Genomic DNA, 128,488 nt, shown 5'->3' on the forward strand with positions numbered 1-128,488 from the left:
CAAACATACTACTATAACATAACCATCTATAAATGCATGGGCAGCATGCAGAGGCTGTTCAGTCATAGAACCACAAAGTATTGTCTATATTTTGAATATATTCAGAAATTGTCATTTTTGATGCTCCAGTTTCTAGTTATCTATCATTGTTTGTATGGCTGCATATTGTGGTTTTCCATCTGTTTGATCAAATAAAATAATTGTGAACAAGGAAAGCGTGTGACCTTCATTGCCTTCATGAACCTGAGCCAGTGGCTAAGAGACATTTTGTCTTTCTGCTGTGGTCTCACTCAAGACAAAATGCCACCCGATTTGACTGTTGTCATGCCACTGGAAGGGCATAATCCTGATACAGTTATTCCTTATATTCTTGATCATCAAAGATAATCCTTTAAGACAAGGGAAGGGGATAAAGAGTTTTTGAATGGCCATATTATGTAAATGGTAAATACGACCTGTGAAACATTAATTGGTTTATGGGGCAAATTAGCTGTGAAATGGTCCTAATTTATAGGTATGACTATGTATAAGACGAAAATTAATATCTTGAATAAATTTGATCACTAAATATCCCCTAAAATATGTTTGACTGATTTCCAGCTTGGCCCAGAAAGAGGTCTTTGGATGTTCACCTGAGACAGCCATGGCTGAGAGCCAGTGAAAATTAAACTTTGTCGTAGGACAACAGTGATGACATCGTTTGAAAGGTCTTGACCTGGGGAGTAACATATGTCAGTATGAGAGTTGTGGGCGGGTCCTGCTCCTCAGGTGTGCCCTTTGAACCTTGTACCTGAGACACATTTGAAGGCTTACTGTTCAACAACAAAACATGCTACCGACACAGGGTCAACGGTTTTGGAAAATTATTGACCTCTACTATGATACCTGAGGGCAAACTAATAGGTGGCGCTATTGACTAGTGTTGAAACCTTGAAAAAACCTGATTTCACCCTCTTACCAATGACTGTCTGATTGTGTAATTGTACATTCATTGATCTATGTGATAATCGGAAACATTATATAAGGAGGATGTGTCGTGGTGGAAAGGGGGAGAAGAGGGAGATGAGAATAGGAAGTGTGGACCTATACCTTATACCTTAGTTTTTCTTTAGATGGTGATTTTTTCCTGAATATACTTAATATAAAACGAGACCTTATTTCTGTTAATAAATGAGGGATCCCATATATCCATGACGGATTTTGTTTTGTTTTTTTCTTTACGGACAAAATGTGGGTTAGACTTTCTGTGTAGTATTCATTTCACTTAAAGGGAAATAATTATCCCGAAAAGATCCCCCTTGAGTGTAAGTAACGTCAACCCGAAAAGGTGAATTTTTACAATCAGTGTAGTGTGAACAGAAATACACTTTGACAGGAAGCAGGAAGCTAGAGCGTTCTGAGAGAGGTAACAACGGTTAACAGTTGTGATACACCCTGAAACACTGATGAAGAGATGATGTAGAACAGACTAATGGAGCTGGATCACAAGTGTCTCAGAGACAGACATGACGTCAACAGCATGAGGACATGACCATGACTAGATGTAATCATTAAAATACAGACATGATGATAAAGAAGAGAAGAGGCCCCTCCAGCCACAGACATTAGCTGAGTTATGAAAAGTAGTAAAAACATAATCTGTCACTTACTTCATATGTCTTCTGCAGATGGACACATTACTGTGGGAGTGAAGGGTCCAGTGTGATGTCCACTGATGTCTTCTGTGTTAACAACAAACACCAGGAATCATGTTGACAGTAGAATTTACTCGGTGTCACAGTTCAGTCAGCCCTCTTAGTATGTTTTCATTGACCACGCCTCGGCTCTACTCAGTCTTGCCTTGTCGGTCAGTTCATCTCACCTGTGTGGACCACCACTCCTCATCCATCCAGACCAGCGTATACTCTTTAAATCACACTCACTCTACCAGATTTATGTTTTTTACTGAGATTTTCCAGCATTCGTCTGCCTGACTTCCTGGTAAAGTATCTCAGCCTTCTGTTCCCAATCAAGAGTTTTCTGTTTGTCTGTACCTCCCTGATTAAACAAACTCCACAGATAATGTCCCTCTTCATGCTGCATCTGTGCGGTACATGTATCACACAGCTGAATTTAATTGTCTCTAGTTACTCTCCCAGTTTATTATAACGAGGACTCTAGTTACTGACACTGGTTAGTTGGACAGTAAAGATGTTGATGGTCCTAAGCTGCAGATTCACTGACAACATTTACAGAGTCTGTGACATTTAACACACATGTAATAAACACATGAACAGCTCAGGATGTTCAGGCTCTTACCTGCTCAGTTTGACTCTGATCATGAAAGAGGAGAGAGGAGATCTGGTTCACTTCCTCTGAGTGGCTTTCATTTATATAGAGAAGACACACACACACACACACACACATTTATTGGCTTTATATAATAATCCAGACAATTTCCCCAAAACCCTTACCTGCAAACCTGAAAGTAAAAGTGAGTCCAGTCTTACACACACTTTTCTTTATCTACAGTTCATAGGTCTTTGAACAGTGTAATATGATACAGCAGCCAGTTAATTAATCATCTCAGGGTCATTCATAACTTCAGGTGTATACAGCCACATCAGGCACCACATACATGGTTAAACCACATAGTTCTCTTAATGATTAATTAAATGAACTGCTCAGAACCTGCTCAGTGTAAATGATCTACTTGAGAAACAGAAACCAGTTCAATTACTTTTATGTTTTTACTTTTGGCAAATCAGATTTAATATCTTTACAGTTGTTGAGGCCATTTCCCTGAAACCTTCCCCTGTTAACCTGAAAGTCTTATCTCTTCTTCCCTCTGACCAACAATAAATACCTGGAGGTGTGTCTTTCTCAGGGAGGATATAACATCTAAAACAACAACACTCGCCCAAAGGATCGCACATATTTTCAGTTCAATTCAGTTTTATTTATATAGCATCAATAACTATACAAATCATCTCAAGACGCTTCACAAAAACCAGCCTGCAACCTCCAGAGCAGCCTGAGGGAAAAACTCCCTTTAACAGGAAGAAACCTGGAGCAGAACCAGCTCATATGGAGGAACCATCTGCTGAAGACCTGTAGAAACAGAGAAGATGGAGAGAAAAGAAGAGAAACAAGATAGCAGTGGCAGGATTTTCCTTTATCTTACGAACTCTAAATGTTGTGTGATTTATTTTGTTTTTTTATTTCCACCAGTTAATGTGATTGGAACAGTTTACCAATCAGTAAAGCTTATTATAAACTCATCAACACTTTTTTATCTCTCCACTCATCCTCCAAATAATATATATCAGTTATAAACTGATAATCACATTCTTTAAAAGGATCTGAACTCTTATTTTTCAGTCACACACCAATCACCTGTTATTGATGAATAATGTGCTGTTCTTGCCTCACTGCAGTAATTAGATAGTTAACTAGTTAAACTCTTTCCAGGCAGGCTGGACTTCATCTAAAGCCATTTCATTTCAAGCTTTCGTATTATTTGCTTCAAAGTGCATCATTGTAAGTTATGTTGAGGGGGACCTCCTCTTTTTCATGACCAGCTCATCCAAAGGTGCCAGAGTTTAATGTCATATTAAGAGACTTGCAGATGCTCACCTGTCTTTATTTGAAATAGATTACTCACATACTTTAAGGTGTGGTGGGGATGACTTAGTATTTAATTAGTTGATAGAATGCAATGTACATATTTCAGTAAAGAGAGATTTATTTAGAAAACAAAATGGTTGAGTTTTTCTTCACATTTGAGTCAGATCAACTCAGACCAACATGTATTTCAACATTTCAGTCTCAGAGAACTCTTCCTCATAACATTATTAACATGAATGTTGCTCAGTGCAGCCTTGATTTACTCCTACGTACAAACTCCACTCCATCCAGTGAAACTATTTTTAAATTTTTTCCTAAAGTCATCTCATGTTCTGCTTTTCATACTTTTCTTATCCTCACTAGGGTCGTGGGGGTTTCTGGAGTCTATCCCAGCTGTCATCAGGTGAAAGGCCGGGTCCTCCCTGGACAGGTCACCAATCCACTGCATTCACCCACAGTCAGATGGGATGAAACCTGAGTAGCCAGAGAGAACCCATGCAGACATAGAACATGCAAACTCCAGCCAGAAAGGTCCTAGTTGGAACTGAACCCGAACCGTCTCGCTGGGGACATCAGTGCTAACCACATTTAAACGTCATACATAAAATTATTACATAATATAATATTCATGCACTTTGACACATTTACACAACAAAGATACAAGACGGACACACCTCCAGATCTTTATTTGATCTTTATTTATTAACAGTCAACCTCATTTCTCAGAAATCACTTGACTTTTGAGGGTTTAAGGAAACGTTCTCAGACATTCAGTTTGATTTGCCATAAGTAAAAATAGTAAAGTCAGTAAACTGCAGGTTTCTGTGTCTCAAGTAGAGAAACAGGAATCATCTTGTGTCGTACGTCATCATAATGAGACAGCAGCACTGACACATTAAAAGTTTCTTATATTATTTAAAATTCACACACTTTTAGACACGAAGAAGAACTGAACTGAAAACAGAGAAGACTACTGTATTATCTTTTTTATTGTCTACTACGGACGTTTCAGTGTCTTCAGCTCCTGTTTCTCAAATACATCATGTGTGTGTGTGTGTGTGTGTGTGTGTGTGTGTGTGTGTGTGCGTGTGTGTGTGTGTGTGTGTGTGTGTGTGTCCATCTGACACTGAGGATGTACCTCAGCTCAGTTTTTACATTATGTCTCCACCATTCACTTCTAATGGTCATTTTTGAAGCGGAACACTACGTTTCAGAGTGTACAAAAGCTGAATGCATAAAATGTTAATATTAATACCTTTGGAGTGGGGATGAGCGAGTACAGCATTATCTGTGGCGTTAGGAGCACTGAGAGGCCTTTACAGCAGAATCCAACTGGAGCTTTTCTGTGTGATATATTCAGATACAGAGATTGAATAATAGATGTATTATGTTGCATGTTTTTCCATTTATCTTTATAGCTTCTCTCTGAAATTATAACTGCAGGTGATGTTAATAATACTTGCTGTGTTTTTGAAAATAGCTGAAATGATAACTTGATTACAATGTCATCGTCAAGAAACAGTGCAAGTACTTACATTCTCTGGGACGCACATACAAGCAGAAGAACAAGTATGAAAGTACCAAACTCTGCTACTAATCCAAGACTGAGACGCTGTCTCCACCGCTGTCCTCCAGAAGCCTGACTGGTGCAGAGCACCGCGTCACGCTACATGAACAGTGATGCTGGTCATCGATGGGCTGGTTGACCTTCTGCACAGCCTCCATCAACACTTTACTGCAGCTTCAAACTTCAGTGTGGATCTGTTCATCTTACACAGCTTTAACGTTGAATTCGATGCTCAAGAATGGAAAATTAAACTTTTAATATACGTTTTGCTTTTATATGTGCAAGGATAAGGCTTCTCACCTGCGTGATCTCTTACATGGACGGAGGCAAGAAAACAGCCTCACATCCACAGATCGTCATGTCTTGTTATTGATATTCATCAGTATTTGATGAATGTTGGAATATTACCCGTCACATGTTTCTCAGCTGTGTGGTTTCTCATGCGCCTTTTTGTGTTGAACGTTAGTAAATTGTTTCCCACAGACGATCAAAGGTGCAGCTTCTCAGTTGTGTGGATTCTTCTGTGATATTTGATGAACATTATCGTTTATTGTAGTTTAGTCTCTTACATACATTCAGTTTGAACACTGACGTTCTTTTTTGTTCTGGTTCAGAGTCGTTCCTCTAAAAGATAAATGGACCTGCAGGAATGAGGTTTCTCGTCTGTGTGGGATTTTACGTGGAAATAGAAATTACTTTGACTAAAACTTTTCCCACATCTTTCTTCAGAGTACAGTCTCTCACTTTTGTGTGTTGTCATGTTGTTTTAGTTCTGCTGAATATTTAAATGTTTTGCTCACATTGAAGAGTCTGTCAGTCTTTACCACAGATGTTACAAAGGTAGAGCTTCTCAACTCGATTCTGTTCGACACTTTTCCTACGAGCACCACAGAAATATGTTTTCTCACGTGTTTGCTGTCTCTTAAATATCTGAAAAATCTGAATACGTGAATACTGAAGGGTAACATTTCTGTTTTGTGTGTCTGATTGAATTCTCTTTATCTACTTCCAGAAGTTGTGTGAAAATCTGCGCTTTGAATATTTTCATGTAGAAACCTCAGAAGGACCCGTAACCTTAAATGATGTGAATCAGAAGAGAACGAGTCAGTTTAAGGTTTGATGTGAAAGAAGACAGAAACTTAAGACATTTTATGGTGAAGCTTTTAATTCCCTTCATTGACAGATGCCTTTTAAACTCCTGTGAACATGAAAGAAACAAACTCTCTCCCTTTTGCTCTTCTACACAGTTTTACACATTTTCCCACTCTGACAGTTTTTGAACATGAAAGCTGAGGCGATCTTCACAACAAACGCACACAAATGAAACAGCGTAGTACACACAAGTACACACAGTGTAACACTGTACATGAAGGACACACAGTGAGCGACAACCTGTGAGGCAAACCTTGTTATTTGACCTAAACGTCAGAGCGACTGTAACAAAGACCAACACACTCTTTAAATACGTTTCCTGTTGAGCTGCCACAGTAATAATCAAATAATGAAAAATAAAAAATATTAAAAACAAAAGCTGCTGCAGTTTCTTTTTTTTTTTCGTTTCACATGTAACAGAGGTCGGAGGTAGTGGTGCTGCTGAGGGCCCACGTTAGACTTCAGCTCCATGGACTGTCAGACAGAGCAGAATGAAGCCTCTCACTGGGAGCTGTGGCTTGTTTGTAGTCGTGGAAAAAGCAAGGAGTTTGACTTCACTGGAAACCGGAGCAGCCACAGTCTCACTTTGATGATGAACTATTTATTTTTTCCTGTGGCGTGTTTCACCCCATATATCGGGTGAAAAATAAACAGTTCATTTATCAAACAGAAAAACAAAACGGACATCTCTGAAGTCTCTGACCAATAATATTAATGATATAATATTGTTTTAATTGTGTAAACTGTCACTAGCTAGCTTGCTGGTACCAAGGGGATGGCCGTGGTTTTCTTTTTCTTTTTCAGATTGATCCTGTTTGTCATTAGCTAAGACATTCTTGTGTGTCAGTAACAAACTCTAATCTCTGAACTTCCAGTAATAATTGTTCTCAGGTCCAACATCTGCGTTACATCATTACAGCCAATGCTGTGCTGCCACCCTGTGGACCAAGAACAAACTGCTGTATTCTGTCACATGGCTGATTCATGTGTTTGTAGTTACATGGCCTGAATTAAAGACCAGAGATCAACAGTTTGGATTCATTAAACATGAGACACCTGAGTGTCGATTCATTCATGATGATCAGTTTATTGATTACTTCACATTCACAGACTTCACACACTGAAACACATTCAACAGCTTCAGTTACTGTGATATATTAATGATACTTTTCTTTGGTTCTCTCCAGAATATTTCCACTCTTTGCTTCTCTTTGTCCATTCAGCATCATTGTCTCTCATATTCTACAGCGACATGTTCTCTTAACACCTACATGACAGTCTTAACTAGAGGATTTACAAAGAAACTTCACAATTTCAATTTTCACAATTTTCCCTTTAAAACAAAAAGTCAAGAGATAAAATAAAAGAAAGAATTAAAACATTTATTCCTCAGAGTTCAGTTGAAGCCAGTTTATTAAACACAGGTTAATCTCATTTGATTTAATTCACACCAGTAGAATTTCTGTCATCAGTCATGATTTACTCTCTTCCTGTTGCTCAGTAAGAAACAACTTTAACACAATCACAAAAGCAAACTGTGATATCTCTGTATTAAAGACACTTAGTAATTGAGATCATAGAACATCTGTTTATCAGAGAGAAAACTGTCAATCACAAAGAAAAAAATACATAATAATCAATATATGGTTTCTGTATCTCCAACACACAGTCATGATTAAAATTAAACAACAGCAACATCATAAAGTGTTTCAAGAAACTTAAAGTTGTCATTCTGTTTCAAATCTGTTTTTGACTTGATGTTTTTATTATTATTATTACTGAGGTTGGAAAAATGTGTTTTTAAAGCCACAGGACATCATGTAATCGACTACTTGAATAAAACTCATCTTGAACTAAATCAGAACTGAGCTCAGTCTCTGAATCAGTCTGTTCCTTGTCTTGGTCTCTGTTGGTCTTTTCCTCTTGGTTTCTATCAGTCTCTAACTTGTCTTGGTCTTTAATGTCACTGCAGTTATCATCCTTGTCTTGGTCTTTGTTGGTTTGAGTCTCAGTGTCATGTTTGTCCTGTTGACCTTGATTAAAACTGAGAACTGAGAGGATTCTCTCCTTTCTCTACTTTAGCCATGAACTCTGCTTTTTGTTTCATCTTCATCAAGAGACTCAACTCGTTTCTTCCAGCCTGGTTTGGCCTCAGCTTTCTCTCCTTCAATCAACATGTCAATGTACTCTGGAGTGGACAGAGGGTTTGGTTTCAGTGCTATCTCTTTCAGTCTGTCCAGACATCTGGCAGATTCCTTTATCAGATTCACCACCTCACCCTGGATACGATCATATTCATCCTTCAGTTTATCAACCAATGTCTGAACAGGTTTCTTAGCTTCTGTGGCTTTAAGATATTTTTCCTTCAGCTCTTTCACAGTTAGTTTTTCTTTAACTTCTTTATACTCCCATTTGTACTTCTGATTAAAATGTACATTCCAGTAACATTTGCCTGGACACTGTTTACAGTATCCATCTTGTCCCATTGCTACACAGCGAACTTTATCACTATCATTTGGTATAGGACAAGGGTAGTGACAGGTGACATGACATGTCTGACAGTTGGTGATGTAGTTTCCAGAACCAGAAATGTCCTCTTTAAAAGGCTTTGTGACAGTCACGTCAAACTCAAACTTCTCATTTCTGTTGATCTCTGCCTCAAACTCTTTCAGTTTTTCTTTTGTCTCTTTCATTTCCTCCATCTTGGCTAAACCAACTTTAACCTTCACCTGCAGATTTTCGACTGAAATCTCAAGCCGTTGTCTCTCTCTGAGGACCTCCTTTGTCAGTGTCAAACTTTTAGTTTCTACTTGATTCAAAGCACCAAAAAACTTCTTCATGCTTTTTATCCCCATGTTCCAAAACATCTGATCAAATCCTCCATCATCATCATCATCATCACCTCCACTCATGCTGTGAGCTGCAGATTTGTTGTCTGCAAACAAGGCTGAATTATTGAATTTGAAGTGAAGTGGCAGCCCGTTCTTAGTTTTAGGACATGGGACACCTGCAGCATTGATCGCCTCTAGAACTGGAGGCTGTTTGCCATCTGCAAATGTGACCAGAACTCTGATGTTTTCTGCCACATCTTTGCCAAAGATTGAGAGCACTGAGTCAAACACATATTTCTGTGTTGGTGTGAGTCGTGCTAAAGCAGCCTGAACTACAACACACACTGCATCAATTTCAGTGACACCATGTCCAGAAGAGAATAGATTACGTATCTGCTGTGTGATCTCTCTGTCTCTTTCTATTCCTCTGGTGTCTCCAAAACCTGGAGTGTCCACAATGGTCAGAGAGTAGGGGATGTTAAACCCCTCCTGGTGGTTGATTTTGTATGCAGTGACTTCAGAGGTCTGACTGTGAACCTGAGATAGTGACTGATCCTCATGAACTAACTTAAACCTAAACGAGTCCTTCCATTTAACACCTAGAATGTAGTTGATCATCCCACTGATGAGAGTTGACTTCCCAGCACCAGTTGCTCCAAGAACCATTATGGTACGACTGTGTTTTGTGACGTCTTCCCCAAAACTGAACCATCTGCAACCACATACACTGGTTCGTTGTTCTTTCAGGGGAATCTTATAAACAGAGAGAGGTCCTTCCTCAGATTTCAACAGAGTGCTTTTTACTTTAACAGCATCAACAAGTCTTTTACTGAGCTTTGTCTTCTCTGGATGAAAATCTCTGATGTAAGGTAACGTTTTAATGAAATCACTGACTGCACTGGTGTTCTCGGCTCCATATCTGGGAGGAGAAATCTTCAGGGTCACACTGTTGTGGTTGGTGTCTCCTGCTGTCACAGTTTCAAGATTTAAAGGTGGCTCACAGTTCTCATTGACAAGAAAGCCTTCTTTATAAAGGTAGATGCTTGAACCTTTATATCTCTCATTGGTTAAACCCACTGTCACGAACTTCACCTTCTCATTCTCCTTGTACTTCTCTGCAGAATCATTGAAGAGTTTTACCCCTTCATACACGCATTTCATATCTGTACTACTAGATCCTTGATATGGAAACCCATGTTCCTGTCTTAGAATAAATGTGGTGTTCGGTTGATCTGTTTAAGATCGATTTTGATAACTGAGATACTGGTTCAGGTCTTCATGGTGAAGGTGAAGCAAATCTTCACACTATCGCTCACTCTTGAAGTTCCTCCTTAGATCCGATTAGAAGCGTCTTGGGTGTTGTTTGAATTTGGTTGAATAAGATTTTTAAATGGTTTTCTTTTTACAGCCCTTTGTTGGTCTCTGTTGAAGGTGAAGCAAGTTTCTTCTTCAGCACGTCTACCAGCTCAGACTCCTTTTCTCCTCCTCCTCGGATCGATGGAAGCTTCTTGGCCAAAGTTTGTTGGAACTCCAGCTTGAACTCACAGCACATTTCTTTAAATGTTTTAATCTTTTTACAGACTTGTGGGAACTGCTGTGCGGTGGTGGTACTCAGTGCATCATTGCACCTGATTTCCAGCTCCATGAAGTCCTCCAGGAGTTTCTGTGCTTGGTGAACTGATCTGATACTTATCTGATGGACCAGTTTAGCTGCACTAGAATCTAAAGTTGTCAGTGGTAACAGCCAGACCTTCATTGGTACGACATTTTCTCCGTTGGTTCCCAGTAGTTTTGGCAGGCTTTGGTAGACCTCAACAGCATCCGAATAGGACACTGGATTTTTTGTTAGAGAAAAGTCTCCAAGAAATTTGCACGAGAATTTCTCAACCTTCGCTTTGTCCTCATCTTCCATTTTCAGGGAACCTTCACCATCTATAGGAATGGTTGGTATCTTGTTGATCATCATTTTCAAGTTGCCCTGAATGTCTTGATGATTTTCTGTCTCTGAAACTTCGCAGTCAAACACAAAGAAGGCTTGTGCCCCATAAAGAATACCTGTGACTACATGAGTTGCTAAACCTTGTTCAAAAACGTATGGATGTTTCACATCTCCTTTTCCAAGATGATTCATTGACAGTTCCTGGAACTTTGTGGTAGTTTTGTACTTCAGTGTCATTCTGGCCTGTTTTTTAGAGGTCTTCTGATCATTCAGATATTTGGCTGATCCTTCAACTTTTACCAAACCACCACAGAAACTTGCTTTAAGAGACGCTTCAACATTTAGTGCTGATAATTTATCCTCAATTGACTCAGATGCAACTATCTCAAAGTCACTGTTAGGGCTGGGTTGTTCCCTTGTATATTTCTGCAGGTCATTCTGGTCCCACAGAGTCATTCCTGTCAAATCACATCAAGGTTAAATGATCTGTTATTGCCTCCATAATTTTCAGACAAAAAATTAAAATCCTCAAATATATGAATGTATAAATGTAAAATAAATCTTTCGTTTGTTTATAAGAATGGTTCCACGATTTATGGTTTCAAAAAGTGAATCAGAGGTGACATTACCAGGGATGAGTGAGTCTCTGCGGCAGTCATACAGCATCCCGAGGCCGAATGGTCGGCCCAGTGCCACCACCTCCATAGTTCTGTTGGCTTCAGGGTCCATCTGTTGGTCTGGTGAATGCAGATGATATCAGGTCTGTGACTCTACTCGTATTCAACATCCATTCATTTATCTGTAGACGCAATGTAGAAGGGACAGTTCGTATAGAGAGCTCCATAACAAATAAATGTTTTCTGGTGTTGATGAGCATGGGACTCATATTTGTCAAGGTTCTATGTCTGTCTTTTATTTTGTGTCTTGTTGTGTATCCTGATTTATTTTGTTAAGTTGCGGGGTTCCTGTCTTGTGCCTCCTTGTCTCTTGATTGGTTATTGGTCTCACCTGTGTTGATTGTCCTCATGTGTCTCACCTGTGTCTCGTCATCCCTCAGTCCTCATGTGTATATATAGCCCTGCCTTTCCCTTTGTTCCTTGTTGCATCGTTAATGTTAGCTTAATTTCTTCATACCATGTTCCATGGTTCCATGTCATGTTGGTGATTTCTTTTGATTCTTGGATTTTGTATTTTCCTGCCATGCTTGCAGCGCCTTTTGTTTGTTATTAAATACTTTTTGATTGAACTTCGTGCCTCATCTATAGTCCTGCATCTGCGTCCTCCCCTCAACACCCATCCCACTTGACAATATTCATATGTGAGGATTTCTGCAATAAATAAATAGGAAAGACTTTTGCTGTTGGGAATTTGGTTGAAGACAGAAATATCAACAAAAATACTTTGACAAAGACACACAAGCAGTGGACATTAGATCAGAGGAAATGTGACTTTTAAGATGGTACGTTTTTGACTTTCTGAGACACAATGACTGCATGCGCGGTATGATAAACCATGGAAGAGGAACCATGATGGTGTGTTGCTGATTTAGTTTTTAATAATCTGTGTTTACACTCTTCCATTAAGTGATTTCTTTTTTGATTCTTTTTTTTACTTTCCAACACCCAAGTACGCTCTTCCAGCTGATCACACATAGAAAGGTATGAATAGCACGTAGTTGCTTTTAGGACATTTTTAGTGTTTTATGTGTCTCACAAACAGCATCAGTGCATCAAGGAAAATCTTGAATAAGAAGGTGTGCAATAAAAATACTAATGATCATATCCTGGCAAAAAAGCAAAACTTTACAACAATAAATGTGATACATCATTTATTTCAGTGTGGATATGGAAGGATATGGAGGAGGAAATAAAAATGTGCAATAACATGACAAATTTTAAAAATGAATATAGGCCTGTCTAATAAATAAGTATTTGGACATAGATAATTTTAGACTTACACAGAAATGATGTTAATAATATTTAATGTTCCAAAAATAATGAATGATTTTTGTTTTGTTTTTGTGTGTAATAACATGATATGGAGGAAGAAGAACAAGAAAGACTTCATCCTGTCCCTCCAACTAGATTTGTTTTTGGTCTTTTCTGGACTGTTATATTATACTAATTATATTTTTGGTGGATACTGATGCAACTTGTACTTGCTAATATGTGTTGATGGTTCGAGAAAAATAAATCGGTATCAGATAAAACCTTAACGATACCCATCCCAAGCCACGTACAAAGTTCTGTACAGGAAAGAATCCAAACATTTGTATTTACTCATTTCATTTATTTTGTGTTTTATAGAATGATCATACCATTTATGATTATCGTATGTATACCAGGTTTTAGCCTGTCAATATGACCCTGTGGGAAACATCATACCGTTGTGACCATGTCCACCAACACGGCCACTGCAACTCTGACGCACTAAAAGAAACCAAATAAAGAGTATTCAAACGTGTGCGGTGTCCCTGGGGGTGCACACTCAGAGTTCATAAAACTTTGACAAATCCCCTCTGGTCAACATCCACACACAACACAACATTCTCACTAAGACCTGTGTTACTTCCTGGATTGCTAAAGGGCTGTGGCCCAGATTTTCATTGCTTAAATAGGGAACTGATTGCTCATTGAGAACTGATGGCACTGACTGACTGCACCTGCACCATGTAGGTGTGTAGGTGGACAAACAAAAGTTGATGGGGTGAATGAAAAAATAACACTAATATGGACATAATGGACAATAATGATTATTCATGTCAAAATTGGTCTTTGTGTAAAAAGAATAAAAAAATATAAAACAACAATAAATGTCTAACAGAAGATGAACTCCAGTACAGGCACATGAAATGCAATGTTCAAATGGATTGTGCCATGTGGCCGGGGTTAACATTCAGGCCTTTTTGTAGGTGGCGATATGTGTCTTTTCAGCAGGTTAATACCACGTTAGTATGGCCCAGTTTCCGGTTGGCCTTTTACGTCATATAATTAACAAGAGTCGTTCATGTGGCAGACCGGTATTTCAAACAACAACCATAGGGATAATAGTACACTTTTTAATCTTGTACGTAATGTTCACGCTGCTTCCGGAGCAGATAGATGGCACAATCTCTTAGACTGTTCTTCTACCGGCTCTGTTTACCTCGACGGATCTTTTATCGGCTCCGTTTAGCTTGTTCTTCTTCTGCGACCAGCTTTCTTGGATGTTTTGGATAATGAGAACTCCGATTCTAATCGGAGTAACGTGTTTACATGCTCTTAAGTTCTCCTGTTATAGTCCCATTGATTAAGGACTATAACAGTTTTTTTCACATGCATGTAAATGCACTGAACGTTTCACTTACTTCCAGTTCAAATTGCACACACAACTGACCAAAACTATTTTTTGGTAACTCTTTTTGTATAACCAGGAATTTCCAAACTGCCATTTGGACACTTTGTGAATGAAAAGGCCATAACTTTTAAACGCCCCAACATACAATCATAATCATGGGATCCACTGAAAAGGTGACACTCAGAGGAATTATATTTTGTAACAGTTATTAGAGCAACTGATATAGAATTAATGAAGTAAAATCACATTTTTTTGCATGCTTTCTCCAAGGAAACCACACTTCATTAGGCATGTCACATATCGTTGCTTAGAGCAGCTCACTGGCTACATGAAAGGCCAATCATCCGCTAGGCTGGCTGCAATTGGCTCAGTCTGCAAGGTGCAAGTTCTTAGGGGTGCACCTCGACAACAAACTGGACTGGTCTGCAATCACAGACACCATGTACAGGAAGGGACAGAGTCCACTCTTCTTCCTTCAGTGACTCAGACCATACGATGTATGCAGTGAGATGCTACTCATGTTCTACCAGTCTGTGACTGACAGTTCTCTGAATGCAGCAAAGGAAGTGAAGCATAGGACACTGGACCTTGTGGAGTGGTCCCAGGCAAAACACCTACTCCTGAACATGGACAAGACCAGGGTAGAAGTAATGGACCGCTACAAGTACCTGGGAGTCCACATGAAGAACAGACTGGACTGGAGGGACAACAATGATGCTGTGGACTAGAAGGACCTGAGTGGACTCTAGTTTCTCAGAAAGCTCAGGTCTTTCAATGTGAGCAGAGAGTTACTAGAGTCTTTCTACCAGTCTGTTGTAGTAAGGGCCCTGTTCTTTGCTGTGGTTTGTTGGGGGAGTGGTACCAGCAAAAAAAGACAATTGGGATCAACAAATTGGTCCAAAATGCTGGACATGTGATTGGTAGGGAGTTGGAGACGTGAGGGACAGGAGGACACTGGACAAACTGCTCTCCATCATGGAAAATCCGTCCCATCCACTGCACCAAACACTAGAGGGACAGAGGAGCTCATTCTCCAGCAGAATGATTCAGTTCCTATAGTGAACACTACAGAAATGATTTTAGTCTTTATTCTATCCAGTTGTATAACAGCTCATCTTTATCTTTTTTCAAGGTATTATGACCAATTCATTTCCCTGATGGATCATCAAAGTCTGTCTCCGTCTACAGCTATGTGTTTAATTTGTTAACTGCTATCAAGAAGTACAACTCTCCTTTGTAATATACCTGAGAGAAGATGAAAGATTCGTGAAATTCTCGTCAAGTCAAGTCAATGTCAATTCTGACATGTGCAACACAAAACAGGATTGAAATTTCCATCCTCAAAGGCTATGATGCAGAAACTAAACAAAATATGAGAAACAAGAAATCTGCAAACGTTGAGAAAATATATAAATATATATAAAATATATCCTGTATATCGACACACTGATAATGTAGTGGGTTGGCCTGGAAAGAAAATGCTGAATTTTTGCCCAGTCCACCTCTGCTCTACATATTACCGACATGGCAGATTCACACAGATTAAGATCACAGATGACCTCCATGATTATTACAAATTACTGGAGCTCCCCTGATAAAACTAGTCCACTCCTTGATCAGAGTTAGAATAAGAATGTCCTGGAATCAGTCCTGAGATAAGCCACCTTGCTGAGGAATTTTAGGCTAATGTAGGAGCTAAGTGAGAGCATACTCAGAATATTTAATAATATGGACCGTCTCTCTAAGACCTTCTCACTTCTTTCTTTTAACTTCACTAGTGTGAACAGAAATACACTTTGACAGGAAGCAGGAAGCTAAAGCGTTCTGAGAGAGGTAACAACGGTTAACAGTTGTGATACATCCTGAAACACTGATGAAGAGATGATGTAGAACAGACTAATGGAGCTGGATCAGAAGTGTCTCAGAGACAGACATGACGTCAACAGCATGAGGACGTGACCCTGACTAGATCTAATCATTAAAATACAGACATGATGATAAAGAAGAGAAGAGGCCCCTCCAGCCACCGAGACATTAGCTGAGTTATGAAAAGTAGTGAAAACATAATCTGTCACTTACTTCATATGTCTTCTGCAGATGGACACATTACTGTGGGAGTGAAGGGTCCAGTGTGACGTCCACTGATGTCTTCTGTGTTAACAACAAACACCAGGAATCACATTGACAGTAGAATTTACTCGGTGTCACAGTTCAGTCAACCCTCTTAGTATGTTTTCATTGACCACGCCTCGGCTCTACTCAGTCTTGCCTTGTCGGTCAGTTCATCTCACCTGTGTGCACCACCACTCCTCATCCATCCAGATCAGCGTATACTCTTTAAATCACACTCACTCTACCAGATTTATGTATTTTCCTGAGATTTTCCAGCCTTCATCTGCCTGACTGGTTCACTTCCCTCTCTTCCTCACTTCACACTCACTCACTCCTCCTTTCTTTATCTACAGTTCATAGGTCTTTGAACAGTGTAATATCATCCAACAGCCAGTTGATTAATCATCTCAGGGTCAGTCATAACTTCAGGTGTATACAGCCACATCAGGCACCACATACATGGTTAAACCACATAGTTCTCTTAATGATTAGTTAAATTAACTGTTCAGAACTTGCTCAGTATAAATGATCTACTTGAGAAACAGAAACTGAAGACACAGACTTTTATGTTTTTACTTATGGCAAATCAGATTGAATGTCTTTACAGTTATTGAGGCCATTTCCCCGAAACCTTCCCCTGTTAACCTGAAAGTCTTATCTCTTCTTCCCTCTGACCAACAGTAAATACCTGGAGGTGTGTCTATCTCAGGGAGGATATAACATCTGAAACAACAGCACTCGCCCAGAGGATCGCACATATTTATAATGTAAGTGCACACAGTTTTTGTTCCAGCTGTATACACCACTTCTTTTCAATTCAATTCAATTCAGTTTCACAAAAACGACGAAACCTCCAGAGCAGCCTGAGGGCGACTCCCTTTAACAGGCAGAAACCTTGAGCAGAACCAGCTCATATGGAGGAACCATCTGCTGAAGACCAGCCGGGTAGAAACAGAGAGGGGGGACACAGCGGTTAGTAGTGAAAAGTTAATTATAAGACATCAGAGGACAGGAGCTTGGTGCCAGAGAAGAGAGAGTAGAGGACATGTCCTCAGTGCGACAAAGGACCCTGAACAAAGTATTAGATATTTAATGATGTAATAATAACATTTTATTGAAGATTGGGTTCATTTGTCCTGTTAGATCTCAGCCAAAATAAATTAACCCAAGTGAGAAAGGTTTATTTTACATAGATGGAGTAGCTGTGATCATGACATGATGAGGTCAGAGCTAATCTAATCAGTAAAGAAGGTTTGATGCTGCCAGATGCCTGAAGAGAAATAATGATGAAGGCTTGATGCTGCCAGAGGCCAGAGGAGACATAATGGTGAAAGCTTGAGGCAGAGGCCTGATGTAAGATAATGATGAAGGCTTAAAAGTTTGTCAGAGGGCAGAAGAGACATAACAGTGAAGGCTTGAGGCCGTCAGAGGCTACAGGAGCGATAACATGAAGGTCTGAGGGTGTCTGAGGCCAGAGGAGAGACAGTGATGAAGGCTTTGGGCTGTTTAGCCAGAAAAACAATAATAAAGAACTTGAAGCTCTCAGAGCCCAGAAGGGAGAGAATGATTGACACTGTAATAGTCAAACAAGTTGTCCTGAATATCTCTGAACTGAGGAGGATAAATGGAAAGGATGAGGCAGTGAACTCACCACACCTTCAAAGCTACAGAGGGACAGAAACAATGTTCAACACATTCATGTAAAGGATCCAAACAAATTTAATATATATGATGTGTGTGATATGTGATATATGTGATAATGAATGGATTGTGTGTGATACTGTCTCTGTCTCCTAACAACAATAGGTTTGACTCATTGATTCATGTTTTCCACAGGATTCATTCTCTAAAGTGGAGATTTATCTTTTTAATCCTTGAATGAGTCCAAACATCTCTCTATGTTACAGTATAATATTTTAACTAAGTTACAGCTTGTGATTCCAATGACACAAAGAAATTCTGAAAGTGAAAGGAAGATTTATTCTTAATAAAAGAGCAGAATCCATAAAACTGTCCTACATTTTTTAAAATTCATATCATTTTATTTAAGTTGATATGTATTAATTGAACAGAAAAACAAAACGGACAATTCTTAAGTCTCTGACCAATAATATTAATGATGTAATATTGTTTTAATTGTGTAACCTGTCACTAGCTAGCATGCTGGTACCAAGGGGATGGCCGTGGTTTTCTTTTTCTTTTTCAGATTGTTCCTGTTTTTCATTAGCTAAGTCATTCTTGTGTGTCAGTAAAAACTCTAATCTCTGAACTTCCAGTAATAATTGTTCTCAGGTCCAACATCTGCGTTACACCATTACAGCCGATGCTGTGCTGCCACCCTGTGGACCAAGAACAAACTGCTGTATTCTGTCACATGGCTGATTCATGTGTTTGTAGTTACCAGATATCAACAGTTTGGATTCATTAAACATGAGACACCTGAGTGTTGATTCATTCATGATGATCAGTTTATTGATTACTTCACTTCACACACTGAAACACATTCAACAGCTTCAGTTACTATGATATATTAATGCTGCTTTTCTTTGGTTCACTCCAGAATATTTCCACTCTTTGTTCTCTTTGTCCATTCAGCATCATTGTCTCTCATATTCTACAGCGACATGTTCTCTTAACACCTACATGACAGTCTTAACTAGAGGATTTACAAAGAAACTTCACAATTTCAATCTTCACAATTTTCCCTTTAAAACAAAAAGACAAGAGATAAAATAAAAGAATTAAAACCTTTAATCCTCAGAGTTTAGTTGAAGCCAGTTTATTAAACACAGGTTAATCTCATTTGATTTAATTCACACCAGTAGAATTTCTGTCATCAGTCATGATTTACTCTCTTCCTGTTGTTTAGATAGAAACAACTTTAACACAACCACAAAAGCAAACTCTGATATCTCTGTAATAAAGACACTTAGTAATTGAGATCATAAAATATCTGTTTATCAGAAAGAAAACTGTCAATCACAAAGAAAATAATACATAATAATCAATATATGGTCTCTGTATCTCCAAAACACAGTCATGATTAAACTACTACAAAGTAAAAACTAGAGAAATGACTACGTTGGTGTAGCTACTATGTTAGTCATCATCTACCTACTAAACACTATTAATCCCACAGAGCAGCATTAACCAACACAAGAAGAGTCCAGAGAAGAGAAGAGCAGAGCTAAGAGATCATCATCATCATCATCATCACCACCATCATCATCATCATCATCACCATCATCATCATCATCCTTATCATCATCATCATCATCATCATGAAAAAATCATCATCATTAAAGAAAATTAAAGCTGAAAATATTCTCACAGAAAAAAAAAGTACTAATGAATTATGTTTCACATCTTTTCTTGTGTTTTTAAAGCCACAGGACATCATGTAATCGACTACTTGAATAAAACTCCAGTCACATCTTGAACTAAATCAGAACTGAGCTCAGTCTCTGAATCAGTCTGTTCCTTGTCTTGGTCTCTGTTGGTCTTTTCCTCTTGGTTTCTATCATCTCTACTGTCTTGGTCTTTAATGTCACTGCAGTTATCGTCCTTGTCTTGGTCTCTGTTGGTTTTAGTCTCAGTGTCATGTTTGTCCTGTTGACCTTAATTAAAACTGAGAACTGAGAAGATTCTCTCCTTTCTCTACTTTAGCCATGAACTCTGCTTTTTGTTTCATCTTCATCAGAGACTCAACTCGTTTCTTCCAGCCTGGTTTGGCCTCAGCTTTCTCTCCTTCAATCAACATGTCAATGTACTCTGGAGTGGACAGAGGGTTTGGTTTCAGTGCTATCACTTTCAGTCTGTCCAGACATCTACCAGATTCCTTTATCAGATTCACCACCTCATCCTGGATACGATCATATACAGCCTTCAGTTTATCAATCAATGTCTGAACAGGTTTCTTAGCGTCTGTGGCTTTAAGATATTTTTCCTTCAGCTCTTTCACAGTTTGTTTTTCTTTAACTTCTTTATACTCCCATCTGTACTTCTGATTAAAATGTACATTCCAGTGACATTTGCCTGGACACTGTTTACAGTATCCATCTGGTCCCATTGCAGCACAGCCTGCTTTATCTCTATCATTTGGTATAGCACAAGGTAGTGACAGGTGACATGACATGTCTGACAGTTGGTGATGTGGTTTCCAGAGCCAGAAATGTCCTCTTGAAAAGGCTTTGTGACAGTCACTTCAAACTCAAACTTCTCATTTCTGTTGATCTCTGCCTCAAACTCTTTCAGTTTTTCTTTTGTCTCTTTCATTTCCTCCATCTTGGCTAAACCAACTTTAACCTTCACCTGCAGATTTTCGACTGAAACCTCGAGCTGTTGTCTTTCTCTGAGGACCTCCTTTGTCAGTGTCAAACTTTTAGTTTCTACTTGATTCAAAGCACCAAAAAACTTCTTCATGCTTTTTATCCCCATGTTCCAAAACATCTGATCAAATCCTCCATCTTATTCATCATCATCATCATCATCATCATCATCATCATCATCATCTTCATCATCTCCACTCACAGCACATTTGTTGTCTGCAAACAAGGCTGAATTATTGAATTTGAAGTGAAGTGGCAGCCCGTTCTTAGTTTTAGGACATGGGACACCTGCAGCATTGATTGCCTCTAGAACTGGAGGCTTTTGACCGTCTGCAAATGTGACCAGAACTCTGATGTTTTCTGCCACATCTTTGCCAAAGATTGAGAGCACTGAGTCAAAGATATATTTCTGTGTTGGTGTGAGTCGTGGTAAAGAAGCCTGAGCTACAACACACACTGCATCAATTTCAGTGACACCATGTCCAGAAGAGAATAAATTACGTATCTGCTCTGTGATCTCTCTGTCTCTGTCTATTCCTGTGGTGTCTCCAAAACCTGGAGTGTCCACAATGGTCAGAGAGTAGGGGATGTTAAACCCCTCCTGGTGGTTGATTTTGTACACAGTGACTTCAGAGGTCTGACTGTGAACCTGAGATAGTGACTGATCCTCAACAACTAACTTAAACCTAAATGAGTCCTCCCATTTAACACCTAGAATGTAGTTGATCATCCCATTGATGAGAGCTGACTTCCCAGCACCAGTTGCTCCAACAACCATTATGGTACGACTGTGTTTTGTGACGTCTTTCCCAAAACTGAACCATCTGCAGACACTACATACACTGGTTTGTTGTTCTTTCAGGGGAATCTTATAAACAGAGAGAGGTCCTTTCTCAGATTCCAACAGAGTGCTTTTTCCTTTAACAGCATCTGCAAGTCTTTTATTGGACTTATCTGAAAAGCCTGGACGTTGTGAAACTGCAGAAGCCATTGTGATACAATTAAGAATTCCACCAACACTATGGAGAGTTATTTGTAATGAGACAACAAACTCTTCATGGTCAGAGAAGATCGTCCATCCTCATGATGAGTGTTGACTCTATGACTGTGAACTTCTTTTCTGAATCTGTGTAAAGAAAAATCAGAAAAAAAGAAATCATAACCACAACTCCAGTCACCATGACACTACACAGCTGTTACTAGTCAGTGGTTTGTCCACAAATAAGAAACACACCAAGCAGAACGATTCCCCATTCATTTTATAATATTAACTGCTGGTAGTTGATTTCTCTGATGATATAATCATGTTTTGTTTGTGTCACACCAAGCATTACAAGAATAAATGTGTTCCTGATGTCCGAATACGTATACAGTCTAATAAAACAATTTAAGTGATTCAGAAAACAACACAAATTATGACAAACCTTTGCTGACTGTTCTTTGTCGTCTGGTTTATGATCCCAGAGATGTTGAGATTTCAAAACATCTTGATTCAGTCACTGTCTGCAAAACTCCTAAAACCAAAAACAACACAGTGCCCTTAGAAAACATGGAGTCATTGCTTCACACTGATGCTACAGTTGTTGGTGTGTTGGTGGTTTTCTCTTTAAATGCACATTTGACTCCAAGAGAACTATTGAGGAAGCCTCCCTGTTCAGGAAGGGGAAGATACAAAGGTGAATACAGCAGCCTATGTACAGTAGTGAATGTTGGACTAAGCTTTGCTACACTGCACTAAATACATAGTGTGAGATATGAGGAATCACTTCTGTACAGTAAATGTTTGTGTAAATGCTGCAGCAGCTTAGTCACATATGGTCTCAGCTCTTTCATTACAATGTCTTTCCTGTAGCGACTGTCGTCCAGATGTTGTTCTCATCCCTGACTGTGCATCTGTCCCCTGCACATACTCTCATCTCAGCTGAGTAATAGTCAGTGATGTACAAAGGATTTTTTGTGTTAATGTCAATGTCAAGAAAGATTACTCCCTGATCAGCCACAACATTATGACCACTGACAGGAGACATAAATGGACTTTAAACCATCTAGTGACAATTCAGTGTTCTGCTGGGAAACTTGGAATTCATTCATGAGGATGTTATTAAGACATGTAGCCCCCACCTACACCAGACCAGTCCCCCCATCCCCACCCCATTGCAATGACACAGCTTGATAGCCATCCCCAGCAGGATGCAGCCTGACGCAGACACACACACACACACACACACACACAACTCAGAAGACATGAAGAACATCTCAAGGTGTTGACCTGGCCTCCAAATTCACTAGATCCCAAACTGATCAAGTATCTGTGGGCTGATCCACAGAGGCCCCTCCCTCAAAGACCACAACTTAATAGAGACATTCCTGTTCACAACTTAATAGTAAAAACAGATTTTACAATGAATCCTCTGAACTATTTAATGCCTTAAACGAAAGGAAACATTTCATAGCCTCTGGGATACAAGGACGACTGAGCTGATACAGTAAACTCCATAACACACAACTGAGAAACACAGATAGATGAACAATCCTGCCTCTGTAGCTTCTTAGACCACAGTTGTCTAACAAAGTTCACCCAGGGTCAGACAGACACAGCCAGTCTCTGGCTCTTCTTTCAATTCAACTCTGAGTCGAGTTCATAAACAACTGTTTTTAGAGGACGTCACATTAAAAGTCTTCAGGACAAAACAGGAAGAACTCTGCCCACAATTTCCTCTGTGAGAAAGACACATCTCCAATGCAGCATAACTAAAGGCCAAAATAGGTATAATGTTTAAATTTAACTGGGAACCAGACAGACAGTTAAATCTATCTATTAATCTCAGGGTAAAAACATATTTAAGGACTAAAGGAAATAACACCAGCACTACTAAAGAAATCAGTTATGTGCCTTTTGTCTTTTCATGAAGTAAAATTTCATGGTAACTCAAAGTGAAATACAACAACAACAAAAACACATTTCAAATATTTCCCCCCAGTCATCAATCAATAACATGAATTTATTCCCACAGATAAAGACCTCAACTGTCCCAACAGTTAATGTCCAATGCCCCACAGGACAAACAAATCAGTTCCCCAGTCCACCAGTCTAAATTCCCCCCAATGTTCAGGTGAAATCAGAGTAAACGTTCTTCAAGTGCAATCATTCCTCAAATGAAACGTCCTTTCCCCAAAGTTCTGGTGAAATCAAATTAAATATCCCAGTCCAAACAAAACTAACTAACTTCTTTTGTTATCATTGTGCTAGTAAGAAGAACGTATGTAGTGTTAAATTAAGATTAAATGAGCCATCACAGAAGAAGAGATTTATAGCAACAGAAAGCTGGCGTCTGTTGTGGGGCGGTATGTTAATGTAGTTGTGTGATGTTGCTGATCTATAATATGAACAGGGCATTATACATTTTGGAAGAATTAATATGGATCGAAGGCAAGACTCTATTTGCTGGATTTAGCTTAGCATTACAGCTTCGCATTGCGAAAATAAGTACAATGGACTGTTAAGTTTAGACACAAGAAAAATATTGGAGGGTAGCGCTGGAAGAAAATTGATTCGTTCCCCGAGTCAGTACCTCCAGAGGCTGAGATGATCCGTTCGCGAACTGAGTGGAGTCAGTGACGCAACGCTAATCAGTAGATCAGTAACATTCACTGACCGGATCACTGTCCTCAATCATTGACTAAATTCCTCCATTTGGTGCAATATAGGCTGAAGACCCAACACAAAGAGATGCGTTTCCAACCTATCAATTAAAAAAGTGTAGCCTATGTGACTGTCTGGTTGTGGACTATTTTTTATTGCACTGAAATGAAAACAAGAAATTATTATGGTGGAAAATAAATAAAAAGCAAAATGACAAATGCTATTTTAAACTCTGTACATTTTAAGATATGAATTAAATATAAACTTAAATGCAAACAAAACTAAAAATAGGCCTCGTTTAGTTTACTGCAAAAACATAATATCAAAACATCTACCCAATTCAATCAATACAATTATTAATATTATTTTAAATCTCCTTGATACCTCCACCCCCTGCACTTACTCGCTCTACAGATAAACAGTACATTAAAGAAGTTTCTGAATACATTTTAGTTACAGAATACTGTTTCCTATCTGATTAGCGGTGTTTAGTTTGATAGGTGAAGCTTTGTGAGCCAGCCGCCGAAAAACTGGAAAAAACGGCCATTTAACATGAAAATGTGACTGATGAACAGATTGTTAGCTAACGTTAGTCATTTAACCCTCTGAATCCCAAGCCCGCCCGTATTTACTCGTATTTACAAACCCTTTGTCCGATCTGAAAGCTGTAAAGACTGGCACAATCGCGAGATTCTGAAGTTTCCGAGGGTGCCTGAATGCCTCAGAGGCGACGTCATTAAAATATCGAAACTTTACAGAGGAAAAGGGACCAATTTTACGAAATTTCATCAACATCGCTTCGGTCTAACGTCATCTTTAAAAATCCGCAGAAAATTAACACTTTGCTCCAGATTAATTCTGTAAAAAGGCATAAACTCTACGGTCTTTCCTGCTTCCAGCGAGCCCTGAATGATTTGCATACAGCCTGTGATCGCTCTTCAACAATTGGCTGAACCTTTCTCTCCTGGGTGGTGCCTTACAGACGCGTCATCCGGGTCAGAACCGCTCAGAACCAATGATCAGGCTCCTTTGCCTGCTCCCAGTGCCTTATAGGGCAAGTTAAAGGGAATAAACAACCCCCTGGAGTGTGAAAGAAAGGAGGGGAGGAGGTGTGAGCGCCTGTGTGTAAGTGCGAAGGAGCGTCTGTGTGTATGTGGCCGGCGGAAAGTAAACAATCCTGTTCTTTTTACAATGTTTTCTTACATTCGGATTGTTTTATACTTCTTCGGAGACATTATTGAGTTATATCAGCGTGTAGCCGGGTTTGTTCTGACCTATAGATGCGCAGGACTTTATATTAAAATAAAAAATGAGATCACAGTAAGTTAAAATGTAACGGATTAAAAAACGGCCAAAAGTTACTAAAATCAAGAGAAGTCTCAGAATTTTTATATTCTCTGAATGTAGTGCAACCACTAATATTTTTCCTATCTTCCTTATGCTTCAGGATATCTGAAAATGTGTTGTATATGATAATTCATAATTTTTTGAATATTTTACAAGAAAAAAATCTGACCAATTCAATTTCCGTTTTTCTTTTTTTCTAATTATTTACAGGTTTTAAAAGTTTTTTACACTGCATTTAGACATAATTGAGTTACATCAGTCTATAGCCCTGTGTGTCCTGAATCTATAGAGGTGTAGGACTTCATATTACAGTGAAAAATGACACCACAGTGAGTAAAAATGAAACAGAAAAAATAACTGCCGAAAGTTACTAAAATCTAAAGAGGTCTCAGAATTTTTACATTATCTGAATGTTGTGCAACCACCAATATTTTTCCTGTGTTCCTGAGAAATTGAATTTCCGTTTTTCTTTTCTTCTAATGATTTCAAGCTTTTAAATTTTGTCATTTTGCATGGAGACAAAATGGGTGGATAACAGCAGGTTTTCTGTGGTTTCTGTGTTATTGTTGCTTTCAGTCATACAGACGCAGACGGACAAGAACACCTGTAAAATGAGTCCATGAACATTGTTAGTTTTAGAGTTGCAATTTCATTTTATATTGGCGTTAGTGTTTATTTTGGTGTTGAAAATTTTGTGGATTGGTGTGGAAGTTTCAATTATGTCATTAAAATGCTTTAAATTACGTCACGTCTAAAACCTTGTGTTTTTCCTTTCCCTATTTTTATTTATTATTTTTTTAAATAATAATTTAAAGGATGTTTGAGATTGGAAATTTGGTACCTTGTCTCAAATGGGTTTGCCCTCATCTGTGACCTCTGTTTTTGTTTTTTGTAGTATCTTTTTTTTTTTTTTAACAGCTTCAGTGCTCCTTGTGAAAGATTCTCAAAATCTCTAGACTCAATCAGAGGGATGAACACAGAGACAAATGTCAAAATAGAGAATATAAAAAAACTAGAAAATTCCCTCTGGGAAATTTTGAAATGCCGGAGGTACCGTCTCTGTCAACATGGGAGTTAGCACAGTTAGCCTGCATTTAGCACAATTACCTTATGGTTAGCACAGTTAGCTTACAGTTAGCACACTTAACTCACATTTAGCACAGGTAGCTTATGGTTAGCATAGTTAGCCTACATTTAGCACAGTTAGCCTATATTTAGCACAGCTAGCATACAGTTAGCACAGGTAGCTTACTGTATGCACAGTTAGCCTGTGTGTGAGAGATTCCTTCCTGTGTGTATCTGTAACTGTAATAACATAAAGTTACTTGTGTGTTTGTGTGTGCATGTGTCTATGTGTGTTTATGTGTGTGTATATGTGTGGCATGCCTACGCGCGCATGTGTGTGTGTAACTGTAAGAACATAAAGGTACCTGTGTGTTTGCGCGTGCCTGTGTGTATATCTGTAATTACAAAGTTACCTGTGTGGGTGGGCAGGTGTGTGTGTTACACACCATACACCAATACACAAGGCTTGTGTCTACATTTTAAAGTTTAAATGAAGTCTCTAGGTGAAAGTTTGCCTGAGCAGTCGTCCGATTCATTTTCAATAGGAAATGTGTCGTAGTTTTTCGCGACTTACATCATATTTCGGAAAGAAAAGTAATAGCACACCAGTTAAGGGACCAAAAAAGGAGGAAGATGAAAAAAAAACACACAGGATAACAACAGGGCATCAGGCATTGCCCCGTAGCCCTAATAAAGAGCAATTTGAGACCAAGGCCCACAAGAAAATAATATGTAATAAAATCGATTTAAAAACTATGAAAACGATTATGAATGGTTGGTCTGGTAATGTGATATGCTTGCAATATGTCTTTCTCAGTTTTATACTAAGACACCTTTTAATTTCATGTTAAAGGACCCTGAAAACTTGGAGGAACAAACAAAGTCTAGTCCCTCTAGAGCAAACGTCTGACTTGAAATGAGACTGTAGTTGAACTGCAACCTTTTGTGCTATGCTATGTTCAGCTTGTACAAAGCTTGTGAATTGCACATTTGAAAGTACAATATTTGCAATTTTGCAATTTGACTCTGCCTCACATGTCAGTGGCATTTCGATTGTCATTGGTTCCAAGTAGAAATGTTTTTTACTGTCCTGTTTTTTTTGTACAAATTAAAAATGAATGTTTATGTTTAATTCATGTTTTGGCACATGCACTTCTGAAGGATCTGCACAGATTAATATAAATTTACTTATTCAATTATATATCATACATTAAATTAATTTTTAAAGGTACTATTTGCACATTAGGAAGATCATCTTTTTCAAATCAACTCAATATTTTTGTTTAGGTGTTAATAAATTCCGTACTAATTTCTATACAAATGTACTCATATTAAATGGATAACTATTAAGGGCCTCATTTAACTAATATTTAAACAATATCATTGTGAAATATTAATAATATTGCTTGTAATCTGTTGCCTCATCGTTATTGAATAGCCTCTACAGATAACACCGTCTGTTGTACTTTCTGTTGGTGAATGACTAATGTGCTCTGCTGGAGCAGTTGGCCTTATGTGATGAAGGGGCCTGGGGCTGGAGGGTCACCACTGTTCACTACCATGGGTGTAGAAAGTCGTGATACACCCTGAAACACTGACGAACAGATGATGTAGAACAGACTATTGGAGCTGGATCAGAAGTGTCTCAGAGACAGACATGACGTCAACAGCATGAGGACGTGACCCTGACTAGATGTAATCATTAAAATACAGACATGATGATAAAGAAGAGAAGAGGCCCCTCCAGCCACCGAGACATTAGCTGAGTTATGAAAAGTAGTAAAAACATAATCTGTCACTTACTTCATATGTCTTCTGCAGATGGACACATTAATGTGGGAGTGAAGGGTCCAGTGTGACGTCCACTGATGTCTTCTTTGTTAACAACAAACACCAGGAATCACATTGACAGTAGAATTTACTCGGTGTCACAGTTCAGTCAGCCCTCTTAGTATGTTTTCATTGACCACGCCTTGGCTCTACTCAGTCTTGCCTTGTCAGTCAGTTCATCTCACCTGTGTGCACCACCACTCCTCATCCATCCAGACCAGCGTATACTCTTTAAATCACACTCACTCTTCCAGTTTTATGTTTTTTCCTGAGATTTTCCAGCATTCGTCTGCCTGACTTCCTGGTACCGACTCTTCCTGGTAAAGTGTCTCAGCCTTCTGTTCCCCACTAAGAGTTTGTCTTTGTCCTCCTACTTCCTGCTTCTTGTACCTCCCTGATTAAACAAACAACCAAACTCCACTGATAATGTCCCTCTTCATGCTGCATCTGTGTGGTACATGTATCACACAGCTGAATTTAATTGTCTCTAGTTACTCTCCCAGTTTATTATAACCTGGACTCTAGTTACTGACACTGGTTAGTTGGACAGTAAAGATGTTGATGGTCCTAAGCTGCAGATTCACTGACAACATTTACAGAGTCTGTTACATTTAACACACATGTAATAAACACATGAACAGCTCAGGATGTTCAGGCTCTTACCTGCTCAGTTCGACTCTGATCATGAAGGAGGAGAGAGGAGGTCTGGTTCACTTGCCTTTGTATGGCATTCATTTATATAGAGAAGACACGCACAGACACACACACACACGCACACTCCTCCCACGCTACATGTTGCAGAAACTCAACCCTTCAAACTCGAAAGTGAAAGAAGTTTTTACTGCAAATTCCAAACTCACAAACATGAACTAACGTCTATAACCCCACAGGGTCATCAAATTAACCAAAGTGCCAGAGGCCTCTCACATGACACAATAACACTATAATAATCACTTTAATGACCAAACAGGAAACTGGGAGTAAGCATAGAAAGAAGTGAAAGAGGGAAGCAGCCCCAGCTGCCCGGCAGGTTGGAACCTAGAACCTCCTTGGTTTGAGGCATCAGTGCCTGATCTCAATGAACACAATATCAACCATATCACACTTCATTCAACTGGTATATCGATACACATCTTTGTACCAAATATTTCTTAGTTGCAATTCAGCTCTTACTATATAAAAATAAGATGGTTCTGTCTTTCTCTGTCTGATGTGGGTAGCAGGAGTGTGTATGTCACCAGATCTGCAGCCAGTAATCCTCTGTGCTGATTTGACCGTCAAAGCAGGAGTCTTATAATAGTGTACTGAAGATTTTGTAAATTACTGTGTAGGTATAGATTAGAAGTCATTACAGAAATGTATTTATGAAAAATCTGATCATCAGTAATTCTGTCAAGTCATATTTTTGTGTGCCATGAACTGAAGTGTTGTCTCACTGTCCATGTAAGCATGTAGTGAGTATTTATAACTTTTTAACAACCCTACAGTTCATTGACTGTTTCCCTGAAACTCAACCCTGCAAACTTGAAAAGTGAGTTCTACAGGTTTGTGCCGGCGTCAGTCTCAGTAGTCATCTGTGCTGCACCCTGTTATGTAAAAAAGGATGTGGGCGCATGCGTGTCAGAGAAGATGTGATTTCTGATAAGACAACATTCACCCAGAGGTTTGCACACATTTGTACTGTAAGTAATTGTTTTTGCTCATTTACTATTACCTATGATGTGTACCTTTGCTGTGTAATCTAAAACCTTCAGTTTATGCCCATTTCACCAAAGACTGATGGTGTAGTAAATGGTTTGAACAAAAATTCAACAGTACTGACTGTAAATGGACATCCAGCCAATCCTCATTTAAGCAGGTGTGAATCAGATGTAACCCCATAAGCCCTTATTCTCAGACTTCTAATCTCATATGAAGAATCCAGTTGAAGGTTTTATACAATCCAGACAGAGAATTTATTTTTCTGTCTCTGTGAGCTTTAAAGAAACAGAGCAGTAAACACAGTGAACGGGTGGTAGTCCTAAATGTGTCTGAAATTAAAGGAGGATCTCAGAGAAGCCTTACTACAGGCAAGGCTCCCACTCCCATTGGTTCTCTCCAGTCCAAAGACATTTTTTTATTTTAGGTTCCCCATACAAAGACATAGACAGCACACTGAGAGAATGTATGGCTACATTGTCAAATATATAGCATAATGTAATACTATTTTGTACATTATGTTACGGCTGTGCGTGTCTGTGTGTGTGTGTGTGTGTGTGTGTGTGCGTGTCTGTGTGTGTGTGTGTGTGTGTGTGTGTGTGACCCCGCCTCCACCAACTGGGAGGCGGGGTCACACACGTCAGTGGCACAGCATCAGGATGCACCTCCACGCACTGCCAATGAGAGGCCCCCAATTGCCAGCATCACTGGCATTTAAACCAGGGAGCCCGAAGCAGTGAGGCGGCTTATTGTGTTTTGTGTGAGCTCGCCCTGTTTGTTATCGAATCGTGCATGTTAACTGTGGTTAACTTGGTCTGTGAGTACGAAGGTTGTTTTCGCTTGTTTTGGGACCGGGGCGGGGTTTAGATGGTTCTACTGGTTACACACACAGGATGTGTTATGTTGATGTGTTTTTTGTTATCAACAAGTAAATAAGATAGTGAGGTTTTTGTTTCCCGTTTTGTTTTATATAAGATAGCATAGTCTTTGTTCAGAGTTCTCTTTTTGTTATACTTGTTTGTTCTTTTAAACAGCATCCGAGCGCCCTTTGTTCCCTTTTGCCTCATCTTCTTTTGTTAAAACAATTTTCATTTAATAAAAACCTTTGTTTAACAACCTTACCAACTTGGTTTTTATGTTGCGTCCTCATACTCCTTTTTATCTGGTCATAACAATTATTACTAGGGCAGCACAGCAACTCAGTGGTTAGCACTGAAGCCTCCCAGCAAGAAGGTCTCAGTATGAGTCCAGCTCTCTGGGTGGAGTTTGGGTGGAACGTGGGTTTTCTCCGGGTACTCCAGATATCTGTAACTGAATTACGACTAGTAGTAATTCCAGTTTGAAATATCTAGATATCTGTAATGACAAACCCCATACACTTGAATGGCTAAAGTGACATCATGTGTCCTAGGAAGAACGGAGTTGCCGATATCTGAAATGCTACAGATATGTGCAACATATATCCAGTCTGGCTTTTAAATGTTAATTTGGCTTGCCATAGAAAGGTGACCATAAACTGACTCTAGGTTTGAGTGTGAGTGTGAACGTTTGTCTATGTGTTGGTCCTGTGATAGGCTGGTGACCTGTCCAGGGTGGACCCCGCCTCTCATCCGATGACAGCTGGGATAGACTCCAGCAATCCCAACGATCCTAGTGACGATTAAGGGGTATGGAAGATGAGATGAGATGGGATGAGATGTTGCTGTGCTTAACAACATCTCCACAGTGGAGTGTCTCCCACTGTTAATCCATATTGTAGACAGCTCACGTAATATAATGTCGTTAAAGTAAATTAACCATTTCTTAGTGATGAGGTTATGCGGTGGTTGCCACCTTTGCACCAAGAGTTCTTTGGCAGCTATGACACCTTTCAACAGCTATCTGCGCCACTTGGACTTCAATTATTGGCACTTGCTTTGAGTGATTGACAACAACCCTTTCTAAAACTTTACAGATAAAAGGAAAGTTGGAAATTGGCCTATAGTTGGCTAAAACATCTGGGTCAAGAGTGGGTTTAATAATAAGTAATGGTTTAATTACAGCAGTTTTAAAAGACTGGGGCACATAACCTGTTAATAAAGATAAGTTTATCTGATTTAATATGGAGGTATTAATTAATGGAAAAACTTCCTGGAGCAACTAAGTTGGGATGGGGTCTAGAAGACAAGTTGATGGTTTTGATGCTGTAATAACTGAAGTGAGCTCAGGAAGATCAATTAAGGAGAAAGAATCCAAATACTGACTAGGTCCTACAGAGGTTTCTAATGCCACTGTACTTCCATCTTTGACAGATGGAAGGGTGCTATGAATTTTATCTCTAATGCAACAATTTTATCAGAGAAGAAGCTCATGGAGTCATTACTGCTGAGGGCTGAAGGAATAGATGCTCAACGGAGCTGTGACTCTTTGTCAGCCTGGCTACAGCTGAAAAGAAATCTGGGGTTGTTCTTGTTTTCTTCTATTAATGAAGAATAATAGGCTGTTCTACTCTTAGGGAGAGTTTTTTTTTTTTTTTTTGATAAGTTGTTAAACTATCTTTCCAGGCTATGTGAGCTTCTTCAGAACTAGTGGAATGCCAAATTCTTTCCAGCTTTGAACTGTTCTACTGTGAATTATACCATGGAGCTGCCCTCCTTCCATTTACCATCTTCTTTTTAAGAGGAGCAACTAGATTTAAAGTTGTACTAAGTGATGCTGTCGTGCTGTCAACAAAATAATCTATTTGTGATTGAGTTAGATTGTGGTTGCTGACATCCACATCACTAACATAAGGTACTGAGGTAAATACTGAAGGTATTAATTCCTTATATCTAGTTACAGCATCATCAGATAAGTGTCGACCATAACGAAATGTCTTTCCAATTTCTGTGTAATTACTTATAGTAAATTCAAATGTTAAAGAGAATGATCGGACAATAGAGGGTTGTGAGAATATACGGTTAAACCTTCAGTTTCTATGCCATAAGTTAGTACAAGATCTAAGGTGTGATTGAAACAGTGACTTGAACCATTTACATTCTGAGAAAAGCCAATTGAGTCTAATAATGACATAAATGAAGAGCTAAGACTGTCACTGCTAACATCAGTATGGATGTTAAAGTCACCTACTATAATGACTTTATCTGTTCTAAGCACTAAATCACAGAGAAACTCAGAGAATTCAGCTAAAAATTCAGAGTAAGGAGCAGGTGGGTGATACACCACAACAAAGAGAACTGTTTTTTGTGTTTTCCAGTCTGGATGCGCAAGACTAAGAGTGAGGCTTTCAAACGAATTAAAGCTTTGCTTAGGTCTAGGATTAATACATAAATCAGAGTGGAAGATTGCTGCCACTCCTCCTCCTTGGCCTGTGCCTCCAGGAATGTGATAGTTACTATGACTGGGTGGTCTGGACTCATTTAAACTGGCATACTCATCATCCTGCAGCCACGTTTCAGTCAAACTTAATAGATCAATCTGATGATCAGTTATCAAATCAGTCACTAAAAGAGATTTAGATGAGAGAGACCTGACATTCAAAAGACCACATTTAATTTTCTTATTGCTCTGTTGTACTAGTGAATTTGTGTTGATTTGGATAAGGTTCCTATGAATAACTCCTCTATTGTTATTTTTCCATTTAAAAAATCTGGGAGCAGACAGCACATCTATGGAGTTTGTGGAGTTATGGTGTGAGACAGCACTAGAGAAGCACTGTAGCCTGACTGGTGTAGAGCACCGCGTCACACTACAGGAACAGTGATGCTGGTCATCGATGGGCTGGTTGACCTTCTGCACAGACTCCATCAACAGTTTACTGCAGCTTCAAACTTCAGTGTGAATCAATTCATCTTACACAACTTTAACGTTGAATTCAATACTGAAGAATGGAAAATTAAACTTTTAATATACGTTTTGCTTTTATATATGCAAGGATAAGGCTTCTCACGTGTGTGATCTCTTACATGGACGGAGGCAAGAAAACAGCCTCACATCCACAGATTGTCATGTCTTGTTATTGATATTCATCAGTATTTGATGAATGTTGGAATATCACCCGTCACATGTTTCTCAGCTGTGTGGTTTCTCATGCGCCTTTTTGTGTTGAACGTTAGTAAATTGTTTCCCACAGACGATCAAAGGTGCAGCTTCTCAGTTGTGTGGATTCTTCTGTGATATTTGATGAACATTATCGTTTATTGTAGTTTTGTGTCTTACATACATTCAGTTTGAACACTGACGTTCTTTTTTGTTCTGGTTCAGAGTCGTTCCTCTAAAAGATAAATGGACCTGCAGGAATGAGGTTTCTCGTCTGTGTGGGATTTTACGTGGAAATAGAAATTACTTTGACTGAAACTTTTCCCACATCTTTCTCCAGAGTACAGTCTCTCACTTTTGTGTGTTGTCATGTTGTTTTAGTTCTGCTGAATATTTAAATGTTTTGCTCACATTGAAGAGTCTGTCAGTCTTTTCCCACAGATGTTACAAAGGTAGAGCTTCTCAACTCGATTCTGTTTGACACTTTTCCTACGAGCACAACAGAAATATGTTTTCTCACGTGTTTGCTGTCTCTTAAATATCTGAAAAATCTGAATAAGTGAATACTGAAGGTTAATATTTCTGTTTTGTGTGTCTGATTGAATTCTCTTTATCTACTTCCAGAAGTTGTGTGAAAATCTGCGCTTTGAATATTTTCATGTAGAAACCTCAGAAGGACCGTAACCTTAAATGATGTGAATCAGAAGAGAACGAGTCAGTTTAAGGTTTGATGTGAAAGAAGACAGAAACTTAAGACATTTTATGGTGAAGCTTTTAATTCCCTTCATTGACAGATGCCTTTTAAACTCCTGTGAACATGAAAGAAACAAACTCTCTCCCTTTTGCTCTTCTACACAGTTTTACACGTTTTCCCACTCGGACAGTTTTTGAACATGAAAGCTGAGGCGATCTTCACAACAAACGCACATAAATGACACAGCGTAGTACACACAAGTACACACAGTGTAACACTGTACATGAAGGACACACAGTGAGCGACAACCTGTGAGGCAAACCTTGTAATTTGACCTAAACGTCAGAGCCACAGTGACAAAGATCCGACTGTAACAAAGACCAACACACTCTTTAAATACGTTTCCCTCTTGAGCTGGTACAGTAATAATCAAATAATGAAAAATAAAAAATATTAAAAACAAAAGCTGCTGCAGTTTCTTTTTTTTTTCCGTTTCACATGTAACAGAGGTCGGAGGTAGTGGTGCTGCTGAGGGCCCACGTTAGACTTCAGCTCCATGGACTGTCAGACAGAGCAGAATGAAGCCTCTCACTGGGAGCTGTGGCTTGTTTGTAGTCGTGGAAAAAGCAAGAAGTTTGACTTCACTGGAAACCAGAGCAGCCAGAGTATCACGTTGATGATGAACTATTTATTTTTTCCTGTGGTGTTTCGCCCCATATCGGGTGATAAATAAACAGTTCATTTATCAAACAGAAAAACAAAACGGACATTTCTTAAGTCTCTGACCAATAATATTAATGATATAATATTGTTTTAATTTTGTAAACTGTCACTAGCTAGCATGCTGGTACCAAGGAAATGGCCGTGGTTTTCTTTTTCTTTTTCAGATTGTTCCTGTTTGTCATTAGCTCAGACATTCTTGTGTGTCAGTAACAAACTCTAATCTCTGAACTTCCAGTAATAATTGTTCTCAGGTCCAACATCTGTGTTACATCATTACAGCCGATGCTGTGCTGCCACCCTGTGGACCAAGAACAAACTGCTGTATTCTGTCACATGGCTGATTCATGTGTTTGTAGTTACATGGCCTGAATTAAAGACCAAAGATCAACAGTTTGGATTCATTAAACATGAGACACCTGAGTGTTGATTCATTCATGATGATCAGTTTATTGATTACTTCACATTCACAGACTTCACACACTCAAACACATTCAACTTCTTCAGTTACTATGATATATTAATGATACTTTTCTTTGGTTCTCTCCAGAATATTTCCACTCTTTGTTTCTCTTTGTCCATTCAGCATCATTGTCTCTCATATTCTACAGCGACACGTTCTCTTAACACCTACATGACAGACTTAACTAGAGGATTTACAAAGAAACTTCACAATTTTAATTTTCACAATTTTCCCTTTAAAACAAAAAGACAAGAGATAAAATAAAAGACAGAATTAAAACATTTATTCCTCAGAGTTCAGTTGAAGCCAATTTATTAAACACAGGTTAATCTCATTTGATTTAATTCACACCAGTAGAATTTCTGTCATCAGTCATGATTTACTCTCTTCCTGTTGTTCAGATAGAAACAACTTTAACACAATCACAAAAGCAAACTCTGATATCTCTGTATTAAACACACTTAGTAATTGAGATCATAAAACATCTGTTTATCAGAAAGAAAACTTAATGATCAATATATGGTCTCTGTATCCCCAAAACACAGTCATGATTAACATTAAACAACATCAACATCATAAAGTGTTAAAGTCAAGAAACTTAAAGCTGTCATTCTGTTTCAGATCTGTTCTTGACTTGATGTTTTTATTTTTTTTTTTATTATTATTCTTATTACTGAGGTTGGAAAAATGTGTTTTTAAAGCCACAGGACATCATGTAATCGACTACTTGAATAAAACTCATCTTGAACTAAATCAGAACTGAGCTCAGTCTCTGAATCAGTCTGTTCCTTTTCTTGGTCTCTGTTGGTCTTTTCCTCTTGGTTTCTATCAGTCTCTAACTTGTCTTGGTCTTTAATGTCACTGCAGTTATCATCCTTGTCTTGGTCTTTGTTGGTTTTAGTCTCAGTGTCATGTTTGTCCTGTTGACCTTGATTAAAACTGAGAACTGAGAGGATTCTCTCCTTTCTCTACTTTAGCCATGAACTCTGCTTTTTGTTTCATCTTCATCAGAGACTCAACTCGTTTCTTCCAGCCTGGTTTGGCCTCAGCTTTCTCTCCTTCAATCAACATGTCAATGTACCCTGGAGTGGACAGAGGGTTTGGTTTCAGTGCTATCTCTTTCAGTCTGTCCAGACATCTAGTAGATTTATTTATCAGATTCACCACCTCATCCTGGATACGATCATATACAGCCTTCAGTTTATCAATCAGTGTCTTAACAGGTTTCTTAGCTTCTGTGGCTTTAAGATATTTTTCCTTCAGTTCTTTCACAGTTCGTTTTTCTTTAACTTCTTCATACTCCCATCTGTACTTCTGACAAAAATGTACTTTCCAGTGACATTTGCCTGGACACTGTTTACAGTATCCATCTGGTCCCATTGCTACACAGCGAGCTTTATCACTATCATCTGATATAGGACAAGGGTAGTGACAGGTGAAATGACATTGTTGACAGTTGGTGATGTAGTTTCCAGAACCAGAAATGTCCTTTTTAAAAGGCTTTGTGACAGTCATTTCAAACTCAAAGTTCTCATTTCTGTTGCTCTCTGCCTCAAACTCATTCAGTTTTTCTTTTGTCTCTTTCATTTCCTCCAGCTTGGCTAAACCAACTTTAACCTTCACCTGCAAATTCTCGAGCTGTTTTCTTTCTCTGAGGACCTCCTTTGTTAGTGTCAAACTTTTAGTTTCTACTTGATTCAAAGCACCAAAAAACCTCTTCATGCTCTTTGTCCCCATGACCCAAAACATCTGATCAAATCCTCCATCTTCATCATCATCTTCATCATCTCCACTCACACTGTGAGCTGCAGGTTTGTTGTCTGCAAACAAGGCTGAATTATTGAAATTGAAGTGAAGTGGCAGCCCGTTCTTAGTTTTAGGACATGGGACACCTGCAGCATTGATTGCCTCTAGAACTGGAGGCTTTTGACCGTCTGCAAATGTGACCAGAACTCTGATGTTTTCTGCCACATCTTTGCCAAAGATTGAGAGCACTGAGTCAAAGATATATTTCTGTCTTGGTGTGAGTCGTGCTAAAGAAGCCTGAGTTACAACACACACTGCATCAATTTCAGTGACACCATGTCCAGAAGAGAATAGATTACGTATCTGCTGTGTGATCTCTCTGTCTCTTTCTATTCCTCTGGTGTCTCCAAAACCTGGAGTGTCCACAATGGTCAGAGAGTAGGGGATGTTAAACCCCTCCTGGTGGTTGATTTTGTAAACAGTGACTTCAGAGGTCTGACTGTGAGCCTGTGATAGTGACTGATCCTCAACAACTAACTTAAACCTGAAACTATCTTTCCATTCAACACCAGCAATGTAGTTGATCATTCCATTGATGAGAGTGGACTTTCCTGATCTGGTGGCTCCAAGAAGCATAATAGTGCGGTTCTGTCTCATGCTTTCTTTACCAAGCTTGTACCCCCGGCAGCCATCTATGTCCATATCATCGACTTCCAGAGGCAGTTTGTAAACTGAGGGGACGTTTGAGTTTATAGCCTTGCTGATGTGTTTGAGGTAAAGTTTATACTTTGTTGTCCTGACACTTACAGTGATACTTTCCTTGCTCCTACCAGCTACACCACAATCACATCTGACTCTGACTGAAGCCCTGAGAAGACAGCCTTTTCACGATTTGACTTTAACTGTTTCCACTAGACATCTTCCACTTTTGAGCTGTTATCTGTTTGTGTGTACTCCACAATGTAGCTCAATATCTGGACATCCTGTCCGAGCTCAGCAGGTCTCTCCCAGCTAACTGATATCTCAGAGGAGGTTGGTTCAAGCTGAGGTTTTCCAGGAGGACTGCAGGGTAACGTTTTAATGAAATCACCGACTCCACTGACTGGTCCAACACCTGCTGAGGTCACTGCTCTACATCTGAACTCATACTCTGTGTTTGGCTTCAGATCCCTCACTGTGACTTCTTCAGCTATTGATTGACTCTCCTGTTTCCATTCATCTTCTCCACGGACACAGAACTCAACAGAGTAGGAGGTGATGTTCTTGGCTCCATGTCTGGGAGGAGAAATCTTCAGGGTCACACTGTTGTGGTTAATGTCTCCTGCTGTCACAGTTTCAGGCTTTGAAGGCGGCTCAAAGTTCTCAGTGACAGGAAAGCCTTCTTCATAAAGGTAGATGCTTGAACCTTTCTGTCTCTCATTGGTTAAACCCACTGTCAAGAACTTCACATTCTCGTTCTCCTTGTTGGCCTCTGCAAAATCACTGAAGAGTTTTACCTTCATCCGCATTTCATCTGCTACTTCCTTTGTATGGAACCATTGTTCCTTCTCTATATCATAAATGTGTGGTTGGTTTGATCCCGTTAAGTAGTTTGATAAACTGAGAGGTACGGTTCAGGACTTCCCAGGGAGGTGAAGACAAAACACACAGCTTGTTCTACACCATAAACTTCCTCCTGTAGAACACCATTAGAAGGAACAATCTTTGTGTTTTTCATCTTGTTGGTGAAATATTTTAAGATGCTGATTTCTCTTTCTTTACAGTCCATCCACTCATTCAGGACTTCAATGTTGAAAGGTGAAGCAAGTTTCTTCTTCAGCACGTCTGCCAGCTCAGACTCCTCTTCTCCTCCTCCTCGGATCGATGGAAGCTTTTTTGCCAAAGTTTGTTGGAATTCCAGCTTGAACTCACAGCACATTTCTTTAAACCTTTTAATCTTTTTACAGACTTGTGGGAACTGCTGTGCAGTGGTGGTACTCAGTGCATCATTGCACCTGATTTCCAGCTCCATGAAGTCCTCCAGGAGTTTCTGTGCCTGTTGAACTAATCCGATACTTATCTGACGGACCAGTTTAGCTGCAGTAGAATCTAAAGTTGTCAGTGGCAACAGCCAGACCTTCATTGGTACGGCATTTTCTCCATTGGCTCCCAGTAGTTTTGGCAGGCTTTGGTAGACCTCAACAGCATCCAAATAGGACACTGGATTTTTTGTTAGAGAAAAGTCTCCAAGAAACTTGCATGAGAATTTCTCAACATTCGCTTTGTCCTTATCTTCCATTTTCAGGGAACCTTCGCCCTCTATAGAAATGGTGGGTATCTTGTTGATCATCACTTTCAAGCTGCCCTCAACGTCTTGATTATTTTCTTTTTCAGAAACCTCACGGTCAAACACAAAGAAGGCTTGTGCCCCATAAAGAATACCTGTGACTATATGAGTCGCTAAACCTTGTTCAAAAACGTATGGATGTTTCACATTTCCTCTTCCAAGATGATTCATTGACAGTTCCTGGAACTTTGTGGTAGTTTTGTACTTCAGTGTCACTCTGGCCTGTTTTTTAGAGGTCTTCTGATCATTCAGGTATTTGGCTGATCCTTCAACTTTTACCAAACCACTACAGAAACTTGCTTTCAGATACACTTCAACATTTAGTGCTGATAATTTATCCTCAATAGACTCAGATGCAACTATCTCAAAGTCACTGTTAGGGCTGGGTCTTTCCCTTGTGTCTTTCTCCAGGTCATTCTGGTCCCACAGAGTCATTCCTGTCAAATCACATGAAGGTTAAATGACCTGTTATTGCCTCCATAATTTAATATATATGAATGTATAAATGTAAAATAAATCTTTCGTTTGTTTATAAGAATGGTTCCATGGTTTATGGTTTCAAAAAGTGAATCAGAGGTGAGATTACCAGGGATGAGTGAGTCTCTGCGGCAGTCATAAAGCATCCCGAGGCCGAATGGTCGGCCCAGTGCCACCATCTCCATCGTTCTGTTGGCTTCAGGGTCCATCTGTTGGTCTGGTGAATGCTGATGATATCAGGTCTGTGACTCTACTCGTATTCAATATCCATTCATTTGTCTGTAGAAGCAATGCAGAAGGAACAGTTAGTATAGAGAGCTCCATAACAATAACAAGAGAAAAACAAGCTGCTTTCTGGTGTTATGATTTGAAGACATGAATACGTGTTGTTGGATTTTTATCTCAGTCTCATTGCATTACTCATTCATGTCTTTAGCATTGTACACATGTGTAGTGTAGCATTGTTGAAGCATCACAGAAACAAAGAAAACCCTTGAATAAGAATGTGTGTGCAAACTTCATGCAGATGTTGTACATGGAAATGCCACTTAGAGCCCAAAGACTAATCTCTCCACTGGGGTCTTTGAGGTAGCTGCTGATGTCAGAATGCTAACAAAAATGACCTCATGTTAACATGTTGATAAAGTCACACTGTGGCATGTTCAGAAATCCCACTCAAAAGGTGCAACTGTTGCTCTTCTATGTGTTGGTATTTAGTCATAAATGTACTGGACAAACCAGCTGTTACAATCCTTGTAAATCAGCATCAAAGCATTTTAAAACTATTTTTTAACTCTTTTTGTATAACCAGTAAGATTGCGACGTATCTCCTTCTTTGTCCAAGACGTTAAAACAGCACTTCCTGGATCTTTATGTAACTAAAAGTAGTTTTTAAACTGAAAATATGACTGAAATGGACAATTTGGACCCTTATCAATACAAAAGGGGCATTTTGACCTGGATAATACTGATTGTTGGATCGATACGAGGCTTTTCTGGTGAGTTTGTGCTTGTTTCTTGTTTTTATTGTTTTGAACAAAATGTACTTTTGATTTTAAAAACAGACATGGTTAAAATGTTTTTTTGTTTGTTTGTTTTTTTAGGGTTAGGGTTACTTTTTGTAAGTTCACTTGCATGCATTCTTGTTTGATGTTTTGTGGTGTTTAATTGTTGTGATTTATCATTATTTGTTTGCATGCTAGTCGTCCTTTATCAACCTATGCAAAGAGTCTTGTTGCAGTGTTGGTTATCCATAGCTTCAACACATCCCAGTTCCATGTTGTTACACCACTAATGTTACTACTGACACTCCTGTTGAACTACACATCTTCTGCAAAACCTCAGAGAAAGCCTGCGGTGCTGTAACACAAATGAGGGTTGAAGACAGTGGAGGAAAAGTACAGGTGGCATTTGTGACGGTAAGGTCTCATGTAGCACAGACGAAACAACTTTCCAGGCCTCGTGTGGAGCTGTCTGCAGCCCTATCAGGTACACAATTAACCAAGGACCTGCTCATGGGGTTGACTCTGCTGGCAAAGAAAACACTGGGCAGATTCCATGACTAGGAGTGGATGATGCAGTCACAGGCTTCACAGGGTTCATGCATATTTAGATGTTCTGGGTGGATATGTGAGGATCATGTTCTTGGATTTTTCAAGTGCATTTAACAATGGGAGTCAATCCCTCCTTCACTTCCTGGGCAAGGCCTACCTCACAGGGAGGCAGCAGTTTGTCCAGTTGAGGAGCTGTACATCAACAATGGCAGTGAGCAACATGAGGGCTCCTCAGGGGACGGTTCTGGCACCTTTTGTGTTTACCCTGTACACTTCGGATTTCAAGTACAGTTCTGAGTCCTGCCACAGTCAGAAATACTCTGATGATACAGCTATTATGGCCTGTATCAGGAAAGGGCAGGAGGAGGAATACAGGAACCTGATGAGGGCCTTCAGTGACTGGACCACTAAGAACTATCTGCTGCTGAACACCTCCAAGACCAAGGAAATGGTCATAGACTTTAGGAGGTCTAAGCAACAGCTCCTGTCAGCCAGCATCAGAGAGGAGGACACTGAAGAGGTGCAAACCTCTAAGTTCTTAGGGGTGCACCTCGACAACAAAGTGGACTGGTCTACAATCACAGACACCATGTACAGGAAGGGACAGAGTCCACTCTTCTTCCTTCAGAGACTCAGATCATTCAACGTATGTAGTGAAATGCTACTCATGTTCTACCAGTCTGTGATTGACATTTCTCTTTTTCATGCTGCAGTCTGCTGGGGAGGCAGCATGATGAAAAGGAACTCTAAGAGACTGGACAGTCTGGTTAAGAAGGCTGGGTCTCTGATTGGCAGGAAGTTGGACTCACTTGGGATTATTGTTGAGAGGTGCACATGCATGTCAGTCTCATGTTGGTGTGGATGATGCTGTAATCTACCTGCTACAGTGAGCTCGCTCTTACCTGCAAGATGTCAAGGGCACTGTGAGGATCATTTTCTTTGACTTCTCCAGTGCTTTTAACACCATTCAGTCCTTCCTTTCTGATGAGTAAGATGCTGCTCAGCGTGGGTGTCAGCTTATCCACTGTCTCCTGGATTACTGATTACTTGTCTGGCAGGCCCCCCTTTGTGTCAGAGACCGTTATCAGTAATGTGGGGGTACCCCAGAGAACCGTTTTATCTCCTCTCCTGTTCACTCTTTACACCTCTGATTTCAGATACAGCTCTGGGTCCTGCCACTTACAGACATTTTCTGATGTCTCTGCAGTAATAGGATGTATTAGAGATGGACAGGAAGTGGAGCGTAGGACACTGGATTTTGTGGAGTGGTCCAAGGCAAAACACCTACTCCTGAACATGAACAAGACCAGGGTGGAAGTAGTGGACGGCTACAAGAACCTGGGAGTCCACATGAAGAACAGGCTGGACTGGAGGGACAACAATGATGCTGTGGACAAGAAGGGCCTGGGTGGACTCTAGTTTCTCAGGAAGCTCAGGTCTTTCAATGTGAGCAGTGAGTTACTAGAGTCTTTCTACCAGTCTGTTGTAGTGAGGGCCCTGTTCTTTGCTGTGGTTTGTTGGGGGAGTAGTACCAGCAAAAAAGACATCAGTGGGATCAACAAATTGGTCCAACAGGCTGGACATGTGATTGGTAGGGAGTTGGAGATGTTTGTCTTAGTGAGGGACAGGAGGACACTGGATAAACTGCTCTCCATCATGGACAATCCATCCCATCCACTGCACCAAACACTATAGGGACAGAGGAGCTCATTCTCCATCAGAATGATTCAGCTGAACTCCCATAGTGAACACTACAGACATGATTTTAGTCTTTATTCTATCCAGCTGTATAACAGCTCATCTTTTTATAACAAGGTATTATGACCAATTCATTTCACTGATGGATCATCAAAGTCTGTCTCCGTCTACAGCTACGTGTTTCACTTGTTAACTGCTATCAAGAAGTACAACTCTCCTTTGTAATATACCCGAGAGAAGATGAAAGATTCATGAACTTCTAGTCAAGTCAAGTCAATGTCAATTCTGACATGTGCAACACAATACAGGATTGAAATTTCCATCCTCAAAGGCCATGATGCAGAAACTAAACAAAAAATGTAAACAAGAAATGTGCAAAAGTTGAGAATATATAAAAATATATATAAAATATATCCTGTATATCGACACACTGATAATTTAGTGGGTTGGCCTGGAAAGAAAATGCTGAATTTTTGTCCCAGTCCACCTCTGCTCTACATATTACCGACATGGAAGATTCACACGGATTAAGATCACAGATGACCTCCATGATTATTACAAATTACCCGAGCTCCCCTGATGAAACTAGTCCACTCCTTGATCAGAATTAGAATAAGAATGTCCTGGAATCAGTCCTGAGATAAGCCTCCTTGCTGAGGAATTTTAGGCTAAGGTAGGAGCTAAGTGAGAGCATACTCAGAATATTTAGTAATATGGACCGTCTCTCTAAGACCTTCTCACTTCTTTCTTTTAACTTCACTAGTGTGAAAGAAATACAGAAATACACTGACAGGAAGCAGGAAGCTAGAGCGTTCTGAGAGAGGTAACAACGGTTAACAGTTGTGATACATCCTGAAACACTGATGAAGAGATGATGTAGAACAGACTAATGGAGCTGGATCAGAAGTGTCTCAGAGACAGACATGATGTCAACAGCATGAGGACGTGACCATGACTAGATGTAATCATTAAAATACAGACATGATGATAAAGAAGAGAAGAGGCCCCTCCAGCCACCGAGACATTAGCTGAGTTATGAAAAGTAGTGAAAACATAATCTGTCACTTACTTCATATGTCTTCTGCAGATGGACACATTAATGTGGGAGTGAAGGGTCCAGTGTGACGTCCACTGATGTCTTCTGTGTTAACAACAAACACCAGGAATCACATTGACAGTAGAATTTACTCGGTGTCACAGTTCAGTCAACCCTCTTAGTATGTTTTCATTGACCACGCCTCGGCTCTACTCAGTCTTGCCTTGTCGGTCAGTTCATCTCACCTGTGTGCACCACCACTCCTCATCCATCCAGATCAGCGTATACTCTTTAAATCACACTCACTCTACCAGATTTATGTATTTTCCTGAGATTTTCCAGCCTTCATCTGCCTGACTGGTTCACTTCCCTCTCTTCCTCACTTCACACTCACTCACTCCTCCTTTCTTTATCTACAGTTCATAGGTCTTTGAACAGTGTAATATCATCCAACAGCCAGTTGATTAATCATCTCAGGGTCAGTCATAACTTCAGGTGTATACAGCCACATCAGGCACCACATACATGGTTAAACCACATAGTTCTCTTAATGATTAGTTAAATTAACTGTTCAGAACTTGCTCAGTATAAATGATCTACTTGAGAAACAGAAACTGAAGACACAGACTTTTATGTTTTTACTTATGGCAAATCAGATTGAATGTCTTTACAGTTATTGAGGCCATTTCCCCGAAACCTTCCCCTGTTAACCTGAAAGTCTTATCTCTTCTTCCCTCTGACCAACAGTAAATACCTGGAGGTGTGTCTATCTCAGGGAGGATATAACATCTGAAACAACAGCACTCGCCCAGAGGATCGCACATATTTATAATGTAAGTGCACACAGTTTTTGTTCCAGCTGTATACACCACTTCTTTTCAATTCAATTCAATTCAGTTTCACAAAAACGACGAAACCTCCAGAGCAGCCTGAGGGCGACTCCCTTTAACAGGCAGAAACCTTGAGCAGAACCAGCTCATATGGAGGAACCATCTGCTGAAGACCAGCCGGGTAGAAACAGAGAGGGGGGACACAGCGGTTAGTAGTGAAAAGTTAATTATAAGACATCAGAGGACAGGAGCTTGGTGCCAGAGAAGAGAGAGTAGAGGACATGTCCTCAGTGCGACAAAGGACCCTGAACAAAGTATTAGATATTTAATGATGTAATAATAACATTTTATTGAAGATTGGGTTCATTTGTCCTGTTAGATCTCAGCCAAAATAAATTAACCCAAGTGAGAAAGGTTTATTTTACATAGATGGAGTAGCTGTGATCATGACATGATGAGGTCAGAGCTAATCTAATCAGTAAAGAAGGTTTGATGCTGCCAGATGCCTGAAGAGAAATAATGATGAAGGCTTGATGCTGCCAGAGGCCAGAGGAGACATAATGGTGAAAGCTTGAGGCAGAGGCCTGATGTAAGATAATGATGAAGGCTTAAAAGTTTGTCAAGGGCAGAAGAGACATAACAGTGAAGGCTTGAGGCCGTCAGAGGCTACAGGAGCGATAACATGAAGGTCTGAGGGTGTCTGAGGCCAGAGGAGAGACAGTGATGAAGGCTTTGGGCTGTTTAGCCAGAAAAACAATAATAAAGAACTTGAAGCTCTCAGAGCCCAGAAGGGAGAGAATGATTGACACTGTAATAGTCAAACAAGTTGTCCTGAATATCTCTGAACTGAGGAGGATAAATGGAAAGAATGAGGCAGTGAACTCACCACACCTTCAAAGCTACAGAGGGACAGAAACAATGTTCAACACATTCATGTAAAGGATCCAAACAAATTTAATATATATGATGTGTGTGATATGTGATATATGTGATAATGAATGGATTGTGTGTGATACTGTCTCTGTCTCCTAACAACAATAGGTTTGACTCATTGATTCATGTTTTCCACAGGATTCATTCTCTAAAGTGGAGATTTATCTTTTTAATCCTTGAATGAGTCCAAACATCTCTCTATGTTACAGTATAATATTTTAACTAAGTTACAGCTTGTGATTCCAATGACACAAAAGAAATTCTGAAAGTGAAAGGAAGATTTATTCTTAATAAAAGAGCAGAATCCATAAAACTGTCCTACATTTTTTAAAATTCATATCATTTTATTTAAGTTGATATGTATTAATTGAACAGAAAAACAAAACGGACAATTCTTAAGTCTCTGACCAATAATATTAATGATGTAATATTGTTTTAATTGTGTAACCTGTCACTAGCTAGCATGCTGGTACCAAGGGGATGGCCGTGGTTTTCTTTTTCTTTTTCAGATTGTTCCTGTTTTTCATTAGCTAAGTCATTCTTGTGTGTCAGTAACAAACTCTAATCTCTGAACTTCCAGTAATAATTGTTCTCAGGTCCAACATCTGCGTTACACCATTACAGCCGATGCTGTGCTGCCACCCTGTGGACCAAGAACAAACTGCTGTATTCTGTCACATGGCTGATTCATGTGTTTGTAGTTACCAGATATCAACAGTTTGGATTCATTAAACATGAGACACCTGAGTGTTGATTCATTCATGATGATCAGTTTATTGATTACTTCACTTCACACACTGAAACACATTCAACAGCTTCAGTTACTATGATATATTAATGCTGCTTTTCTTTGGTTCACTCCAGAATATTTCCACTCTTTGTTTCTCTTTGTCCATTCAGCATCATTGTCTCTCATATTCTACAGCGACATGTTCTCTTAACACCTACATGACAGTCTTAACTAGAGGATTTACAAAGAAACTTCACAATTTCAATCTTCACAATTTTCCCTTTAAAACAAAAAGACAAGAGATAAAATAAAAGAATTAAAACCTTTAATCCTCAGAGTTTAGTTGAAGCCAGTTTATTAAACACAGGTTAATCTCATTTGATTTAATTCACACCAGTAGAATTTCTGTCATCAGTCATGATTTACTCTCTTCCTGTTGTTTAGATAGAAACAACTTTAACACAACCACAAAAGCAAACTCTGATATCTCTGTAATAAAGACACTTAGTAATTGAGATCATAAAATATCTGTTTATCAGAAAGAAAACTGTCAATCACAAAGAAAATAATACATAATAATCAATATATGGTCTCTGTATCTCCAAAACACAGTCATGATTAAACTACTACAAAGTAAAAACTAGAGAAATGACTACGTTGGTGTAGCTACTATGTTAGTCATCATCTACCTACTAAACACTATTAATCCCACAGAGCAGCATTAACCAACACAAGAAGAGTCCAGAGAAGAGAAGAGCAGAGCTAAGAGATCATCATCATCATCATCATCACCACCATCATCATCATCATCATCACCATCATCATCATCATCCTTATCATCATCATCATCATCATCATGAAAAAATCATCATCATTAAAGAAAATTAAAGCTGAAAATATTCTCACAGAAAAAAAAAGTACTAATGAATTATGTTTCACATCTTTTCTTGTGTTTTTAAAGCCACAGGACATCATGTAATCGACTACTTGAATAAAACTCCAGTCACATCTTGAACTAAATCAGAACTGAGCTCAGTCTCTGAATCAGTCTGTTCCTTGTCTTGGTCTCTGTTGGTCTTTTCCTCTTGGTTTCTATCAATCTCTTGTCTTGGTCTTTAATGTCACTGCAGTTATCGTCCTTGTCTTGGTCTCTGTTGGTTTTAGTCTCAGTGTCATGTTTGTCCTGTTGACCTTAATTAAAACTGAGAACTGAGAAGATTCTCTCCTTTCTCTACTTTAGCCATGAACTCTGCTTTTTGTTTCATCTTCATCAGAGACTCAACTCGTTTCTTCCAGCCTGGTTTGGCCTCAGCTTTCTCTCCTTCAATCAACATGTCAATGTACTCTGGAGTGGACAGAGGGTTTGGTTTCAGTGCTATCACTTTCAGTCTGTCCAGACATCTACCAGATTCCTTTATCAGATTCACCACCTCATCCTGGATACGATCATATACAGCCTTCAGTTTATCAATCAATGTCTGAACAGGTTTCTTAGCGTCTGTGGCTTTAAGATATTTTTCCTTCAGCTCTTTCACAGTTTGTTTTTCTTTAACTTCTTTATACTCCCATCTGTACTTCTGATTAAAATGTACATTCCAGTGACATTTGCCTGGACACTGTTTACAGTATCCATCTGGTCCCATTGCAGCACAGCCTGCTTTATCTCTATCATTTGGTATAGCACAAGGGTAGTGACAGGTGACATGACATGTCTGACAGTTGGTGATGTGGTTTCCAGAGCCAGAAATGTCCTCTTGAAAAGGCTTTGTGACAGTCACTTCAAACTCAAACTTCTCATTTCTGTTGATCTCTGCCTCAAACTCTTTCAGTTTTTCTTTTGTCTCTTTCATTTCCTCCATCTTGGCTAAACCAACTTTAACCTTCACCTGCAGATTTTCGACTGAAATCTCGAGCTGTTGTCTTTCTCTGAGGACCTCCTTTGTCAGTGTCAAACTTTTAGTTTCTACTTGATTCAAAGCACCAAAAAACTTCTTCATGCTTTTTATCCCCATGTTCCAAAACATCTGATCAAATCCTCCATCATCATCATCATCATCATCATCATCATCATCATCATCATCATCTTCATCATCTCCACTCACAGCACATTTGTTGTCTGCAAACAAGGCTGAATTATTGAATTTGAAGTGAAGTGGCAGCCCGTTCTTAGTTTTAGGACATGGGACACCTGCAGCATTGATTGCCTCTAGAACTGGAGGCTTTTGACCGTCTGCAAATGTGACCAGAACTCTGATGTTTTCTGCCACATCTTTGCCAAAGATTGAGAGCACTGAGTCAAAGATATATTTCTGTGTTGGTGTGAGTCGTGGTAAAGAAGCCTGAGCTACAACACACACTGCATCAATTTCAGTGACACCATGTCCAGAAGAGAATAAATTACGTATCTGCTCTGTGATCTCTCTGTCTCTGTCTATTCCTGTGGTGTCTCCAAAACCTGGAGTGTCCACAATGGTCAGAGAGTAGGGGATGTTAAACCCCTCCTGGTGGTTGATTTTGTACACAGTGACTTCAGAGGTCTGACTGTGAACCTGAGATAGTGACTGATCCTCAACAACTAACTTAAACCTAAATGAGTCCTCCCATTTAACACCTAGAATGTAGTTGATCATCCCATTGATGAGAGCTGACTTCCCAGCACCAGTTGCTCCAACAACCATTATGGTACGACTGTGTTTTGTGACGTCTTTCCCAAAACTGAACCATCTGCAGACACTACATACACTGGTTTGTTGTTCTTTCAGGGGAATCTTATAAACAGAGAGAGGTCCTTTCTCAGATTCCAACAGAGTGCTTTTTCCTTTAACAGCATCTGCAAGTCTTTTATTGGACTTATCTGAAAAGCCTGGACGTTGTGAAACTGCAGAAGCCATTGTGATACAATTAAGAATTCCACCAACACTATGGAGAGTTATTTGTAATGAGACAACAAACTCTTCATGGTCAGAGAAGATCGTCCATCCTCATGATGAGTGTTGACTCTATGACTGTGAACTTCTTTTCTGAATCTGTGTAAAGAAAAATCAGAAAAAAAGAAATCATAACCACAACTCCAGTCACCATGACACTACACAGCTGTTACTAGTCAGTGGTTTGTCCACAAATAAGAAACACACCAAGCAGAACGATTCCCCATTCATTTTATAATATTAACTGCTGGTAGTTGATTTCTCTGATGATATAATCATGTTTTGTTTGTGTCACACCAAGCATTACAAGAATAAATGTGTTCCTGATGTCCGAATACGTATACAGTCTAATAAAACAATTTAAGTGATTCAGAAAACAACACAAATTATGACAAACCTTTGCTGACTGTTCTTTGTCGTCTGGTTTATGATCCCAGAGATGTTGAGATTTCAAAACATCTTGATTCAGTCACTGTCTGCAAAACTCCTAAAACCAAAAACAACACAGTGCCCTTAGAAAACATGGAGTCATTGCTTCACACTGATGCTACAGTTGTTGGTGTGTTGGTGGTTTTCTCTTTAAATGCACATTTGACTCCAAGAGAACTATTGAGGAAGCCTCCCTGTTCAGGAAGGGGAAGATACAAAGGTGAATACAGCAGCCTATGTACAGTAGTGAATGTTGGACTAAGCTTTGCTACACTGCACTAAATACATAGTGTGAGATATGAGGAATCACTTCTGTACAGTAAATGTTTGTGTAAATGCTGCAGCAGCTTAGTCACATATGGTCTCAGCTCTTTCATTACAATGTCTTTCCTGTAGCGACTGTCGTCCAGATGTTGTTCTCATCCCTGACTGTGCATCTGTCCCCTGCACATACTCTCATCTCAGCTGAGTAATAGTCAGTGATGTACAAAGGATTTTTTGTGTTAATGTCAATGTCAAGAAAGATTACTCCCTGATCAGCCACAACATTATGACCACTGACAGGAGACATAAATGGACTTTAAACCATCTAGTGACAATTCAGTGTTCTGCTGGGAAACTTGGAATTCATTCATGAGGATGTTATTAAGACATGTAGCCCCCACCTAGACCAGACCAGTCCCCCCATCCCCACCCCATTGCAATGACACAGCTTGATAGCCATCCCCAGCAGGATGCAGCCTGACGCAGACACACACACACACACACACACACACAACTCAGAAGACATGAAGAACATCTCAAGGTGTTGACCTGGCCTCCAAATTCACTAGATCCCAAACTGATCAAGTATCTGTGGGCTGATCCACAGAGGCCCCTCCCCTCAAAGACCACAACTTAATAGAGACATTCCTGTTCACAACTTAATAGTAAAAACAGATTTTACAATGAATCCTCTGAACTATTTAATGCCTTAAACGAAAGGAAACATTTCATAGCCTCTGGGATACAAGGACGACTGAGCTGATACAGTAAACTCCATAACACACAACTGAGAAACACAGATAGATGAACAATCCTGCCTCTGTAGCTTCTTAGACCACACGTTGTCTAACAAAGTTCACCCAGGGTCAGACAGACACAGCCAGTCTCTGGCTCTTCTTTCAATTCAACTCTGAGTCGAGTTCATAAACAACTGTTTTTAGAGGACGTCACATTAAAAGTCTTCAGGACAAAACAGGAAGAACTCTGCCCACAATTTCCTCTGTGAGAAAGACACATCTCCAATGCAGCATAACTAAAGGCCAAAATAGGTATAATGTTTAAATTTAACTGGGAACCAGACAGACAGTTAAATCTATCTATTAATCTCAGGGTAAAAACATATTTAAGGACTAAAGGAAATAACACCAGCACTACTAAAGAAATCAGTTATGTGCCTTTTGTCTTTTCATGAAGTAAAATTTCATGGTAACTCAAAGTGAAATACAACAACAACAAAAACACATTTCAAATATTTCCCCCCAGTCATCAATCAATAACATGAATTTATTCCCACAGATAAAGACCTCAACTGTCCCAACAGTTAATGTCCAATGCCCCACAGGACAAACAAATCAGTTCCCCAGTCCACCAGTCTAAATTCCCCCAATGTTCAGGTGAAATCAGAGTAAACGTTCTTCAAGTGCAATCATTCCTCAAATGAAACGTCCTTTCCCCAAAGTTCTGGTGAAATCAAATTAAATATCCCAGTCCAAACAAAACTAACTAACTTCTTTTGTTATCATTGTGCTAGTAAGAAGAACGTATGTAGTGTTAAATTAAGATTAAATGAGCCATCACAGAAGAAGAGATTTATAGCAACAGAAAGCTGGCGTCTGTTGTGGGGCGGTATGTTAATGTAGTTGTGTGATGTTGCTGATCTATAATATGAACAGGGCATTATACATTTTGGAAGAATTAATATGGATCGAAGGCAAGACTCTATTTGCTGGATTTAGCTTAGCATTACAGCTTCGCATTGCGAAAATAAGTACAATGGACTGTTAAGTTTAGACACAAGAAAAATATTGGAGGGTAGCGCTGGAAGAAAATTGATTCGTTCCCCGAGTCAGTACCTCCAGAGGCTGAGATGATCCGTTCGCGAACTGAGTGGAGTCAGTGACGCAACGCTAATCAGTAGATCAGTAACATTCACTGACCGGATCACTGTCCTCAATCATTGACTAAATTCCTCCATTTGGTGCAATATAGGCTGAAGACCCAACACAAAGAGATGCGTTTCCAACCTATCAATTAAAAAAGTGTAGCCTATGTGACTGTCTGGTTGTGGACTATTTTTTATTGCACTGAAATGAAAACAAGAAATTATTATGGTGGAAAATAAATAAAAAGCAAAATGACAAATGCTATTTTAAACTCTGTACATTTTAAGATATGAATTAAATATAAACTTAAATGCAAACAAAACTAAAAATAGGCCTCGTTTAGTTTACTGCAAAAACATAATATCAAAACATCTACCCAATTCAATCAATACAATTATTAATATTATTTTAAATCTCCTTGATACCTCCACCCCCTGCACTTACTCGCTCTACAGATAAACAGTACATTAAAGAAGTTTCTGAATACATTTTAGTTACAGAATACTGTTTCCTATCTGATTAGCGGTGTTTAGTTTGATAGGTGAAGCTTTGTGAGCCAGCCGCCGAAAAACTGGAAAAACGGCCATTTAACATGAAAATGTGACTGATGAACAGATTGTTAGCTAACGTTAGTCATTTAACCCTCTGAATCCCAAGCCCGCCCGTATTTACTCGTATTTACAAACCCTTTGTCCGATCTGAAAGCTGTAAAGACTGGCACAATCGCGAGATTCTGAAGTTTCCGAGGGTGCCTGAATGCCTCAGAGGCGACGTCATTAAAATATCGAAACTTTACAGAGGAAAAGGGACCAATTTTACGAAATTTCATCAACATCGCTTCGGTCTAACGTCATCTTTAAAAATCCGCAGAAAATTAACACTTTGCTCCAGATTAATTCTGTAAAAAGGCATAAACTCTACGGTCTTTCCTGCTTCCAGCGAGCCCTGAATGATTTGCATACAGCCTGTGATCGCTCTTCAACAATTGGCTGAACCTTTCTCTCCTGGGTGGTGCCTTACAGACGCGTCATCCGGGTCAGAACCGCTCAGAACCAATGATCAGGCTCCTTTGCCTGCTCCCAGTGCCTTATAGGGCAAGTTAAAGGGAATAAACAACCCCCTGGAGTGTGAAAGAAAGGAGGGGAGGAGGTGTGAGCGCCTGTGTGTAAGTGCGAAGGAGCGTCTGTGTGTATGTGGCCGGCGGAAAGTAAACAATCCTGTTCTTTTTACAATGTTTTCTTACATTCGGATTGTTTTATACTTCTTCGGAGACATTATTGAGTTATATCAGCGTGTAGCCGGGTTTGTTCTGACCTATAGATGCGCAGGACTTTATATTAAAATAAAAAATGAGATCACAGTAAGTTAAAATGTAACGGATTAAAAAACGGCCAAAAGTTACTAAAATCAAGAGAAGTCTCAGAATTTTTATATTCTCTGAATGTAGTGCAACCACTAATATTTTTCCTATCTTCCTTATGCTTCAGGATATCTGAAAATGTGTTGTATATGATAATTCATAATTTTTTGAATATTTTACAAGAAAAAAATCTGACCAATTCAATTTCCGTTTTTCTTTTTTTCTAATTATTTACAGGTTTTAAAAGTTTTTTACACTGCATTTAGACATAATTGAGTTACATCAGTCTATAGCCCTGTGTGTCCTGAATCTATAGAGGTGTAGGACTTCATATTACAGTGAAAAATGACACCACAGTGAGTAAAAATGAAACAGAAAAAATAACTGCCGAAAGTTACTAAAATCTAAAGAGGTCTCAGAATTTTTACATTATCTGAATGTTGTGCAACCACCAATATTTTTCCTGTGTTCCTGAGAAATTGAATTTCCGTTTTTCTTTTCTTCTAATGATTTCAAGCTTTTAAATTTTGTCATTTTGCATGGAGACAAAATGGGTGGATAACAGCAGGTTTTCTGTGGTTTCTGTGTTATTGTTGCTTTCAGTCATACAGACGCAGTACGGACAAGAACACCTGTAAAATGAGTCCATGAACATTGTTAGTTTTAGAGTTGCAATTTCATTTTATATTGGCGTTAGTGTTTATTTTGGTGTTGAAAATTTTGTGGATTGGTGTGGAAGTTTCAATTATGTCATTAAAATGCTTTAAATTACGTCACGTCTAAAACCTTGTGTTTTTCCTTTCCCTATTTTTATTTATTATTTTTTTAAATAATAATTTAAAGGATGTTTGAGATTGGAAATTTGGTACCTTGTCTCAAATGGGTTTGCCCCTCATCTGTGACCTCTGTTTTTGTTTTTTGTAGTATCTTTTTTTTTTTTTTTAACAGCTTCAGTGCTCCTTGTGAAAGATTCTCAAAATCTCTAGACTCAATCAGAGGGATGAACACAGAGACAAATGTCAAAATAGAGAATATAAAAAAACTAGAAAATTCCCTCTGGGAAATTTTGAAATGCCGGAGGTACCGTCTCTGTCAACATGGGAGTTAGCACAGTTAGCCTGCATTTAGCACAATTACCTTATGGTTAGCACAGTTAGCTTACAGTTAGCACACTTAACTCACATTTAGCACAGGTAGCTTATGGTTAGCATAGTTAGCCTACATTTAGCACAGTTAGCCTATATTTAGCACAGCTAGCATACAGTTAGCACAGGTAGCTTACTGTATGCACAGTTAGCCTGTGTGTGAGAGATTCCTTCCTGTGTGTATCTGTAACTGTAATAACATAAAGTTACTTGTGTGTTTGTGTGTGCATGTGTCTATGTGTGTTTATGTGTGTGTATATGTGTGGCATGCCTACGCGCGCATGTGTGTGTGTAACTGTAAGAACATAAAGGTACCTGTGTGTTTGCGCGTGCCTGTGTGTATATCTGTAATTACAAAGTTACCTGTGTGGGTGGGCAGGTGTGTGTGTTACACACCATACACCAATACACAAGGCTTGTGTCTACATTTTAAAGTTTAAATGAAGTCTCTAGGTGAAAGTTTGCCTGAGCAGTCGTCCGATTCATTTTCAATAGGAAATGTGTCGTAGTTTTTCGCGACTTACATCATATTTCGGAAAGAAAAGTAATAGCACACCAGTGAAGGGACCAAAAAAGGAGGAAGATGAAAAAAAAACACACAGGATAACAACAGGGCATCAGGCATTGCCCGTAGCCCTAATAAAGAGCAATTTGAGACCAAGGCCCACAAGAAAATAATATGTAATAAAATCGATTTAAAAACTATGAAAACGATTATGAATGGTTGGTCTGGTAATGTGATATGCTTGCAATATGTCTTTCTCAGTTTTATACTAAGACACCTTTTAATTTCATGTTAAAGGACCCTGAAAACTTGGAGGAACAAACAAAGTCTAGTCCCTCTAGAGCAAACGTCTGACTTGAAATGAGACTGTAGTTGAACTGCAACCTTTTGTGCTATGCTATGTTCAGCTTGTACAAAGCTTGTGAATTGCACATTTGAAAGTACAATATTTGCAATTTTGCAATTTGACTCTGCCTCACATGTCAGTGGCATTTCGATTGTCATTGGTTCCAAGTAGAAATGTTTTTTTACTGTCCTGTTTTTTTTGTACAAATTAAAAATGAATGTTTATGTTTAATTCATGTTTTGGCACATGCACTTCTGAAGGATCTGCACAGATTAATATAAATTTACTTATTCAATTATATATCATACATTAAATTAATTTTTAAAGGTACTATTTGCACATTAGGAAGATCATCTTTTTCAAATCAACTCAATATTTTTGTTTAGGTGTTAATAAATTCCGTACTAATTTCTATACAAATGTACTCATATTAAATGGATAACTATTAAGGGCCTCATTTAACTAATATTTAAACAATATCATTGTGAAATATTAATAATATTGCTTGTAATCTGTTGCCTCATCGTTATTGAATAGCCTCTACAGATAACACCGTCTGTTGTACTTTCTGTTGGTGAATGACTAATGTGCTCTGCTGGAGCAGCTGGCCTTATGTGAGGAAGGGGCCTGGGACTGGAGGGTCACCACTGTTCACTACCATGGGTGTAGAAAGTCGTGATACACCCTGAAACACTGACGAACAGATGATGTAGAACAGACTATTGGAGCTGGATCAGAAGTGTCTCAGAGACAGACATGACGTCAACAGCATGAGGACGTGACCCTGACTAGATGTAATCATTAAAATACAGACATGATGATAAAGAAGAGAAGAGGCCCCTCCAGCCACCGAGACATTAGCTGAGTTATGAAAAGTAGTAAAAACATAATCTGTCACTTACTTCATATGTCTTCTGCAGATGGACACATTAATGTGGGAGTGAAGGGTCCAGTGTGACGTCCACTGATGTCTTCTTTGTTAACAACAAACACCAGGAATCACATTGACAGTAGAATTTACTCGGTGTCACAGTTCAGTCAGCCCTCTTAGTATGTTTTCATTGACCACGCCTTGGCTCTACTCAGTCTTGCCTTGTCAGTCAGTTCATCTCACCTGTGTGCACCACCACTCCTCATCCATCCAGACCAGCGTATACTCTTTAAATCACATTCACTCTTCCAGTTTTATGTTTTTTCCTGAGATTTTCCAGCATTCGTCTGCCTGACTTCCTGGTACCGACTCTTCCTGGTAAAGTGTCTCAGCCTTCTGTTCCCCACTAAGAGTTTGTCTTTGTCCTCCTACTTCCTGCTTCTTGTACCTCCCTGATTAAACAAACAACCAAACTCCACTGATAATGTCCCTCTTCATGCTGCATCTGTGTGGTACATGTATCACACAGCTGAATTTAATTGTCTCTAGTTACTCTCCCAGTTTATTATAACCTGGACTCTAGTTACTGACACTGGTTAGTTGGACAGTAAAGATGTTGATGGTCCTAAGCTGCAGATTCACTGACAACATTTACAGAGTCTGTTACATTTAACACACATGTAATAAACACATGAACAGCTCAGGATGTTCAGGCTCTTACCTGCTCAGTTCGACTCTGATCATGAAGGAGGAGAGAGGAGGTCTGGTTCACTTGCCTTTGTATGGCATTCATTTATATAGAGAAGACACGCACAGACACACACACACACACGCACACTCCTCCCACGCTACATGTTGCAGAAACTCAACCCTTCAAACTCGAAAGTGAAAGAAGTTTTTACTGCAAATTCCAAAACTCACAAACATGAAACTAACGTCTATAACCCCACAGGGTCATCAAATTAACCAAAGTGCCAGAGGCCTCTCACATGACACAATAACACTATAATAATCACTTTAATGACCAAACAGGAAACTGGGAGTAAGCATAGAAAGAAGTGAAAGAGGGAAGCAGCCCAGCTGCCCGGCAGGTTGGAACCTAGAACCTCCTTGGTTTGAGGCATCAGTGCCTGATCTCAATGAACACAATATCAACCATATCACACTTCATTCAACTGGTATATCGATACACATCTTTGTACCAAATATTTCTTAGTTGCAATTCAGCTCTTACTATATAAAAATAAGATGGTTCTGTCTTTCTCTGCCTGATGTGGGTAGCAGGAGTGTGTATGTCACCAGATCTGCAGCCAGTAATCCTCTGTGCTGATTTGACCGTCAAAGCAGGAGTCTTATAATAGTGTACTGAAGATTTTGTAAATTACTGTGTAGGTATAGATTAGAAGTCATTACAGAAATGTATTTATGAAAAATCTGATCATCAGTAATTCTGTCAAGTCATATTTTTGTGTGCCATGAACTGAAGTGTTGTCTCACTGTCCATGTAAGCATGTAGTGAGTATTTATAACTTTTTAACAACCCTACAGTTCATTGACTGTTTCCCTGAAACTCAACCCTGCAAACTTGAAAAGTGAGTTCTACAGGTTTGTGCCGGCGTCAGTCTCAGTAGTCATCTGTGCTGCACCCTGTTATGTAAAAAAGGATGTGGGCGCATGCGTGTCAGAGAAGATGTGATTTCTGATAAGACAACATTCACCCAGAGGTTTGCACACATTTGTACTGTAAGTAATTGTTTTTGCTCATTTACTATTACCTATGATGTGTACCTTTGCTGTGTAATCTAAAACCTTCAGTTTATGCCCATTTCACCAAAGACTGATGGTGTAGTAAATGGTTTGAACAAAAATTCAACAGTACTGACTGTAAATGGACATCCAGCCAATCCTCATTTAAGCAGGTGTGAATCAGATGTAACCCCATAAGCCCTTATTCTCAGACTTCTAATCTCATATGAAGAATCCAGTTGAAGGTTTTATACAATCCAGACAGAGAATTTATTTTTCTGTCTCTGTGAGCTTTAAAGAAACAGAGCAGTAAACACAGTGAACGGGTGGTAGTCCTAAATGTGTCTGAAATTAAAGGAGGATCTCAGAGAAGCCTTACTACAGGCAAGGCTCCCACTCCCATTGGTTCTCTCCAGTCCAAAGACATTTTTTTATTTTAGGTTCCCCATACAAAGACATAGACAGCACACTGAGAGAATGTATGGCTACATTGTCAAATATATAGCATAATGTAATACTATTTTGTACATTATGTTACGGCTGTGCGTGTCTGTGTGTGTGTGTGTGTGTGTGTGTGTGCGTGTCTGTGTGTGTGTGTGTGTGTGTGTGTGTGTGTGACCCCGCCTCCACCAACTGGGAGGCGGGGTCACACACGTCAGTGGCACAGCATCAGGATGCACCTCCACGCACTGCCAATGAGAGGCCCCCAATTGCCAGCATCACTGGCATTTAAACCAGGGAGCCCGAAGCAGTGAGGCGGCTTATTGTGTTTTGTGTGAGCTCGCCCTGTTTGTTATCGAATCGTGCATGTTAACTGTGGTTAACTTGGTCTGTGAGTACGAAGGTTGTTTTCGCTTGTTTTGGGACCGGGGCGGGGTTTAGATGGTTCTACTGGTTACACACACAGGATGTGTTATGTTGATGTGTTTTTTGTTATCAACAAGTAAATAAGATAGTGAGGTTTTTGTTTCCCGTTTTGTTTTATATAAGATAGCATAGTCTTTGTTCAGAGTTCTCTTTTTGTTATACTTGTTTGTTCTTTTAAACAGCATCCGAGCGCCCTTTGTTCCCTTTTGCCTCATCTTCTTTTGTTAAAACAATTTTCATTTAATAAAAACCTTTGTTTAACAACCTTACCAACTTGGTTTTTATGTTGCGTCCTCATACTCCTTTTTATCTGGTCATAACAATTATTACTAGGGCAGCACAGCAACTCAGTGGTTAGCACTGAAGCCTCCCAGCAAGAAGGTCTCAGTATGAGTCCAGCTCTCTGGGTGGAGTTTGGGTGGAACGTGGGTTTTCTCCGGGTACTCCAGATATCTGTAACTGAATTACGACTAGTAGTAATTCCAGTTTGAAATATCTAGATATCTGTAATGACAAACCCCATACACTTGAATGGCTAAAGTGACATCATGTGTCCTAGGAAGAACGGAGTTGCCGATATCTGAAATGCTACAGATATGTGCAACATATATCCAGTCTGGCTTTTAAATGTTAATTTGGCTTGCCATAGAAAGGTGACCATAAACTGACTCTAGGTTTGAGTGTGAGTGTGAACGTTTGTCTATGTGTTGGTCCTGTGATAGGCTGGTGACCTGTCCAGGGTGGACCCCGCCTCTCATCCGATGACAGCTGGGATAGACTCCAGCAATCCCAACGATCCTAGTGACGATTAAGGGGTATGGAAGATGAGATGAGATGGGATGAGATGTTGCTGTGCTTAACAACATCTCCACAGTGGAGTGTCTCCCACTGTTAATCCATATTGTAGACAGCTCACGTAATATAATGTCGTTAAAGTAAATTAACCATTTCTTAGTGATGAGGTTATGCGGTGGTTGCCACCTTTGCACCAAGAGTTCTTTGGCAGCTATGACACCTTTCAACAGCTATCTGCGCCACTTGGACTTCAATTATTGGCACTTGCTTTGAGAATTCTTCAATTCATGAGAGAAATTAAGTTGCATGACATTTTACACCCATATAGTACTGGCTTCCATTGTAATGGACATGAAAAAGCTTTCTCATTAACCAGGTAGTTTGGTGTAGACCTTTGATACAAAACCCCTGGAACGAAGAGAGTTTAGCCAGTCCAGCAGAAGGTGTACAAGTGGCTTATCCCCCAGCGGTAACCCAAATGCTTTGAAGGCTGAACTTATCTGTAAGTGAGAAAAAAAGAGGATTCCTCTAGGTCAAAGCAGTTCTTCAAATCCTGATAACTAAGCACACCATGTTACCATGAAGGTCTCCAACCACACTGATCTATGGTGGCCCTGGAGGTCAAAACACAACAACATTTCATAAAACACAACATCATTTCCCAAAAGATAACATTACAGAGAACACAATGACCTTTCATAAAACACAACTAGCTTAGCTGAAAGAGGGGTGCATCGCGACAGCACCCCTTTAATTGAAAGGACAGTAGAGACAGGAAATGGGGAGGCAGAGAGGGGGGAGTAACATGCAGGAACCGGTTCAAGTCCTGCAGCCTACCACAGAGATTCAGACTCTTTTGATTTAAAAGGCAAAAGCCAGCTGGGTTTGCTGCCGTTGCAGTAGTAATTTAGCCTAGTTCTGTGCAAAATGAATTCTGCTTAAGAATTCCTCTTAAGAGACCTTCATAGGCAGAGGCATTTACCTTCCACTTCCTTAATCCTGAGGTTCCTAACTTTCTTCATATGCAATAATCCGGGGTTCTTGACAGAGCCCTCACTATCTTGGAGAAATATCGATAATTTGTTTTTAAATTCTGAGACAAAAGCAGAATCATTTAAAACAGAAGTACTGAAATGTCATCTCCGAGATAAACTCAGAGATAAAAACTCAGAAACTCGGTTATGTCCCACTTAAGGGTACAACTGACCTGGGAGTGATATGATACCACTTTCACATCAAAATCACTGCACAGAGCCTAATATCCGATGCCGAATCTCCTCCTATCCTCGGCTGCAGAGCGCTGCCATGATCGTTAGTGTGGGAGATTGCTAACAAACGGTATATAAACACAGTCGCACATACATTCCCCCAATCGGTGCAATATTTCGAACATGACGTTCACCTATGCACTTCCATTAACGATCATGTAACAACACATTTGATTTGTTTGATTGAAAAAAAATTAACTGACCTGCAGAGTAGACCAAAACTTGTTTTTGAGCTGAAGCTTGTACAGCAATACAGTCTGTCAGGCCAATCAACATCAGAGTGAAAAACCCGGGTCAACATGGAATTCCTGTTCGAACAGGTGAACAGTTAGGTGTAAACATGAAGGTCACAAATAATAAGCTGGCTGTGCTATCTCAAGGAAAGAACATAAACATCTGTGTCTTTTCTAAATAACAAAGACAAATAGTATAGCCTGTGTGCGGCTTTGTAGCAGTCACTGTCAAAATTAGTGTAGCACAGCTAAATAAACATAGGAAATCTTTCCTGCCTCAAGATCCTCCTGATCTGTATGTGACAGATAACATTCTGTACATCTTTCCTTCTTGTAGTCACTTATTCAATTCACTTATTTTTATAATTCTGTAAATGACGTGTGTGACAGCCATGGCCGTTTGCCTGTTTGGCTGATTTCACTGCTGCTCTGTAACGCCTTTTGGCTATGTCCATCTCCTGCTCTTCCTGGTTGCAGTGAAGCTCTGCCTCTGCTGTTGGGAGGCTCCGCCTCCACCTATCCTCGTAGACAGGCTACAACTGGGGAGGAGTCTATAAAAGCTAGACTTCCTCAGTTTATCCTCCCTCTCCCTCTCCCCCAGATGTAAACCCTCTGGAGTAAAAAGAACGTGGGAGCAGATAAAAACCAAGCACAAAAACATCATTTCATCTGGGGAGTTGGATTTCTTAATTCCATAATGTTACATGGGCGACAATAAAGCTGGAAGCTGATGCCCCAGTTACATCATATCAGTACATCAAGTTGTTGTCCTGAATGAAATGATCCTGATCCTGATCCTGAGCTGTGTTTGAGCTTAACGGGGACAAATGGCTAAAATACCCTCTTCTTTGTGTGATTATCTCCTGGAAGATGCGTTCATGTCATAACGCTCTTCTCGCGGTTTGGGCTCATTGACTGCATATACTAATTATTTATATAGTGCCAATAACAATACAAATCGTCTCAAGACGCTTCACAGAAACCAGCCTGAAACCTCCAGAGCAGCCTGAGGGAAAACTCCCTTTTAACAGGAAGAAACCTTGAGCAGAACCAGCTCATATGGAGGAACCATCTGCTGAAGACCAGCCGGGTAGAACCAGAGAAGATAGAGAGAAAAGAAGAGCAGGCGAAACAAGATGAACTAACTTCTGTCATAGATACAAACATCAAGCTGAAGGAAACACATAGGATCTAGTAATATAACACATAGCTGATGATCAGGTCAGATATTCAGCACTCCAGACCAGAGACCCTCACAAGAAGATGGAGGGGGAGGGGAGGGGAGAGAGTAAGACACAGTGGTTAGTAATAGAAAATAAATTATAAGAAATAGAAAATAAAATGATAAGATATTAGAGGACAGGAGCCAGAGAAGAAAGAGGAGAGGACATGTCCTCAGTGCATCGTCCCCCTGCAGCCTCGGCCTATAGCAGCATAACTAAGGGATGCTTAAGTCCAGCCCTAACTATAAGCTTTTTCAAAAAGGAAAGTCTTAGTCCTGACCTTAAACGTAGAGACTGTGTCTGCCTCCAGAACCCAAACTGGGAGCTGGTTCCATAGGAGAGGGGCCTGATAGCTGAAGGCTCTAACTCCCATTCTACTTTTAGAACCTCTAGGAACCACAAGCAGACCTGCACTTAGAGATCGTAGTGATCTGTTGAGACAGTATGGTTCTATGAGGTCTTTCAGATATGATGGAGCTAGGCCTTTCAGGGCCTTGTATGTAAGGAGGAGGATTTTAAATTCAATTCTAGATTTTAAAGGAGCCAATGAAGAGAAGCTAATGCTGGAGTAATATGATCTCTCTTGCTAATTCCTGTCAGTGCTCTTGCTGCAGCGTTTTGAATCAGTTGGAGACTTTTTAAAGAGTATTTGGAGCCAGACAGTAACGAGTTACAATAATCCAGCCTGGAAGACACAAATGCATGAACTAGTTTTTCCGGATCACTCTGAGAAAGGATGTTCCTAATTTTGATGATATTACGAAGGTGAAAGAAAGCAGTCCTGGTCACCTGCTTTATGTGAGAATTAAAGGACATATCCTGGTCAAATATAACACCAAGGTTTTTCACAGTAGTACTGGTTTCATGGATAAATATAGCTGGGTATCATCTGTGTAGCAATGGAAGTTTATGCCGTGCTTTCTAATAATATTGTCTAAGGGAAGCATGTATAATGTGAATAATATTGGTCCTAGCACAGAACCCTGAGGAACTCCATAGCTTACTTTGGTACATATAGAAGAGTTGTTGTTTACATGGACAAACTGGAATCTGTCTGACAGATATGATTCAAACCAGTCTAGTGCAGTTCCTGTAATCTTGATCACACTTTCAAGTCTCTGTAGTAGAATACTGTGATCAATAGTGTCAAATGCAGCACTGAGATCTAGCAGGACAAGTATAGAGACAAGTCCATTATCTGAAGCCATGAGGAGATCATTGGTAACTTTAACCAGAGCTGTTTCTGTGCTATGATGAGCTCTAAAACCTGACTGAAACTCTTCAAACAAACCATTCCTGTTTAAATGATCAACCAACTGATTGACAACAACCCTTTCCAAAACTTTAGAGATAAAAGGAAAGTTGGAAATTGGCCTATAGTTGGCTAAAACATCTGGGTCAAGAGTGGGTTTTTTAAGTAATGGTTTAATTACAGCAGTTTTAAAAGACTGGGGCACATATCCTGTTAATAAAGATAAGTTTATCTGATTTAATATGGAGGTATTAATTAATGGAAAAACCTCCTGGAGCAACTTAGTTGGGATGGGGTCTAGAAGACAAGTTGATGGTTTAGATGCTGTAATAACTGAAGTGAGCTCAGGAAGATCAATTAGAGACAAAGAATCCAAATACTGACTAGGTCCTACAGAGGTTTCTAATGCCACTGTACTTACATCTTTGACAGATGGAAGGATGCTATGAATTTTATCTCTAATGCAACAATTTTATCAGTGAAGAAGCTCATGAAATCATTACTGCTGAGGGCTGAAGGAATAGATGCTCAACAGAGCTGTGACTCTTTGTCAGCCTGGCTACAGTGCTGAAAAGAAATCTGGGGTTGTTCTTGTTTTCTTCTATTAATGAAGAATAATACGCTGTTCTAATCTTACGGAGAGTTTTTTTTATAAGTTGTTAAACTATCTTTCCAGGCTATGTGAGCTTCTTCAGAACTAGTGGAATGGCAAATTCTTTCCAGCTTTTGAACTGTTCAACTGTGAATTATACCATGGAGCTTCCCTCCTTCCATTTACCACCTTCTTTTTAAGAGGAGCAACTAGATTTAGAGTTGTACAAAGTTGTTGTGCTGTCAACAAAATAATCTATTTGTGATGGAGTTAGATTGTGGTTGCTGACATCAGCATCATTAACATAAGGTACTGAGGTAAATACTGAAGGTATTAATTCCTTATATCTAGTCACAGCATCATCAGATAAGTGTCGACCATAACGAAATGTCTTTACAATTTCTGTGTAATTACTTATAGTAAATTCAAATGTTTAAAGGAAATGATCGGACAATAGAGGGTTGTGAGAATATATGGTTAAACCTTCAGTTTCTATGCCATAAGTTAGTACAAGATCTAAGGTGTGATTGAAACAGTGAGTTGAACCATTTACATTCTGAGAAAAGCCAATTGAGTCTAGTAATGACATAAATGAAGAACTAAGACTGTCACTGCCAACATCAACATGGATGTTAAAGTCACCTACTATAATGACTTTATCTGTTCTAAGCACTAAATCACATAGAAACTCAGAGAATTCAGCTAAAAATTCAGAGTAAGGAGCAGGTGGGTGATACACCACAACAAAGAGAACTGTTTTTTGTGTTTTCCAGTCTGGATGCGCAAGACTAAGAGTGAGGCTTTCAAATGAATTAAAGCTTTGCTTAGGTCTAGGATTAATACATAAATCAGAGTGGAAGATTGCTGCCACTCCTCCTCCTCGGCCTGAGCCTCCAGGAATGTGATAGTTACTATGACTGGGTGGCCTGGACTCATTTAAACTGACATACTCATCATCCTGCAGCCACGTTTCAGTCAAACTTAATAGATCAATCTGATGATCAGTTATCAAATCAGTCACTAAAAGAGATTTAGATGAGAGAGACCTGACATTTAAAAGACCACATTTAATTTTCTTATTGCTCTGTTGTACTAGTGAATTTGTGTTGATTTGGATAAGGTTCCTATGAATAACTCCTCTATTGTTATTTTTCCATTTAAAAAATCTGGGAGCAGACAGCACATCTATGGAGTTTGTGGATTATGGTGTGAGACAGCACTAGAGAAGCACTGTAGCCTGACTGGTGTAGAGCACCGCGTCACACTACAGGAACAGTGATGCTGGTCATCGATGGGCTGGTTGACCTTCTGCACAGACTCCATCAACAGTTTACTGCAGCTTCAAACTTCAGTGTGAATCAATTCATCTTACACAACTTTAACGTTGAATTCAATACTGAAGAATGGAAAATTAAACTTTTAATATACGTTTTGCTTTTATATATGCAAGGATAAGGCTTCTCACCTGTGTGATCTCTTACATGGGCGGAGGCAAGAAAACAGCCTCACATCCACAGATTGTCATGTCTTGTTATTGATATTCATCAGTATTTGATGAATGTTGGAATATCACCCGTCACATGTTTCTCAGCTGTGTGGTTTCTCATGCGCCTTTTTGTGTTGAACGTTAGTAAATTGTTTCCCGCAGACGATCAAAGGTGCAGCTTCTCAGTTGTTTGGATTCTTCTGTGATATTTGATGAACATTATCGTTTATTGTAGTTTAGTCTCTTACATACATTCAGTTTGAACACTGACGTTCTTTTTTGTTCTGGTTCAGAGTCGTTCCTCTAAAAGATAAATGGACCTGCAGGAATGAGGTTTCTCGTCTGTGTGGGATTTTACGTGGAAATAGAAATTACTTTGACTGAAACTTTTCCCACATCTTTCTCCAGAGTACAGTCTCTCACTTTTGTGTGATGTCATGTTGTTTTAGTTCTGCTGAATATTTAAATGTTTTGCTCACATTGAAGAGTCTGTCAGTCTTTTCCCACAGATGTTACAAAGGTAGAGCTTCTCAACTCGATTCTGTTTGACACTTTTCCTACGAGCACAACAGAAATATGTTTTCTCACGTGTTTGCTGTCTCTTAAATATCTGAAAAATCTGAATAAGTGAATACTGAAGGTTAATATTTCTGTTTTGTGTGTCTGATTGAATTCTCTTTATCTACTTCCAGAAGTTGTGTGAAAATCTGCGCTTTGAATATTTTCATGTAGAAACCTCAGAAGGACCCGTAACCTTAAATGATGTGAATCAGAAGAGAACGAGTCAGTTTAAGGTTTGATGTGAAAGAAGACAGAAACTTAAGACATTTTATGGTGAAGCTTTTAATTCCCTTCATTGACAGATGCCTTTTAAACTCCTGTGAACATGAAAGAAACAAACTCTCTCCCTTTTGCTCTTCTACACATTTTAACACGTTTTCCCACTCGGACAGTTTTTGAACATGAAAGCTGAGGCGATCTTCACAACAAACGCACACAAATGAAACAGCGTAGTACACACAAGTACACACAGTGTAACACTGTACATGAAGGACACACAGTGAGCGACAACCTGTGAGGCAAACCTTGTAATTTGACCTAAACATCAGAGCGACTGTAACAAAGACCAACACACTCTTTAAATACGTTTCCTCTTGAGCTGCCACAGTAATAATCAAATAATGAAAAATAAAAAATATTAAAAACAAAAGCTGCTGCAGTTTCTTTTTTTTTTTTTTTCCGTTTCACATGTAACAGAGGTCGGAGGTAGTGGTGCTGCTGAGGGCCCACGTTAGAGTTCAGCTCCATGGACTGTCAGACAGAGCAGAATGAAGCCTCTCACTGGGAGCTGTGGCTCGTTTGTAGTCGTGGAAAAAGCAAGAAGTTTGACTTCACTGGAAACCAGAGCAGCCAGAGTCTCACGTTGATGATGAACTATTTATTTTTTCCTGTGGCGTGTTTCGCCCCATATATCGGGTGATAAATAAACAGTTCATTTATCAAACAGAAAAACAAAACGGACATTTCTTAAGTCTCTGACCACTAATATTAATGATATAATATTGTTTTAATTGTGTAAACTGTCACTAGCTAGCATGCTGGTACCAAGGGGACAGTCGTGGTTTTCTTTTTCTTTTTCAGATTGTTCCTGTTTGTCATTAGCTAAGACATTCTTGTGTGTCAGTAACAAACTCTAATCTCTGAACTTCCAGTAATAATTGTTCTCAGGTCCAACATCTGCTTTACATCATTACAGCCAATGCTGTGCTGCCACCCTGTGGACCAAGAACAAACTGCTGTATTCTGTCACATGGCTGATTCATGTGTTTGTAGTTACATGGCCTGAATTAAAGACCAGAGATCAACAGTTTGGATTCATTAAACATGAGACACCTGAGTGTGGATTCAATCATGATGATCAGTTTATTGATTACTTCACTTCACACACTGAAACACATTCAACAGCTTCAGTTACTGTGATATATTAATGATACTTTTCTTTGGTTCTCTCCAGAATATTTCCACTCTTTGTTTCTCTTTGTCCATTCAGCATCATTGTCTCTCATTTTCTACAGTGACATGTTCTCTTAACACCTACATGACTGTCTTAACTAGAGGATTTACAAAGAAACTTCACAATTTCAATCTTCACAATTTTCCCTTTAAAACAAAAAGACAAGAGATAAAATAAAAGACAGAATTAAAACCTTTATTCCTCAGAGTTCAGTTGAAGCCAGTTTATTAAACACAGGTTAATCTCATTTGATTTAATTCACACCAGTAGAATTTCTGTCATCAGTCATGATTTACTCTCTTCCTGTTGTTCAGATAGAAACAACTTTAACACAATCACAAAAACAAACTCTGATATCTCTGTATTAAAGACACTTAGTAATTGAGATCATAAAACATCTGTTTATCAGAGAGAAAACTGTCAATCATAAAGAAAATAATACATAATAATCAAAATATGGTTTCTGTATCTCCAACACACAGTCATGATTAAACTACTACAAAGTAAAAACTAGAGAAATGACTACGTTGGTGTAGCTACTACGTTAGTCATCATCTACCTACTAAACACTATTAATCCCATAGAGCAGCATTAATGGGGGGGGGGGGGGGGGGGGGGGGGGGTTTCACAATTGTGATTCACATCTTTTCTTGTGTTTTTAAAGCCACAGGACATCATGTACTCGACTACTTGAATAAAACTCCAGTCACATCTTGAACTAAATCAGAACTGAGCTCAGTCTCTGAATCAGTCTGTTCCTTGTCTTGGTCTCTGTTGGTCTTTTCCTCTTGGTTTCTATCAATCTCTTGTCTTGGTCTTTAATGTCACTGCAGTTATCGTCCTTGTCTTGGTCTCTGTTGGTTTTAGTCTCAGTGTCATGTTTGTTCTGTTGACCTTAATTAAAACTGAGAACTGAGAGGATTCTCTCTTTTCTCTACTTTAGCCATGAACTCTGCTTTTTGTTTCATCTTCATCAGAGACTCAACTCGTTTCTTCCAGCCTGGTTTGGCCTCAGCTTTCTCTCCTTCAATCAACATGTCAATGTACTCTGAAGTGGACAGAGGTTTTGGTTTCAGTGCTATCTCTTTCAGTCTGTTTAGACATCTACCAGATTCCTTTATCAGATTCACCACCTCATCCTGGATACGATCATATTCATCCTTCAGTTTATCAATCAATGCCTGAACAGACATCTTACCGCCTTTGGCTTTAAGATATCTTTCCTTCAGCTCTTTCACAGTTTGTTTTTCTTTAACTTCTTTATACTCCCATTTGTACTTCTGATTAAAATGTACATTCCAGTAACATTTGCCTGGACACTGTTTACAGTATCCATCTGATCCCATTGCTACACAGCCTGCTTTATCTCTATCATCTGGTATACCACAAGGGTAGTGACAGGTGACATGACATGTCTGACAGTTGGTGATGAAGCTTCCAGAACCAGAAATGTCGTGTTTAAAAGGCTTCATGACAGTCACTTCAAACTCAAAGTTCTCATTTCTGTTGATCTCTGCCTCAAACTCTTTCAGTTTTTCTTTTGTCTCTTTCATTTCCTCCATCTTGGCTAAACCAACTTTAACCTTCACCTGGAGATTTTCGACTGAAATCTCGAGCTGTTGTCTTTCTCTGAGGACCTCCTTTGTCAGTGTCAAAGTTTTAGTTTCTACTTGATTCAAAGCACCAAAAAACTTCTTCATGCTTTTTGTCCCCATGTCCCAAAACATCTGATCAAATCCTCCATCATCATCATCATCATCATCATCATCATCATCTCCACTCACAGCAGATTTGTTGTCTGCAAACAAGGCTGAATTATTGAATTTGAAGTGAACTGGCAGCTTGTTCTTAGTTTTAGGACATGGGACACCTGCAGCATTGATCGCCTCTAGAACTGGAGGCTGTTGACCGTCTGCAAATGTGACCAGAACTCTGATGTTTTCTGCCACATCTTTGCCAAAGATTGAGAGCACTGAGTCAAAGATATATTTCTGTGTTGGTGTGAGTCGTGCTAAAGAAGCCTGAGCTACAACACACACTGCATCAATTTCAGTGACACCATGTCCAGAAGAGAATAGATTACGTATCTGCTCTGTGATCTCTCTGTCTCTTGTTATTCCTCTGGTGTCTCCAAAACCTGGAGTGTCCACAATGGTCAGAGAGTAGGGGATTTTAAACCCCTCCTCGTGGTTTATTTTGTACACAGTGACTTCTGAGGTCTGACTGTGAACCTGAGATAGTGACTGATCCTCAACAACTAACTTAAACCTAAACGAGTCCTCCCATTTAACACCTAGAATGTAGTTGATCATCCCATTGATCAGAGTTGACTTTCCAGCACCAGTTGCTCCAACAACCATTATGGTACGACTGTGTTTTGTGACGTCTTTCCCAAAACTGAACCATCTGCAACCATCTACACTGGTTCGTTGTTGTTTCAGGGGAATCTTATAAACAGAGAGAGGCCCTTTCTCAGATTTCAACAGAATGCTTTTTACTTTAACAGCATCAACAACTACACCACAATCCCTGATGTAAGGTAACGTTGTAATGAAATCACTGACTGCACTGACTGGTCCAACACCTGCTGAGGTCACTGCTCTACACCTGAACACATACTCTGTGTTTGGCTTAAGATCCCTCACTGTGACTTCTTCAGCTATTGATTGACTCTCCTGTTTCCATTCATCTTCTCCACGGACACAGAACTCAACAGAGTAGGACGTGATGTTCTCGGCTCCATGTCTGGGAGGAGAAATCTTCAGGGTCACACTGTTGTGGTTGATGTCTCCTGCTGTCACAGTTTCAGGCTTTGAAGGTGGCTCAAAGTTCTCAGTGACAGTAAAGCCTTCTCCATAAAGGTAGATGCTTGAACCTTTCTGTCCCTCATTGGTTAAACCCACTGTCAGGAACTTCACATTCTCATTCTCCTTGTTGGCCTCTGCAAAATCACTGAAGAGTTTTACCTTCGTCCGCATTTCATCTGCTACTTCCTTTGAATGGAACCATTGTTCCTTCTCTATATCATTAATGTGTGGTTGGTTTGATCCATTTAAGTAGTTTGATAAAGCTGAGAGGTACGGTTCAGGACTTCCCTGAAGGCAGGTGAAGACAAAACACACAGCATGTTCTGCACTAAGAAGTTCCTCCTGTAGAACATTATTAGAAGGAACGATCTTGGTGTTTTTCATCTTGTTGGTGAAAGATTTTAAGATGCTGATTTTTCTTTCTTTACAGTCCATCCATTCATTCAGGGCTTCAATGTTGAAAGGTGAAGCAAGTTTCTTCTTCAGCACGTCTGCCAGCTCAGACTCCTCTTCTCCTCCTCCTCGGATCGATGGAAGCTTCTTTGCCAAAGTTTGTTGGAATTCCAGCTTGAACTCACAGCACATTTCTTTGAACCTTTTAATGTTTTTACAGACTTGTGGGAACTGCTGTGCAGTGGTGGTGCTCAGTGCATCATTGCACCTGATTTCCAGCTCCATGAAGTCCTCCAGGAGTTTCTGTACTTGTTGAACTAATCTGATACTTATCTGACGGACCAGTTTAGCTGCAGTAGAATCTAAAGCTGTCAGTGGTAACAGCCAGACCTTCATTGGTACGGCATTTTCTCCTTTGGCTCCCAGTAGTTTTGGCAGGCTTTGGTAGACCTCAACAGCATCCAAATAGGACACTGGATTTTTTGTTAGAGAAAAGTCTCCAAGAAATTTGCATGAGAATTTCTCAACATTCACTTTGTCCTTATCTTCCATTTTCAGGGAACCTTCACCCTCTATAGAAATGGTGGGTATCTTCTTGATCATCACTTTCAAGCTGCCCTGAATATCTTGATGATTTTCATTTTCAGAAACTTCACGGTCAAACACAAAGAAGGCTTGTGCCCCATAAAGAATACCTGTGACTATATGAGTTGCTAAACCTTGTTCAAAAACGTATGGGTGTTTCACATTTCCTCTTCCAAGATGATTCATTGACAGTTCCTGGAACTTTGTGGTAGTTTTGTACTTCAGTGTCACTCTGGCCTGTTTTTTAGAGGTCTTCTGATCATTCAGGTATTTGGCTGATCCTCCAACTTCTACCAAACCACTACAGAAACTTGCTTTCAGAGACGCTTTAACATTTAGTGCTGATAATTTACCCTCAATAGACTCAGATGCAACTATCTCAAAGTCACTGTTAGGGCTGGGTCTTTCCCTTGTGTCTTTCTCCAGGTCATTCTGGTCCCACAGAGTCATTCCTGTTAAATCACATGAAGGTTAAATGACCTGTTATTGCCTCCATAATTTTCAGACATAAAATTGAAATCCTCAAATATATGAATGTATAAATGTAAACTAAATATTTTGGATATTAATACGAATGGTTCCATGGTTTATGGTTCCAAAAAGTGAATCAGAGGTGAGATTACCAGGGATGAGTGAGTCTCCGCGGCAGTCATACAGCATCCCGAGGCCGAATGGTCGGCCCAGCGCCACCATCTCCATCGTTCTGTTGGCTTCAGGGTCCATCTGTTGGTCTGGTGAATGCAGATGATATCAGGTCTGTGACTCTACTCGTATTCAACATCCATTTGTCTGTAGAAGTAATGCAGAAGGGACAGTTAGTATAGAGAGCCCCATAACAATAACAAGACAAAAACAAGCTGCTTTCTGGTGTTGGTTTAATCATGATTTGAAGACTTGAATACTATTTATCTCAGTCTCATTACATTAATCATTCATATCTTAACCATAGCATTATACACATGTGTAGTGTAGCATTCTTGAAGCATCACAGAAACAAAGAAAATGTTGAATAAGAAGGTATGTGCAAACTTCTGGCAGATGTTGCATATAGAAATGACACTTAGAGCCCAAAGACTAATCACTCCACTGGGGTCTTTGAAGTAGCTGCTGATGTCAAAATGCTAACAAAAATTACTGCATGTTAACATGTTGATAAAGTCACACTGTGGCATGTTCAGAAATCCCACTCAAAAGGTGCAACTGTTGCTCTTCTATGTGTTGGTATTTAGTCATAAATGTACTGGACGGATCCTTCTTGATGGAAGCATGAAGGTGTAGTTAAATCTACATCACATGTTAGAGCAACATTCTTATAAATCAGTTTCAGACCAACTCAAAACATTTCACAAAGTAAAAATACTAATGATCATATCCTGGCAAAACAGCAAAACTTTACAAGAATAAATGTGATACATCATTTATTTCAGTGTGGATATGGAAGGATATGGAGGAGGAAATAAAAATGTGCAATAACATGACAAATTTTAAAAACGAATATAGGCCTTTCTAATAAATAAGTATTTGGACATAGATAATTTTAGACTTACACAGAAATGATGTTAATAATATTTAATGTTTCAAAAAATAAGGAATGATTTTTGTTTTGGTTTGTGTGTAATAACATGATATGGAGGAAGAAGAACAAGAAAGACTTCATCCTGTCCCTCCAACTAGATTTGTTTTTGGTCTTTTTCTGGACTGTTTTATATTTCTGGTGGATACAGATGCAACTTGTACTTGCTTTTATGTGTTGATGGTTCGAGAAAAATAAATCGGTATCAGATAAAACCTTAACGATACCCATCCCAAGAATCCAAACATTTGTATTTCCTCATTTCATTTATTTTGTGTTTTATAGAATGATCATACCATTTATGATTATCGTATGTATACCAGGTTTTAGCCTGTCAATATGACCCTGTGGGCAACATCATACCGTTGTGACCAAGTCCACCAACACGGCCACTGCAACTCTGACGCACTAAAAGAAACCAAATAAAGAGTATTCAAACGTGTGCAGTGTCCCTGGGGGTGCACACTCAGAGTTCATAAAACTTTGACAAATCCCCTGCGGTCAACATCCACACACAACACAACATTCTCACTAAGACCTGGGTTACTTCCTGGATTGCTAAAGGGCTGTAGCACAGATTTTCATTGCTTAAATAGGGAACTGATTGCTCATTGAGAACTGATGGCACTGACTGACAGCACCTGCACCATGTAGGTGGGTAGGTGGACAAACAAAAGTTGATGGGGTGAATGAAAAAATAACACTAATATGGACATAATGGACAATAATGATTAGTCATGTCAAAATTGGTCTTTGTGTAAAAAGAATAAGAAATATAAAACAACAATAAATGTGTAAACAGAAAATGAACTCCAGTACAGCGCACAGGAAATGCGATGTTAAAATGGATTGTGCCATGTGGCCGTTAACATTCAGGCCTTTTTGCAGAAGAATGCGTATTCAGGACATACCCAAAGTAAATGAATGCTGTTCACAAACAGTTTCTCATTCATGGTCTTGGGCTCGTATGAAAGCTAAGACTCTTAAGTTTCTATCACAAAGGAATCACTCTGAGTGGTATTGTTCTTGAGGAATCAACACAGTCAAAAAATAAGAAGTTGTTCACCTGAATTTCTTTCTTATATCTGATGCTTTCAGAGGAAACTGAGGACAAATCTCACCTGAATAACAAAAGACTATCAGAGCAGCAGTCAGTCTGTTACATGCAGAGCTTAAACAGAAGAAACACTAGTGTTAAATTTGATAAGCAGCTGAGAGCCCTCCACACACACACACACACACACACACACACACACACACACAGAGAGAGAGAGAGAGAGAGAGAGAGAGAGAGAGAGAGAGATGCTCTCATGTTTCTAACACACACACTTCATCAATCTCTTAAAAATGTTAAGTTGACAAACATACACAATACCATTTAAAACTAAAAAATTCCCAAGGGGAAATTTTGAACGAGGCAATGCTGCTTGTGCCGACTAATGCCGAGTTCGACCTATGTCAAACATCTGAGATGGTCATGATGTTTTGGCAGGTTTTCTGAGATCCAGCACTGTGTCGGTAGGGACCAGAACCACACCTGGGCCACGAGTGTCGCATCAATAATGGTCCCCGTCTCATTGTACTGCTGTAATTGCCTGAGTGGTCATAATGTTTTGGCAGGCTTATTTGAATGTGGGGTCAGTGTTGGGTGCACGTTCGGGTGTGCGGTAGGAGCAGGTGGTCATACGCTACAGTTGAGTGTCTGTGGAGTGAGATTTGGCCTCCTTCTCCTTCTCTGTCCATGTCTAAGGTGGTCATAATGATTTGGCGGTGTGAGTGACTTAGTGTTCCATTATGATGGTCAGCAGGTACCCAGCTGTTCTGTTACTGAAAGCCTCCCTCCTTAGGTACTGCTGCAAATGTCCGATTCTTCACTGTAAGGTGTTCCTAATAATATGGCCACCTGGGTGACTCAGCAGTGAGCAGCCATATTGAGCAGGTACACACCTGCTGTTAATTAGACCCTCCTCCCTATATAATGCTGTCAATATGAGTACTGCTGTAATGGCCTGAATGGTCATAATGTTTTGGCATTGTCTGAGACCCAGTATTGTGTTGGCAGACGGACCAGAATTGCAGCCGGGCCACTAGTGTCACGTTAATAACGGTCCCCGTCCCACTGTACTGCTGTAATGACTTCGGTGGTCATAATGTTTTGGCAGGCTTATTTGAATGTGGGGTCAGGGTTGGCTGCTCAGTTGGGTGTGTGGAAGGAGCAGGTGGTCATTCGCTACAGTGGAGTGTCTGTGGAGTGAGATTTGGCCTCCTTCTCCTTGTCTGTCCATGTCTGAGGTGGTCATAATGATCTGGCGGTGTGAGTGACTTAGTGTTCCATTATGATGTCAGCAGGTACACAGCTGTTGTGTTAATGAAAGCCTCCCTCCTTAGGTACTGCAGCAAACATGATGAGCAGGTACACACCTGCTGTTAATTAGCCCCTCCCCCCTATATGATGCTGTCACTATAAGCTCCTCCCTCCTCCTCCATTGCTGTGAGCTCCTCTGTGCGTGAGTTTTGTAGCCATGGTTACAGCAGTAGTAGAGTGAAAGTACTCAGTTACTTTATGAATGGTGGAGTCCAGTAGTCGAGTAAAAGTACTCAGTTACTTGATAATGGGTGGAGTCTAGTACTAGAGTAAAAGTATTCGGTTACCTTCTTAATGGTGGAGTCCAGTAGTCGAGTAAAAGTACTCAGTTACTTCATTACAGGTGGAGTCAAGTAGTAGAGTAAAAGTATTCAGTTACTTTATTCATGGTGGAGTCCAGTACTATAGTAAAAGTATTCAGTTACTTTATTAATGGTGGAGGCCAGTACTAGATTAAAAGTACTCAGTTACTTTATTAATTGTAGAGGCCAGTACTAGAGTAAAAAGAACTATTACTTTATTAATGGTGGAGTCTAGTACTAGAGTAAAAGTATTCGGTTACTTTCTTAATGGTGGAGTCCAGTAGTCGAGTAAAAGTACTCAGTTACTTCATTACAGGTGGAGTCCAGTAGTAGAGTAAAAGTATTCAGTTACTTTATTCATGGTGGAGTCCAGTACTATAGTAAAAGTATTCAGTTACTTTATTAATGGTGGAGTCCAGTACTATAGTAAAAGTATTCAGTTACTTTATTAATGGTGGAGGCCAGTACTAGATTAAAAGTACTCAGTTACTTTATTAATTGTAGAGGCCAGTACTAGAGTAAAAGTACTCAGTTACTTTATTAATCTGGAGTCCAGTACTAGAGTAAAAGTACTCAGTTACTTTATTAATTGTAGAGGCCAGTACTAGAGTAATAAGTACTGTTACTGTATTAATGGTGGAGTCCAGTACTAGAGTAAAAGTACTCAGTTACTTCATTAATGGTGGAGTCCAGTACTACAGTAAAAGTACTCAGTTACTTTACAAAACGGTGCAGTCCAGTAGTAGAGTAAAAGTACTGAGTTACTTTATTACGGGTGGAGTCTAGTACTAGAGTAAAAGTATTCAGTTACTTTCTTAATGGTGGAGTCCAGTAGTCAAGTAAAAGTACTCAGTTACTTCATTACGGGTGGAGTCAAGTGCTAGAGTAAAAGTACTTAGTTACTTTATTAATGTGGAGTCCAGTACTAGAGTAAAAGTATTCAGTTACTTTATTAATGGTGGAGGCCAGTAATAGAGTAAAAGTACTCAGTTACTTTATTAATGTGGAGTCCAGTACTAGAGTAAAAGTACTCAGTTCCTTCATTAATGGTGGAGTCCAGTACTACAGTAAAAGTCTCCCTCCTTAGGTACTGCAGCAAACATGATGAGCAGGTACACACCTGCTGTTAATTAGCCCCTCCTCCCTATATGATGCTGTCACTATAAGCTCCTCCCACCTCCTCTGTGCGTGTGGGTTTTGTAACCATGGTTACGGCCCCTCCCCTGCTCTCTCACAGCTTATATAAGAACTTTAGTGCTTATGTAAGTGGGGGGTAACTATCTCTGTACCCTAGGATTTGGCCTCCGAACAAATGTTCATAACTCCCCAACGATAGGTCGTACGGGGAAAATTAATGCATTGTGAGCGCCAGACAAGGGTCCTCTTCGATTTAATGTTGGTTCCACGCACGTACGGCGAAAAACTGTGGCTGCTGTGACGAGAGAGAGAACACCTCGCGTTGCCGTTTTTCACCCCAAATCTGACCTTTATTTAACATGGGAGCGGATGGGCGGGATGTTGGTCGCACTCCTCGCTCAGAAGGGCCTGGAGTCCAAACCGTAGGACATACACGAATCACCATCGGAAAGCCAACACAAATTCCTACGTTTTTATGTAATTTTTATTTCTTTAGCTCCAAATTTGTGGCCGCTAGATAACTTTGAATTTGTTTTCGGTTAAAACAGAAAAGTCCTCTGGCTAGAGTGCGATTAGAGTGCGGCCATAGGGTCCCATGTTAAAAGATATTTTTCAACTTTTTTCACCCAAACGTAAACTGCGACTGCGACCAAACCGTAGCAGGTACAGAAACGCCGTTTTGTGGAAAAGAAAGCTACACTTGTCCTGCCTTGTACAAACTTTTCAGATTTTCTCTACTCCAAAGCATGGCCGAGTAATCATTCAGCAAAGCGAGCGAGGCGATTTTGGAATGTTGGCACTTTTTTCTGGCTTTTCCATTCATTCCTATGGGAAAAATCTGTCGCTTTTTTGTCATTTATTCTCATCCCGTTTCATTAATCCCTTATAAAAGTCATAGCACACCATTCCCGATCAAGTCCCAAGTTTTGATATATCATTGTCCATATCGCTCCACAACTCTGGGACAAGTAGCGCGCCGAATAAGCTATGGAAGAAGAATAAGAAGATTAAGTACGCACAATAGCAATATAGAGGCATCGCGTTGCATTGCCTCGATAATAATATATATATACCTGTTTATGCAGCAACTGTTCTGCCGTGTTCTGTACCCTCAGGAAGACGGCCTCACACTGGTCATGGTCCGGATTGCAGTTTTTGTGTTGGCCACTGTGGTGGAATCTCCATCATTTGGTGTCACACTCTGTTCAATCATGCTCTTCAGTGAAGCAACAGCTTCACAAGGTCTTCAGCATCTCTGAAATCGCAGCTGTCAAGTTTATCGATGCTTCGGGCGTTTTGTCTTAACTGGGCTGGTGAGAGCTGCTGTCATGACAGCTTATATCCAACGTGCTGTTCCATCGTGTCGTAACGTCCATGATTAACTTGTGTGATGGCAGTTGTAGCTGTTTCTGCTTGGAGAATAACCCTGCGGTAGCCGTTGAACTCCGATGAAAAAAAACAAAGCGGCCACACGTTTCCCCCACCCGAGCAAACGAGCGACGCAGGGAACACCGAGGCCAGCTTGGGTTGCCAGATTTATAGTGTGCGCAAAACACTTCGTGTGGCTTCAATCCCACCTCGTGCACGGCCACGTCCATATTACATGCACTGTCAGTTACAATAGCGATGCCGTGGTTGGGTTTTTTAAGCTCCCAGTCAGTAACAGCTGTCTGTAAAACTTCAGCTGTGTTTGTGTGGGACTCAAAAAGTGGGTGAGTCTGTAGTACAACACTTTACATTTTCCAGTCATTGTTGATTGTGTGGGCTGTAATTGTGAAATTTTGTAATTGTGTAATTTGCGTACCTCTCGATGTCCAACCGTCGGTTGTTATGGCGATGCTTTCTGCGTCTTTCAGGATCTGTTCAATCGATCTTGCTCTTGGGCTCTTCATAGAGGTTCAGGATCACTGTGCGTGATGGGATGGTGTACTTCGGTTCCAGTGTGTGGAGTCGCCGCCGAAATCCTTGATTGTCTACCACAGAAAATGGCCTCATATCTGCTGCGATGACAACACCTATGTCTGTTTTTATGGCTGTGGCTCTGGCGCTTGACTGTGGAAGTTGAGATCCGAATGCGTTTGTCAGCGTTGTCTGGCTTGTTAGTGTTTTCTTCACAGGTGCAGGTGTTGATTTGAGTACCGAGCTGTGGTGGTGCTGTGTATGTCTCTGCATCGTGCTCGTATTAGTCGCGGTGTACGGCATTATTTTCATACAATGCTTGCATATTGTCCGTGTCTTATCAGTCACTCTACCGCCATTTATCATTTCCGCCGGGTACCCGAAATGCTGCCCAACAAATGATTTGAAAGTGGCGTGGGCATTTTCAATGGTAATACCGATATTTTCCGACATCACTCTGTCCGCTTGCTGGCTCACAAATCTCGCGAGACTGATTTTTAATGCGACGGCAATTACCGTCGAGTTAAATCTTGCGAGACCTCGTGACATGAGACCTCGTTACATCCTTAATGTTATGAGGCAGAGTTCTCTGAGCTGATAAAGACTGAAATGTTGAAACACACATGTTGGTCTAAGTTGATGCTGATTTACAACATCCTTCACCCTCATGTGATGAGTTCATATCTACAGTCTCATGTTTTATCCATAATGAATTATACTAACTGATCATTCAACAGTTAAAGTTTTATAACTGTGTTCATGACCAAACATCTCTACATAAAACACCGTCTGTTGTACTTTCTGTTGGTGAATGACTAATGTGCTATGCTGGAGCAGCTGGCCTTATGTGAGGAAGGGGCCTGGGGCTGGAGGGTCACCACTGTTCACTACCATGGGTGTAGAAAGTAAAAAGAACAATGGGTTTGGAATCAAACAATGAGTCCCTTTTAGTTTTTCATCCTGTCTGAAGATAAGGCTATGAAATAACACACACACACTTATGTAGCAAACACAAATGTTACACTGCTTTGATAGCAGCATCCAAACACACAGTGCCAATGTTGTTAAGTGGAGCTTTTCATACAGATCTATGATCAGTGTAGTGTGAACAGAAAAAAGTCTGACAGGAAGCAGGAAGTTAAAGCGTTCTGAGAGAGGTAACAACGGTTAACAGTTGTGATACATCCTGAAACACTGATGAAGAGATGATGTAGAACAGACTAATGGAGCTGGATCACAAGTGTCTCAGAGACAGACATGATGTCAACAGCATGAGGACGTGACCATGACTAGATGTAATCATTAAAATACAGACATGATGATAAAGAAGAGAAGAGGCCCCTCCAGCCACCGAGACATTAGCTGAGTTATGAAAAGTAGTAAAAACATAATCTGTCACTTACTTCATATGTCTTCTGCTGATGGACACGTTACTGTGGGAGTGAAGGGTCCAGTGTGACGTCCACTGATGTCTTCTGTGTTAACAACAAACACCAGGAATCACATTGACAGTAGAATTTACTCGGTGTCACAGTTCAGTCAGCCCTCCTAGTATGTTTTCATTGACCACGCCTTGGCTCTACTCAGTCTTGCCTTGTCGGTCAGTTCATCTCACCTGTGTGGACCACCACTCCTCATCCATCCAGACCAGCGTATACTCTTTAAATCACACTCACTCTTCCAGATTTATGTTCTTTCCTGAGATTTTCCAGCATTCGTCTGCCTGACTTCGTGGTACAGACTCTTCCTGGTAAAGTTTCTCACCCTTCCGTTCCCAGTCAAGAGTTTCCTGTTTGTCTGTACCTCCCTGATTAAACAAACTCCACAGATAATGTCCCTCTTCATGCTGCATCTGTGTGGTACATGTATCACACCGCTGAATTTAATTGTCTCTAGTTACTCTCCCAGTTTATTATAACGTGGACTCTAGTTACTGACACTGGTTAGTTGGACAGTAAAGATGTTGATGGTCCTAAGCTGCAGATTCACTGACAACATTTACAGAGTCTGTTACATTTAACACACATGTAATAAACACATGAACAGCTCAGGATGTTCAGGCTCTTACCTGCTCAGTTTGACTCTGATCATGAAGGAGGAGAGAGGAGGTCTGGTTCACTTCCTCTGTGTGGCTTTCATTTATATAGAGAAGACACACACACACACACACACACACACACACACACACACACACACACACACACACACTTTATGATAATCAGATTATTTTAACCCTTACATGCAAAAATGAATGCAAAAGTAAAAGTGAGTCCAGTCTCACTTATTCTTTGGAACAGTGTCGTATGATCCAATACACTCTAAAAAAGAAAAGAATTGGCTCAACAAAGACAATCAACACAACATTTTCCATTAGTCTTTATTGGTCCTAACAACTTCTCATGAAAAATAGTAACTGAGGACAGAGAAACCTGCAGTTTACTGACTTTTATATTTTACTCATGACAAATCACTTTTAATGTGTATTTCTGTCTGTAAGTGGCCAGCAGACTGATTTATTGTTATGCGTATATATATTTTATTTCTGTTCCTGGGTTACCGCTCTCATAAAGTTTAAAGGGAAGAGGGTGGATAGTGACGTCACACGCCAGTTTGTCAGCATGGCTCTAGCAGGTGATCATTGGGAGCAAAGACAACTAAAGTAACAAATCGGTCCAGGTTGGGTTCATGTCACCGTTTGATGAGGCTGTTTGAATTAAAATTGCACCCTTGGTAGATGAAGAGAGGTGTGTTACATTAAGATATTAGTGTTGGCTATTGTTTTTGTAAAAGAGCTGTGGGGTGCATGGTATTGATTGTTATTGGGAGTGTATGTGTGTGTTTTAAGGAAACGTGATAATGTATTGAATGACCTACTATAGTAGTTTTGTGAATTAGAAATGTCATGTGTGTTAAGATGCATAGAATGTTAATATTTAAATATTACTGCGTGCTAACTGACTGTTTTGTTTGCTTGTATTTGTTTTAGTTTCATGGTACTAGGTGCTGAACAGATGAATAAAGTGGTACCAGTCGTTCCCAACCCTGTGTTTATTGGTGCCAAGGGCTGTAACAGTGTCTTTACAATAATCGAGGCCGTTAACCCGAAACCCCCCACCCTAAAACCTGAAAGTGAAAGTCAAGTCATTTCTGAGAAATTAGGGTGTTTCTTATTTCTTCTGCCTCCATCTAAGATCTGGAGGTGTGTCTTTCTCACAGAGGAAATAACATCTGAAACCACAGCACTCGCTCTGATGAACACACACATTCGGAATGTAAGTGCACTCTGTTATTTCTACTTGTATACACCCCTTCTTTTTGTGTTTGTTGTGTAAAAAGTGTTACAATCTGTTAAAATTCTAATTTCATGAATGATGATTAAGTTAGATATAAAAATATTTAGGGAAAGATTCTATTCTTAAAGATCATTTGAATGGATTGAGTGGAGTTTGTACGCAGGAGTAAATCAAAGCTGCACTGAGCAACATTCATGTTAATAATGTTATGAGGCAGAGTTCTCTGAGCTGATAAAGACTGAAATGTTGAAACACACATGTTGGTCTAAGTTGATGCTGATTTACAACATCCTTCACCCTCATGTGATGAGTTCATATCTACAGTCTCATGTTTTATCCATAATGAATTATACTAACTGATCATTCAACAGTTAAAGTTTTATAACTGTGTTTATGACCAAACATCTCTACATAAAACACCATCTTTTGTACTTTCTGTTGGTGAATGACTAATGTGCTATGCTGGAGCAGCTGGCCTTATGTGAGGAAGGGGCCTGGGGCTGGAGGGTCACCACTGTTCACTACCTCACTAGCGTTGCAGGGGCTGCTGGAGCCTATCCCAGCTGACATCGGGGGGCGGGGGGGGTACACCCTGGACAGGTTGCCATGCTATTGCAGGGCTAACGCAGAGACAAACAACCATTCACACTCACACTCACAGGGTCAATTTAGAGTCACCGATCAGCCTAATCTTGTGCCGGAACACAAAGACCACCATCACTTTTGAGATTTGGAGGTGGGAGGTGCGAGAAATGTACAGCCAGTCACTGACCAGGAAAGCCATCCTAAACACAAAGACCCTGAGACTCATGCTGCTGTTAACAGCCCCCTCCTTTTTGATGAAGGCAGTTTGATTATATACATTTATTTCTATATGTTTGTCCTTCAAATGTTTTTTCCAAGTTCCAATGTTGTCAAGTGGAGCTTTTCATACAGATCTATGAACAGTTAATGGATGGATGATAAAGAGTCGAAGGACTGATATTATCTGTGTTCATCAGACCATCAGATGGACCCTGCAGCCAGTGAAACGATGGAGATGGTGGCTCTGGGCCGTCCATTCAGCCTGGGGATGCTTTATGACTGCCGCAGAGACTCACTCATCCCTGGTAAGAGTTCACATGTGAACTTTGCTTCTTTGTGGATTAAATAAGAAAACATAAATATTCACGCTGTAAACCTGTGGGATTCTGATATATTCATGTCTGTTTATAAAATATTAGCCCAGGACAGTGACACTGACCAATAACAAATGTTCTCCATTTTTTAACACATCAAAAATAATTCAATTCAACTCAAAAGTTATATCAATCTTTTCCTTCCTTAGAGTCTCTGAAGTTTAAGATGCATCAATACATATGAGAGCACAAGAACAAGAACACACACACACACACACACAGTCAATGTTGACAATACAGTCTCTGGAATCTAATGTAACACATGTAGTAACATACTGTTATTGATATGGAAGCTCAACAATATTTATAATCACCCTTGATACTGATGATTTTCCTTGTCCTTTAAATTTATGAACTCTAAATGTGTGATTTATCATTTTCTGTAATTTCCTTTCCACCAATTAATGTGATTGGAACATTTTACCAGTCAATCTTTTTCAGTCACACACCAATCAGCAGAGAGGAAAAGCATTTTTTGTGTCTCTTTTCCTACCCACTAGTTAATATGCTTCTTTTTACTTAAAGAGTTTCCTGACATGCAGGCATGGAATTTTGTCATTTTAGGGGTAAGCCCATTTGGCCTTTTGTGTTGTCAATTTTTTGAGGGCACCAAGGGCATAAAAACCCCCAATGATTTTAAGTTCCAGGAGGAATATTTCCTCTCTGACAGCTAAGTTGTGTCGAGCTCTGTCCATCAGCCAAATAATAGCAGCATGTTTAACATGGCCTCAGCATGCTAACTTAGCCCCGTTATTAGCTCCTCTCTCCACCGTACAGTCACCACCACGGCAAGTTAGCCGCAATAGTCTCCCTTTATTCTGCCAGACAATGTCATTAAATGTACACTTTTTCCCATGCTTGCATGAGGATCAACTGCTACATGAACGACGTGCATCTGCAGAGTCACATCTGAGACTAATTACAATCATAACATCCTACTTAGCATTTGTTGAAACATTCAAGACATTTTAATGCTAATTAAGGCCTTTTGATTAAGTCTTCACCACTGATGAGTTGCCCAATAAGAATCCAGAACATCATCAAAAGACGTATTGTTTTTCTCAATAGACGCTGCTGGTGTTAAAACCTGTTGACAGTCAATAGGCAGACTACACATCTGCAAAACTGCACCGTGGCCTTACAGTAGATATTTTTTTCAAGGGCACAAAGTTAAATTGATTCATGAAATTCCTGCCCTGCATCCAAGTGACCCTGAATATTCATCTCATGTCCCTGGAAATTACCTTTAGCAACACGAGCAAACTACACCCACACACAGGACATCAGAATATCATTTTACAATCATATAACTATCATAATAACCACACGTCATGCAGTGTCATCAAGACATGCATAAACTTTGACTAAGGTTTTTTTGTCGTCTTCTTTCATCTGGCTGCACAGAAATAATATGTTATCTGCATAGTCCAAATATATGTAGTTAGAGAGCATTTATAAAGTACCTATAGAACAGGTGCCTGTGGGACCCAATGAGTAACTTGTGTTCTGTTGTCACTATAGACATGAAAAAAGGAAATTCTATCACATAAATAAGATTCAGACCAGCCTATGCTCTTCTATGAATTCTAATAACACGTTCCAGTGTCAGTTGTAGCATTAAAAACTAGCAGAATGAGTACAGAGACAAGTCCATTGGCTGAGGAAATGAGGAGATTGTTGGTAACTTCAACCAGTGCTGGTGGAATAAGGGTCTGTTGATGCAGTGATTGGTGAAGTCAGGTCAGGCTTTAAGCCTTAGTTTTCAAATAACTGAGAGAGCTGTTGATTCAACTGTTCCTAATATTCCTAATATTTTGACATTGTAGTCAGTGGGTGAATATATATGTTGGAAACACAGAGTTTCCAGTCAATCCAGTTTAACAGCAACACAAACTCCAACATGATCAACCAGCAGAATCAAAACTTCTCTGACTCCGTTTCTACATCAACTGAATATTGGAACTGTTACTCGCATACTTTAAGGGATGGTGGGGATAACTTAATTGATAGAATGCAGCGTACTTATTCCAATACAGAGAGGTCTAAGTTTTTCTCCACATTTTATTGTTGCTCTTTTCTCTTGCAGGAATGACTCTGTGGGACCAGAATGACCTGGAGAAAGACACAAGGGAAAGACCCAGCCCTAACAGTGACTTTGAGATAGTTGCATCTGAGTCTATTGAGGGTAAATTATCAGCACTAAATGTTGAAGCGTCTTTGAAAGCAAGTTTCTTGTGTGGTTTGGTAAAAGTTGGAGGATCAGCCAAATACCTGAATGATCAGAAGACCTCTAAAAAACAGGCCAGAATGACACTGAAGTACAAAACTACCACAAAGTTCCAGGAACTGTCAATGAATCATCTTGGAAGAGGAAATGTGAAACATCCATACGTTTTTGAACAAGGTTTAGCGACTCATATAGTCACAGGTATTCTTTATGGGGCACAAGCCTTCTTTGTGTTTGACCGTGAGGTTTCTGAAAAAGAAAATAATCAAGACATTCAGGGCAGCTTGAAAGTGATGATCAAGAAGATACCCACCATTCCTATAGATGGTGAAGGTTCCCTGAAAATGGAAGATAAGGACAAAGCAAATGTTGAGAAATTCTCATGCAAATTTCTTGGAGACTTTTCTCTAACAAAAAATCCAGTGTCCTATTTGGATGCTGTTGAGGTCTACCAAAGCCTGCCAAAACTACTGGGAGCCAAAGGAGAAAATGCCGTACCAATGAAGGTCTGGCTGTTACCACTGACAGCTTTAGATTCTACTGCAGCTAAACTGGTCCGTCAGATAAGTATCGGATTAGTTCACCAAGCACAGAAACTCCTGGAGGACTTCATGGAGCTGGAAATCAGGTGCAATGATGCACTGAGCACCACCACTGCACAGCAGTTCCCACAAGTCTGTAAAAACATTAAAAGGTTCAAAGAAATGTGCTGTGAGTTCAAGCTGGAATTCCAACAAACTTTGGCAAAGAAGCTTCCATCGATCCGAGGAGGAGGAGAAGAGGAGTCTGAGCTGGCAGACGTGCTGAAGAAGAAACTTGCTTCACCTTTCAACATTGAAGCCCTGAATGAGTGGATGGACTGTAAAGAAAGAGAAATCAGCATCTTAAAATCTTTCACCACCAAGATGAAAAACACCAAGATCGTTCCTTCTAATAATGTTCTACAGGAGGAACTTCTTAGTGCAGTTAGTAGTTCTTAGTAGAACATGCTGTGTGTTTTGTCTTCACCTCCCTGGGAAGTCCTGAACCGTACCTCTCAGCTTTATCAAACTACTTAACGGGATCAAACCAACCACACATTTATGATATAGAGAAGGAACAATGGTTCCTTTCAAAGGAAGTAGCAGATGAAATGCGGACGAAGGTAAAACTCTTCAGTGATTTTGCAGAGGCCAACGAGGAGAAAGAGAGTGTGAAGTTCCTGACAGTGGGTTTAACCAATGAGGGATATAAAGGTTCAAGCATCTACCTTTATGAAGAAGGCTTTACTGTCACTGAGAACTTTGAGCCACCTTCAAAGCCTGAAACTGTGACAGCAGGAGACATCAACCACAACAGTGTGACCCTGAAGATTTCTCCTCCCAGACATGGAGCCGAGAACATCGCCTCCTACTCTGTTGAGTTCTGTGTCCGTGGAGAAGATGAATGGAAACAGGAGAGTCAATCAATAGCTGAAGAAGTCACAGTGAGGGATCTGAAGCCAAACACAGAGTATGTGTTCAGGTGTAGAGCAGTGACCTCAGCAGGTGTTGGACCAGTCAGTGCAGTCAGTGATGTCATTAAAACGTTACCCTGCAGTCCTCCTGGAAAACCTCAGCTTGAACCAACCTCCTCTGAGATATCAGTTAGCTGGGAGAGACCTGCTGAGCTTGGACAGGATGTCCAGATATTGAGCTACATTGTGGAGTACGCACAAACAGATAACAGCTCAAAAGTGGAAGATGTCCAGTGGGAGCAAACAATATCAAGAGGTGAAAAGGCTGTCCTCTCTGGGCTTCAGTCAGAGACAGAATATGCAGTCAGAGTCAGATGTGATTGTGGTGTAGCTGGTAGGAGCAAGGAAAGCATCACTGTTAGTGTCTGGACAACAAAGTGTGAATTTGCACGTGTTGCTGAATATCTCAAACACATCAGCAAGTTTATAAACTCAGATGTCCCCTCAGTTTACAAACTGCCTCTGGAAGTCGATGATATGGACATAGATGGCTGCCGGGGCTACAAGCTTGGTAAAGAAAGCATGAGACAGAACCGCACTATTATGCTTGGAGCTTCTTGATCCACCGGATCAGGAAAGTCCACTCTCATCAATGGAATGATCAACTATGTTGCTGGTGTTGAATGGAAAGATAGTTTCAGGTTTAAGTTAGTTGTTGAGGATCAGTCACTATCTCAGGTTCACAGTCAGACCTCTGAAGTCACTGTGTACAGAATCAACCACCAGGAGGGGTTTAACATCCCCTACTCTCTGACCATTGTGGACACTCCAGGTTTTGGAGACACCAGAGGAATAACAAGAGACAAGGAGATCACTGAACAAATCCGAAGGCTTTTTACTTCTGTTGATGGAGTTAGTGAGATAGATGCAGTATGCTTTGTTACTCAGGCCGCTCTTGCACGACTGACACCAACACAGAAGTATGTGTTTGACTCGGTGCTCTCAATCTTTGGCAAAGATGTGGCAGAAAACATTCAGATGCTAGTGACTTTTGCTGATGGCAAGCAGCCACCGGTTCTTGAGGCAGTAAATGCCTCCGGGGTCCCATGTCCAAAAAATGAGCTGGGGCTCCCAGTCCACTTTAAGTTCAACAACTCTGCATTATTTGCAAACAACAGTGGCAAGAGTATCAACCCCCAAGATGAAGATTCTGACGAGGATAATGACGACTTTGATGAAATGTTTTGGAAGATGGGGGCCAAAAGTATGCAGAAGTTCTTCACTGCTTTGGGTACGATGACGACCAAAAGCTTGTTAATGACTCAAGAGGTTTTAAAAGAACGAAAGCAGCTGGAAGCAGCCATTGAAAGTTTGCAACCACAAATTAGAGTTGGACTAGCCAAACTTGGTGAAATTAAGGCAACGCAAGAAAGGGTCAAAGATCATGAAACAATCATGACTTCAAATGAGAACTTTGAGATTGAGATTGAAGTTACTAAGCCAGTCAAAAGACAGCTCACAGAGAAAGGGGTCTACATTACTAACTGTCAGAAATGTTCTATAACATGCCACTACCCATGTGCAATAGCAGATGATAATGAGAAACGAGGCTGTGCATCAATGGATAGGACAGGGATGTGCACAGTCTGCCCTGGAAAATGCATTTGGAGTGTTCATTTCAACCAGACATACAAATGGGAGTATGTTCAAGTAAAAGAGAAGCAGACACTGCAAGAGCTAAAGCAAAAGTATGAAAAAGCTACAAAAGATAAGATGACGATTCAGAAACTGATTGAGAGCCAAGAGAATGAGATTGTTCAGCTCCAAGTCATGATGCTGTCCTTAATAGAGCAGTCAGCTCATAGTATAACTCGCCTGCAAGAGATCGCCCTGAGGCCAAACCCTCTGACCACTCCAGAGTACATCGACCAGCTGATAGAAGGAGAGAAATCAGAAGCCAAACCTGGTTTCAAGGCTCGAGTTCAGTCTTTGGAGGCAGTGAAGGAGAGGGCAAAGATCATCTCCAAGGTAGCCCGAAAAGAAGAGCTGACAAAAACAGACGAAGAATTGTCTCAGCAAAGGCAGCAGAAGAAAGAAAAGAAAAGCCTGACCCAGAAATTTTTTTTTTTTTTTTGGATTTTAGAAAAACTTATTATAAGGTCTACAGACCTTGTTAGGAGCAATGAGAGGCCTTTACAGCAAAACTCAAAACAGCAGAATTTAGGAAGTGGCAGAAAATGTCACTGGAATTATTACATATAAACTTGATTATTAGGTAGAACATAGTGATTGAAACTGAAGCTTTTCTGTGTGATATATTCTATGACAGAGATTAAATGATAGATGTATTATGTTGCATGTTTTTCCATTTATACTTCATCCATTTATCTTTATAGCTTCTCTCTGAAATTATAACTGCAGGTGATGTAATTAATACTGTCTGTGTTTTTGAAAATAGCTGAAATGATAACTTGATTACCAATGTAGTAGAAAAGAAATGAACTTAAATGAACTGATTGTTGAAGTTGTTTTAATTTGTTAAATTGTGAAACAAAATGTCATTAAAGTTTGATGGAGTCAAATTCTGTTCCACCTTCATTATTTACAACATGATGTGAAAAATCTTCAGCAATTGATTTGTTATTCTCATAATTGTCAAGACTAAATGAATTAATTTGTTTTGTGTGTTTAATGAGCTACAGAGATTACGGGTTCATGCTTCTAATTCTTTGCAAGAACCCCTTAATGTATGTTTTCATCTATTGCTCTCCACAGAACTGAGAATACTTCTGGTGGTTTTACTTCTAAACTCCTATTTCTACACTCGCAACAGTTCATAAGTAACTCTTTGTGTTGCTGAAGTCTTTCCACAGCCTCTGTAAACTGGAGTGAGACGTCTGAATGGACTATTATGATTCTTTATATATAGAACAGGCATCTCATTATGCTGATTATGGTTTCTACATAGAATAATTAGAGAGAAACAGACTGAAATGAATGATATATGCATAATTATTAAACAGTGAACATACTGTATATAATAGAAATATGAACATAATGACACATTCCTGATAAACAAAGTACGCTGATAAGCCTCTAACAAATGACACTAACGGATAGCAAGGACAAGGCTTCTCACCTGTGTGATCTCTTACATGGACGGAGGCAAGAAAACAGCCTCACATCCACAGATTGTCATGTCTTGTTATTGATATTCATCAGTATTTGATGAATGTTGGAATATTACCTGTCACATGTTTCTCAGCTGTGTGGTTTCTCATGCGCCTTTTTGTGTTGAACGTTAGTAAATTGTTTCCCACAGACGATCAAAGGTGCAGCTTCTCAGTTGTTTGGATTCTTCTGTGATATTTGATGAACATTATCGTTTATTGTAGTTTAGTCTCTTACATACATTCAGTTTGAACACTGACGTTCTTTTTTGTTCTGGTTCAGAGTCGTTCCTCTAAAAGATAAATGGACCTGCAGGAATGAGGTGTCTCGTCTGTGTGGGATTTTACGTGGAAATAGAAATGACTTTGACTGAATCTTTTCCCACATCTTTCTCCAGAGTACGGTCTCTCACTTTTGTGTGTTGTCATGTTGTTTTAGTTCTGCTGAATATTTAAATGTTTTGCTCACATTGAAGAGTCTGTCAGTCTTTACCACAGATGTTACAAAGGTAGAGCTTCTCAACTCGATTCTGTTTGACACTTTTCCTACGAGCACCACAGAAATATGTTTTCTCACGTGTTTGCTGTCTCTTAAATATCTGAAAAATCTGAATAAGTGAATACTGAAGGGTAACATTTCTGTTTTGTGTGTCTGATTGAATTCTCTTTATCTACTTCCAGAAGTTGTGTGATAATCTGCGCTTTGAATAATTTTCATGTAGAAACCTCAGAAGGACCGTAACCTTAAATGATGTGAATCAGAAGAGAACGAGTCAGTTTAAGGTTTGATGTGAAAGAAGACAGAAACTTAAGACATTTTATGGTGAAGCTTTTAATTCCCTTCATTGACAGATGCCTTTTAAACTCCTGTGAACATGAAAGAAACAAACTCTCTCCCTTTTGCTCTTCTACACAGTTTTACACGTTTTCCCACTCGGACAGTTTTTGAACATGAAAGCTGAGGCGATCTTCACAACAAACGCACACAAATGAAACAGCGTAGTACACACAAGTACACACAGTGTAACACTGTACATGAAGGACACACAGTGAGCGACAACCTGTGAGGCAAACCTTGTAATTTGACCTAAACGTCAGAGCGACTGTAACAAAGACCAACACACTCTTTAAATACGTTTCCTGTTGAGCTGCCACAGTAATAATCAAATAATGAAAAATAAAAAATATTAAAAACAAAAGCTGCTGCAGTTTCTTTTTTTTTTTTTTCCGTTTCACATGTAACAGAGGTCGGAGGTAGTGGTGCTGCTGAGGGCCCACGTTAGAGTTCAGCTCCATGGACTGTCAGACAGAGCAGAATGAAGCCTCTCACTGGGAGCTGTGGCTCGTTTTAGTCATGGAAAAAGCAAGAAGTTTGACTTCACTGGAAACCAGAGGAGAAAAAAGAAATCGCTCTGCATCAACTGGATCGTGCGACCAATCAGACACGTTTTAAACTAACTGAACTGAGTAAAGCTGCAGACGCTCAGACGTGGGTCTGCTGGGTAGTAGCATGTTTCTCCTCGGCTGTTTCCAGTTGCTTCTCCACTTTCAAAATGATTTTTTTTTTTTTTTTTGGATCGATACAGATGTAACCTCTCATCACCACACGAACCCACGGTCACACGGTCTGATCGGCCCGACAGCTCTTCGCTGGGCGCAATGAATTCTGAACGGAGCGACTCCTCGGCTAAAATGTGACGGATCAGTCAATTATTCAATGGTTAGTGTTACTTTAGAGATGGAGAAACCAAATGAGAATTTATTTAAATGCAAATAACCGGATGGTCGGAGACAGAGACGGAAGAATTTCGAAAGAAACGCTCAGTCAGGCAGCTGCAGACCACAGCACCAGGCTCCAGATACAGCAATAAAATAACAGCAAGTGCAGAAGATTTTCAAGTTTCAACTAAAATACTGACGGACTGATGCTGCGACTGAGAATCAAAGACGTGTCAGTAAATAAAAGAGACGTTTGACGCTCTGTTCATCAGGAACCACCACCAAACTAAAAGTCATCTTATCACTTTTACGCTCCTGACGTTCCTTCATTTATTCGCTGTAAATATTAGGAAAGAAAACACAAAGCACTGGATTTAATGGACCGACTTTTGGAGTCTTTGTCCAAAGAGTGTGATTATGAAACTCAGGAACCTCCTCTTCACGGTAGTTCACCATGAAAGGGGTTTCGGTTAAACCTCATACTGCACCAGACCGACCACAACCAGAGCACAAAACTAAAACTTTAAAACTTCCTGGTTGGGATCTTTTTGTCCTGACTTTCTGTAAATGACAGTTTCCATCAGTTTGGATCGAAAATATAAACTCATTTTCAAAGCGATCTTGATTTGAAAGACGTTTCGGGACAACTCTCACGAGAACGAGCAGCGAGGTGAGTGGATGTGAGACACGACGGTGATCGGTGACAGAGAAGAGCTGGACACAAGCAACACAACAAGAGTGGGAGGAGAAGGAGGAGACGCCACAAACGCATCAGTCGTTCATTCAGGATTCAAGGGTCCGTTCGTTTCCAGTACTTAAAGAAGGGACTTTGTGTAGATGGTGGTTGGATGTTTTGGCACGTTGAGGGTGGATTTAACAGACTTCCAACGCAGCAGCTCAATAAAAACCATTATGAAAAGACTAAACCGGCCGTAACGGCGGAAATAAATCCAACACGATTCTGAATCCAGTTTTTTAACTAACGTGACCTCTCAGACATTTGTGTTCCCGCGTTTTGACCATGTAAGAAGAAACAGGAAAAATAGGAAAACTACGGCGTGAGACGACTCACATCTAATCAGTGCAGCCAGAAGACGGACGCGAGGCCTCGGAGGAAGCCGAGCACACAGGCCACTTCCCCCGGGGGCCCAAACTAAATCCAGGGGGCTGGAGTCCGTCAGAAGCAACTAAAAAAAAACAACAACAACTACAAAAAAATAAAAAACACTACACATCCTACGGAGACGCTGGAATGCTCATGGAGTTCGGGGGCCGAGCAGCCTCCCCTCAGTATCCCAGGTCCAGCTGGATTTTGTGCTCGAATATGGCGATGAGCAGCATGATGCCGAAGCCCAGCAGGATGCCGGCGTTCTGCAGGAGGAAGAAGCCGCAGTGGCTGAAGCCGTGGTCTCCGGCGTCGTTGTGCAACATCTCAGGCACCTGGACGGGAGGAGAAGGACGAAACGTTTCAGCGAGGGGGGGAGGTCAAAGAAACCGGTCCACCTGGAGGATCAAATCTGGCATTTCATTCATTCATTCATTCATTCATTCATTCATTCATTCATTCTCTGTAAGCGGTTGTTGGGGCAGAGGGTGGTGGTGTCTGCTAGCTTTAGGTCAGGGTCTAAACCGTCCCACCGAAAGGGTGAAACGGGCCAAATTCCAGCAGAATTAACGGCTAATCCTAATTTGTCCACTAGGGGGCGCACTGTTTTAAACCAAGCCTCCGAACAGAAGAGTAGACGGCAGAGTGGAGGTAGTTCATACCATTTTGTAGGAATGTAACGTTACACTCAACTCACAATTCAACACGATTTCCAATATTTAACGACATGACTTGTTTTTTGTTTTTTTTTTAACCGAATGAGCTTCCAGATAAATTCTGACTGAAAAATATTCATTTATCAGAACAAAAAAAAAGAAACACATTTGTGAGGTAGGATGCAATGAAGGCATATTTAAAAAGAAACACATATATTTATATATATATATATAAAACCTACAAATTATACATTCTCTTTAACAAATTAAAGAGATGTCTTTTTTTATGTGGCGCCCTCTGCTGTTCAAAAAGGGCACTGCAGTTAATTTTTCATCAGCTGATTGTAATCATGTAATTTGAATCAATTTTAACCGTCTAACGATGCATTGTCACATCTGTGCTGGGTCTGGGTCATTTTAGTAAAAGCAAACATTTAAATAAACACTTTCATAATGTACTTGTATTTTTTTTTGTACAGAAATGAAGCAAAACATCTGGAGTTGTCGTTCTTTATAGATTATTACGTGATAACGTTTCTGGCTCCTGGCCGCCTTCAGATCAAAGTTAAGATCAAACCCCGATCTATTACAGTTGTGTTGTAGTTGCCGTCACACTTTGATGCTACACAACATTTATTTCCTCTGGTGCAGCTGGAAGATGAGTTTCATTCTGAGACAGAAGCACCACAACCTTAAACCATGGCATCACTGGATTTATAAGCAACTAAACATGGCTTCATCCTCACCGTTTGATTCGTTGTCAGTAGATTACAACATTTAATCACCATTAATTGCATCAAGTGTTGCAGTCAAAGCACAATTAATGCAAATGATTTGAAGGACTCTGCCGCCATCTAGTGGTGCACACAGTGTTTCAGCCTCAGCAGCATCAGTAAAATAAACTATGTACCTACGATTAAGCCCATTACCCCTGACTTTGAATCCACTGAATGTGCACAAATGATTTGTTTTAATTTACTGTATAATTGTAATTAAATTCTGGCACAGTGGGGTTAAAAGTTGAACCCATGCCCATGAGGAGCTACAGATCAACACTGTCTCTTTGCAGAGTTGTGACGTTTAAAAGCGTCTTTTCATCCAACTGTGTTGCTTTCAACTGTTCAAGTAAAAATATGCGCAGACAGAAGGAGAGAAGGAGGAGAGACGCCGCCGTGTTTTCTAGATCTGGAAAGAGTCCGACGGAACATCCTGCAGCCTCAACTTCTACTCTTCAGCCACTAGAGGTCAGTAGAAGCTTTGAGCCGTTGTGTTTTTCCATGAAGCAGCTGACGGAGACAGCAGCCCTCTCCTCCCCTGTGTTTGTGTTTGATAAACTGGAGGTGGAGGAGGTGGAGGAGGAGGAGGAGGAGGAGGAGGACATCCAGGACATCTGGTCCTGGCGGCCGCTGCTCTCAGGCTGATCTGAAGCACCGTTGAGAGTCAGACTTGAACACGAACACCTGCTGCTGACCAGGCGACTCACACCACGTAGACACGCTCTGTTAATGATCAGGATGCGGCTGGAATTCATGTGAAACAATCAGTGGATTCACGGATGTTTGAGGGGAAGAGACAGAAACAGCTCAGACTGTCTTTTCTCTCCAGGTGATGATCTTTTAATAATAATCATCATGGAGTAGTTTCCTAAAGTCGACTGGATTCAGTCCAGTGAGTGTTTCTTTCGGTCAGAGTTGATGTGGGGAGGGGAGGGGGGAGCTCGTACCTTCTGTTCTCTGTTCCACAAATGTCCTGGTCTCCAGCGCTGCCATAATCTCCCTGACTCTCTCTGGAAGATTAGTCTCCAGGAAACGTTTCTCTTCTTTGAAACGCTGCAGCGTTCAGTGTTTGTTGTTTGACCTGAGTGACTCCGTGGGTTCTGTTTAGATGATCTCCTGCCACCAACCTCACCACACCCACATCACACTAGGTGCTAATCAACAACTTCCACATTCTAGACGTTTTCTTCTACTTCTGGGATTTTTAGCAGCTTTGACTCCAGCCACTCACAATAAAAACAGAGGAAGAAGACGTTCTGAAGTCTGTTTGTGGAAGCTTTCCAGTCGCTTTGTGTATTAATGTTTCATTATAAAGTCATTTTTCATCTCTTCCTTGTCGGTTTCATTGTCTCGTGGTCATTTTAAATCTCACCAAACATCCACATTGCAAAATTTATAGTCTTTAACCAGAGTTAAAACACAGTTTTGATGCTGCAGTGATTGTGGTTTTGGTTCACGTCAGACCTAAAACAAATCAGACGATTATCTGAACGCCGTCGTTGAGACTCACCATGTCCACCAGGGCCACGTACATGAAGAGCCCGGCCGTGAGGGCGAATATCCACATGGAGATGTTGTCAGCGTAGTGTCCGATCAGAATGCCGGTCACCATGCCGAAGTAGGCCATCATGGCCGACAGCACGTTGTAAAGGATGGCCTGGCGCACCGTCATGCCCGCCTTCAGCAGCACCGCAAAGTCACCTGGGAAACGCGGCAGACGGTTTGACTGGAGGACAATGACCCTTTTTAAAACCCAAAGTGTCGACGGCGCCAACGGAGCCAATTACAGGGATTTCACTTCTTGGGAAAAGTTATTTCTCTACTCTTTACAACAAGAAGTAAAACATAAATAACTTCCACATGAGTAACCCATGATTGGGTCAAAACTAGACATGAGTGTGGTTAACAAAGAAAGGCCTTGTGAGCTCCCAGATGCTAATGTTCGTGGGAATCTCTCCTGAGATCAGCAAACTTTTTTTATTATTCTCGTGCCCTAGGAGAGTTTTCAAATTTCTCGCTTATTGAGGAGAACATGACGAGCTTTAAGTGTTAGCGGGTTAATAGTTGCCTCAGAGCGGAGCAGAGAGCGTGGAGGTGAAGTAACTGGACCCTTATTAAAACTAAAGATTTAATGTCAATAGATTCAAATATTTAATTGCAATCACTGGAAGAGATATTTTGTAAATCATCCTAATGGAAGAATTATGCTATCAGCCTAACGAAATAATTTATTTAGTAAAAACTAACTTTTAACCAATAAAGACTTGATTTCTTTCTTCGTCCTTTGTCAGTTTACCGCCCACAGCAAAGTAGAATTATTTACTACCACCACATTTCACATTCTGCTGAATTTCCACCGCGTTGAAGCCGTTTTCATGGCTTCCTGATTTCCTGTTTCCAAACTACAGGGCAGGTAGAAGTCACCATAAAATTAACACACATGAGCTTTATGTGTTTACGATTATAACTGTTAGATTCTTATACTTTAAAATGATTCTTATACTTTCAAGTGAGGATTTTAACCGACTTCAGTTTGATGTCACAAAATTCCTGCGTAAAGTAAAAGTGATTGTGATAATAAACGTTCAGAGAGACATCTGCCAGTGATGGAACGAGATCTTACCCAATTCATGAGGCAGCTCATGGCAGAAAACAGCCACAGACGTGCTGAGGCCACTGGACAGACCCTCGGTGAAGGCAGCGCCTGCAAAAAGACAGAAAAGGAAAAAATGGCCGACGGCTCTCGTTAGCATGCTAACATTCTCCTTACATTTGGCATGTTACTGGAGTTACATGGTAGTAGCGTCCTGGTCAAATAAGAAGCGAAGATGTGCATGAGAAATGTTTGAAAATGAACGCGTCGTCATCGCGATTAGTCCGATTATAATTTTTAACCCAATGAAGCGTCTGCAGCAGAACGACTGTGAACGTCCCTCAGTTTGTCCTGCAACCACTGTTCTCCTGCAGCAACATTGTAAATAAGAAGCGGTCGGCAAGATAGTTTGTCTTTAGTTTGTATTCCCTTCTTTCTGGAGTCAGTTCGCTCATGGACAATTAAACGTGATTAATGGAGATTAAAAATGAACGATATTTAATCGCAATTAATCGACAGCAGCCGTGAGATTAATCTGATTAAAACTTTTAATCGTTTGACAGCACCAGTTAGCATTCGGGCAGTTAACGCTCATATGAGCCAGAATAATTATTAAAATGTCCAATGTGATCTGGTGCCTGACCTGGAGTTAACGTTCAGCTCTTCAGTTTCTGTTCTGCAGCCTTGATCAGACAGAGCGAAGGAACTGGCTTTTCTTGTCTTGCCTGCCTGACAATAACTGGATGTCTGAATCGTTTTAAGACATAAACAAAAAGACACTCCCTGAATGTTTGATAACTTGTTGATCTGGATCTTAACATTTCAAGTTGAACCACTTGTCTACGGCTAAAAGATTTAACTCGGCAGATTAGAAATCGTCCCTGTGACCAAGTGGATGGTTAAAGCAACTTATTGACCGCGCACTGGAGGCTGTGAGGAGGTTTTACTGACCAGTCTGTCGTCTGTATTTCAGCTGAGGCTACTCACCGATAGCGAGGCCGTCGCTGAAATTGTGCAGCCCGTCTCCCATGATGACCATCCAGGCGAGCGTGGCCACGCCGGCCTGCTGGAAGTGCTGCTCCGAGTAGGAGTGGGAGTGGCTGTGCGGGTGGTGGTTCTGGGAGTGGTGGTGGTGCAGGATGTGGTGGTAGTCGTGGTGGTGGTGGTGCTTGCTGTCGGCCTGGCCCACCGTGTCGTGGAAGTGGGAGTGGCACTTGTTCTCGCAGTCCTCCGCGGTGTAGGCGTCGGCGGCTCCGGACGCTCGGCTGTAACCCTGCGGCGACACGACCGACACCTGCGGCGCCAGCATCACCTGCTCCTCCTCGGCCACGTCGCCGCCGCCGCCGTGCAGGCCGCTCGAGTGGTCGCCGAACGCGCCGGCGCCGTTCGTCTCCACGTCTGGAAGCGAGGCGAGAGGAAAAAATAAATAAAGACGCTGAAACTAGCAATCAGGGGTTTCATAGGGAACAGGTGCAGGACATACAGCCAATGGGCCAAAAGAAGACGACCAGGGTGAGAAAATTACACACTAGACTCCAATGTGCTGCCACTTTGTGTACTGCCTGCTCTCTGTGTCCTATGTAATTTCCTTTTTTCTTGACTTGTGCTGCTGTAACATTTGAATTTCCCCAATTTTTTTATTTTTTTTGAAAATAACTCCCGTTTGTAATTTGTCCACTGTTTTAGTCAGAGAAGTGGACAGAACACAACACTGAGACCCAGGACTTAACAATAAACAGCAACGAGCCCAAATTACAATTACTTTTCTTGAGAAATGTGAATTTTTGTTAAATGACATTGGACCCTCTGTCATAGAGGGTCCAAACTGAGCCGCGGGATGAATTTACAAAGAGTAAAAACGATGCGAAAGATGTCATTTTTCCAATAAAAGTAACTGCTATCCCTGATTTGTCCACTAGGGGGTGGGGCTGTTGTCGATGATCGGCACATCATCTGTGCAGAAGTTTTTTTTTTTTTTCTTGTGCGGCGTCCGACAACTATTCTGTTATGGGTCAGAAACTGGAAGTGGTTAATACAGAAAAGGAGAAATGCTAGCGGCCGCTCTGTGAGCTCCCAGAAGCCAAAATATCTGCAGCCTGATCGCTAACATCTCCTGGGCAGAGGCCGGCACACAGTGTGTGTGTGCACGCTGAGTAGCATAACATGACACAAAACACCCGGCCCACATCCAAAAATAATAAGAAAAGCGCCTCTGGTCTCACATCTCCCAGAATGCTTAGCGCGTGTGACATATGCTGCAGTGGGAGGGGCCTGTGAGGACTTGAGTTTCTCATGAATAAATGTCCTGGATAGAATTAACTGCGTTGTTGCAGTCGCAGCCCTATAGACGCAAGAACAAATTCCTTCTTAGTTCCTTATTAAATGTGTCTCTTAACAACCTACAGGTTATTTTGATGTTATGTTATTGGTCAAATTGGGCTGAATGTGAACTAAAGTGAGATTGCCAGACCTGGTTTAAAGGATTCTTGATCTCTACTCTCACACCCTGAAATCATCGTCTCACCTTCACTTGGCTTCAGGTCGTTCTCCTCCAGCGCCGGCTGCTTCTCCGGATCCGCTTTGTTGTTCTGGTCCCACTTCTTCTGGACCTGTGCAGACGTAATGACCGGCGTCTCATTAAACTGGGAAAGCGGCGAATAATTCTTAATGTGACGCGTTGGAAAATGCCTGTTGAACCTTCTGCTTCTTGTCCTTGTACATCTTCCCCAGCGTCAGGAAGTGTTCGATGAGAAACATCAAGTAGACTCCGCTCAGAGCCGTCAGGCCTTTCCACACGCCGTCCAGGTTTTCGCCCTGCTCACCGTGGACGTGATGTCCGTCCATGTCCATCCCAGCATCCTCGTGGTGGTGATGGTGTCCTCCCTGAGACTGGAGAGACACGTGAAGGCTGCTTTATACGAGCTGAAAACGCCTTAAACTTGACCCAAGTAGCGTAGAGAAGGTACGAGCTCCGCTCTCCACATTAACTCTAAGGGATAATTATCGGCCCGATATCAGGACATCATTCCCGATAACATATGATATATATATCTGTCAGCACTGCGGTGTGAGCCGTCGTTTTAATCATTATTTCTTTTTTAGAACTTGTGGATGCACTTTTTCATTTCATTTACCTTTAAACCTGATGCATTATGAAGTATTTCAGGTCTAGAGGCCTTTATTATGTGATGTTCATTCGAAATAGTTTTGTTTGACCCTGATCTTTTAGTAAATGTTTTCTTGCTAAAATATTTTCATCTGAAAACATAAATATCTTCATTTTAAGAGTCAAAAACCGTTTGTTCGTTAGTCTTTATCTCCGGGTATGTTATCGGTATCGGTATCGGCCTTCGGGAGCAGAAAGTTATCGGTATCGGTTTAAAAAATAAATTAAAAAATAAAAAAGTTATGGTGAATCCCTAATTAACTCTGACTTGAAGAAAGATTTATTGGACTGACTCTATAAAAGACTCTAGGATCATTCAGAGCTGCTCCAAGAAGCTGTACAAGGTGAAAAAGGTGAAAGTTATCTATTTGAAATCACTAAAGAAAATCAAACCACTACGACATCTGTGAGGAAAACTCATGAAGGTTTTAAATGACACAGGTCTGATTTTTGTTTGGACCACAGCTTCTGTTCAGTTCAAGCTAAGCTATGAGCTATAAGCTATGACTGATGTTCCAGCGTTATCTCAGATTATCCAAAGTATTGAAAAACAAGTGCACTTTCTTTAATATTTTCTTAACAGTTTTGGTTCTCGTGTACAGAACTCAGTGCTGCTCAGATTTTTAACTCCACCACCAAACACGGGAGTGACTCCAGTCGACTCCAGGAGACCGACTTCAGGTCATTCATGATGAGATCAGCTGATGCTCTAAGTGAAAACACCAGGGTTATGAAGACGGTGAGGTAACGAGCGCGAGGGTCCGGACTCACGTGGGGGAGGAGGTGCAGGAAGGCGTCGCCGCTCAGGGTGCCCACGGCCAGCGCCACCAGGAAGCTGAGGAGGAACTTGAAGAAAACTCTGTTCATGAGCGGGATGAGGACGACGCCGAGCAGCGAGAGGAGGCTGATGATGGTGATGGAGACGAACCCGCCGATCCACGCTGCAGACACACAGGGAGACGGAAAGATTCAACATCTGCAGCCGGCTTCCATCTCCGGAGAGATTTTCACACACAGCTAAGGGCACTGGTTCCAAAGCTTTTCCCTCCAGCTTCACGTCTTTTTATGCGTCTTTGCTTTTGTCCAGACCTGGAGCTTCTGGTTCTTCAGGTTCTGGATCTCGTTCACATGTGGACTAACCCATAGAACATACGTATATGTATATATATATATATGTGGATTAAACACCTGTTTCTGTAGCGTGAAATAACTAAGACGAACCATTGACAAGACAATACACTTAAACATTCACTAACATTATATTAACTACCTAAAATGACTGAAGTCAGACTTGAAATTTTTATTTCGGCCCAAGTCCCGCCCACTAACATGAAAGGGGTGGAGCTTATGACCTACACTGCTGCCTCCAGCCACCAGGGGGAGCTCTACTTGCTTTGGCTTGACTTTAGAGGAGCAGTTCCGCCGTCCATCCTCACACAGTGTACAGGCTAACGTCACCGCGCGGTCTCGCGAGATTTGTAACGAGAAGATGCAGGAAATAAAACTAAATGTGATCTGAGGATTTTATCGGCTCTTTCAGTTTGTTCTTAAATCCAGCTTCTGTTCACTGGGGAGCCGGCGTTTTCCACACGGATTTTTTCTACGTCAAAAAAAGGGGAAATAGTTTCCTTTCTTCTCGCAAACAAACTTTATGTACAGAAGAAAAAGAATGTTCTAACTTCTAACTTTACTGAATCGTACCTGTGGTGATGTTCTTGCCATTCTCTCCGCCGGTCCGCTCGCCGTGCTCGTGATCCGACTGGTTGTGGTCTCCATGGTGACCGTGACCATGTTTGTGATGTTTATGTTCTGTTCAAAAAAAAAAAACAAAAACAAACAAACAAACAAACAAAAAGACAGTTTATTACATCGACCAAGACCAGGACTGAAAAAGGACTTAAGCCGATAAACGACGCATCCCTTCCGGTGTCTGTCGACTGAGAGCGAAGAGGATCACATCTCTGAATATTTGGAAAGGGACTTTTTAACTACGAAAAAACTCTACAAACATTCCTCAGATGATGGACGCCTGTGCAGACACAGAACATTAAATATTAGAGTACGAGTTCCATTAGTTCAGTTCCAATAATCTGAGACGGCCTGTGCTACACATCCGTCCTGACCAACCCCCAAAAAGCTAAATGAAAGATCTGTCACTGGCCACTTTATTAGGTACACCGGTGAACCTGTCCATGGAGACTAACTGGTCACAGAAATAGAACAAAAGAAGAAGAAGAAGGACAGAGAGGAAACTCCTCAACCTGATGTTCATTCATTCAGTCATTAGGAGATGATTAGTAACGGTTACCATGGTTACCACCACAACCACAACCCCTACTCCTCATCATCCGCCAGGTCTGAGGTTTTATTCTGGAGTCTGTGTGGACAGTAATGATGTCTGTGGCTCAGCATAACTGAAATGTGATTTAGTTTCTTGTTTGTTTGTTTGTTTGTTTTTTTTTGTTTGCCTTAAGTTTCCATCAGCTGATCGCTTCATCTCGCCCAGAGGAGACTGATGGGCTCCGTACCGGTCTCGGAGGCGTCTCCGTGCAGGATGCAGGCTCCACCGTCGATCTGGTTGAGGAGGGCGGGGCACAGGTAGCCGAAGTCTGTGAGGGTGAGCTCCGCCCCCTCAGACATCCCGTGTAAGAGCATGATGCTGGAGGCGTTCAGACACTGGAGAGAGGAAACACAAACACAAACGCATCGTTAGTTTATTCAAAGAAGAAGAATTTGACTATTAGCTGCTGATAACTAGGGATGACGCGGGACTGTTTTGTTACGTCTTTGCCGTCCTGGTCGTTGTTACTGGGAGGGTCCTGCTTCACAGCTGCCGCCCGCGGCTGTGTCTCCATGGCGGCGCTGACCTGAGCCGCCGTCGCCTTCTCGCTTTTCTTCGCCAGCACGTCGCCCTGGTTCTCAGGGAACTTCCCAGGCAGAGACAGATCGCTGTGGTCATGGGAATTGTTGTCGTCACGTTGGTAATCGTGATCATGGTCGTGATCATGGTCGTGATCGTGATCGTGGTCGTGATCGTGGTCGTGATCGTGGCCGTGGTCGTGATCGTGGCCGTGATCGTGGTGTTCGTGACCTTTGTGACCATCGTGGTCGTGATCTTTGTGTTCATGGTGGCCGTGACCTTCGTGACCGTGGTGACCGTGGCTGTGGTCGTGGTCGTGGTGGCCCGGTTGCTCGTGGTGCTGCACCGTGATAGTCCGGACACGATCCAGCCCGACGTTCTGCAGGAGACGCTTCAAACCGGCCAGAGAGATGGTGCCATTTTCTCCGTATCTGTTAGATTTAACATGAAAATGTTGACAAAAGAAGAACTTTGACGTCGGCAGGAAGGAACGAAGCGGCCGAACGTCCTCCTCTGAGCGCAGTCGCTGCCGGGAGCTCACCTGTTGAACAGAGCCTCCAGGTGTTGCCTCCGGCTCTGCTCGGCCCTCGGCGCGTCCACCACCGCCGACAGTAACCGCGTCGCACCGCTGGACTCCGTCGTCGAAGGGCCACAGTCCAAACTGGACGAACTGTGACCGCCGGCGAAGAGGAACATCAGGACCAGGACGGTCGGACTCATCGTGTCTGCAGGCGACACAGGGACCAAAGCAACTCGTCGTTAAAACGCACTGAAGTCCAAAAAAAACACCTCCGTTATTAAGCCCCGCCCCCAAATAACCTGACAGACAGAGACCACACTAAAAATAACACTATTCACAGAAAAATAAGAATACAGTCCTAATAAAAAGAACGTTCACGCCACCACTGAAACTTCAGCTAATTTTAGATGTCATTTATAAATGTATGTTGACATTAATTTATCTGTAAAGGCGAAGGTTCAATCATCCACGTCACAGTTTATCCAGCAAACAAACCTCAAACAAGAGCAACTGGACCTGTAGGTTTCCTTCAAGACATTCGAGCCAAAGCAGCTTCTTCACTTCTAAAACCCTAAAAGGCTCCTGGAGTTTAATCAGGAGCAAACGTGGACGTTACCTCCGCAAAATCTTTCAGAATGAACATTCAGATGAAACCAAAAGAGTCCAGTTGTCTTTGTTTCAGTTTGGTTTATTTTTGGACAAACTTTGACCCGGACGACTGAGAACATACACAACACAGACAGTCACCTACTTTACAAGCAGCAGCAACAAACACAGAGTCATTCTTACGTTTCCTAAAGGTTCATTTATTACAACCGATCAGCGTTTTCAGAGGAAGGAACCGAAACAGACACTTGACTCAGGCCAAAGGGAATTTTCTGTCCTTCCTCAGAATAAATCACAATCAGCAGCGTAACACAAGGAAAACAACCGGACCTGGTTTAACACGTCACTGTCTCCTTTTAATGTTAAAATATGTAAAAGAAAGAGATAAAGTGTTGAATTAAAAAGTGTCTCCGGACAGTAAAGGCTGCGTGTGTCTCAGGACATGTATTTACTTATTATGTAATTTCTGCACAATGTTTGGTTTATTGTGAGTAACACTGAAGTCATCATTATCCAACCGTCACCATTTCAACATTGTTTCCATTTAACTTTTTACACAACATTTTATTTATTTTTTTTTTTTTCACCAAACTGTGTTCTTTTAATTTCTTGAATATATTCTGGCACCTTTATTAAATTGTACTTTCTCATCGTTTTATTCTTTTTAGCTTTACTTCACTTGTATATTTTTGCTCCAGGATCATTTAAGTCTCGTTTTAGATTAGAATGATCAGGTTATATAGTATAATTATCACCCTGACTGACAGATGGAGAACAGACGGTTAAACTTAGGGAGTTCATCTCACTGCACAATAGACAACAGGATATAGAAGAGTATAAAAACCAAACTTCTTCGTTAAATCCTATTAAACCACTCGGAGCAGTTTAATGAAAAAAGACAGATGGGAAGTGAATAGATGAGATCACTGGAGAAAACGGTTTCCTGGCTTGGTGTGTTTGTGTGAGTTAAGCCGAATTAAAGAGAAGCTACTAAAAATATATTTTCCTGGAGTTAGAAGCGTTTCTCCTCTGACAAGAGACGAAATGTTAAAATTAGTCGTTTTCTGAACGGATTTTGGCGTGCGGTGCGTTTTCACTTTAGCCGCCGCCTGTTTAGAGCACCGGGCAGCTAGCTTACTGGACGGCCAGGGATTAGGAGCAGCCATGCGTTTAAATGTGCGCTGTTAATGTACAGGGGCTGGTTATAAAACCACCAACACGGCCGATAAATTGTTGGGATCCTGGCAGAGAGTTAGCCGGGTTAGCCAGCTCGCTAGCCGCAGTTATTCCGCTAAACTTCTCGGGAGGAAGCCGACAGGCGGCATCTTCCTGGGTGGATGGAGGCCCGGGCCTGGGCTGCCGCCGAGGCTCGGTGTCGGGCTCAGGGCGACATCAAACCACGGGAACCATCAAATCAAACCCGTGTGCCGGGGTACGAGCGGCCACGCGTGTCTGAGCTCGACTTGGATCCCACGTCGGAGGTAAACAGTGACACGTTGGGTCTGTGCGCTCCGCACCAGCCCAGTGCCGTGCGCACAAAGACGCAAAAAAACCCGGAAACTGAAGCCGTGCGGAGCGCAGAGAAGCGGGGCGGACACGCTGCCTCTCAGCCGGCCGCGAAACCCGGTCCAAAACCGCCTTTAAAAGGGTTCAGGGAGACTTACATTTAAGTTGTGTGCCGCGGTTCTGACTCCGGTTCTCCCACGGTGCGTTTCACGAAGCCGTCGAGTCCTCTCCGTCCGGTAACGAAGCGTGATGGATGGATGTGGTCGGAGGCGCGTAAAGCCTGAGGAGGTGGAGGAGGAGGAGAAGGAGGAGGAACAGGGGGATGATGATGAGGAGGAGGAAAGCGGAAATAATGAGCATGTGAACAAGAAGCACAGATACAGGAGGATGAGGGTCTCTGGTCATGAAGCAAAAACAGAATTAAAACAAAACATTAAAAAATAAAATCGTTTGATTTGACGGTAATATAGTTTTTAAAACAATCATGAACTTTAAAGTTAGAAAGTCAAACCAGTTTCACCTCAAAAAGTCGCATCTAAAAAAAAACTGCATTTTGTTTTAAATATTCACTTTATTCCCAGTATTATGACTTTAATCCCACAGTTCTGAAAAAAAAAACAGAAACTTAAACAGAAAAATTATTATTAAAATTAACAAGACTTCACACCTAAATCTCAGTCTTCTGAAAATAGGCACAAACTTTAAAGTCAGAATGTCAGAACTTTAATCCTCAGACTCTTAGAGAAATGTCAGTGAGTTCAGACTTTAATAGTCGCATCATCTTTTACACGATGGTTTTATTTCCACCAGATTTTTTTTTTAGTTATGATAAAAAAATATTTAACAACAAATTGTGTGTGTGTGTGTGTGTGTGTGTGTGTGTGTGTGTGTGTGTGTGTGTGTGTGTGTGTGTGTGTGTCTTTTTTTTTAGAGAGAACTCAACAGCTAATTGAAAAAATCACTGAATTTAATCAGCTGGTTGTTGATATTTTTTGTTTGTTTGTTTGTTTTGCTTTTTTTTTATCATATCAGGAAAAGTAGGAACCACTTGTTTTTTTATCATATCTGTCTGTCCTGCTGCAGGTTCGGCTGTGTGGCCTGTGTTATTTCATTCAGTCGTTCATTTTCCACTTGTCTTCCAGGTGTCCAGTCTGTCTCAGGGCTAAGACAGAGAGACGCTCACATCTACGGCCGATTTAAGAGTCAGTGAAGGTAAAGAGCGAGTCTATGGAGCGTGGGACGAACCCGCGCAGACACAGGGACAAGATGGAAACTCCACACAGAAATGTGCTGATGTTTGACTCATGACTTCAGGTTTTCCAAAAACTCCCAGGTGAGAGGTATTTTTTCTTTTTTCTGAGGAGCACTTGAACGCACCAGAGGAGGCCCTGCCGCCTGCCCCTGGAGGACGGAGGAGGACAGTCCACAGGAACATGTGACGGGGCTTTTGGCCTCATGTGACCGTCCCACCAGGTCCAGGTCTGCAGCCTGACGCCAGGGAGAGGATTATCCTCGGCGTCGCTGTCGGAGCCGTTAGCGGCCGGGATGAAAGGGCTTTAATGAGTCGTGGCCTCAGATTGGTCTCTGGTGGCCTTCACTTTTATTAGACATCCTCACTTCACCCAATAATTCTCCCCTGATGAGGAGTGAAGAGGACAGGCCCGAGAACAAACCTGCTCACCTCTCCACATGAAAAGAGAAGCCGAGCTGAAAGACGTGGCCCCTCTTTGAGTCTGTGTGTGGTTATTCTCTCACAGCTCCACATCTATTAATGTTTCTGAACCACCAATGATTCCATCCAGATCCACGTGTTGTTCCAGGGTCGGTAGTTTTTGTTCTGATGGGCTAAAAGTGTCACAGTTATTTGAAGAAGCTCCATCTTTTATTCTAATAAAATCTGTCCTGAGTCCTGCAGTGGTTCTGCTGTGTGGCCTTTGTGGTTTTGTGTCTCTATGCAGCTGTTTGCATGTCTTTGCGGTGGGTTTTTAAGTCACGTTGCATTCAGCAGTGTTCCTTGTGCGTGACTTTTTTGTGTATTTGTGCCATCGTTTAGTCTCCCCTGTCTTATCTGTCTTGCTGGTTGTTTCGTGTCTTTTCATGTGTGTTTGTTGCTCATTTTGAGTGGTTTTGTAGCTGTTGTTGCATCCCTTCGGCTTTGAAACACTCTTACCTGTGGCTGATGTTGCTTCTCGAAACCCTCCGGCTTCTTTTCTCTGGGACATGAAATGCTACCGTGAGCGTCTAACATTTAAACACTTTAAGACCCGTGGCCGCTACCAGCTGATGAAAAAGCTCCAACAGCCGCTGCAGCTGAGATAAATCCGAGCTGAAAACTGAGCCAGTCCCTCCCACATGTGAAACAAACGCGCCCACAACACAAACACTGGACCGTCTGACCTCGGCGTTGTTATCTGGGGCAGAGAATGAACCGAAGTCGCGTTATCTGTGAAGGGACGGTGAATTAGTTTAGTCACAAGCTACATCTGAAGTTATTAGGCCCCCGTTGGCCTCACAGGTATTTAAATGGTCACATGCAAACCAGATTAAACGTATTACTGCTCTGTAGAAGAAGAAGATTAGTTAATGAATGTCTAGATTAGTTCAGGTATCTGAACTCACTGCTGGTTTGTGTTTAAATGTCCCGTAAGCACTTTTTCTTTTTCTTTTTTCTTTTTTTTTGCTGTTGCCTTCATGAACTATGAAACTATGAAACCGACAAGTCCAGTTGTGTTTTTTTTTAGAATATACCATCACCTGCACGCCTGACAAGGTTAAAAAGACATCTTATAGCCTCTTTATCAGAAGAAGCTGAGAGCTCCTCTCACCCAGCCCACAAGAACAATATTGGTCTTGGGTGTGTTTCTGACTCAGTTATCTCTACACAGCAGGTTCAGCCCACGGCCCACAGACGGATTAAAGCTACCTGATCCTCACGGTGTCGCAAGCCTCTTGTTGTTCCAGATTGAGTTACTCGAAAGTGACTGAAGAAACTGATGGGAACTAGAAACTGTGCAGGTGGTGGGGCTACAAGACACAGGCCGGGGGGACACCAGAGACCGCTGTAGGTTTAGCTTTATGTTCCTACATTAAACCAGCACCTGAGGAGAAAAAGGTCCGAAAGAAAATGTGGGAAAATGAAATACTAACGGGGAGGGGGCGGGGCTTATGACCTCTGGGGTTGATGAGACCAACGACAGAGATGCACATTATTAAAGAAAAGATACTCAAACCAGCACAAGTAGATGCAAGACCACAACAGAGTCATTTTGTAGCTGTAGCTTAACCCGTTAAGCCGTTAACCCTAACCCTAGAAACCTAAGCTTAGCCCGCTAACCCCTAACCCTAGACCCCTAACCCATAACAAAATGCTACAGGCTAAAAATGGGACAGTTTTCTGTTTGTTTTACTTATTCCTCTGCAGAACCCCAAACTAATGCTGGGTTTGGCTGTTTATTGAGCCAACGCAGCAGAGAGGAAATGAGTGCCCCTGACCCTAAACCCTACCCCTAAACCCTAAACCCTAAACCCTAAACCCTGACCCTAAACCGTGACCCTAAACCCTGACTCTAAACCCTAAACCTGAAACCCTGACCCTAAACCCTAAACCCTGACCCTGACCCTGACCCTAAACCCTGACCCTAAACCCTAAACCCTGACCCTAAACCCTAAACCCTACCCCTAAACCCTGACCCTAAACCCTAAACCCTGACTCTAAACCCTAAACCTGAAACCCTGACCCTAAACCCTAAACCCTGACCCTGACCCTGACCCTAAACCCTGACCCTAAACCCTAAACCCTAAACCCTAAACCCTGACCCTAAACCCTAAACCCTACCCCTAAACCCTGACCCTAAACCCTAAACCCTACCCCTAAACCCTAAACCCTGACCCTAAACCCTAAACCCTAAACCCTGACCCTAAACCCTAAACCCTAAACCCTGACCCTAAACCCTGACCCTAAACCCTAAACCCTGACCCTAAACCCTAAACCCTGACCCTGACCCTGAACCTGACCCTAAACCCTAAACCCTGACCCTAAACCCTAAACCCTACCCCTAAACCCTGACCCTAAACCCTAAACCCTAAACCCTACCCCTAAACCCTAAACCCTAAACCCTGACCCTAAACCCTAAACCCTAAACCCTAACCCTAAACCCTAAACCCTAAACCCTAAACCCTAAACCCTGACCCTAAACCCTAAACCCTAAACCCTAAACCCTGACCCTAAACCCTAAACCCTAAACCCTAAACCTAAACCCTGACCCTAAACCCTAAACCCTAACCCTAAACCCTAAACCCTAAACCCTAAACCCTAAACCCTGACCCTAAACCCTAAACCCTAAACCCTACCCCTAAACCCTAAACCCTAAACCCTATACCTAAACCTAAACCCTAAACAACCTAAACCTGACCCTAAACCCTAAACCTGACCCTAAACCCTAAACCCTAAACCTAACCCTAAACCCTAAACCTAAACCTAACCCTAAACCTAAACCCTGAACCCTGACCTGACCTAAACCCTATAACAAATGAGCAAATAATATAATACACTAAACAACTAGAAGACCGCAAAACGTGGCAATAACAGTGAGGCAACAAAAAAGTAGACACACAGTTAGGCTTCATGTTTGATGCTCATGGGACTTTGTTTTTTGTCTTCCTTTAGATATGAGCTTAAATACACTCAACTTAGAAATGAGAAACAACCTACATTTCTAAAAACCTCTCAAATATTTAAAGTTAAAACATTTCTGATCTCATGAGGATTTTTTTTTTTTTTTTTTTTCAGACGTATCGATATAAAAGTTTATGGCAAAAGTGCAATGGAAACACTTTTGTTGCATTTCACCAGCGTCACCGCAGATGATTTTTTATGTCCATCTTCCACAAAGTTACAGCTCATTCACAAAACACCTTTCAGTGGAGACACGTACAAGGAGCAAATGGACTTTATGGAAATTTCAGAAATAATGCTTTTATTTTGTGGAAAACTGCCATGGAAACACAGACTGTCCTCGGCGAGATGCACAACACAAACGCAACAAACAAAGTCTCTCATAAATGTTTCTTAGAAGCAACACGGCTGAAAGTAGAGAGATTAGATGATGAGCTGACTCTACAGAAGGGAAAGTACCATCACGGACTCAGTCTGAGTCACGTCTTCACCTGCAGGAAGTTTGCATCAGCCCGTAGTTTCCTACCAAACACCACATGTCACTGGCCGCTTTAAAAGCAAGAAAGAGAAAAACAAGTGCTCGAGGTTTTTTATCTGAGTGTCTGCGTTGGTGCCAAGGCCACGACTTCAGGAGGCCGAACCCGCCTTCATCCACTATCAGTGTTTAGTTGGAGGCCTTTCCAACATGGGACCCCCCCTCTGGTTCCCTGTGCCCTCCCACCACACACACACACATCAGAGCCACTGTACGACTACGACGCCCTTAAGCATCATGTTGTGGTTGTTTTGTGTCTTTCTCCTGTCTTGTGAGTCTCTTTTGGGTTGTTTTTTTTTTTTTTTTGTTCTCTGTCGGTTGATTTGAGCCTCTTTGTGGTCGTTTTGTGTGTTTCCGGTCACTGTGTGGTTGTTGTGCAGCAGTTTGCTGTCATTTGTGTGTTTCCGTTTGCAGATGTGTGGTCATTCAGTTGCTTTGTGCGTCACCTTGTCGTCCGTTTGCATCACTTCCCGGCTGCTGAGTATTCACGTTGTGTCATTGTATGATTGTACGGCCACTCAGCAGCTCTGATTTCTGTTTTTTTTTTTTTCCTGCATTTAAACAGGTGAGAACGAACAGTTCTCAGTGCAACAACATTTTGAAAGATGTTATCCACCTGGTTTGGATTTGTAAACGCACAAAACAGAAACATCTGTTGAACCACAACAGAGAGGAACTGAGAATATCACCACAACGCAGCCAAAACACACATTGAGTTTTTATTCGGTTTATGACTGATTTTATAAACCTAACGACTTAATTAAAGACTTAAACACCATCTGTTAAAACCACGAGTGTTGATGCTCTAGTGTCAGCGCCGCCTAGTGGCCATGGGAGTTACAAGCGGCACAAAATGTTAAAAAAAAAAAATCTGTTTTCAAATTATAGCTTTTCTTTCACTCGTGCACATAGTTAATTTATTGTGAAAAAAAACATTAAATGAACCACAGATTTTAACCTGAATAACTGTCAATGTTTTAAACTATGTGACGTCACAGAGAGGCGGCGCATGACTCCATCTAGTGGTGCGTTCCATTTACCTCGGAGAGCAGAATGACGTCACACCTGAGGTATCAAGTTCCCGGTGCAGACGTCTGAAAACAAGATGGCCGCGCCCATGAAAGCCTTTGCCTTGTCAGAATGTAACTTGGTGTGTTTTTGATATTAACTAATATTATTGCTGTCATGTTAAACTAAATTTAGGCTATTTAAGCTTCACAAATTATAAATGGAACAGATAACTTGAACCAACTCATGAGTTTTTTTTACTACAATTATTGACAGTGATGAAATCTACACGACCACACGAGGTAGAGATTTATAAAAAAAAATATTCAAAATTCAAAATTACACTTCAGACTCTTTTATTATTTATTTGTTTTGCTCTGTTTACTGTGACTGCACATCTTATTCTGTCACCTTTCAACCGTCACTTCATGGAAGCAGAAGCAACAGAACTATTTCCTTGGAGGATTAATAAAATATTCTGGTTCTAATTCAGTTTTTCTTTCATGGGTCAGATCAGCAGGGCCACACCACGTCCAACGTCCTCTAGTCATTCAGGGTGGAAGATATGCATCATCCCCTAAAAATAACTGACTGACATTAACGCTGACTGTGTCTGCGACAGGACGTCCACCAGTCTGTTCTGTTAAAGCCTCCGTTCAGTACTGGAGAACTCCTGGATGTGTTTCTGCGGGGAGGATTTATATTTACGCTGCAGCCTGTGGTTCAACACATGAAACTGAAACTAGACATATTAGGACTAAACTGTAGTATTCAATACATCCACCAGGTGGCGACAGACTCCAACAAACCCTGGAGCTCGTTCCACCATGTGCTGGATTCTCACAGCCTGTCTGCTCTTATCGGCTTCATCCACAGATGTGATCATAGTGTCTCTGGAGTTTCCACCAATGTGTTTGCATTAGAGTTATTTCTGTAAATAGTAAAGTCAATATTGCCTGAATTGTGCAAATAGTATTTCTCTAAAGGATCAGCACAGTCAAATATTCTCAAAGCACAGGAACAGTGAAGCGGTCGGATACAGCTTCTCATCTGGTGTTTTATTATTTCAACACCCTCTTAAAATAATGACATTTTTTCAGGTTTTTCAAAATAAATATATAAAGCAAATATTGAATATATGATTTATTAATTATTAAATATCATATTGTCAAAACATGACATAGATCATTATTTTAATAGGATGAGGGTTTTCTACACTGTTGATTAAAACTTTGAAGGAACACATGTGGAATTATGTAAGAAACTAACAGTATTAAACAACCTAGAATATGTTTTATATTATAGATTCTTCAGAATATTAGAGAATGACTGACCGCCTCATACTAAATGTTTCCCTCGTGCAGCTTTAGGGTTTTCTGTCCGTATTATGTTAAGAACCGGTCAACATCCATCGTCACTTTAAGACACGAAGGTCCAGAAAGTGTCACGAACTTTGAAAGTTTCTTTGTGTGCAGACGTGGAAACTATCGAACGCTCTGATGAAAGCGTCTCTGGTGAGGGAAGGAAGACGGAGGCTCAGCTCTGCCGCTGATTAACGGCAGCTCAGATCAGAGGCCACATAAATGTTTCACAGTTCAACCGTTCAGAGGAGACTCAGCCTGCTGCATAGAAGTAGAAGAAGAAGAAGAAGAGAACCACTTTGACCAAGATTCGTTCTAATTTGTTTTTTTTATTTAGTATTTAGTACATGTGCTCTAATTACCTGAGCTCCTTCACAGTCGGACACTTTTCCACGAGCTGTAAAATAACCATCATTATTACCACGATTACAAATATTCCCAATGTGGAATAAAGTCCACGCTCAGCACCTTATTTGTTTCATTCAACTAAGTGGCCTCAGCGCCTCCCTCCACCGTGGGAGTTTCACAGGATGTGGACAGAAGATCTCCTGGTGGTTGAAATGAATGCGTGTGGTCAAACTGAAGTGGGTTCACGCTGCCTCTGCCCGGTTCAGTTCCTCCCTCATGTGGAGCCGACGTGTCCTGTTCTCAGTTTCCCTTCAGATCATTCACGTAATCGTCAGGTTTCTCGGAGCTTCAGACACGTCCACTCAGGTTGAGACTGAACCCGAGGTGGATGGAGGCCACGGCCCAGAGACACTCTCTGGTTTTAAGTTCAGGATCAGAATGTTCCGTCTTGATGAAGCTGATATTTAGGACTTAGATATGCTGCTATAGGTCCAGGCTGCTGGAGGGAGGCTGGAGCTGTGTGATCCTGACCTGTGGAGTTTCCATCCTATTCCTATGAATCAGTCGTTCTCAGATGTATGCATCATCTCGTACCTCCTGCTGCTCTTGGTCAGTGTGTCATTTTGAAGTCTATGGAATATACAGTATCTCATGTACATTTTTAATAAAAGATTTAAAAAAAAAATGAATATTTTATGTTCGTTATGATCACGTCTTTACAAAATCCATCATTTACTATAGAAAAAATCAATTATTAATGAAAAATGAGTAGATATCACTAAAATATAGTAAATAAAGGAATAAGAACCACCTTCTAATTAGCTACACAATAATAATATTTGTGTTGTTTTTGTTAAGTTGAAATAATCATGACAGATTTTTCCTTTTTTTTTATATTTTATTTTATATGGAAAATAACAAATTGTGTCTTTGTTGGAGAAATCACTTTCAGCTAAGTTACCCATCACAAACACACGACATCACCCATCTCTCTCCAGGAAGTGAGTTAAATCCAGATCACATGACCTGCTCCCTCCTCTTTATGAGTTATTTAATATAATACGTGTGGATTCGTCACATATCAGCAGTGTTACTACAATACAAGTACAAAAATAACTTCCAAATTCAGTTTACTCAGTTTTATATATAATACTTAGAAGAGTCTTTCTGTAAAATTGTCACGTGGTGACTGGTTGTTGGCGGCCATGTTGGTTTTAGGCCTGAAACAGACGAAATGTGATGATAAACTCACAAAGTACCACAGTTATACACTGACCCGTTTCTGTCTCTACCTGTTTTTTCTGTAAAGTGTCTTATTCTTATTGGTGAAACAGATCTGACCTGCTACGACCATCCCTCTGCTCTGTGACAACATGTTCCTAAGATGAGCAGAAAAATACAGAGGATGAAATTAGTTTAAAACTCTGTGAGGCAGCTGCAGCCTCCTCTCGCTTTACCTGTGTTCTCCTCACAGACTGAGGAGCCAGAAGGAATAATTCAGACGTGGCTCTGACCCTGTGATCTCGTCTCTTCACATAAAATGACCCAGTTACAGCTGAAACAGAAGCGATTGCGTGGAGCTCGTCGTCAGACGTCTGAGGCTCTCGTCGACGTTTCTTCCTCAGAACTGGATGGAAGTGATGAAATCTGTGTGACAGGACGGGATGAAAGAACGTTCTGCTCCGGATGCTTCTTTTAAGCTGAAGGAGAGAGGCCACGGAGACGTTAGAGTCGGTCAGTTCTCAGCGGCTGAAGCTCTGAGAGATGACAGGAAGTGACCGTCTGACCCACAGCAGATCCCACGACCGGGTGACACCTCATCACCGACTCACCTGCTCAGAACTCTTCCTTTCAAATACGAATCACAATCAGGAAAACTTTGTTCAGTTATGAAGGCAAAGAGTGGAACACGAAACCAAAGAGCAAGAGAAGAAGTACACAAACGTGGATTGTGTGTAACGTCAGGTCTGCTGCCTGTAACAGTATGAGACGTTACTGTGGAGGGAGTCAGGCTGAAGTATCTATAAAGAGCGGAGATGAATAGTAGTAAATATGACATAAAAACAGCTATAAATAATGTGAAGCATGGATTAAATTACTGATTGATTTGTGTAAATCTTAAGTCGAAGTTCAGGAGGAGAACAACATTGGAACATAAAAAGGTTTGTTCTTGTGCCAAAAAGGAAAACGCTGATTCAATCCAAAGTTCTTCCTTCATCGTTTTGTCGCCATGTGAGATAAACTGACCGAACTCTCTCCTGCTGCAGGATGAATCCTACGGTGGCTCACAGAGGTCAAATCAGTGCAACGTAGGAAAACGTCCTGATCAGGTTCATGACACCAACAAACACAGCAGAAATATTTGGGCCCTAAAACTGATCCAAAATAAATCCAAAGATACGTGCAAGAAAAGTCAACAGCTTGAAGAACATAATAATGTAAACAAAACATCAAATAAAACAATTTACACCACTACGTGTTTTCAGTTTGTTCCGCAAATAAAATAAAAACATTTGATAAAGTCCAGTTGCTCTTTGTTTCCATTGAAAGGTGTTTAGTGAATGAGCTGATGAAGTCTCGTCTTCACGTGATCAGTTTGAGATAGATGGACTTCAAACGAACTGGTCACATGACCCCGACTCATCTCTGGGGGAAATGACAAAAAAAGTCTTTTCATTGCACTTCTGTGATAAACTTTTACGTCTGAAAAAACCTCCTCATGAGAGCGTAGACGTGTTTTAGCTTTAGATATCTGAGAGATTTTAGACATGTGGGTGTTTCCATTACCATTTTTTTATTGAGACGTTTAGGTTTTGCACTTTTCTAGGTGGAATGAAAACTCAACAACACAACAAACATTTACGTTTGTGCCAAATCTACTCGAGGATGTGGTGCTTCCTCTGGTTTAAAGTTAATTTCTTGTGTTTCTCAGTCCGAGCCGATCTCAGTCGTCTCTGTAATGTAACACTCTGTAACCTTTCATTGTTGAGTGGAACTTCTTTTCCTGTATGTTTCTTTTTGCATCTCAAAAACATGTTTCCAACTAACATGTTTTTGAGATGTTAGTTTTTATTAAAGCCACATTGTTGCCAATTCCTATCTCCACTCTCTGTGTCCTGCACTTGGGTCCTACCCACAGACTGTTAGTATGGACAAACCCATTGTGACGTCACCCACTGGATTCTCATCTCATCTCATCTCATCTCATCTTCCACTACCCCTTAATCCTCACTAGGGTCGTGGGGGTTGCTGGAGTCTATCCCAGCTGACATCGAGCGGCGAGAGGCGAGGGAAAGCGGGAACGCCCTTAATTATGCAGAATTGAGTTAGAAAAACATTCAGTTGTCACTAACAGTGAAATAAACGATTGAGACTAAAAACCATTTTTGTACCAGGCTGTAAACGTGTTTAATTTTGATGTAAAGTTGACCTTTTTAACATGGGAGTCTATGGGGATTTTGCTCCGTTTTGGAGCCTCTAGTGGCCACTAGATGAACTGCAGTTCTTTGCACTTCCACGTGAGCTATTTGTTTTCCAATAAATGCTCTAATGAACTCAGGTGTGTATCATTCTAATTAACTCCATCAGTCCTTTACACCTGAAGTCTCCGCTTCCTGCCTGTTTCAGACTCTTCTTCTTAATTCCACTCATGCTCAGGTGAGTTCCCGCCTCATCACGGAGCCGCTGTCGTATCGCTGTCATCTCATCACCACCCAGACATCAGCCGTGTTTCCTGCACCGTCCGTGGGCGCGTTCCTTCCTCCGGTGTTTGTTCAGGCTCTGACGCTGGTTCTGGACGTGAGAGGCGGCAACAATGGCTTTCAGCTGGAACTGTCCGCCCACGCGTGTTGTTCCTCAGACTCTCCTCCAGAAATGCACTCAATATGCAAACGAGTCTGACACTCAATTGAACAAATTATTCAGCTGAGCGATTCAGACGCGTTCAGTCAGACGTCGGAGCGAAGAGTCGCGCTCACGCTCGTTCGTGTGATGTTTGTCTTTTTCTCTTTATTTATTTATATATATATATTTTTTTTACTCCTAAAGTGTTTATGAACGTTTTATGATCATTAGTGGATGTCAGAAAAACATTCAGCCCAAATCCAGACAGAGTGGCTGTTAGGGAGGTTAATGTGGCGTTCAACCACTGGACAAATAACACAGCCACAGTTTTTCTTTGCCATTTGCAAGTGAGTATTTTGGAAATAACGCAGGATTAAAGTAGTCATATCTAAAATCTTTATCCACCAGTGTCTCTGGTTCATACAACACAACTTTAAATCACACGCTGCTTTATGAAGCGTCTCACTTCGTTTTCTCCAAACTGATGTTGGAGCATAAATGTTTGGTTTCATGCTTTGCTCTGAAGAAGAGACACGGTCCAGACCTGATTCGGTGCAGATCGTCTCGTCTTTGTGACAAGTCCTTGAGCGGCGGCGGCGGCGGCGGCGGAGGAGAAGGAGGAGGAGGAGGGGGAGGAGGAAGAGAGGCGGCCGCTGTCAGTATCATTTAGTCTGAGGACGAGTGAGGTTCAATCAGGACAGGTCTGAGCCTTAATGAGACGCTTCCAGGCCTCATCTGCATCCTCCGGCCTCTGCACGAAGGCGACGTGATGGAAGGTGACGGGAGTCTATTGGCACAGGTTCTGCTTTTGTTACCTCTGTCCTCACTCCAGGGACGACATCTGCTCAGCGGGAATGTAAATTAAACACCATGTTTACCTTCACCTGCTGGCCGGTTAACGCCGCACCCCAACGCGGGAGCAGGCGGTGGGTCAACGCGAGGCTGGCTCCAGGTTCTTCTTCTGAGGAACGCATGGCCGGTCCTAGGTCTGGCTTCAGATACGGGCCCTGGTTTGTTTGTCTGGCCCCTCACCTGAGACCACTTTGCCTCGCTCCCAGGATGACGGGGAGGGGTTTCGGTGCCATGGCCACAAACCTTAGAGACAGAGTGAAGAGCTCGGAGTGAAGTGAAAGTAAAAGTGAAAATGAAAACACTAAAGTAAACGTCAAATAATGTTTTTTTTTCAAAGATGGTTGTAAGTAGCTAATATAATGTTGGTGAATGTTCAGGAGTCACATTTGTCTGGGAAGTTTCATTTTAGTTATTTGTAACTATAGAAACAGGATGTGACATCAGGATGATTGACAGTTGCCATTGACGACTGCTCCGTGAAGCAATACCATAGGAAAGTCAAAATAACAGTTTGAAATCCACTAAAGTAAAGGAGTAGATGAGCTGTAGACTGCGTCAGTGAATTAATGTAGTTAACTAGCTAGCTCTAACAATATTAGCTCTGTGGGGAAGAAGTTAGCATTCACAAAGTCTGAATTAGCATTATCATTAGAATCCGTAATGGTGCTTGCTTTAAAGTAAGTGTATAATCCAGTCTATAATCTTAGTAACTGTTGGAACTGACATGTGGGCGTCTCCACTCTCAGACAGAACTGATCAGACTCTGCATCCAAACTCAAACAAGATGGCTCCGCCCATATCCCTGTAATGGAGACGTGTCATCCATGTTTTGTACAGTCTATGCTAAGGATCTCCAGGAGGAACCTCCGGGTGCCACCGGGACATTTTCTCAGATAATAATGGATGAACGGACCCTTTCCTCTTGTTACCGAAGAACAAGTTACAGACCTTCTGCTCCAACGACTTTCCAGAAAACAGCGTCTGTTTAATGTGACTAGACGTTGGCGGCTTGGACCTGGAGTCAGCTTCTCCACAACAACGGACATTTACGACTGCAGATGCAGGAACGAGGCATCAGAAAGGACCCCACTCCCCCAGCATACGTACCCTTCGTCCCCCTCCCCTCAGGAAAGAGGCTGTGGAGCATAAAGAGCAGGACCACCAGGCCGAGGAACATCTGCTACCCACAAACTGTAAGACTCTGTTGGAGGATGCTCGTTTTACACAAACCTGCACAAATTCCTGCTGCTGTGTTGCTGTTTTCACTTATATTTACACTTTTATTTATCTTTTATTTAGTATCTGTGTACCATGTTCCATCTCAAGCTTCTGTGCAACAAATAAAAATTCTTGAATCCTTGAACCTGAGGTAGAGGAGGAGCAGAAAAGTCTTCTTCTTAATACTGACCTTTATTATTGCTCAGAAGCTAAAACGACGTCTCTGATTGTCAGTGGTTTATGACTTAAACTTCTTTTTAAGTCAAAGCTGAAGACCTTCTCCTTCAGATTGGCATTTAATTCCAACTAGGCCAGTTCTGTCTTTAGTTCCGTTTTATGTACATGTGGAAGTCTTTCAAAACCCCGCAGCACTGTAGCACTTTGCAGTTGTGTTTTTATGTATTGATTTTATGTGTTGCTTTATGACTTTGATGTAGAGCACTTTAGGTACCTACTGGTTATTGTGAAGGGATATACAAGTAAAATTTAATCGACTGATTGAATAAACGTAGCAGCAGGTCAGACTTGTATTTCAGTGTTTTCCTGAAGAAACCTCATGATTCTGTTTCATGTGAGAGAAGTTCGTTATATAAAATATCAGAGCAGCTTCTTTCGTCCTAATGTGACTCAGTTTACTGAACCCGTCAGTCAGTGTTTTTTTGTTTTTTTTGGAGTCTTTATCGCCGAGCTGCAGAGTGCTCTGAGCCTCTAATGCAGCTCTCCAACCATGTTATTACCTTTCTTTATCTGGCTCTCTGATCCATCATTACTGTGTGGGCGATTTGTTTCTTACAGGTCAACAATGAATTGACTTCATAACACGTTGTGGGGGTGGGGAGTGGGGGGTCCAATCAATACGAGTTGCTTTGGTAAGCTCGCCTTCTGATCCGTGGCTCAGCGGAATCGATTGTCACCAGGATGAGGAGGAGGAGGAGGAGGAGGAGGAGAGGTGATATGACAACCCCAAAAATAAAAAGTGCACGGCGGTGCTGTGAGACGAGAGCTCTGTCGATAACCTCCCGGCTGTATTGAAGGATTAAAGCTGCAGGTCTGCAGTAGGTCCACTTCATTAACAGATCGACAGTCCGATCGAGCCGAAAGCCTCAATGATGATCAATGAAGAGAGGGGACAAAGAGCAGGAGAGCAGGGGCTGATGGGAAACATCTGCATCACAGACTGAAAAAACACACACGTTTATTTACCTGCAGTAAATAAAGCAAATATTAAAACCTTCCTAACGAGGCTCTGCTACCATGGATTAATTAAGGAATCAAACACAGCAACATAAAGTGACCAATGGTTTGGTCTTTCAAGAATCAGAAATAGTGATATAAATTACAGCAGAATTTCATTTTATTTCCATTTAAGAGACAGTCATTTAAGCTGAATCTGAGATAAACAACTTTCAAAATTGAGAATTAAACAAGACAAAACAAAATTTTAAAAATCTGAATCCATGGTTGAGTTTGAAAGTTTTGTTTCCTGTTTGTTGTTTAACCCTTTGAATCCCAAGACGTTTTTTTTTTTTTTTTGGATCTGCCACGTTTTTACTCATTGCGGTCTCATTTTCCTCTGCACAGTGAAGTCTTACTCCTTTATAGATTCAGGACCATAGGCTGATGTAACTCAATTATGTCTCCATGCAGTGTAACACGTTTTAAAAGCTGCAAACCTTTAGAAAAAAGAGAAACGGAAATTGAAATTTCTCAGATTTTTCCTTTTTAATCTTAAATTTTGTGCACCACCCTTCACGAGGAACAGGCCCCTTGTTCTGGCTCCAGATGTCGTTCATCTTCTCATCGTCTCCTGGGTTCCAGTTCAGGATCAGATCAAGGCTTCATGCTCAGATGTTTGGATCTAGACTGGAGACGCGTTGATGAACGTTTGGATGTTCAAGGGTTCTGCAGACTAATCGAGTAGCCAACACTACCGTGACATGTCGGTCCTGAAACACGACTAAAGCAACACTGCAGCTAAAAAGACATGCTAAGGCTAGCGCTCACATGCTAACGCAAGCAGAGGAACAGTCCAGATCTAGCTAACTTCACCAAACGTCCTGTTGTACCAGAGAGAAGGAGGCTGCACATCAACCAATTGATAAAGTTATTAGACCTTTAGCTGCAGGACATGGAGAAGACTTCAATGCTATCAAGAACTAAATGCTACTGAAGCTGCTGAGTTGCAGCCTGTTTTTATACAGGCTATACATATCTGCAGCTCACAGTACGAAGCACATGAGCTGTCTGTTCTCAGCGTATGTATTCAGGTTAAGAATATAGATTTCATTTCATTCAAACAGCCAAGACTCTGAAGTTTCTATCACAAAAGTCAGAGTCACTCTAAGTGGTTTTGTTCTGGAGGAATCAAAGTTAGAAAATAGCAGGTTGTTGGGTTCACCTGATTTTTATTTTATTTTTATTTTTTTTGACTCTATAATGACTTTTATCAGTGAAACCAGAAGAAAACGACATATTGCATCATGCAGCGCTCGTGTCCAGAGCTCTGATTGATTCAAAAACCACCCAGAGGAGACGTTAACAGGTTCTGTTCCTTAATTATTTTCAGTTGTGCTGACACGGATTCCTCATCTTGCAGAGTTTCTCCTTCCAGTGGGACCAGAGCCGTGCAGCCTCTCGCTCTGATGTGGCTGCATCGTCCCTTATTGTCGCTGATAGTCAATGACCGGTTCATACTCCTCCACAGATTCAAACTGCCACCTCAGAGTCTTCTGCAAGTTGTTCACTCTGGTTTAAATACATGGATAATGACTATTCATATCTTTGTGTTGAGGTTTGAGAGCACTGACAGAAGGAAGTAGACGGACTCAACTTTGATTTGAGCGAGAAGCTAAAATACCTCTGCATCAGCTCCAACCAATGGGAGTCATTTAAACTACTCAGATGACGTGTATGACTACTGTTACTCTCCCGCCCATCACCACGTTCGATCTGATTGGCCCCCTGACAGTAATCGGTGTCATTAAATCCTGAACGCCACACAGAGGTTTAATTTGTACATCATCACAGAGTTTAATTATCGGTGTCAGGATGAAGATGAGCAGTAAAGTCACGGACGAGCCTCCTGCTCCCATCGTCTCCCGGTGACTCATCTCGATTCAGTTTCTGAAATGAGATTCATCGGCCATTGTGATGGGACAGGTTTTGTGGAAATGCAAATGCAGCTTCTTTCGAGAAGGATTCAGCCTTTCAGCTTTCAATTAGCACGACAGCGCTGTGACAGACGGAGGGAAAAGTCATTTCCTTCTCCAGCTCTGATGTGGGTTAAAGAAGAACAAGGGCCGGAGGCAAATGAGTCCGAGCTGAGATTCAGTCGGAGAATGAATGACGTCCAATTTTTATTTAAAGGTTGAAAGAATCTACTTCCTCAGTGACTCTACAAGGAACTCATTTTTGTATCACATTTGTTTGATGTGGAATTTCTTTCATTTTAATGTTATTTTAAGTCAGTTAATAGGTATGGTTTTGTTCCTCCACTCCAATATGATCCACAGAACATTTGCCTCAGTTGAACCATTTAGTATCATATAATAATTAACAAATAATTGATCCTTTATGAGGAGATGATGCTACGGTAAAAGTTTGGCAAAATTTAAGCACAAAAAATAATTAATTACATTAAGGAAAAGTTCAAAGTACTCGCCCATCCATCCACCCCGGCCTCCTCACAGTCTGTGGACCTGCTCCTCTCATGATGACCACTAGGGGCAATGTAAATGTGCACAAATCTGGAGATTAGAAAGAAAAGTGGTTCAGTGTTTTTCTGAGAAGTGATGACGATAAAAGCTGCAGAACAGAACATTTTGAGCCGAGCAGAAGAAACAGACGTTAACTCTATTTCATCTTCTCCCACTGAATTTCATTTCCCTCAAAAGCCTCGTAAATCACTTTATCTAATGTCTCCTTTTTTAAAAATAAAAAACATGACAGCCTCATAAAACCTGATTTATAACATGTCGTTCACTTTTTATTTTATGAACAGACTCAGTTTGTAGTCTTTTTTTTTTCTTTTTTTTTGCAGAGAACAGGGTCATCTTATTAAAATGTTATGGCAGTCATTAATTATGTAAAATCAGGCTCCGCTGTGCAGGAAGACGACTCTACGGTTACTCCCCTCCACTGGAGCTCGATAGATGGAGGACACAGCTGCAGGCTCGGTGTCCCGTTACAACACCGTGCAGCTGCACGGGGAGTCGAGCAGCTGGGTGTTTCCATAAGGACGTACGTGAAGGAACGCCGTGTCATTCTTTTCTTTTAGTCTGCTTCCTCCTTATTATCTCTTATTATTTCTTGAGGAACGGATCGAGTTTAATCCAATGAACTCCTTCTACAGCCACATCTGCTTGGAAACGATGTTGCTGCCACAAGATGGCGACGCCCTTTTCTGAGGTATCTTGGCGTCACTTCTGTGTCATGTCCATCTCCACTGGGAGCCTCTTGGTTTAGTCTGTGAAGGTTCTCAGTCATCCAGGTCATGGTTTCCCCAAAAAGTGTTAAACAAAGTCAACTGGAATTGTATAGTTTTTTTTTTTTTGAGAAGATGTTTCATTCGAGTAGCTTGTTCAGTTCAAACTGACTGGTGGAAAGTTGAGGTTTAAAAATGAGCAACAGGAAGTGGTGACCCCTTAATGGACTCTAGGATTACAAGTCAAATCTGAGTCCATCTGCTCTGTTTCTATCAAATTAAAGAGGCTCAGGTTATCATTCAGATCCTCGTTTAGTGTAAATTACTGAGTCTTGCTATGGAAGGCTAATAAATGAAAGTTGCTTGTGATTCAGTAGAGTTGGACATGACACTGAAGTGACGCCAAGATAAAGGGACACTAGTCATATCAGCTTCTGGAGAACTTTAGAGGAACTGAAGAAGAGCTGAAGAAGAACAGAAGAAGAACTGAAGAAGAACAGATGAAGAGCTGAAGAAGAACAGAAGAAGAACTGAAGAAGCTACTCGAATGAGTGGCAAAACTTCTTCTTAAAAAGTTCTACAAGTCCAGCTGCCGTTCTTAGAAGCTTTTCTTGGATTTTCTTTGAGGTTTAAAGAAAGACCTTGGTCAGCTTCAATGTAGAAGGTCGACATAACGACACCAAAGTTAGAGCTTCACATGCCTGCAATCAACCCCAACCTCCTCCGAGTGCCTCGGTTCGTAAGGAAACATTTTGTTTCGATAAAAGCAAAACACTGTGATTGATGATGACGTTTGGTAATTTAACCGAAGAAGCAGACGAGGCCAGAGTTTGCCCACAAATATTTCTGTGGTTGGAATTTGTTCTGGAGTGTCTGTCAGTTTGATTCTGCCGGGCCAATCAGATCGTTTTTTGGGGGTGGGGTTTAATGTGGTGGTAAGCTGAATTTTCTTGAAGTCCTGAGAATAGAAAAAGAGAACCCAGGCAAACAAATCTTACACTGCTGCATTTGTTCCTTCAGGGTAAAGTGAGTCCATCTGTTCAGTTTCCATCAACGTAAAGAGACTCAGGTGTCATTCGGTTCCTTATTTAGTTTAGTTTTTTTTTTTCCTCTATTGACCCGTAATGAGATCAAACTGAGTCTTGCTATAGGCTGATATATAAAAGTTGCTTGTTTCATGAAGTAAAGGCTCATGGATCTGTCTTTGTGCTGCTGGAAAACTGTCACGACAAAACACACAAAAAAATAATGAACTAAAAGACACTTTTTTTTTCATTTTGCAGGAAAGAGTTTAAATGTTTAAAGATAATGTGAATTAGTGCGACCATGAAACACTTTACTCACCACCTCATGACCTCAGAACCCACTGGGACCTCCTGAATCTTACAGGGGAATTTTAAAAGCACAGATTAAGGACGTTAATGTGGTTAAAGTCCACTCAGTCTCCTCCTAAATGATGAATGTGACTCAGATAAAGACATGAAGGACGTGACCTGGGCGTCCTCAGCGTCCTCGGCGTCGGGGGCATCGCCGGTTTCCGGGAGAGCTTCAAACCGATCATCGAGATTAAACGGATGGCTAAGACTTTTTTTTTCCTTCAGCACTGGAGGGTTTGTGTGGTGATTAGCCAGAGGGTTAAACTCCCCCTGCCTCCCTCCCTCCCTCCCTCCCTCCCGCGCTCCCCTCTCCGGCCCTGCAGGACGGTTTGGATTATCCCTCCTCCCATCCCGTTATCAGCAGCAGAGAAGGGCGGCCGTCCCCTGCAGAAGAGCCGGAGCTACAGATGGTGGAGGAAATTAGAGTCTGCACGATCAGGATCAAAGCTAAAACCCCCCAAAACAGCCGGCCTCCCCTCAGGTGGAGGTTTCTAATCGCCAGGGATGATTCGGCTCTTTGGAAACTTTTCATTTGACTTCATTCTCTCCATCCATGGGTTAATACTTCAGGAAATCTCAGTTTGAGTTAAATATGAAATCCCTGGATTTGTTACACATCTAATTTTCCGGATCCGAGTGTTTCCTGCTCTTATATTATCGTACAGCGTGGCATCCATGCAGCGATGCCTCCGGGAGACAACAGACCTCCAGTGTCTGTCAATCCACAATGAACGCAGTAAGCCAATTAGAGATAACTATCATGGAACTTAATCGAATTAGCATTGCCGATTTGCCATCCCTCTCCTTCCGTTTAGACCCTGCAATCCACACAACCCTCCGCCCGATCCCTCCTTCCATCCACCCTCCATTACAGCAGCCAGGCCTCCCACCAGCACAGCCTGCGTGTCCTGAAGCAGGAAGGAAACAGAGAATTTCCAAATAGTTTCTATCAGCTGAGCACTACGACCCCGACCTCCAACATTCTGGCCCTGGGGCTGCTAATCGAACTAAAGAAGGAGCCACATTGAGCTATTTCCTCAGCCACCGGTGCTCATGGAAGCTTCCGAGGTTCAGTTACAATCTATTTAATTCACTTTTATTTGTCTGGAGTCAATAACAATACAAACTGTCTTGAGATGTTTTAGAGAACCCAGAGCCTGGAACCCCCCGGGGGAAGACGGTGGCAAAGAGAACTGGAAGATGGAGAGAGGGACACATGACTGATAGCATGCTGCATGTATAGAGAGAGAAGAAGAAGAAAACTGGTAAAACTGGAAATGGCAGGTCTTTGAATTCACGGAAATGAAGCCAGTAAATACGACACAACATGATGTGAACCTGATTTAAACACACAGACTTCAGGTGTTGATGGTAGATGTTAAATTTTTTAGTTTCTCTTGGATCAGCTGTAATATAACTGGGCTTTGTCACTACTGGAAATGGAATAAAACCACAAAAGGGGCAGAGAAGCATCATTAAGGCGATACAACAGAAACCATTGCAATTAACTACCAATGAACTGGATGCAACTGGGTAAAGCAAGAAGAAGAAGAAGAAGAAGAAGAATAAGTGGTTCAGCCTGTAATAATTACAACATGATTTATTTGTGCCGATAAATGCATTTTGTGTTTTTAGCAAGCAGGCTAAGCCTGAAGCCTGAACTTTGAGGAGGAAGAGATCTAAGGGGACAGGATGGTACGACGAGGTCTTTAAGATGAGCTGGAGCTCGCTAGGCCTTTAGGGGCCGTGGACACGAGGAGATGGAGCCAGTGAAGAGAAGCTCTTCGTCAATGTTCTCAGTGCAGCTGGAGAGCAGCAAACACTGTTTTCAGTCCCAAACCTGCACAGTGGCCTGAACCCAGGACAGATCCCTCAGCGCCAGGTAATCTGTAATTCATTGTTGTGGAGTGGAGACATATGGTGGGAGGAATAATCTGAGCACAGTTTAAACCCCCGGACGGACGGGCGGACGGACGGGTGAACAAAAGCTGATGAAGCTTAGTGAGAAATTAAGACAAAACCTCGGAGCACTTCCACTAATGTTCCACCAAAGATTTCTGGAAAACCAGACGGAACTCAGATCTCAGATTCTACA

At 40.9% G+C, this 128,488-nt stretch overlaps 4 protein-coding genes and 3 pseudogenes across 8 annotated transcripts; 1 reads left to right on the forward strand and 6 right to left on the reverse strand.

Moving 5' to 3' along the window:
* Positions 1 to 8,403: 8,403 nt before the first annotated feature.
* On the reverse strand, positions 8,404 to 29,094 carry LOC125010590. Its single transcript, XM_047589336.1, has 5 exons — positions 28,942 to 29,094; positions 16,511 to 16,582; positions 11,725 to 11,894; positions 10,563 to 11,553; positions 8,404 to 10,360 (listed from the first exon to the last, which is right to left on the reverse strand). Exons 3-5 carry the CDS (start codon positions 11,822 to 11,824, stop codon positions 8,404 to 8,406), a joined length of 3,048 nt encoding a protein of 1,015 aa, XP_047445292.1. The 5' UTR covers positions 11,825 to 11,894; positions 16,511 to 16,582; positions 28,942 to 29,094.
* On the reverse strand, positions 20,166 to 28,958 carry LOC125010591 (annotated as a pseudogene).
* A 9,885-nt stretch (positions 29,095 to 38,979) lies between the features above and the next one.
* On the reverse strand, positions 38,980 to 45,521 carry LOC125010915 (annotated as a pseudogene).
* A 2,174-nt stretch (positions 45,522 to 47,695) lies between these two features.
* Positions 47,696 to 58,144, reverse strand: LOC125010932. 3 transcript variants are annotated; one of them, XM_047589892.1, is made up of 4 exons: positions 58,129 to 58,144; positions 57,439 to 57,510; positions 51,002 to 51,080; positions 47,696 to 50,703 (listed from the first exon to the last, which is right to left on the reverse strand). In XM_047589892.1, exon 4 carries the CDS (start codon positions 50,566 to 50,568, stop codon positions 48,874 to 48,876), a length of 1,695 nt encoding a protein of 564 aa, XP_047445848.1. In that variant the 5' UTR covers positions 50,569 to 50,703; positions 51,002 to 51,080; positions 57,439 to 57,510; positions 58,129 to 58,144; the 3' UTR covers positions 47,696 to 48,873. The 3 variants fall into 3 exon arrangements, with proteins under 3 accessions (XP_047445848.1, XP_047445847.1, XP_047445846.1); XM_047589891.1 differs by having other exon boundaries at positions 51,002 to 51,091; positions 58,129 to 58,142; XM_047589890.1 differs by lacking the exon at positions 58,129 to 58,144 and having other exon boundaries at positions 51,002 to 51,091; positions 57,439 to 57,759.
* An 11,357-nt stretch (positions 58,145 to 69,501) lies between these two features.
* On the reverse strand, positions 69,502 to 82,059 carry LOC125010891. Of its 3 annotated transcripts, none has more exons than XM_047589800.1 (4): positions 82,013 to 82,059; positions 81,348 to 81,419; positions 73,292 to 73,457; positions 69,502 to 73,120 (listed from the first exon to the last, which is right to left on the reverse strand). In XM_047589800.1, exons 3-4 carry the CDS (start codon positions 73,389 to 73,391, stop codon positions 69,783 to 69,785), a joined length of 3,438 nt encoding a protein of 1,145 aa, XP_047445756.1. In that variant the 5' UTR covers positions 73,392 to 73,457; positions 81,348 to 81,419; positions 82,013 to 82,059; the 3' UTR covers positions 69,502 to 69,782. The 3 variants fall into 3 exon arrangements, with proteins under 3 accessions (XP_047445756.1, XP_047445755.1, XP_047445757.1); XM_047589799.1 differs by lacking the exon at positions 82,013 to 82,059 and adding an exon at positions 81,560 to 81,682; XM_047589801.1 differs by lacking the exons at positions 81,348 to 81,419; positions 82,013 to 82,059 and adding an exon at positions 79,119 to 81,270.
* LOC125010904 lies at positions 81,555 to 92,825 on the forward strand (annotated as a pseudogene).
* Positions 92,064 to 107,066, reverse strand: slc39a6 (solute carrier family 39 member 6). Its single transcript, XM_047589850.1, has 12 exons — positions 106,913 to 107,066; positions 104,664 to 104,847; positions 104,046 to 104,553; positions 103,791 to 103,938; positions 102,964 to 103,071; positions 102,034 to 102,203; positions 100,794 to 100,985; positions 100,621 to 100,705; positions 99,084 to 99,494; positions 98,127 to 98,207; positions 97,014 to 97,204; positions 92,064 to 94,406 (listed from the first exon to the last, which is right to left on the reverse strand). Exons 2-12 carry the CDS (start codon positions 104,840 to 104,842, stop codon positions 94,254 to 94,256), a joined length of 2,226 nt encoding a protein of 741 aa, XP_047445806.1. The 5' UTR covers positions 104,843 to 104,847; positions 106,913 to 107,066; the 3' UTR covers positions 92,064 to 94,253.
* Between the last annotated feature and the right edge of the window lie 21,422 nt (positions 107,067 to 128,488).

Source organism: Mugil cephalus, chromosome 7 (genome assembly GCF_022458985.1).
Source record: "Mugil cephalus isolate CIBA_MC_2020 chromosome 7, CIBA_Mcephalus_1.1, whole genome shotgun sequence".
Taxonomy (NCBI): domain Eukaryota; kingdom Metazoa; phylum Chordata; class Actinopteri; order Mugiliformes; family Mugilidae; genus Mugil; species Mugil cephalus.

What these genes read in the sequence shown, in the direction of transcription:
- LOC125010590 (XM_047589336.1), bottom strand. Translation starts at nt 11,824, where the DNA reads ATGGACCCTGAAGCCAACAGAACTATGGAGGTGGTGGCACTGGGCCGA. An exon ending in CAGAGACTCACTCATCCCTG is followed by an intron (nt 11,554 to 11,724) that starts GTAATGTCACCT and finishes GTGATTTGACAG; the next exon opens with GAATGACTCTGTGGGACCAG. An exon ending in ACAGAGACCAACAAAGGGCT is followed by an intron (nt 10,361 to 10,562) that starts GTAAAAAGAAAA and finishes ATTTATTCTAAG; the next exon opens with ACAGGAACATGGGTTTCCAT.
- LOC125010891 (XM_047589800.1), bottom strand. Translation starts at nt 73,391, where the DNA reads ATGGACCCTGAAGCCAACAGAACGATGGAGATGGTGGCGCTGGGCCGA. An exon ending in CGGAGACTCACTCATCCCTG is followed by an intron (nt 73,121 to 73,291) that starts GTAATCTCACCT and finishes GTGATTTAACAG; the next exon opens with GAATGACTCTGTGGGACCAG.
- LOC125010932 (XM_047589892.1), bottom strand. Translation starts at nt 50,568, where the DNA reads ATGGCTTCTGCAGTTTCACAACGTCCAGGCTTTTCAGATAAGTCCAAT.
- slc39a6 (XM_047589850.1), bottom strand. Translation starts at nt 104,842, where the DNA reads ATGAGTCCGACCGTCCTGGTCCTGATGTTCCTCTTCGCCGGCGGTCAC. An exon ending in CTGGAGGCTCTGTTCAACAG is followed by an intron (nt 104,554 to 104,663) that starts GTGAGCTCCCGG and finishes TAAATCTAACAG; the next exon opens with ATACGGAGAAAATGGCACCA. An exon ending in CAGCGACGGCCTCGCTATCG is followed by an intron (nt 98,208 to 99,083) that starts GTGAGTAGCCTC and finishes GTCTTTTTGCAG; the next exon opens with GCGCTGCCTTCACCGAGGGT.